We start from the raw sequence: 120,453 nt of genomic DNA, 5'->3' as shown, positions 1-120,453 counted from the left end.
ATGGTTTACTGTATGTAAATATATATATAATGTTATTTTTTTGAGCACATGGATCCCTTGTATATCCGTATGTCTTAAATTACGGACCGTATTTTTATACGCTGAGTGTAAGGCCGGCCTCACACTCGGCGTATAAAAATACAGTCTGTTATTTAAAGCTGTAATACGCAGAAAAGTCCCCAAAGTAGTGGTCCATAGTTCCTCCGTAGGCAGGGTGTGTCAGCGTATTTTGCGCATGTCATCCTCCGTATGTATTCCGTATGGCATCCGTACTGCGAGATTTTCTCGCAGGCTTGCAAAACCGACGTAAGGACTTACAATGGATCCATGGGCTCAAACAATCGTAAAAACATATATATTGTGTGTGTATATGTGTGTGTGTATATATATATATATATATATATATGTGTGTGTATATATATGTATATATATATATATATATATATAATATAGCAAAAGGAACAGCCAGACAGCACCACTGCCAGGAAGAACAAAGTGGGAACCGCTCACCTGTGTAAAGCCAGGATATCTGATCTTGGGTGCATAGCTCCGCTGGAGAAAAGGCCATATGAAATAGTGAATGTATAAGAAAATAGAGCGCACTCGCCGATCATCCAGTGCAGGAATCTTTATTCAAACATCGTGCTGTACATCTTCACGACCGGGGGTGCTGTACAGAGAGTGCGGCAAAGCGGGACCGCTTTGCCGCACTCTGTACAGCACCCCCGATCGTGAAGATGTACAGCACGATGTTTGAATAAAGATTCCTGCACTGGATGATCGGCGAGTGCGCTCTATTTTCTTATACATTATTTATATACACACACACACACACACACACACACACACACACACACACACACACACACACACACACACACACACATATATATATATATACTAGATGGTGGCCCGATTCAACGCATCGGGTATTCTAGAATATGCAAGTCCACGTGGTATATTGCCCAGTGACTTAGTATAAAACCAGTATCAAAGTGAACATACAGCAATTAAAATTTTTTTTTATAAAATAAATTTTATTGAAAATTAAATATACGACAGAACTAACAGTACTACACCATGTTACAAAAATAATGTAGAGAACAGATCCATATAATATAGTAAAAGATACTAGAAAAATATATATGCTCCAGAGTGAAAAAAGACCAAATAGACCCTCAACCTACTGTCTCCTTCCCCATAATCCTGTAGAATGTAAGCCCGCAAGGGCAGGGTCCTCGCCCCTCTGTATCAGTCCGTCATTGTTAGTTTGTTTACTGTATGTGATATTTGTAACTTGTATGTAACCCCTTCTCATGTACAGCACCATGGAATCAATGGTGCTATATAAATAAATAATAATAATAATAACTATAGTAGGTCGTCTATCTAAATTCAATAAAGTGCATGTGCAATTGTATTAGATCTAAATAGACAAAGAAAGTGCATAAATATCTTTGGAGAAATACTAGTACCAGTGTGCAGGTGATCTGTGACTCAGACTCCAACGTACGTTTCGCCTCAGTGGCTTTTACAATGAGTCCTCCAAGTATTTCTCCAAAGATATTTATGCACTTTCTTTGTCTAGTTAGATCTATTACAATTGCACAGGCACTTAATTGAATTTAGATAGACGACCTACTATAGTTGTCTATTTGGTCTTTTTTCACGCTGGAGCATATATATTTTTCTAGTATCTTTTACCATAATATATGGATCTGTTCTATACATTCATTATTTTTGTAACATGGTGTAGTACTGTTGTTAGTTCTTCTGTCGTATATTTAATTTTCAATAAAAAATTTTATATAAAAAAAAAAGGTTTCATTGCTGTCAGCTGTATGTTCACTTTGATATTGGTTTTATATTCATTGGTGGGCATGATTCACTACGGTGAATTTTTTTGTGTATCCAGTGACGTAGTATATTGCGTAGCCACGTAGTATATTGCCCAGTGACTTAGTATACAGCACAGAGCCACGTAGTATATTGCACAGCGAAGTAGTATACAGCACAGAGCCACATAGTATATTGCCCCGCTACGTAGTATATCGCCCAGCCACGTTTGTCACAGGTTAAAAATTAAAAAAACAAAACAAACATATACTCACCTTTCCGAGGGCCCGTTGTAGTCCACGGCAGCTTCCGGTCCCAGGGTTCGTATGAGTGCAGGACCTGTGATGACGTTGCGGTCACATGACCGTGACGTCATGGCAGGTCTTTCTAGCGCAGGGCCTGTGATGATGTCGCGGTCACATGACCGTGACGTCATGGCAGGTCCTTCTCCCATACCATCTTTGCCACCGGAACCTGCAACGGAATATGGCCGGTGCGAGCGGCTCAGCGGACTACAGAGGGTGAGTATAGCAGGTTTTTTTTTTTAAATTATTTTTAACATTACATTATTTACTATTGATGCTGCATAGGCAGCGTCAATAGTAAAAAGTTGGGGACACACAGGGTTTATAGCGGTGGTAACGGAGTGCGTTACACGTGGCATAACGTGGTCTGTTACCGCCGGCATTAACCCTGTGTTAGCGGTGACCGGAGGGGAGTATGCGGGCACTGCCATTTTCTTCCGGACTGTGCCCGTCGCTGATTGGTCTCGCCAGCTGCCTGTCATGGCTGCTGCGACCAATCAGCAAATGAATAACCGTGACTGACAGAGGGAAGTGACCCTTAGACAAGTATATAGTGTGAAGAGATATATATAATCATACATCGCTAGATCGGAAAAGCCGGCAATTGAATTACCGGCTTTTAAGCTATCTCCTTCTCAAACCTGACATATGAGACATGGTTTACATACAGTAAACCATCTCATATCCCTTTTTTTTTTTGCATATTCCACACTACTGTTAGTAGTGTGTAAGTGCAAAATTTGGGTGCTCTAGCTAATAAAGGGTTAAATTGCGGAAAAAAAGTGGCGAGGGCTCCCGAGCAATATTCCCCGCCAGTGGTAAAGCCAGTGACTGAATATGAAATGGTTAAAAAAACACATTACAATTTCATACTATTGGATTAATAATGGATAGGTGTCATAATTGACGCCTCTCCATTATTAATCTGGCTTAATGTCACCTTACAATAGCAAGGTGACATTAACCCTTCATTACCCCATATCCCACCGCTACACGGGAATGGGAAGAGAGTGGCCAAGTGCCAGAATAGGCGCATCTTCCAGATGTGCCTTTTCTGGGGTGGCTGGGGGCAAATGTTTTTAGTCAGGGGGGGGGGGGGCAATAACCGTGGACCCTCTCCAGGCTATTAATATCTGCCCTCAGTCACTGGCTTTACCATTCTGGCGGAGAAAATTACACGGGAGACCATGCCAATATTTTCTGCGATTTAACCCTTTAATAGCTAGAGCACCGAAATTTTGCACATACACACTACTAACATTAGTAGTGTGGAATATGCAAAAAAGAAGGGATATGAGATGGTTTACTGTATGTAAACCATGTCTCATATCCTGTCGGGTTTGTGAAGGAGATAGGAAAAGCCGGCAATTGAATTACCGGCTTTTAAAGGGAACCTGTCACCCCGAAAATCACGGGTGAGGTAAGCCCACCGGCATCAGGGGCTTATCTACAGCATTCTGTAATGCTGTAGATAAGACCCCGATGTTTCCTGAAAGAGGAGAAAAAGACGTTATATTATACTCACCCAGGGGCAATCCCGCTGCTGGTCAGGTCGGATGGGCGTCTCTGGTCCGCTGCGGCATCTCCCATCTTCAATACAAGACGTCCTCTTCTGATCTTCAGCTCAGGCGTACTTTGCTCTGCCCTGTTGAGGGCAGAGGATAGTACTGCAGTGCGCAGGCGCCGGAAAGGTCAGAGGCCCGGCGCCTGCGCACTGCAGTACTTTGTCTGCCCTCAACAGGGCAGAGCAAAGTACGCCTGCGCCGGAGCAGTGGCTGAAGATCAGAAGAGGACGTCTCGGAATGAAGATGGGAGGTGCTGCAGCGGACCGGAGACGCCCATCCGACCTGACCAGCAGCGGGACCGCCCCTGGGTGAGTATAATCTAACGTCTTTTTCTCCTCTTTCAGGTAACATTGGGGGCTAATCTACAACATTACAGAATGCTGTAGATAAGCCCCTGATGCCGGTGGGCTTACCTCACCCGCGAATTTCGGGGTGACAGGTTCCCTTTAAGCTATCTAGCACTGGATGAAATATTAATATATATATATATATATATATACCCCTATACTATGTGTAGACATTTATCTTAGCTACTAGATGGCGGCCCGATTCTAACGCATCGGGTATTCTAGAATATGCATGTCCCCGTAGTATATGGACAATGATGATTCCAGAATTCGCGGCACACTGTGCCCGTCGCTGATTGGTCGAGGCAACCTTTATGACATCATCGTCGCCATGGCAACCATTATGACATCTACGTCGATACTGTGCCCGTCGCTGAATCAGAAACGTGAGATGTCTACGTCCTTTATGACATCATCGTCGCTGTGCCCGTTGCTGATTGGTCGAGGCCTAGCGGCCTCGACCAATCAGACGTGGGATTTCTACGTCCTTTATGATATCATCGTCGCTGATTGGTCGAGGCCTGGCGGCCTCGACCAATCAGAGAACCGGGATTTCCAGGACAGACAGACGGAAAAACCCTTAGACAATTATATATATAGATTCTATTGTAACCTGTCAGTGTGATTTTACTGTACACCGCACTGAATTGCCGACTTTTCTCTCTAACAGCGCTGCGTACCTCTCGCAAGTCACACTGCTGGTCCGTGTGTAATCCGTATTTTTCTGGCTTCCATAGACTTTCATTGGCGTATTTTTTGCGCAATACGGTGACAAATGCAGCATGCTGTGATTTTCTACGGCCGTAGAAGACTGTATAATACGGATCAGTAAAATACGGCAGATAGGAGCTGGGCCATAGAGAATCATTGTACCGTATGTAATCCGTATTATCTGCACCTCTCTTAGGCTACGTTCACATTGGCGTTCCGCCAATGTGCGTCGCTGTTGCGCCGGGCCCCTATGTTTAACATAGGGGACGCGTGCGTTTTTTGGGTGGCGTTTTTCGACACTTGTGTCGTTTCCGACGCTAGCGTCGGACGCAAGAAAATGCAACAAGTTGCATTTTCTGTGCGTCCGATTTTGGTCAAAAAACGACGCACGCGTCGCAAAACGCGCACGTTTTTGCACGCGTTTTTCTGTGCGTCGCCGACGCAGGGCGGCGCAACGCTAGTGTGAACGTAGCCTTACGTCCGTAACACTCGCTAGTGTGAGGTCGGCCTAACAAACAGGTTCGTGTGCATATTTAAAATAAATAACCAATAAAAACAAACATTGTTTAATTTCCTAAGAATTTAATGGTAACTTAATATTAATAATTCCCTTTCTTATTGAATTGTAATAACTCACACACATACTGAGGTGATATACTGCCAGTGTATAGAGGGCCGTCTCTCCTGAACTAGTCTGTGGCACCGAATGTACAAGCCCCTCACCCAACTGCTTGGCCCATGAGAGGGGTTCACCAGTCCTCTCCCCACAACACCCTGACCACAGCCTTCTGTGAGGGAGGCTCCACTATGGGACCCGCGCTTCTCTGAGGGAATGGCAGCCTGGCACAGAGCTTCTGAGAAGAGACCGAGCGCACTGGGCCCGTGTGCAGAGTGGCCGCGACGTTCTGTGCTCGGTCACGTCAGGTCGGTGCTGTTTCCATCATGTGCTAGTATGGCCGCTCCACAGACCAGTGCATGGCCGGAGTCACGGGCACAGATGTCGGAGGAGGCTGCAGGACGCGGGGTGACGTCACCTCCACGTGTACATCCGTCAGCTCACACACCACTCGTCCACGCACAGATACCGCCCACACCACACGTCACCCGCTGAGGACCTGCGCACGATACTTCCGCCTTTACGTGCAGACGTCACGTCGCCGCATTGAGTGGCTGCTGTGGGTTCCGTGATCATGAGTACGATGTTTGCGGACACCGTCCTGATCGTCTTCATCTCTGTGTGCACAGCGCTGCTAGCGGAGGGTGAGTGCCCAGCTCAGAGACCACCCTGTATAGGCTGCAGTACCTCACACATAACACCACCTGTAGGGGGGCCCGGTCTATAGCTCAGAGACCCCCCTGTATAGGCTGCAGTACCGCACACATAACACCACCTGTAGGGGGGCCCGGTCTATAGCTCAGAGACCACCCTGTATAGGCTGCAGTACCGCACACATAACACCACCTGTAGGGGGCCCGGTCTATAGCTCAGAGACCACCCTGTATAGGCTGCAGTACCGCACACATAACACCACCTGTAGGGGGGCCCGGTCTATAGCTCAGAGACCACCCTGTATAGGCTGCAGTACCTCACACATAACACCACCTGTAGGGGGGCCCGGTCTATAGCTCAGAGACCACCCTGTATAGGCTGCAGTACCTCACACATAACACCACCTGTAGGGGGGCCCGGTCTATAGCTCAGAGACCACCCTGTATAGGCTGCAGTACCGCACACATAACACCACCTGTAGGGGGCCCGGTCTATAGCTCAGAGACCACCCTGTATAGGCTGCAGTACCTCACACATAACACCACCTGTAGGGGGCCCGGTCTATAGCTCAGAGACCACCCTGTATAGGCTGCAGTACCTCACACATAACACCACCTGTAGGGGGGCCCGGTCTATAGCTCAGAGACCACCCTGTATAGGCTGCAGTACCGCACACATAACACCACCTGTAGGGGGGCCCGGTCTATAGCTCAGAGACCACCCTGTATAGGCTGCAGTACCGCACACATAACACCACCTGTAGGGGGCCCGGCCTATAGCTCAGAGACCACCCTGTATAGGCTGCAGTACCTCACACATAACACCACCTGTAGGGGGGCCCGGTCTATAGCTCAGAGACCACCCTGTATAGGCTGCAGTACCGCACACATAACACCACCTGTAGGGGGCCCGGTCTATAGCTCAGAGACCACCCTGTATAGGCTGCAGTACCTCACACATAACACCACCTGTAGGGGGGCCCGGTCTATAGCTCAGAGACCACCCTGTATAGGCTGCAGTACCGCACACATAACACCGCCTGTAGGAGGGCCCGGTCTATAGCTCAGAGACCACCCTGTATAGGCTGCAGTACCTCACACATAACACCACCTGTAGGGGGCCCGGTCTATAGCTCAGAGACCACCCTGTATAGGCTGCAGTACCTCACACATAACACCACCTGTAGGGGGGCCCGGCCTATAGCTCAGAGACCGCCCTGTATAGGCTGCAGTACCGCACACATAACACCTCCTGTAGGGGGGCCCGGCCTATAGCTCAGAGACCACCCTGTATAGGCTGCAGTACCGCACACATAACACCGCCTGTAGGAGGGCCCGGTCTATAGCTCAGAGACCACCCTGTATAGGCTGCAGTACCTCACACATAACACCACCTGTAGGGGGGCCCGGTCTATAGCTCAGAGACCACCCTGTATAGGCTGCAGTACCGCACACATAACACCGCCTGTAGGAGGGCCCGGTCTATAGCTCAGAGACCACCCTGTATAGGCTGCAGTACCTCACACATAACACCTCCTGTAGGGGGGCCCGGTCTATAGCTCAGAGACCGCCCTGTATAGGCTGCAGTACCGCACACATAACACCTCCTGTAGGGGGGCCCGGCCTATAGCTCAGAGACCACCCTGTATAGGCTGCAGTACCGCACACATAACACCGCCTGTAGGAGGGCCCGGTCTATAGCTCAGAGACCACCCTGTATAGGCTGCAGTACCGCACACATTACACCACCTGTAGGGGGGCCCGGTCTATAGCTCAGAGACCACCCTGTATAGGCTGCAGTACCTCACACATAACACCACCTGTAGGGGGGCCCGGTCTATAGCTCAGAGACCACCCTGTATAGGCTGCAGTACCGCACACATAACACCACCTGTAGGGGGGCCCGGTCTATAGCTCAGAGACCACCCTGTATAGGCTGCAGTACCGCACACATAACACCTCCTGTAGGGGGGCCCGGCCTATAGCTCAGAGACCACCCTGTATAGGCTGCAGTACCTCACACATAACACCACCTGTAGGGGGGCCCGGTCTATAGCTCAGAGACCGCCCTGTATAGGCTGCAGTACCGCACACATAACACCTCCTGTAGGGGGGCCCGGCCTATAGCTCAGAGACCACCCTGTATAGGCTGCAGTACCGCACACATAACACCGCCTGTAGGGGGGCCCGGTCTATAGCTCAGAGACCACCCTGTATAGGCTGCAGTACCGCACACATAACACCACCTGTAGGGGGCCCGGTCTATAGCTCAGAGACCACCCTGTATAGGCTGCAGTACCTCACACATAACACCACCTGTAGGGGGGCCCGGTCTATAGCTCAGAGACCACCCTGTATAGGCTGCAGTACCGCACACATAACACCGCCTGTAGGAGGGCCCGGTCTATAGCTCAGAGACCACCCTGTATAGGCTGCAGTACCTCACACATAACACCTCCTGTAGGGGGGCCCGGTCTATAGCTCAGAGACCGCCCTGTATAGGCTGCAGTACCGCACACATAACACCTCCTGTAGGGGGGCCCGGCCTATAGCTCAGAGACCACCCTGTATAGGCTGCAGTACCGCACACATAACACCGCCTGTAGGAGGGCCCGGTCTATAGCTCAGAGACCACCCTGTATAGGCTGCAGTACCGCACACATTACACCACCTGTAGGGGGCCCGGCCTATAGCTCAGAGACCACCCTGTATAGGCTGCAGTACCTCACACATAACACCACCTGTAGGGGGGCCCGGTCTATAGCTCAGAGACCACCCTGTATAGGCTGCAGTACCGCACACATAACACCACCTGTAGGGGGGCCCGGTCTATAGCTCAGAGACCACCCTGTATAGGCTGCAGTACCGCACACATAACACCTCCTGTAGGGGGGCCCGGCCTATAGCTCAGAGACCACCCTGTATAGGCTGCAGTACCTCACACATAACACCACCTGTAGGGGGGCCCGGTCTATAGCTCAGAGACCGCCCTGTATAGGCTGCAGTACCGCACACATAACACCGCCTGTAGGAGGGCCCGGTCTATAGCTCAGAGACCACCCTGTATAGGCTGCAGTACCGCACACATTACACCACCTGTAGGGGGCCCGGCCTATAGCTCAGAGACCACCCTGTATAGGCTGCAGTACCTCACACATAACACCACCTGTAGGGGGGCCCGGTCTATAGCTCAGAGACCACCCTGTATAGGCTGCAGTACCGCACACATAACACCACCTGTAGGGGGGCCCGGTCTATAGCTCAGAGACCACCCTGTATAGGCTGCAGTACCGCACACATAACACCACCTGTAGGGGGGCCCGGTCTATAGCTCAGAGACCACCCTGTATAGGCTGCAGTACCTCACACATAACACCACCTGTAGGGGGCCCGGTCTATAGCTCAGAGACCACCCTGTATAGGCTGCAGTACCGCACACATAACACCACCTGTAGGGGGGCCCGGCCTATAGCTCAGAGACCACCCTGTATAGGCTGCAGTACCGCACACATAACACCACCTGTAGGGGGGCCCGGTCTATAGCTCAGAGACCACCCTGTATAGGCTGCAGTACCGCACACATAACACCACCTGTAGGGGGGCCCGGTCTATAGCTCAGAGACCACCCTGTATAGGCTGCAGTACCTCACACATAACACCACCTGTAGGGGGCCCGGTCTATAGCTCAGAGACCACCCTGTATAGGCTGCAGTACCTCACACATAACACCACCTGTAGGGGGGCCCGGTCTATAGCTCAGAGACCACCCTGTATAGGCTGCAGTACCGCACACATAACACCACCTGTAGGGGGGCCCGGTCTATAGCTCAGAGACCACCCTGTATAGGCTGCAGTACCTCACACATAACACCACCTGTAGGGGGCCCGGTCTATAGCTCAGAGACCACCCTGTATAGGCTGCAGTACCGCACACATAACACCACCTGTAGGGGGGCCCGGCCTATAGCTCAGAGACCACCCTGTATAGGCTGCAGTACCGCACATATAAGACCACCCTGTATAGGCTGCAGTACCGCACATATAAGACCACCCTGTATAGGCTGCAGTACCGCACATATAACACCACCTGTAGGGGGACCCGGTCTATAGCTCAGAGACCGCCCTGTATAGGCTGCAGTACCTCACACATAACACCACCTGTAGGGGGGCCCGGTCTATAGCTCAGAGACCACCCTGTATAGGCTGCAGTACCGCACACATAACACCACCTGTAGGGGGGCACGGTCTATAGCTCAGAGACCGCCCTGTATAGGCTGCAGTACCTCACACATAACACCACCTGTAGGGGGGCCGGGTCTATAGCTCAGAGACCACCCTGTATAGGCTGCAGTACCTCACACATAACACCACCTGTAGGGGGGCCCGGCCTATAGCTCAGAGACCACCCTGTATAGGCTGCAGTACCGCACACATAACACCACCTGTAGGGGGGCCCGGTCTATAGCTCAGAGACCACCCTGTATAGGCTGCAGTACCTCACACATAACACCACCTGTAGGGGGGCCCGGTCTATAGCTCAGAGACCACCCTGTATAGGCTGCAGTACCTCACACATAACACCACCTGTAGGGGGCCCGGTCTATAGCTCAGAGACCACCCTGTATAGGCTGCAGTACCTCACACATAACACCACCTGTAGGGGGGCCCGGCCTATAGCTCAGAGACCACCCTGTATAGGCTGCAGTACCTCACACATAACACCACCTGTAGGGGGGCCCGGTCTATAGCTCAGAGACCACCCTGTATAGGCTGCAGTACCTCACACATAACACCACCTGTAGGGGGGCCCGGTCTATAGCTCAGAGACCACCCTGTATAGGCTGCAGTACCTCACACATAACACCACCTGTAGGGGGCCCGGTCTATAGCTCAGAGACCACCCTGTATAGGCTGCAGTACCGCACACATAACACCACCTGTAGGGGGCCCGGTCTATAGCTCAGAAACCACCCTGTATAGGCTGCAGTACCGCACATATAAGACCACCCTGTATAGGCTGCAGTACCGCACACATAACACCACCTGTAGGGGGGCCCGGTCTATAGCTCAGTGACCGCCCTGTATAGGCTGCAGTACCGCACACATAACACCACCTGTAGGGGGGCCCGGTCTATAGCTCAGAGACAACCCTGTATAGGCTGCAGTACCTCACACATAACACCACCTGTAGGGGGCCCGGTCTATAGCTCAGAGACCACCCTGTATAGGCTGCAGTACCTCACACATAACACCACCTGTAGGGGGGCCCGGTCTATAGCTCAGAGACCACCCTGTATAGGCTGCAGTACCTCACACATAACACCACCTGTAGGGGGGCCCGGTCTATAGCTTAGAGACCATTCTGTACAGGCTGCAGTACCTCACACATAACACCACCTGTAGGGGGGCCCGGCCTATAGCTCAGAGACCACCCTGTATAGGCTGCAGTACCGCACATATAAGACCACCCTGTATAGGCTGCAGTTCCGCACATATAACACCACCTGTAGGGGGGCCCGGTCTATAGCTCAGAGACCGCCCTGTTTAGGCTGCAGTACCGCACACATAACACCACCTGTAGGGGGGCCCGGTCTATAGCTCAGAGACCACCCTGTATAGGCTGCAGTACCTCACACATAACACCACCTGTAGGGGGCCCGGTCTATAGCTCAGAGACCGCCCTGTATAGGCTGCAGTACCGCACACATAACACCACCTGTAGGGGGGCCCGGTCTATAGCTCAGAGACCGCCCTGTATAGGCTGCAGTACCTCACACATAACACCACCTGTAGGGGGCCCGATCTATAGCTCAGAGACCACCCTGTATAGGCTGCAGTACCGCACACATAACACCTCCTGTAGGGGGGCCCGGCCTATAGCTCAGAGACCGCCCTGTATAGGCTGCAGTACCTCACACATAACACCACCTGTAGGGGGCCCGATCTATAGCTCAGAGACCGCCCTGTATAGGCTGCAGTACCGCACACATAACACCTCCTGTAGGGGGGCCCGGTCTATAGCTCAGAGACCGCCCTGTATAGGCTGCAGTACCGCACACATAACACCACCTGTAGGGGGGCCCGGTCTATAGCTCAGAGACCGCCCTGTATAGGCTGCAGTACCTCACACATAACACCACCTGTAGGGGGCCCGATCTATAGCTCAGAGACCGCCCTGTATAGGCTGCAGTACCTCACACATAACACCACCTGTAGGGGGCCCGATCTATAGCTCAGAGACCACCCTGTATAGGCTGCAGTACCTCACACATAACACCACCTGTAGGGGGGCCCGGTCTATAGCTCAGAGACCGCCCTGTATAGGCTGCAGTACCTCACACATAACACCACCTGTAGGGGGCCCGATCTATAGCTCAGAGACCACCCTGTATAGGCTGCAGTACCTCACACATAACACCACCTGTAGGGGGGCCCGGTCTATAGCTTAGAGACCACCCTGTATAGGCTGCAGTACCTCACACATAACACCACCTGTAGGGGGGCCCGGTCTATAGCTCAGAGACCACCCTGTATAGGCTGCAGTACCGCACACATAACACCACCTGTAGGGGGGCCCGGTCTATAGCTCAGAGACCACCCTGTATAGGCTGCAGTACCGCACACATAACACCACCTGTAGGGGGCCCGGTCTATAGCTCAGAGACCACCCTGTATAGGCTGCAGTACCTCACACATAACACCACCTGTAGGGGGGCCCGGCCTATAGCTCAGAGACCACCCTGTATAGGCTGCAGTACCTCACACATAACACCACCTGTAGGGGGGCCCGGTCTATAGCTTAGAGACCACCCTGTATAGGCTGCAGTACCGCACACATAACACCACCTGTAGGGGGGCCCGGTCTATAGCTCAGAGACCACCCTGTATAGGCTGCAGTACCTCACACATAACACCACCTGTAGGGGGGCCCGGCCTATAGCTCAGAGACCACCCTGTATAGGCTGCAGTACCGCACACATAACACCACCTGTAGGGGGGCCCGGCCTATAGCTCAGAGACCACCCTGTATAGGCTGCAGTACCTCACACATAACACCACCTGTAGGGGGCCCGGCCTATAGCTCAGAGACCACCCTGTATAGGCTGCAGTACCGCACACATAACACCACCTGTAGGGGGGCCCGGTCTATAGCTCAGAGACCACCCTGTATAGGCTGCAGTACCTCACACATAACACCACCTGTAGGGGGGCCCGGTCTATAGCTCAGAGACCACCCTGTATAGGCTGCAGTACCGCACACATAACACCACCTGTAGGGGGGCCCGGCCTATAGCTCAGAGACCACCCTGTATAGGCTGCAGTACCTCACACATAACACCACCTGTAGGGGGCCCGGCCTATAGCTCAGAGACCACCCTGTATAGGCTGCAGTACCGCACACATAACACCACCTGTAGGGGGGCCCGGCCTATAGCTCAGAGACCACCCTGTATAGGCTGCAGTACCTCACACATAACACCACCTGTAGGGGGGCACGGTCTATAGCTCAGAGACCACCCTGTATAGGCTGCAGTACCGCACATATAACACCACCTGTAGGGGGGCCCGGTCTATAGCTCAGAGACCGCCCTGTATAGGCTGCAGTACCGCACACATAACACCACCTGTAGGGGGGCCCGGCCTATAGCTCAGAGACCGCCCTGTATAGGCTGCAGTACCGCACACATAACACCACCTGTAGGGGGGCCCGGTCTATAGCTCAGAGACCGCCCTGTATAGGCTGCAGTACCGCACACATAACACCACCTGTAGGGGGGCCCGGCCTATAGCTCAGAGACCGCCCTGTATAGGCTGCAGTACCTCACACATAACACCACCTGTAGGGGGGCACGGTCTATAGCTCAGAGACCACCCTGTATAGGCTGCAGTACCGCACATATAACACCACCTGTAGGGGGGCCCGGTCTATAGCTCAGAGACCGCCCTGTATAGGCTGCAGTACCGCACACATAACACCACCTGTAGGGGGCCCGGTCTATAGCTCAGAGACCGCCCTGTATAGGCTGCAGTACCGCACACATAACACCACCTGTAGGGGGCCCGGCCTATAGCTCAGAGACCGCCCTGTATAGGCTGCAGTACCTCACACATAACACCACCTGTAGGGGGGCCCGGTCTATAGCTTAGAGACCACCCTGTATAGGCTGCAGTACCTCACACATAACACCACCTGTAGGGGGGCCCGGTCTATAGCTCAGAGACCACCCTGTATAGGCTGCAGTACCGCACACATAACACCACCTGTAGGGGGGCCCGGCCTATAGCTCAGAGACCACCCTGTATAGGCTGCAGTACCTCACACATAACACCACCTGTAGGGGGCCCGGCCTATAGCTCAGAGACCACCCTGTATAGGCTGCAGTACCGCACACATAACACCACCTGTAGGGGGGCCCGGCCTATAGCTCAGAGACCACCCTGTATAGGCTGCAGTACCTCACACATAACACCACCTGTAGGGGGGCACGGTCTATAGCTCAGAGACCACCCTGTATAGGCTGCAGTACCGCACATATAACACCACCTGTAGGGGGGCCCGGTCTATAGCTCAGAGACCGCCCTGTATAGGCTGCAGTACCGCACACATAACACCACCTGTAGGGGGCCCGGTCTATAGCTCAGAGACCGCCCTGTATAGGCTGCAGTACCGCACACATAACACCACCTGTAGGGGGGCCCGGTCTATAGCTCAGAGACCGCCCTGTATAGGCTGCAGTACCTCACACATAACACCACCTGTAGGGGGCCCGGTCTATAGCTCAGAGACCGCCCTGTATAGGCTGCAGTACCTCACACATAACACCACCTGTAGGGGGGCCCGGTCTATAGCTTAGAGACCACCCTGTATAGGCTGCAGTACCTCACACATAACACCACCTGTAGGGGGGCCCGGTCTATAGCTCAGAGACCACCCTGTATAGGCTGCAGTACCGCACACATAACACCACCTGTAGGGGGGCCCGGTCTATAGCTCAGAGACCACCCTGTATAGGCTGCAGTACCGCACACATAACACCACCTGTAGGGGGCCCGGCCTATAGCTCAGAGACCACCCTGTATAGGCTGCAGTACCGCACACATAACACCACCTGTAGGGGGCCCGGTCTATAGCTCAGAGACCACCCTGTATAGGCTGCAGTACCGCACACATAACACCACCTGTAGGGGGGCCCGGCCTATAGCTCAGAGACCACCCTGTATAGGCTGCAGTACCTCACACATAACACCACCTGTAGGGGGGCCCGGTCTATAGCTTAGAGACCACCCTGTATAGGCTGCAGTACCGCACACATAACACCACCTGTAGGGGGGCCCGGTCTATAGCTCAGAGACCACCCTGTATAGGCTGCAGTACCTCACACATAACACCACCTGTAGGGGGCCCGGTCTATAGCTCAGTGACCACCCTGTATAGGCTGCAGTACCGCACACATAACACCACCTGTAGGGGGGCCCGGCCTATAGCTCAGAGACCACCCTGTATAGGCTGCAGTACCGCACACATAACACCACCTGTAGGGGGGCCCGGCCTATAGCTCAGAGACCACCCTGTATAGGCTGCAGTACCGCACATATAAGACCACCCTGTATAGGCTGCAGTACCGCACATATAACACCACCTGTAGGGGGGCCCGGTCTATAGCTCAGAGACCGCCCTGTATAGGCTGCAGTACCTCACACATAACACCACCTGTAGGGGGGCACGGTCTATAGCTCAGAGACCGCCCTGTATAGGCTGCAGTACCTCACACATAACACCACCTGTAGGGGGGCCGGGTCTATAGCTCAGAGACCACCCTGTATAGGCTGCAGTACCTCACACATAACACCACCTGTAGGGGGGCACGGTCTATAGCTCAGAGACCGCCCTGTATAGGCTGCAGTACCTCACACATAACACCACCTGTAGGGGGGCACGGTCTATAGCTCAGAGACCGCCCTGTATAGGCTGCAGTACCTCACACATAACACCACCTGTAGGGGGCCCGGTCTATAGCTCAGAGACCACCCTGTATAGGCTGCAGTACCTCACACATAACACCACCTGTAGGGGGGCACGGTCTATAGCTCAGAAACCACCCTGTATAGGCTGCAGTACTGCACACATAACACCACCTGTAGGGGGGCCCGGTCTATAGCTCAGAGACCACCCTGTATAGGCTGCAGTACCTCACACATAACACCACCTGTAGGGGGGCCCGGTCTATAGCTCAGAGACCGCCCTGTATAGGCTGCAGTACCGCACACATAACACCACCTGTAGGGGGGCCCGGCCTATAGCTCAGAGACCACCCTGTATAGGCTGCAGTACCGCACATATAAGACCACCCTGTATAGGCTGCAGTACCGCACATATAACACCACCTGTAGGGGGGCCCGGTCTATAGCTCAGAGACCGCCCTGTATAGGCTGCAGTACCGCACACATAACACCACCTGTAGGGGGGCCCGGTCTATAGCTCAGAGACCGCCCTGTATAGGCTGCAGTACCGCACACATAACACCACCTGTAGGGGGGCCCGGTCTATAGCTCAGAGACCACCCTGTATAGGCTGCAGTACCTCACACATAACACCACCTGTAGGGGGCCCGGTCTATAGCTCAGAGACCGCCCTGTATAGGCTGCAGTACCTCACACATAACACCACCTGTAGGGGGCCCGATCTATAGCTCAGAGACCGCCCTGTATAGGCTGCAGTACCTCACACATAACACCACCTGTAGGGGGGCCCGGTCTATAGCTTAGAGACCACCCTGTATAGGCTGCAGTACCTCACACATAACACCACCTGTAGGGGGGCCCGGTCTATAGCTCAGAGACCACCCTGTATAGGCTGCAGTACCGCACACATAACACCACCTGTAGGGGGGCCCGGTCTATAGCTCAGAGACCACCCTGTATAGGCTGCAGTACCGCACACATAACACCACCTGTAGGGGGCCCGGTCTATAGCTCAGAGACCACCCTGTATAGGCTGCAGTACCTCACACATAACACCACCTGTAGGGGGGCCCGGCCTATAGCTCAGAGACCACCCTGTATAGGCTGCAGTACCTCACACATAACACCACCTGTAGGGGGGCCCGGTCTATAGCTTAGAGACCACCCTGTATAGGCTGCAGTACCGCACACATAACACCACCTGTAGGGGGGCCCGGTCTATAGCTCAGAGACCACCCTGTATAGGCTGCAGTACCTCACACATAACACCACCTGTAGGGGGGCCCGGCCTATAGCTCAGAGACCACCCTGTATAGGCTGCAGTACCGCACACATAACACCACCTGTAGGGGGGCCCGGCCTATAGCTCAGAGACCACCCTGTATAGGCTGCAGTACCTCACACATAACACCACCTGTAGGGGGCCCGGCCTATAGCTCAGAGACCACCCTGTATAGGCTGCAGTACCGCACACATAACACCACCTGTAGGGGGGCCCGGTCTATAGCTCAGAGACCACCCTGTATAGGCTGCAGTACCTCACACATAACACCACCTGTAGGTGGGCCCGGTCTATAGCTCAGAGACCACCCTGTATAGGCTGCAGTACCGCACACATAACACCACCTGTAGGGGGGCCCGGCCTATAGCTCAGAGACCACCCTGTATAGGCTGCAGTACCTCACACATAACACCACCTGTAGGGGGCCCGGCCTATAGCTCAGAGACCACCCTGTATAGGCTGCAGTACCGCACACATAACACCACCTGTAGGGGGGCCCGGCCTATAGCTCAGAGACCACCCTGTATAGGCTGCAGTACCTCACACATAACACCACCTGTAGGGGGGCACGGTCTATAGCTCAGAGACCACCCTGTATAGGCTGCAGTACCGCACATATAACACCACCTGTAGGGGGGCCCGGTCTATAGCTCAGAGACCGCCCTGTATAGGCTGCAGTACCGCACACATAACACCACCTGTAGGGGGCCCGGTCTATAGCTCAGAGACCGCCCTGTATAGGCTGCAGTACCGCACACATAACACCACCTGTAGGGGGGCCCGGCCTATAGCTCAGAGACCGCCCTGTATAGGCTGCAGTACCTCACACATAACACCACCTGTAGGGGGGCACGGTCTATAGCTCAGAGACCACCCTGTATAGGCTGCAGTACCGCACATATAACACCACCTGTAGGGGGGCCCGGTCTATAGCTCAGAGACCGCCCTGTATAGGCTGCAGTACCGCACACATAACACCACCTGTAGGGGGCCCGGTCTATAGCTCAGAGACCGCCCTGTATAGGCTGCAGTACCGCACACATAACACCACCTGTAGGGGGCCCGGCCTATAGCTCAGAGACCGCCCTGTATAGGCTGCAGTACCTCACACATAACACCACCTGTAGGGGGCCCGGTCTATAGCTCAGAGACCGCCCTGTATAGGCTGCAGTACCTCACACATAACACCACCTGTAGGGGGGCCCGGTCTATAGCTTAGAGACCGCCCTGTATAGGCTGCAGTACCTCACACATAACACCACCTGTAGGGGGGCCCGGTCTATAGCTCAGAGACCACCCTGTATAGGCTGCAGTACCGCACACATAACACCACCTGTAGGGGGGCCCGGCCTATAGCTCAGAGACCACCCTGTATAGGCTGCAGTACCTCACACATAACACCACCTGTAGGGGGCCCGGCCTATAGCTCAGAGACCACCCTGTATAGGCTGCAGTACCGCACACATAACACCACCTGTAGGGGGGCCCGGCCTATAGCTCAGAGACCACCCTGTATAGGCTGCAGTACCTCACACATAACACCACCTGTAGGGGGGCCCGGCCTATAGCTTAGAGACCGCCCTGTATAGGCTGCAGTACCTCACACATAACACCACCTGTAGGGGGGCCCGGCCTATAGCTCAGAGACCGCCCTGTATAGGCTGCAGTACCTCACACATAACACCACCTGTAGGGGGCCCGGCCTACAGCTCAGTGACCACCCTGTATAGGCTGCAGTACCGCACACATAACACCACCTGTAGGGGGCCCGGCCTATAGCTTAGAGACCGCCCTGTATAGGCTGCAGTACCTCACACATAACACCACCTGTAGGGGGGCCCGGCCTATAGCTTAGAGACCGCCCTGTATAGGCTGCAGTACTGCACACATAACACCACCTGTAGGGGGGCCCGGCCTATAGCTCAGTGACCGCCTTGTATAGGCTGCAGTACCGCACACATAACACCACCTGTAGGGGGCCCGGCCTATAGCTCAGAGACCGCCCTGTATAGGCCGCAGTACCTCACACATAACACCACCTGTAGGGGGCCTGGCCTATAGCTCAGTGACCGCCCTGTATAGGCTGCAGTACCGCACACATAACACCTCCTGTAGGGGGCCCGGTCTATAGCTCAGAGACCGCCCTGTATAGGCTGCAGTACCGCACACATAACACCACCTGTAGGGGGCCCGGCCTGTAGCTCAGTGACCGCCCTGTATAGGCTGCAGTACTGCACACATAACACCACCTGTAGGGGGCCCGGTCTATAGCTTAGAGACCACCCTGTATAGGCTGCAGTACCTCACTGTCACGATTCCCCTGACCGCTGTCACCAATGGGTCAGGATTCACACCGTGACCGTCACCCCTACGTCACGGATTGAGGTGACTTTAGGCCAACAGACGGCTATCACATGTGCAGGGGGGCTTATCTTAGTTATCCCTCCACTCCACGATGTGATGAAAAACCACACACAAGGCTATTGACCTCTTAGTTTACAGCAGGGGCTTATTCTAGGTATCCCACTGCTTTTCTATATACCACAAACTGCAGGGATTTATGTATATCCCGCTTACAGTTCCACTTAACACTTGCAGCTCTCTGGCGCCCCCCTTACTCTCAGGTCAGATTAGGTACTGCACCCTGGGTAACTAGTCGCCAGGAAGGCTGCCTGCTATGTTCTGGCTATTGGGCACGCTGCAGCGACGCGATAACTACTCCCACCCAGGCAGGAACAATAATTATCAAACCCGCAGTTGCTTCAGCATAATCCAACAGTCAGCGCACTTTCGCTGCCACCAGCTTCGATTAAACGGGTCCGAAGCTAACCCAACACAACAGTAACAGTAGCGTATTTCCCTTCAGAAGACAGGGTAAGTTTAGAGCATGGATGAACGAACTAATATATAATAGTATATTCCATTGAAATTAATTAGGCAGTGCTTTATCAAAAATATTTTATAAAGAAGTTACAAATGAGACAATTGCAAATATGTACAAGGGTAATTATAACATAAAGGGAATAAATGAGAAAAAGCAACACTTACATGTTCAAAGCATGACAGGCAACCAGGCTAGGGCAGTTTTTCCCATACGTCCCAGCTCATTTGGACGTGAGCAGGGCTCTTCCAGGACAAGACAAGAAATCAAGCAGCAAGTGACTCCTCAGAGCCTGCCAGACACTTAAAACATTAAGGCTGTGACATCACAGAAAGGCTGGCTTATCCAGACCCTCCTCTCTCTACATTTTGCCTAAACTTTAAACTATTCTCTCTAATTTCTATAACTTCACTACAAAACACGTCATAGTTCTAACAAACCCATCAATCATCTCTGGTTAACGTGAGCATTCTAATGAGATCAAATATGTCCTATCTGGGATACATATTTACAGAGAAAACCCTACTTCTTTACCAGACGGAGTTAGAAGCCCGAGTTTAAAGGGATGGGTACCTACACCGAGTGGGAATACGAATATATATTTTCGTGTTCTTACCGTAAACATGGTGCATAATATCGTACCAAAACCAAACAAAGGATCTTTCATGAATTTTGGAGCCACTTTACCAGTTCTGACTAGTGAAGGTGGGAGGGGTGAGGGACTTTCCTCTGAGCCTGGAATTTACGACCCCAGGGCAATAAAACCCCCTTCTAGCATACAGTCCGTAGCCCAGAGAGAAACAAGTAGAGTCAGCTAGTGAAGGGGGGGTTTAGCCCACCTCATGAGCTGACGAGCAACTAAACTTATGTGATATTTCATACCATATCGTGACACTCACACATAACACCACCTGTAGGGGGCCCGGTCTATAGCTTAGAGACCACCCTGTATAGGCTGCAGTACCTCACACATAACACCACCTGTATGGGGGCCCGGCCTATAGCTCAGTGACCGCCCTGTATAGGCAGCAGTACCTCACACATAACACCACCTGTAGGGGGGCCCGGTCTATAGCTCAGAGACCACCCTGTATAGGCCGCAGTACCGCACACATAACACCTCCTGTAGGGGGCCCGGCCTATAGCTCAGTGACCGCCCTGTATAGGCAGCAGTACCGCACACATAACACCTCCTGTAGGGGGGCCCGGCCTATAGCTCAGAGACCGCCCTGTATAGGCTGCAGTACCTCACACATAACACCACCTGTAGGGGGGCCCGGCCTATAGCTCAGTGACCGCCTTGTATAGGCTGCAGTACCTCACACATAACACCTCCTGTAGGGGGCCCGGCCTATAGCTCAGAGACCACCCTGTATAGGCTGCAGTACCGCACACATAACACCACCTGTAGGGGGCCCGGCCTATAGCTCAGTGACCGCCCTGTATAGGCAGCAGTACCGCACACATAACACCTCCTGTAGGGGGGCCCGGCCTATAGCTCAGAGACCACCCTGTATAGGCTGCAGTACCTCACACATAACACCACCTGTAGGGGGGCCCGGTCTATAGCTCAGAGACCACCCTGTATAGGCTGCAGTACCGCACACATAACACCACCTGTAGGGGGCCCGGCCTATAGCTCAGTGACCGTCCAGTATAGGCTGCAGTACCGCACACATAACACCACCTGTAGGGGGGCCCGGCCTATAGCTCAGAGACCGCCCTGTATAGGCTGCAGTACCTCACACATAACACCACCTGTAGGGGGGCCCGGCCTATAGCTCAGTGACCGCCTTGTATAGGCTGCAGTACCTCACACATAACACCTCCTGTAGGGGGGCCCGGCCTATAGCTCAGAGACCACCCTGTATAGGCAGCAGTACCTCACACATAACACCACCTGTAGGGGGGCCCGGTCTATAGCTCAGAGACCACCCTGTATAGGCTGCAGTACCGCACACATAACACCACCTGTAGGGGGCCCGGCCTATAGCTCAGTGACCGTCCAGTATAGGCTGCAGTACCGCACACATAACACCACCTGTAGGGGGGCCCGGCCTATAGCTCAGAGACCGCCCTGTATAGGCTGCAGTACCTCACACATAACACCACCTGTAGGGGGGCCCGGCCTATAGCTCAGTGACTGCCTTGTATAGGCTGCAGTACCTCACACATAACACCTCCTGTAGGGGGGCCCGGCCTATAGCTCAGAGACCACCCTGTATAGGCTGCAGTACCGCACACATAACACCACCTGTAGGGGCCCCGGTCTATAGCTCAGAGACCGCCCTGTATAGGCTGCAGTACCTCACACATAACACCACCTGTAGGGGCCCCGGTCTATAGCTCAGTATAGAGGCATTGTCTCTGTGCCCACCCCTGGCTGCAGTACCGCAGCCTTCTTTAGGCTCACAGTCTGTACATTACGTGGATATGGCTCTTTTCCTTTCCTTCGGCTCTGGTCTGGGGTGTAAGGAGCTGCTTTCACTTCACTGCACATATTGGGAGCAGAATCAGGAAGGTTGGCTTTTGACTCGCGTCAACCTTTCCATGACTAGTGTCTGGGGCAGTTGCTCTTAATGCTACTTTCACACATCAGGTTTTTTGCATCAGGCACAATCCCGCGAACGTTGGAAAAACCGGATCCGGCGCAGATTGTGAGAATCTGATGCGACGGATCCGTTTTTTCGACGGATGATCCGGCTAGCATATCTAGATTATTGAATAAAAAAAATTGGAGCATGCTCAGTTAAAAAAAAACGGAATCCGGCGCTGTAATCCGTCATTTTCCGGATCCGGCTCCCATAGGCTTCCATTCTAGCAAACAGCCGGAAGCGCTGGATCCGGCACTTCCAGCTTTTTCGCCGGAGACAAAAAAACGTTGCTATGGACGTTTTTTCCAGAAAGAGGATTCGGCAGATGTCTCTGGCGAAAACCGGACAAAACGCAATGTCATCCGGCGCAATTCGGCACTAATGCAAGTCTATGGGGAAAAAACCTGATTCGGCGGCAACATTCGCCAGATACGCTTTTTTGAAATTTAGCCAGATTTAGCCTGACTGCGAAAAGCTGATGTGTGAAAGTAGTTCGGTGAATAGTGTTCTGAACCTGCCAGGCGCCTGCACTTAAGCGCCTCACTGCCAGGAGGAAATTATCTTTATTCCACCCAGCAGTGTTCAGGTTTCAGTAAAGGGGGCAACCCTGGTGCAGGTGCTGTCACTGCTCTGTGTATAGAGAGCCGTGGCTGTAACTGCACCCCTGCACGGACTGACAGCCGTTGGTTTCATCATCAAAATCTTATTTGCCTGAAAATATCATGTTTGCAGATCGTTTTTCTTGCACAATGAGTATCAGAATAATCAAACCCACAAAAATGGCAGAATTGCATTTTTTTCACAATTTCATTTTATTTGGATTGTTTACTCTGTTTTTCTGTACATTATATGTTAATATGAGTGGTGTCATTCAAAACTACCACTCGTTCCTCAAAAGACAAACCCTGATACATCAAATTCTATGGAAAAAACACAGCTATGGCTTTTGTCGGGGGGAGGAAAATGCAAAAGCACAAAAATGGAAAATTTCCTGGATGTCAAAAGGTTAGGGTACACACGAGGCTGGAGTCATACTAAACGTATACAAAATCTGTCTGATTCTCACTACCAAGAGTCGCACGAGTTTAATGCGAGTGTCATGCAAGTATAATCCGATTTTTCACACCTAGCATCTAATTTACATCCGATTGCAATGCATTTATAACATGAGCTTTTACACAGAGCAATTCTCTATCATATACACATCATTATCAAAGGATATATTCTTTAAAACACACACAATAGGTGAAAAGCCGGCAATTCATTTGCTACGTACAGTAAAATCGCAACTGTGCCGACAGGATAGAATAGAAGTATTACATACAGTATATAAACATAGAATAGATAGATGTCAGTGACATATACAATTAGTACACTGTGTTCAGCTATCGCGCCGGAAATCCGCCCATCAGTGACGCCGTTACGTGATCGCAGGTCACCGATGGGTTGGCATGACAACCAGAGGTCTCCTGCAGACCTCTATGGTTGTCCAAGCCGGATTGTTATGAGTGCCGCCTGGTTTTACCACCTTCCCAGGCTATACGCTGGCGCCTAAGCCATTTTTTTTTCCAGAAAAATAATCTTTTATTTAATTAAATACATGTGCAGTAATTTGCACACACACATACACACTGTATTAATTGTATTTGTCACATACATCTGTTTTTTTACCTATTCTATGTGTGTATTTGTGTATACAGTCATGGCCAAAAGTATTCACACCCCTGCAATTCTGTCAGATAATACTCATTTTCTTCCTGAAAATGATTGCAAACACAAATTGTTTGGTATTATTATCTTCATTTAATTTGTTTTAAATAAAAAAACACAAAGAATTGTCCTAAAGCCAAACTGGACATAATTACACACCAAACATAAAAAAGGGGGTGGACAAAAGTATTAGCACTGTTCGAAAAATCATGTGATGCTTCTCTAATTTGTGTAATTAACAGCACCTGTAACTTACCTGTGGCACCTAACAGGTGTTGGCAATAACTAAATCACACTTGAAGCCAGTTGACATGGATTAAAGTTGACTCAACCTCTGTCCTGTGTCCTTGTGTGTACCACATTGAGCATAGAGAAAAGAAAAAAGACCAAAGAACTGTCTAAGGACTTGAGAAACCAAATTGTGAGGAAGCATGAGCAATCTCAAGGCTACAAGTCCATCTCTAAAGACCTGAATGTTCCTGTGTCTACCGTGCGCAGTGTCATCAAGAAGTTTAAAGCCCATGGCACTGTGGACAGAAAAGAAAAATTTACAAAAGATTTCAACGCAAGTTTGTGCGGATGTTGGATAAAAAACCTCGACTAACATCCAAACAAGTTCAAGCTGCCCTGCAGTCCGAGGGTACAACAGTGTCAACCCATACTATCCGTCGGTGTCTGAATGAAAAGGGACTGGTAGGAGACGCAGGAAGACCCCACTTCTTGCCCCGAGACATAAAAAAGCCAGGCTAGAGTTTGCCAAAACTTACCTGAAAAAGCCTAAAACGTTTTGGAAGAATGTTCTCTGGTCAGATGAGACAAAAGTAGAGCTTTTTGGGTAAAAGGCATCAACATAGAGTTTACAGGAGAAAAAAAGAGGCATTCAAAGAAAAGAACACGGTCCCTACAGTCAGAGGTTCCCTGATGTTTTGGGGTTGCTTTGCTGCCTCTGGCATCGGACTGCTTGACCGTGTGCATGGCATTATGAAGTCTGAAGACTACCAACAAATTTTGCAGCATAATGTAGGGCCCAGTGTGAGAAAGCTGGGTCTCCCTCAGAGGTCATGGGTCTCCCAGCAGGACAATGACCCAAAACACACTTCAAAAAGCACTAGAAAATTGTTTGAGAGAAACCACTGGAGACTTCTAAGGTGGCCAGCAATGAGTCCAGACCTGAACCCCATAGAACACCTATGGAGAGATCTAAAAATGGCAGTTTGGAGAAGGCACCCTTCAAATATCAGGGACCTGGAGCAGTTTGCCAAAGAAGAATGGTTCAAAATTCCAGCAGAGCATTGTAAGAAACTCATTGATGGTTACCGGAAGCGGTTGGTCGCAGTTATTTTGGCTAAAGGTTGTGCAACCAAGTTTTAGGCTGAGGGTGCCAATACTTTTGTCTGGCCCATTTTTGGAGTTTTGTGTGAAATGATGAATGCTTTGCTTTTTGCTTCATTCTCTTTTGTGTTTTTTCATTTAAGACAAATTAAATTAAGATACCAAAGAATTTGTGTTTGCAATCATTTTCAGGAAGAAACTGAGTATTATCTGACAGAATTGCAGGGGTGTGAATACTTTTGGCCATGACTGTATATATATTTCATCTCTTCTATCCTGTCGGCTCCTGCTGTGATTTTACAGTACCTGGCTGCTGAATTGTCGGCTTTTCTTCTATTTATGTAATATACACTGCTCAAAAAAAAGAGAACACTTAAACAACAGAATATAACTCCAAGTAAATCAAACTTCTGTGAAATCAAACTGTCCACTTAGGAAGCAACACTGTTTGACAATTAATTTCACATGCTGTTGTGCAAATGGAATAGACAACATATGGAAATTATTGGCAATTATCAAGACACACTCAATAAAGGAGTGGTTCTTCAGGTGGGGACCACAGACCACATCTCAGTACCAATGCTTTCTGGCTGATGTTTTGGTCACTTTTGAATGTTGGTTGTGCTTTCACACTCGTGGTAGCATGAGACCGGCTCTACAACCCACACAAGTGGCTCAGGTAGTGCAGCTCATCCAGGATGGCACATCAATGTGAGCTGTGGCAAGGTTTGCGGTGTCTGTCAGCGTAGTGTCCAGAGGCTGGAGGCACAACCAGGAGACAGGCCAGTACACCAGGAGACGTGGAGTGGGCCGTAGGAGGGCAACAACCCTAGCAGCTGGACCGCTACGTCAGCCTTTGTGCAAGGAGGAACAGAAAAAGCACTGCCAGAGCCCTGCAAAATGACCTCCAGCAGGCCACACATGTGCATGTCTGCACAAACGGTTAGAAACCGACTCCATGAGGATGGTCTGAGTCACAGACGTCCACAGATGGGGGTTGTGCTCACAGCCCAACACCGTGCAGGATGCTTGGCATTTGCCACAGATCACCAGGATTGGCATTTTCGCCACTGGCACCCTGTGCTCTTCACAGATGAAAGCAGGCTCACACTGAGCACATGTGACAGAGTCTGGAGATGCCGTGGAGAGCGATCTGCTGCCTGCAACATCCTTCAGCATGACCGGTTTGGCAGTGGGTCAGTAATGGTGTGGGGTGGCATTTCTTTTGAGGGCCGCACAGCCCTCCATGTGCTCGCCAGAGGAAGCCTGACTGCCATTTTGTGCCGAGATGAGATCCTCAGACCCCTTGTGAGACCATATGCTGGTCTGGTTGGCCCTGGGTTCCTCCTAATGCAGGACAATGCCAGACCTCATGTGGCTGGAGTGTCTCAGCAGTCCCTGCAAGATGAAAGCATTGAAGCTATGGACTGGCCCACCTGTACCCCAGACCTGAATCCGATTGAACACATCTGGGACATCATGTCTCGCTCCATCCACCGTCACGTTGCACCAGAGACTGTCCAGGAGTTGGGGATGCTTTAGTCCAGGTCTGGGAGGAGATCCCTCAGGAGACCATTCGCTGCCTCATGAGGAGCATGCCCTGGCATTGTAGGGAGGTCATACAGGCACGTGGAGGCCACACATACTACTGAGCATCATCTCCTTTTCTTGAGGCATTTCCACTGAAGTTGGATGAGCCTGTAATTTGATTTTCCACTTTGATTTTGAATATCATTCCAAATCCAGACCTCCATAGGATATTAATTTTGATTTACATTGATAATTTCTTATGCTTTATTGTTTTGTAATGAATATTGATTTGCAACTGAAAAATTTCATTCAGCGATCCCTAGGATGTGGGATTTTAGTGGTCCCATTATTTTTTTGAGCTATATACAGGTCCTTCTCAAAAAATTAGCATATAGTGTTAAATTTCATTATTTACCATAATGTAATGATTACAATTAAACTTTCATATATTATAGATTCATTATCCACCAACTGAAATTTGTCAGGTCTTTTATTGTTTTAATACTGATGATTTTGGCATACAACTCCTGATAACCCAAAAAACCTGTCTCAATAAATTAGCATATTTCACCCATCCAATCAAATAAAAGTGTTTTTTAATAACAAACAAAAAAACCAACAAATAATAATGTTCAGTTATGCACTCAATACTTGGTCGGGAATCCTTTGGCAGAAATGACTGCTTCAATGCGGCGTGGCATGGAGGCAATCAGCCTGTGACACTGCTGAGATGTTATGGAGGCCCAGGATGCTTCAATAGCGACCTTAAGCTCATCCAGAGTGTTGGGTCTTGCGTCTCTCAACTTTCTCTTCACAATATCCCACAGATTCTCTATGGGGTTCAGGTCAGGAGAGTTGGCAGGCCAATTGAGCACAGTAATACCATGGTCAGTAAACCATTTACCAGTGGTTTTGGCACTGTGAGCAGGTGCCAGGTCGTGCTGAAAAATGAAATCTTCATCTCCATAAAGCATTTCAGCCGATGGAAGCATGAAGTGCTCCAAAATCTCCTGATAGCTAGCTGCATTGACCCTGCCCTTGATGAAACACAGTGGACCAACACCAGCAGCTGACATGGCACCCCACACCATCACTGACTGTGGGTACTTGACACTGGACTTCAGGCATTTTGGCATTTCCTTCTCCCCAGTCTTCCTCCAGACTCTGGCACCTTGATTTCCGAATGACATGCAAAATTTGCTTTCATCAGAAAAAAGTACTTGGGACCACTTAGCAACAGTCCAGTTCTGCTTCTCTGTAGCTCAAAAGTGGCTTTACCTGGGGAATGCGGCACCTGTAGCCCATTTCCTGCACACGCCTGTGCACGGTGGCTCTGGATGTTTCCACACCAGACTCAGTCCACTGCTTCCTCAGGTTCCCCAAGGTCTGGAATCGGTCCTTCTCCACAATCTTCCTCAGGGTCCGGTCTCCTCTTCTCGTTGTACAGCGTTTTCTGCCACATTGTTTCCTTCCAACAGACTTACCATTGAGGTGCCTTGATACAGCACTCTGGGAACAGCCTATTTGTTGAGAAATTTCTTTCTGGGTCTTACCCTCTTGCTTGAGGGTGTCAATGATGGCCTTCTTGACATCTGTCAGGTCGCTAGTCTTACCCATGATGGGGGTTTTGAGTAATGAACCAGGCAGGGAGTTTATAAAAGCCTCAGGTATCTTTTGCATGTGTTTAGAGTTAATTAGTTGATTCAGAAGATTAGGGTAATAGGTCGTTTAGAGAACCTTTTCTTGATATGCTAATTTATTGAGACAGGTTTTTTGGGTTATCAGGAGTTGTATGCCAAAATCATCAGTATTAAAACAATAAAAGACCTGACAAATTTCAGTTGGTGGATAATGAATCTATAATATATGAAAGTTTAATTGTAATCATTACATTATGGTAAATAATGAAATTTAACACTATATGCTAATTTTTTGAGAAGGACCTGTATACACACGCACACATTATATATATATATATATATATATATATATATATATATATATATATATATACACACACACACACACACACACACACACACACACACACACACACACACACACACACACACACACACACACACACACACACACTATATACTCGAGTATAAGCCGAGATTTTCAGGCTGAAAGTGCCCCTCTTGGCTTATACTCGAGTCACGGTCGGCGGGTGAGGGGGAGAGGGCGCTGAGGCATACTTACCTGCTTCCAGCGATCCTGACGCTCCCCCTGCCGTCCCACGGTCTTCGGTGCTGCAGTTCTTCCTCTATCAGCGGTCACGTGGGACCGCTCATTAGAGAAATGAATAGGCGGCTCCACCTCCCATAGGGGTGGAGCCGCCTATTCATTTCTCTAATCAGCGGTAACGGTGACCGCTGATAGAGGAAGAAGCTGCGGCACCGAAGACCAGCTGTCTGGAGAAGGAGCCGGACGCCAGGACCAGGTAAGTATGTAATATTCACCTGTCCGCGTTCCAGCCGCCGGGCGCCGCTCCATCTTCCCGGCGTCGCTCCATCTTCCCGGCGTCTCTGCGCTCTGACTGTTTAGGTCAGAGGGCGCGATGACGCATATAGTGTGCGCGGCGCCCTCTGCCTGATCAGTCAGAGCAGAGAGACGCCTGAACGAGACGCCGGGAGCTGCAAGCAAGAGAGGTGAGTATGTGTTTTTTTTGTTTTGTTTTTTTACTGCAGCAGCAGCAGCGACAATGGCAGAGCTTTCTATGGGGCAATATGAACGGTGCAAGAGCACTATATGGGGCAGAGCTTTCTATGGGGCAATATGAACGGTGCAAGAGCACTATATGGGGCAGAGCTTTCTATGGGGCAATATGAACGGTGCAAGAGCACTATATGGGGCAGAGCTTTCTATGGGGCAATATGAACGGTGCAAGAGCACTATATGGGGCAATATGAACGGTGCAAGAGCACTATATGGGGCAGAGCTTTCTATGGGGCAATATGAACGGTGCAAGAGCACTATATGGGGCAGAGCTTTCTATGGGGCAATATGAACGGTGCAAGAGCACTATATGGGGCAATATGAACGGTGCAAGAGCACTATATGGGGCAGAGCTATAGGGCAATAATGAACGGTGCAGAGCACTATATGGGGCAGAGCTATAGGGCAATAATGAACGGTGCAGAGCACTACATGGGGCACAGCTATAGGGCAATAATGAATGGCACAGAGCACTATATGGGGCAGAGCTATAGGGCAATAATGAACGGTGCAGAGCACTATATGGCACAGCTATAGGGCAATAATGAACGGTGCAGAGCACTATATGGCACAGCTATGGGGAAATAATGATCTATTTTTATTATTGAAATTCACCGGTAGCTGCTGCATTTCCACCCTAGGCTTATACTCGAGTCAATAAGTTTTCCCAGTTTTTTGTGGCAAAATTAGGGGGGTCGGCTTATACTCGGGTCGGCTTATACTCGAGCATATACAGTGTGTGTGTATGTGTGTATATATATATATATATATATATATATATATATATATATATATATATATATATATATATATATATATATATATATATACATATATATATATATACACACACACACACACACACACACACACACACACACACACACACACACACACACACACACACACACACATACTAGATGGTGGCCCGATTCTAACGCATCGTGTGCTCTAGAATATGTATTTATGTAAGTATATAGCAGCCACATAGTATATAGCACAGGCCACGTAGTATATAGGAGCCATGTAGTATATAGCAGACAAATACTACGTGGCCTGTGCTATATACTATGTGGCTGCTACATACATACATGTCACGATATGGTATGAAATATCATAAGTAGTTCTCTTGCTAGCCTGCGTGGGCTAAGCCCCCCTTCTTGGAGTAACAGTTTGTAGCTGCCAATTCCTGGCTTTCCTTCTCAGAGAGTGTGGGGAGTTTTATGGCCGAACGGTATTTACGACCAGGTTAGAATCTTCCACTAGCTGGACAATGGAAAAGTGGCTCCAAAAATTCATGAAAGATTCTTTGTTTAGTTTTTGTTAGATATTAGGCAAACGATTTAAGCTAGAAATACGAAAATATATATTCTTATTCTCACTCGGTGTATCTACACATCCCTTGAAACTCGGGCTTCTAACTCCATCTGGTAAAGAAGTAGGGATTTCTCTGTAAATATGTATCCCAGATAGGACATATTTGATCTCATTAGAATGCTCACGTTAATCCGAGATGAATTATGAGAGTGTTAGGACTCTGACATGTTTTGTAGTGAAGTTATAGAAATCAGAGAAAATAGTTTAAAGTTTACTCAGAAGGTAGAGAGAGGAGGGTCTGGATAAGCCAGCCTTTCTGTGATGTCACAGCCTTGAAGTTATAACTGTCTGCACACATCCCCAGCTCAGTCTTTTCTGCTTGATTTCTTATCTTCTCCTGGAAGAGCCCTGCTCACGTCCAAATGAGCTGGGACGTATGGGAAAAACTCCACTAGCCTGGTTGCCTGTCATGCTTTGAACATGTAAGTGTTGCTTTTTCTCATTTATTCCCTTTATGTTATAATTACCCTTGTACATATTTGCAATTGTCTCATTTGTAACATCTTTATAAACTATTTTTGATAAAGCACTGCCTAATTATTTTTATGGGATATAATATTTCATATTAGTTCGTTCATCCATGCTCTAAACGTACCCTGTCTTTTGAAGAGAATTACGCTACTGTGTTGGGTTAGCTTCGGACCCGTTTAATCGAAGCTGGTGGCAGCGAGAAGTGTGCAGACTTTTGGGTTATGTTGTAGCGGCTGCGGCGTTAATAATTATTGTTCCTGCCTGAGTGGGAGTAGTTATCGCGTCGCTGCAGCGTGCCCAATAGCCAGTACATAGCAGGCAGCCTTTCTGGCGACTAATTACCCAGGGTGCAGTACCTAATCTGACCTGAGTAAGGGGGGCGCCAGAGAGCTGCAAGTGTTAAGTGGAACTGTAAGCGGGATATACATAAATCCCTGCAGTTCGTGGTATATAGAAAAGCAGTGGGATACCTAGAATAAGCCCCTGCTGTAAACTGAGGTCAATATCCTTGTGTGTGTTTTCTCATCACATCGTGGAGTGGAGGGATAACTAAGATAAGCCCCCCTGCACATGTGATAGCCGTCTGTTGGCCTAAAGTCACCTCAATCCGTGACGTAGGGGTGACGGTCACGGTGTGAATCCTGACCCATTGGTGACAGCGGTCAGGGGAATCGTGACAATACATATTGTAGAATACCCGATGCGTTAATACAGGCCACGCAATATATAACAGTGGCCACGCAGTATATAACAGCCACGTAGTATATAACACTGCCCACGTAGTATATAACACTGCCCACGCAGTATATAGCAGCCACGTAGTATATAACACTGCCCACGCAGTATATAGTAGCCACGTAGTATATAACACTGCCTATGTAGTATATCACACAGCCCACATAGTATATAACACTGCCTATGTAGTATATAGCAGCCACGCGGTATCTAACACAGCCCACGTAGTATACAGCAGTGTGGGCACCATATCCCTGTTAAAAAAAATAATTAAAATAAAAAATAGTTATATACTCACCCCTGGGATCCAGCGAAGCTCCGGCGATACGTGCACGGCTGCCACCATCTTCCGTTCCCTGAATGCATTGCGAAATTACCCAGATGACTTAGCGGTCTCGCGAGACCGCCAAGTCTTCTGGGTAATTTCGCAATGCATCGCCGGGAACTTAAGATGGCGACCAGGGCGAGCGGCTCGGCGGACAACGGAGGGTGAGTATAGCAGGTTTTTTTATTTTTAACATTACTTTTTTTTACTATTGGTGCCGCATAGGCAGCATCAATAGTAAAAAGTTGGGGACACACTGGGTTAATAGCAGCGGTAACGTTACCCGCGGCATAACGCGGTCTGTTACCTCCGGCATTAACCCTGTGTGAGCGGTGACTGGAGGGGAGTGTGCGGGCGTTGGGCACTGATTGCGGGGAGTAAGGAGCGGCCATTTTCTTCCGGACTGTGTCCGTCGCTGATTGGTCGTGGCTGTTTTGCCGCGACCAATCAGCGACTTGGATTTCCATGGTCTCGCCAGCTGCCTGTCATGGCTGCCGGGACCAATCAGCGACGGGCACAGTCCGGAAAAAATGGCCGCCCCCTACTCCCCGCAGTCAGTGCCTGTCGCCCGCATACTCCCCTCCGGTCACCACTAACACAGGGTTAATGCCGGCGGTAACGGACCGCGTTATGCCGCGGGTAACGCACTCCGTTACTACCGCTATTAACCCTGTGTGTCCCCAACTTTTTACTATTGACGCTGCCTATGCGCCATCAATAGTAAAAAATGTAATGTTAAAAATAATAAAAAAATAAACCTGCTATACTCACCCTCTGTAGTCCGCCAAGCCGCTCCCGCCGGCCGCCATCTTCCGCTGCAGTTTCCGGTGGCAAAGATGGTATGGCAGAAGGACCTGCCATGACGTCACGGTCATGTAACCGCAACATCATCACAGGCCCTGCGCGACAAGGACCTGCCATGACGTCACAGTCATGTGACCGCGACGTCATCACATGCCCTTGCGCGCCTGCGCTAGAAAGACCTGCCATGACGTCACGGTCATGTGACCGCGACGTCATCACAGGTCCTGCGCCCATACCAACGCTGGGACCGGAAGCTGCCGTGGACTACAAGGGGCCTTCGGAAAGGTGAGTATATGTTTATTTTTTATTTGTTCACCTGTGACAAACCTGGCTGGGCAATATACTATGTAGCTGGGCAATATACTACGTGACTGGCCAATATACTATGTGGCTCTGTGCTGTATACTACGTCACTGGGCAATATACTACGTCACTGGGCAATATACTACATTACTGGCCAATATACTACGTGGCTCTGTGCTGTATACTACGTCGCTGTGTGATATACTACGTGACTGGGCAATATACTACGTGACTGGGCAATATACTACGTGACTGGGCAATATACTACGTCACTGGGCAATATACTACGTGGCTGGGCAATATACTACGTGGCTGGGCAATATACTACGTGGCTGGGCAATATACTATGCGGGCTGTGGACATGCATATTCTAGAATACCTGATGCGTTAGAATCGGGCCACCATCTAGTGTGTATATATATATATATATATATCAGCAAATGAAGGCAGCACTCCAAATCCTCATGCAGGTAAGAATGTGACTTTTATTGAACCCACATCTCTGTGCGACGTTTCGGCTCACACTGAGCCTTTTTCAAGCAGTGAGTGTCATTAACAATGGTGCTTTTATAGGCATAATCTACATACATTTGCATATTTCATTGGTCATTAAGCATAAATACATGTATACATACATAGATCAACAATTGTGTAAAAAAAATCTCATGTGCAATCCATATCTCATAAAGTGCATAGTGCCAAAGTGCTAATAGGTTCCAACATCTTCACTATTATTTTGATCATTTCATACATATTTCTTTTCAATAGACATCTCTCTCATAATATATCTTATGTTTGTTTATATTCCTTACCCCACCATACATCGGTCAAAACCACATGGAGGACGCTACATCTACCATTCTCGGCGTCCTCTCTCCTCTACTGCGCATGTCACTGCGTCATTTCTCTGTGTCATAGGCTGCCGGCCAATCCCAGCCCTTCCCTAGTCAGTTTCTCTTGGCGCATGCGCACTCGCCGCTCGTCAGCGCCGGGACGCCATCTTGAATGTGGCAAGATGCGTCTCTCAACGCCAGGCGCCCAGCCACTATCAGTTTTTTAATCCCTATGCTGCGGTACATCTATTTCAGTTGTGAGATGTATCTCCAACTATATATTCTATTGATAGATAGTCTCTGATTGTTATAATGTGGTTTTGCACTCTGACATACTGGATGACACCCTATTCAGGCTACATCCATTTGTCAATGTCCCTCCCATTTGACACACAGCCCTTCAAGGCCATATTGTCACCCTATGGGGGTCCATATAAGTGATTCATTTATAAACTATATTTTGTTTTTTAATGGTGAGTACTGGTTATACGGCATTCCTTTTCACTCTGACACAACGGATGACACCTTCTTCAGGCCCCTCCGCTTGTCCATGTCCCTCCTATTTGACACACAGCCCTTAGCGGCCATATTGTCGTCCTAGGGGGGTCCACATAAGTGAATTTTTGTTGCCAACCATCCTATTCCCAAAATAAACTTCCATGTACCACAGTTTTATATTACGCATGCTTTATTTATACTACTGAGACAATGTGATCGGCCGACAACCATGACTAATTATGAACAGAGATGAGACAAAAAAATTGTTACAACTAATCCATGAAAATAAGAGATAAAGGTATTATATTTTTGTTTATTATTCTTTCATCCTCCATGTGGTTATGTTCCACCTGTTGGCAGGCCAAGGACTAGTTGCTAGGTGTGAAGATATCACTAAGATAATATAAAATAAAATAATGTTAAAATTGGAGCTCCATATCAAATTCATATAATTCATCTGTATACAATACTCCAACACTAGGGATCCCCATATATCCGATTCTTAGGGGTATACTTATAGGGCTAGTACATATTAGGGTGGATTTTAAATTCTACATTCAGCCCCTTTGGCTTCAGGGTGTCAAGCATATATATCCATTTTAATTCTTGTTTTTTTAAAAGGCTCACTCTATCTCCCCCTCTCCTTTGTATGGGGACCTTGTCTATAATCCTAAATTTGAGATCTTTCTCGGTATGTCCCAACTCTGAAGTGTTTTGAGACTGGGAGGTCTACTCGTTTTTTCCTAATTGAGTGTCTATGGTTAGTGATACGTACCTTCAATTCACAAGTCGTTTCCCCTATGTACCATAGTTTACACGGACACTCCAACAGATAAATCACATAATCTGAGTTACATGTTAGGAATTGTTTGATAGTATATTCTTTGTTTGTACCTGGGTGTTTGAATGTAGATCCCTTTAACATGTATTTACAATTGACACACGATAAACACGGGAAGCAGCCCTTTTGACTCCCCCCCCCCCCCCCCCCCAGTTAGAGTGGTCTGGCTTTTGGTTTTCAGGGGCCCAATATCCGATTTTACCACATAGTCCTTAATGTTTTTACTCCTACGGTACGAGAACAATGGGGGCTCTTTAAATTATTTTATTTCTGGTAAACAGCTTGTTAACATACCCCAGTGTTTTTTGATTATCCCCGCTATGTTTCCACTTTCCTCCGTATATGTCATTACACATGGTATTCTAGTCAGTGGTCTCTTTCTATATTGCCTGTCTTTTTCCAGCAGCTCTTTCCGATCTTTGTTTGAGGCAGCTTCTTTAGCAATATTGATCACTCCTTGTGGATACCCCCTCTTCAAGAATTTTTTTGCTAAAGTATCCATAACACCATCTATTTCCCCTTCCTCTTTCACAATTCTACGTACCCTTAGAAGTTGGCTAAGAGGGATTGACCTCACCATGTTACGGGGGTGTTGACTATCATAGACAAGGAGATTATTTCTATCAGTTTCTTTCACGAATAATGTAGTTGTCAGTTCTCCATTGCTCAATTTGACCGACACATCCAGAAACTGTATATTTGTTCTGGAAGAGATTACTGTGAACTTAATGGTCTCATCTATTCCATTCAGATATTGATGGAAATCTTACAATTCTTTTTCCGTGCCCTTCCATAGGAGGAAGACATCGTCTATGTATCTCCACCACACCAGCACATGCCGGAAGTGGTGGGACACATAGACGGGGTCCTCCTCCAGGATACTCATGACCAGATTTGCGTATGCCGGGGCCATAATAGCCCCCATCGCTGTCCCGCTTTTTTGTGAGTAAAATGTGTCACCAAACAGGAAGTAGCTCCGCCTTAAAATTATCTCCAACAGCCTTATCAGAAATGTCTTTCCTATCACTGATATCCCAAGTAAATTTAATTTTTCAATTGCCTTAATTCCCGAGTTGTGCTCAATTGATGTATAGAGTGAGATGACATCAAATGATGCCAAGATCACCTCACTCTCTAATAGCCTCCAATTTATTCAGGAAATCAGTGGTATCTTGGATATACGATTTTGACTTCTTTGCTATGGGGTTAAGGATTTTGTCCAAGAAAGTACCTATCCTGCTAAACACAGAGTCCACCCCCGACACTATTGGTCGCCCAGGAGGGTCGACTAGTGATTTAGTCTAGATATTAGTACAGACCAAAAGTTTAGAGGGCCCCTCCTTCTGGACTCTCCTGTTTATATTCCTTAGTTCTTTGCTGTATTATCTTCAATATTTAATCAAGATGTTGGTTTTATATTTATGGTTCGCTTCTTTTTGGACTACTTTGGGGTAAGTCCTTTAAGTGTTTCCAGTATTATGAAGTGCCATACCTAGTTTTGATGTTTGGGGACATATTTTGGTGCCATCACATGGCAGATTCTGTAAGAGGCGATGACAAATATTACTGAAACCTCAACGTGGCCCCGGCAAGTTCTCAATATCAACCTTTGTGTACTGCATTTTATGACCGTGTAAGATCACTGTGACCAATTAACAGTTTGTACTTTTTCTTTAGGTATCACGTGGGTTTTAGTTTACAGGACAGATAAATACAAGAGGCTGAAAGCTGAAGTGGAAAAGCAAAGTAAAAAACGTGAGTTCTGTTTCTGCCATTTTTGCAAGTATGAGTGTGTCACAGATGCTGCAGACGGCTGTGGGTAAATGCATAGATTTGTATTGGTAAATTCCTTCTTTTTACCTCAGCTCCTTTTCAGTGCCATGCTTCTATCCAAAAATTATCGCAATATAAAACTGATGTATTTATGTAACAGTCCCCACTTCTGATTATGGTGTGCGCAGTAGTTTGTGTATACGCAGAGGCACGTGCTGCAGAGCAGCTCTTTCTGTTGTAAGCTTTGGCTTCTGTAATTTGCCATTTTACAGTCTTGGGTGCGTTTACACTACACATGTGGTCGGAGACGACCATTCATCTGATCAGCAGTAGTCTATTCATACAGGCTGGCCGCACTCCCAGTGCACACAAAACGTGTTAAGGTACCGTCACATTAAGCGACGCTGCAGCGATCTAGACAACGATCCCGATCGCTGCAGCGTCGCTGTTTGGTCGCTGGAGAGCTGTCACACAGACAGCTCTCCAACGACCAACGATCCCGAAGTCCCCGGGTAACCAGGGTAAACATCGGTTTACTAAGCGCAGGGCCACACAGTATATAACACAGGCCACGTAGTATATAACAGTCACGTAGTATATTGCACTGCCCACGAAGTATATAGCACAGCCCACGTAGTATATAACACAGCCCATGTAGTATATAGCACAGCCTACGCAGTATAGAGCACAGCCCACGCAGTATATAACACAGGCCACGTAGTATATAACAGCCCACGTAGTATGTAACACAGCCCACACAGTATATAACACAGCCCACGTAGTATTATAACACAGCCCACGTAGTATATAGCAATGTGGGCACCATATCCCTGTTTAAAAAAACAAAAAAAAACAATTAAAATAAAAATTATTTACATACTCACCTTCCGGCGGCCCCTGGATCCAGCCCAGGTCTTTAGCGAGGCTCCTCGCGACGCCCCGTTCCCAGTAATGCCTTGCGGCAATAACCCGTGATGATGTAGCTGTCTCGCGAGACCGCTATGTCATCTGTGGTCATTGCCGCAGTGCATTCTTGGGACTGGAGCGTCGCGAGGAGCGGGAAAGGCTGGCGCGGACGCTGGAAGGTGAGAATATGTTGTTTTTCTTTAGTATATACGGTGTATGTGTGTATGTATGTATGTATGTATGTATACATACATACATACATTATATAATTGTCTTAGGGTCGCTTCCGTCTGTCTGTCACGGAAATCCCAAGTCGCTGATTGGTCGTGGCCGTTTTGCCGCAACCAATCAGCGACGGGCCGTCTGGCGGCAAAATGGCCGTTCCCTACTCCCCTGCAGTCACTGCCCGCTCCATACTCCCCTCCAGTTAGCGCTCACATAGGGTTAATGGCAGCGTTAACGGACCGCGTTATGCCGCAGTGTAATACACTCCGTTAACGCTGTTATTAACCCTGTGTGACCAACTTTTTACTATTGATGCTACCTATGCAGCATCAATAGTAAAAAGATCTAATGTTAAAATTAATAATAAAAAAAATCATTATATACTCACCCTCTGTCGGCCCCCCGGATCCAGCCCAGACCTTTCCCGCTCCTCGCGACGCTCCGGTGACCAGTCCATGCATTGCGGTCTCGCGAGATGATGACGTAGCGGTCTCGCGAGACCCCTACGCCATCATCTCGCGAGACCGCAATGCACTCTTGGGACCGGAGCGTCGCGAGGAGCATCGGTAAACGCCTGGGCTGGACCCGGGGGGCCGACGGAGAGTGAGTATATAACTATTTTTTATTTTAATTATTTTTTTAACAGGGATATGGTACCCACATTGCTATATACTACGTGGGTTGTGTTAGATACTTCGTGTGATGTGTTATATACTACATCTGCTAAATACTATATGGGCTGGGCAATATACTACGTGGCTGGGCAATATACTACGTGGCTGGGCAATATACTACGTGGCTGTGTTATATACTGCATCTCTGCTATATACTATGTGGGCTGTGCTATATACTATGTGGGCTGTGGTATATATTACGTGGTTGGGCAATATACTACATCGCTGTGCTCTATACTACGTGGCCTGTGTTATATACTGCATGGGCAGTGTTATATACTACGTCTCTGTGTTATATACTACGTGGCTGTGCTATATACTACGTGGCTGTGCAATATACTACGTGGCTGGGCAACATACTACGTGGCTGGGCAACATACTACGTGGCTGGGCAACATACTACGTGGCTGGGCAACATACTACGTGGCTGGGCAACATACTACGTGGCTGGGCAACATACTACGTGGCTGGGCAACATACTACGTGGCTGGGCAACATACTACGTGGCTGGGCAACATACTACGTGGCTGGGCAACATACTACGTGGCTGGGCAACATACTACGTGGCTGGGCAACATACTACGTGGCTGGGCTATATACTACGTGGCTGGGCAACGTACTACGCGGGCTGTGCAACGTACTACGCGACTGGGCGATATACTACGCGGTTGGGCAATATACTACGTGACTGATCGGTGGTAGGATCATTACCGCCGGTCAGAGAGCCGCAGCTCTCACGGTGTCAGAAGACAGCGTGAGTCTGCAGCTGTGACAAGAAGTAGAAAGGTTACCTCCATTCACAGGTATTGGCTGATGGGACTACTACTCCCATCAGCCTACGCCTGCTGCCACTAAGAACGTTGAAAGCAGGCGCTGGTTGATAGGTGTATTCATCAGCCAGCGCTATAAATAAATCATTAAAAAATTAACGTGCGTTCTCCTGTATTTTTGATGACCAGCACAGCAAAACTGATAGCTGTGGGCTGTAACCCTTAGCTGTCAGCTTTATCATGGCTAGTTATCAAGAATATCTGCAGATGTGATCGCGAGAAGCATCCGGTGTTCGGGGGTCACAAACCCGAACATTAACACGGACTTCCTGGAAAAGTCTGTGTACGGGGACCGTGCCCAAACAATAGGTGTTCGGGGACCATGCCCAAACAATAGGTGTTCGGTACAGACCCAGAACTTGACTGTTGAAGTTCGTCTATCTCTAGCATCCAGTTCAATGACTGGCAAAGGGTAGAGACGTCGGTGAAGCGGCCTGCTAGATATACGACCCTGGCTGCCGCAGTCGGGACGGATTGGAGAGGTGAGAGTTGGTTAGAGATAGTTTGGTCAAAAGAGAGTTGCAGTATTCCAGACAAGAGTGAATAAGAGTGACAATAAGGCCATGTTCACACAATCCTTTTTTTCATGCGGAATTGCCGCGATTTTCCCGCTGCGGGTCCGCAGCTGTTTCCATGCAGGGTACATTACATTGTTTCCCCAATGGAAAACAGGAACTGCTGTGCCCACAATGCGGAAAATCAAAAAAAAAGCCGCGCTGAATAGCTGCGGGAAAAAAGAAGTACCATGTCGCTTCTTTTTTCGGAGCCGCAGCGGTTCTGCACCCATTGACCTCCATTGTGAGGTCAAACCCGCAGTAAAACCCGCAGATGAAAAAAATATCTGCGGGTTTTACTGCGGTTTGTGGTGCAGAACCGCTGCAGCAGGAAGTGCGGGGAAGCGGGCGGAAGTGCGTGGGCGGAGTGTGGCTGCCCCCCCGTGCTCCGATCCCGCCCCCCCGTGCTCCAATCCCACCGCCCCGTGCTCCGATGCCCCCCCCCCCGTGCCCTAATCTCCCCCCCTTATACTTACCCGGTGTCCGTCCGGCCGTCTTCTCCCTGGGCGCCGCCATCTTGCAAAATGGCGGGCGCATGCGCAGTGCGCCCGCCGAATCTGCCTGCCGGCAGATTCGTTCCAAAGTGCATTTTGATCACTGAGATAGATTATATCTCAGTGATCAAAATAAAAAAAAATAGTAAATGACCCCCCCCCCCCCTTTGTCACCCCCATAGGTAGGGACAATAAAAAAAAATTAAGAATTTTTTTTTTTTCCACTAAGGTTAGAATAGGGTTAGAATAGGGTTAGGGGTAGGGTTAGGGTATTTTCAGCCATTTTAACCCTAAAAAACTTCCTAGAAAACACACAGACTCTGCATAGAAAACTGCATAAAAAAAAGGATCAAAAAACGCATCAAAAAAGGACCAAAAAAAGGACCTGCGTTTTCTGCCAAGAGCTGCAGTTTTTTAAAAAACAGTCCTGAAAAAAAAAGGATGGAAATCCGGAACGTGTGAACATACCCTAAGAGTTTTGCCATTGTTAAGGTGATGATGACACGAGCTAGTGAGTGATTGAATCTAGGGAATCAGTTCTTTGTCAAATATGACTCCAACACATTGAGCGTGCTGCTTGGGAGTTATATATTCACCATCCAAGGAAATTGCAAAGTTGGGTACAGCTAGGTTAGCAGAGGAAGGAAACACAAGGAGTCCAGTTTTGGAGAAATTCCGTTTCAGATAGAGGAAGGACGTGGCGTTATGAGACAGCAGACAATCCATGGTATTCTGTATTAAAGTGAGGGTGATGTCAGGTGAAGAGGTGTATAGTTGGGTAAGATCAGCGTAGAGATGATGCTGGAAACCAAATCTGCTGATGGGTTGTCCAATAGGGCAGTGTCTAAGGAGAAGAGGAGGGGGCCTAGGACAGAGCCATGAGGAATCTGATAGTAAGGGGGAGATTAGAAGAAGAGGAGCCACAAAAGATACAGCGGAGGAGCAGTCAGAGAGATGGGATAACCAGGAGAGAACAATGTCCTTGAGGCTGATAGTGGACCATAGTGAGGAGGAGCTGGTGATCCACAGTGTCAGATGGGACAGAGAGATCCAGGAGAAACGGCAGGGAGCAGTGACCGTTGGATCTTTCTGTTAGTAGGTCATTAGAGGCTTTAGAGAGGGCAGTTTCAGAAGGGAGAGTAAGTCCTGCTCCTGAAGTTGTCTGGAAGTGCATTGGGGCTTGATGATGCCCCTTCAGGTTCCTAGCCTCTTTCTATTTAGTACCTAGCAGCAGACTCTTCTCGCTGACAGGTAAGTGGCCGTGCACCAGAGCAAACAGGTCAATCAGCCAGAGGAGAATGGCAGTAGGCAGGGAATACAGCGTGAGGTTGAGAAGCTAGAGGGGCTTCATCATACCACAGTGCACGTCACACACAATGTCTCACTGCTGGCCCAGAGCTTTGTGGTCATATATGGCTTCACTGGCTTATCTTTTAAAGGGCTATACAGTCATATTAATGGTTTTGGGGAGGTGTTCTGACAGGTTGCCTTTTAATATGTCTGTCTGAACAGAGCTCCTTGGTGCATACATAAATGCTGCTGTTCTTGTTTGTTGTGGAAATAGAGAGAGAGCGCTGGGCATCTGGAGATACTGACATGTTTCTGATTATGCTTATTACAAAAAACGACACAGCAGATTGAAATATTTTTTGGGGTACAATCCCCATAGAAAGTCTGGCTGTTCTTTTGTTTACCTGCACTTCTGTTTTGTTACCTCCTCTCCAGCCCCCTGTAGCTATCCTCGAGTTCTGATATTGGTTACACTCTGAATTTCTTACCGGCAGCCCCTCTGTGCCTGTAGACTGCATTTCCCGAGAAACACAGCTCACATTCTCCCGCCCTCTATGCTCGTGCACTCCATCTACAAAGCACCATCCCGAGAGTCCTATACAGTCTCACGATGGACCAATTACTGTCCCCAGATTCTTCTTCCTGACACTTTCCTGCACCCAGTAATGTTACAGGTGCCGATTCTAGCACCACTGTGGTCTGTTATTGTCTCTGTACACATCAGCATTCACTCATAGCTTGAGGATCACTGCTCTGCTTGACGACCCCACCTCCTGCATGCAGGGCTGTGCTTTACTGACAGGCCAAGCACAGAAGAGAATCCTGCACTCTGTGCTTTGCACAGCTGTATCAGCAGTAAGGAGCTACTGGTCAGATGGCCACTTGTGACAGCTCAGGAGTAGACTATAGAGTTTTAACAGCAAGTACATTGACCTGTTTAGTACATTGACATGTTTTCATTTCTCAGAGGCTTTACAATGCTTTAATACTCTGTGTTCCTGGAAAACTCTTATAACATTTGCTGGCATTTTTTTTCTTTCCAGTGGAAAAGAAAAAGGAAGCAATAACAGAGTCTGCTGGCCGTACGCAAAAGAAAAAAATAGGTAATATTGTTTTTAAATAAATTTAAAAAAAAATGCATGTTATATATCAATCTTTTGTATAGAAAATTTCAATTTTACTGTATTCTTAAAGGGAAACTGTCACCAGGTTTTTGCTACCTCATTAGAGATGAGCAGACCTTTGGATGTTCGCGTCTGGTGGACTCGGCCGAACAGTTACAAAAAGTTTGGGTACAAGAACAGTACCCGAACCTGGACCCCATTCACTTGAATGGGGAGCCCAAACATTCAGTGTTTGCCACACTGTTTTGTGCATGACAACACTGTAAAAACCACGCTTCTGATCCGCAGTAATGATTTTACCATCGGTCAATGAGAGAGGGAGCCCGCCGCTGTGATTGGAGGTAAAAAGGTTACTTTCGATCACTGACGTCGGCTACTGGAACTACTGCTCCCATCAGCCTACGCTTGTTAACGCTAATAACAGCGAGTGCAGGCAGCGGCTGATGGAAGTATCAGCCTGCGCTGTAAATAAATAATTTATAAAAATTCTTTGTATTTTTGATAACTAGCCAGGCAAAACTCACAGCTGAGGGCTGCAACCGTCAGCATTGACAAGGCTAGTTATCAAGAATAGAGGGGTTCCCACTATGATTTAGTTTTAGTTATTTAAATAAATAATTTAAAAAAATGGCTTTGGGTGCCCCCCATGTTTGACAACCAGCCAAGCTAAAGCAGACTGGTGGGGACTGGTATTCTTAGGCTAGCAAGGGGCTATGGATATTGCCCCACCCCCCTCCCAGCTCTTTTCTCTTGCCCTGTAGTAGTGAGCAGTGGGGTTCATATTTGTGAGGTTGATGTCAACTTTGTATTGTCAGGTGACATCAAGCCCACGATTAGTAATGGAGAGGCATCTTTAAGACACCTATCCATTACTAATCCTATAATTGTATTGTAAATAAAGACACATCCAGAATAAAGTCCTTTATTTGAAATAAAACAAAACACACTTTTACTTTTTTATTTGAAAATAACAAACAGTTATAGTCACCTAATGCCCATTCCACCGAAGCCCTCGTCTCCTGTAATAAAACAAATATAAAAAACAGCAATATCCCTCTCCTGTTCTTTATTCTCTCTCACGCCGTAATCCATGTCTGGGTGATAAACCGTTTTCAACCTGGACGCTGCCAACATGTAACCGTCCAGGCGGAGAACCACAGGGGAATGAACTGCTGAGAGCGCAGCATCAGTGACAAGCGGTGATGTCGTTGAAGTTACCACCGATCACTGAGGCTGCATTTCCAGTCGGGCAAATTAACTGCAGTGACCTCCGTGAGATCACCGCTAGCTCAGTGAGAAAGGTTCACGTTGTAGCGCAGAGCTCAGAGAGTTCACCGATTTCTCTCAGTGAACTGCGGTGAACTGATCAGCTCATCGCTGCACCGTGAGACTTTGTGCAAGAGGCTATCTCACCAAGGTCAAATCAGTTCGGGGGCCCGGCTGGGAACACAGCCTCGGTGATCAAAGGCCTGAGAATACTAGTCCCCAGCTGTCTGCTTTAGCTTTGGGTGGTTGTCAAACATGGGGGGGGACCCACTCTGTTTTTTTTTAAGTTATTTAAATAATTAAAAGAAAAGGCGTGGGGGTCCTATATTCTTGATAACCAGGCTTGCTAACACTGACAGCTGAGTTATTATTTTTATTATTCATTTTTCTAGCTCCATTTATTCCATATCGCTTTACACGTGGAAGGGGCAATTATAGTCAAGCACAATAAGCATGAGCAAAACAAGGGCACACACAAGTACAGAGGGAGAGAGGACCCTGCCCGGGAGGGCTCACAGTCTACAGGGGATGGGTGAGGATACACTTTTTTTTCGTGGCTGGTTAGCAAAAATTCAGGGGAACCCACCCCAGATTTTTTTTTTTTTTTAATCACAGCACAGACGCCGGCTGATCAATACTCCCTTCAGCCGGTGCTTGCTTGTTATTAGTGGCAGCAGGTGCAGGCTAATGGGAGAAATAGTCTTATCAGCCGACAATGAAAAACTTTTTATCTCCGATCATAGCTGCTGGCTCACGCTGTCATTTTAACCGAGAACTGAGGCTGTCTGACTGGCAGTGATGATTTTACCGCCGACTAGAAGCAGTGTTTGCCGCACTGTCTTGCACATGACAGCACGACAAACACTCGGTGTTCATGGTGCCAAACCCGAGCAGTGACACAGGCTTCTTGGTGAAGTCCGTGTCCGTGCCAAACAATAGGTGTTCAGTACGGACGCCGAACTTTACTGTTCGGGTTCGCCCATCTCTATACCTCATCTGAGACCAGCATAATATAGGACAGGGGTGTCAAACTGCATTCCTCGAGGGCCGCAAACCATGCGTGTTTTCAAGATTTCCTTAGCATTGCACAAGGTGCTGTAATCATTATGTGTGTAGGTGATTAAATTGTCACCTGTGCAGTACAAGGAAATCCTGAAAACATGACCTGTTTGCAGCCCTTGAGGAATGCAGTTTGACACCCCTGATATAGGGAACCCTGATTTTAGTGATGTATCACTTAATTTTCTGAGTGCAGCACTTGTGATACAATCAAAATTTTTAGGTGTATAGGAGAATAATGAAGTTTTTTATGAAAATGCGAGTAGCTCTGTAGTATGCAGCAGAGCTGAAAAGCTGACCCTGCCCACACCACAGTTCTCTATGTACATTGTATATTGGCATTGAGCTGCTTATCACAGGAGGGAACTGAGTTGGACCAGGGCTCGTCTGCACTGTGGTCCCGGCAGTGATAAACATTCATTGTATGGAAACAGCACACAGTGTAATAAGTGACACATCCCTGAACCTCATATGAACTCGAGCATGAGAAAATATTCAGAAAAATTCCCACGTTCGAGTTCATATGAGTTTATGCCAGCAGGGGGCGCAGCACCGCAAGTCTAGGTAGCTACGTTCCCCTGCTTCCCATTCATTCCCCAGATTTTACAGTCAGGAGCACAGCTGCATTAGCAGGCTCCTGCTTGTTAAATTATTTAACCCCTTCAGATGGATTTACATCGTGGGACATAACTGTAACGGCGGAAAGGTATGGGATATTGTTTTTTTTTATTTTTCCTTTTTTACAGAACGAGGGTCGTCATTTGGATTAAATAAACTATTACAACACCCTGTGTCTTTATTTCATTAAAATACTTTTTTCCTAATGTGTGTGTTTTATTAAGCATTTACTACTATTGGATTAATAATGGATAGGCGTCTTATTGACATCTCTCCATTATTAACCAGGCTTAATGTCACCGTACAGTAGTAAGGTGGCATTAACCCTTTATTACCCCATATCCCACCGCTACAGGGGAGTGGGAAGGCTAAGTGCTAGAATAGGCGCATCTTCCATATGTGCCTTTTCTGAGGGGCATATGTTTTTAGCCAGGGGGGGCAATATCCATGGACCCTCTCCAGGCTATTAATATCTGCCCTCAGTCACTGGCTTTCCCACTCTGGCGGAGAAAATTGCGCGGGAGCCCACGCCAGTTTTTTTTTTTTGCGATTTAACCCTTGATTTTAACACAGCCCCCAAATTTTGCGCACACACACGCTACTAACAGTAGTAGTGTGGAATATGCAAAAAAAAGGGTATATGAAAAGGTTTACTGTATGTAAACCATGTCTCATATCATGTCGGGTTTGGGAAGGAGATAGCAAAAGCCGACAATTGAATTACCGTCTTTTCTGCTATCTGGCGCTGTATTAAACATAAATACAATGTATATACAGTGGGGCAAAAAAGTATTTAGTCAGTCAGCAATAGTGCAAGTTCCACCACTTAAAAAGATGAGAGGCGTCTGTAATTTACATCATAGGTAGACCTCAACTATGGGAGACAAACTGAGAAAAAAAAAATCCAGAAAATCACATTGTCTGTTTTTTTAACATTTTATTTGCATATTATGGTGGAAAATAAGTATTTGGTCAGAAACAAAATTTCATCTCAATACTTTGTAATATATCCTTTGTTGGCAATGACAGAGGTCAAACGTTTTCTGTAAGTCTTCACAAGGTTGCCACACACTGTTGTTGGTATGTTGGCCCATTCCTCCATGCAGATCTCCTCTAGAGCAGTGATGTTTTTGGCTTTTCGCTTGGCAACACGGACTTTCAACTCCCTCCAAAGGTTTTCTATAGGGTTGAGATCTGGAGACTGGCTAGGCCACTCCAGGACCTTGAAATGCTTCTTACGAAGCCACTCCTTCGTTGCCCTCGCGGTATGCTTTGGATCATTGTCATGTTGAAAGACCCAGCCACGTTTCATCTTCAATGCCCTTGCTGATGGAAGGAGGTTTGCACTCAAAATCTCACGATACATGGCCCCATTCATTCTTTCATGTACCCGGATCAATCGTCCTGGCCCCTTTGCAGAGAAACAGCCCCAAAGCATGATGTTTCCACCACCATGCTTTACAGTAGGTATGGTGTTTGATGGATGCAACTCAGTATTCTTTTTCCTCCAAACACGACAAGTTGTGTTTCTACCAAACAGTTCCAGTTTGGTTTCATCAGACCATAGGACATTCTCCCAAAACTCCTCTGGATCATCCAAATGCTCTCTAGCAAACTTCAGACGGGCTCGGACATGTACTGGCTTAAGCAGTGGGACACGTCTGGCACTGCAGGATCTGAGTCCATGGTGGCGTAGTGTGTTACTTATGGTAGGCCTTGTTACATTGGTCCCAGCTCTCTACAGTTCATTCACTAGGTCCCCCCGCGTGGTTCTGGGATTTTTGCTCACCGTTCTTGTGATCATTCTGACCCCACGGGGTGGGATTTTGCGTGGAGCCCCAGATCGAGGGAGATTATCAGTGGTCTTGTAAGTCTTCCATTTTCTAATTATTGCTCCCACTGTTGATTTCTTCACTCCAAGCTGGTTGGCTATTGCAGATTCAGTCTTCCCAGCCTGGTGCAGGGCTACAATTTTGTTTCTGGTGTCCTTTGACAGCTCTTTGGTCTTCACCATAGTGGAGTTTGGAGTCAGACTGTTTGAGGGTGTGCACAGGTGTCTTTTTATACTGATAACAAGTTTAAACAGGTGCCATTACTACACGTAATGAGTGGAGGAAAGAGGAGACTCTTAAAGAAGAAGTCACAGGTCTGTGAGAGCCAGAAATCTTGATTGTTTGTTTCTGACCAAATACTTATTTTCCACCATAATATGCAAATAAAATGTTAAAAAAACAGACAATGTGATTTTCTGGATTTTTTTTTCTCAGTTTGTCTCCCATAGTTGAGGTCTACCTATGATGTAAATTACAGACGCCTCTCATCTTTTTAAGTGGTGGAACTTGCACTATTGCTGACTGACTAAATACTTTTTTGCCCCACTGTATATGTGTCTCACTGAGATATATATATATATATATATATATGTATATGTGTGTGTGTGTATATGTATATATATATGTGTTTTCACGAATATTTGAGCCCATGGATCCAGTGTATGTCCGTTTTGCAAGCCAGCGAAAATACGGACCGTATTTCCCTACGCTGAGTGTGACGCCGGCCTTAAAGTGTAACTTTTCATTCTTCTAGAGCGTCAAGAGGAGAAGCTGAAGAATAATAATCGTGATTTGTCTATGGTAAGTAACCTCTATTGCAGACAGCAGTGATGATAATAATAATAATAATCTAATAATAATAATCTTTATTTATATAGCACCAACATATTCCGCAGCGCTTTACAGTTTAACAGTTTCAAACACAAACAGTAACAACGTTAACAATACAATAATTAAAGCGAAATAGAATGACCCTGCTCGTGAGAGCTTACAATCTACAGTGAGGTGGGGGAGATGCAAGGCACAGGTGTGCATTTACAATGATGGTCCAGCCATCTTCAGGGGGTGGGGGATGGATGGGGATAGTGAATGGGCTACACACACAAACATAACATGACTTTGATTACTGAATGTGATAGGCCGCTCTGAACAAATGTGTTCTTTGTGTTTGCGGCCTTTGCCACTGTTTTATATAACTCTGTAGGTTTATGCTCTTCATTTGACTCCATGGCTGAATTTAATTGCATTTTAATTCTAGTAAATCTGATATAAACATAAATGTACCTAAAATTGTTTGAGACAGGTGGGCTAGCAGGGCAGTTTGCCAGAAACTACTGTATAATCTAAATTTTCTTTTTTTTTTAACCCCTTTACCCCTGAAGGTGGTTTGCACATTAATGACAGGCTAATTTTTACAATTCACTGTCACTTTGAGGTAACAACTCTGAAACGCTTCAACAGATCCCGATGATTCTGACATTGTTTTCTCGTGACATATTGTACATCATGATTGTGGTAAAATTTCTTCCGTATTTTATTTGTGAAAAAAACTTAATTTGGAAAATTTTCCAACTTTGAATATTCATGCCTTTAACCCCTTACTGACAGTTGACGTAATGATCCGTCCATGGCCAGGGGCCACATATTACTCACAAAATGTTATAATATTGGGCGGTAAAGAAAGAATAAATTACATTTTTACCACTAAATTGTTGTTTAAGCCCCAGATTTTTAATTTTTCTAAGGGCTAATAGGAAAAAATGGACCTGTTGTAAAAATTTCTCCTGAGTACACCAATACCATGCATGCAGATGCAGATGGGAAATACTTTTCAGGCAGAGCGCCAAGCTCATAAGGGAAGGAGTGCCATATTATAGTGCAGATTTTACAGTTATGGTTTACTTTTCCCTGCATGAGTGGGTGCCAAGATCCACTGGAAGAGCCCCTGAGGTGCCAGAACAGCAGAACTCCTCATAAGTGACCCCATTTTACGAACTACACCTCTTAATGAATTCATCTAGGGGTGCAGTGATCATATTGACACCACGAGTGTGTCACAGAATTTTATACCATTGGGCAGTGAAGAAAAAATAACAACTACATTTTTACCACCAAAATTGAATTTAGCTTTAGCCCCAGATTTTACATTTTCACAATAAGTTTTACATAAAATTAGAAATTTATCAGTACAATATATTTCTATTTTTTTTTTTTTTTACTTTGTCCGACTATGTGACTTGCACTTACAGCATCCTGGTCTAAATTGTAATCCACTGTAATGCACGAGCATTGTAAATGATGCCTACTGAATTCTTCAGTTATATACCAGCTTCATGAAACATCACCTTTAAAGGGGATCTGTCGCCAGGTTTTTACTATGTAATCACAGAGCACCATAAAGCAGGAGCAGAAACCCTAATTACAGTGATGTCACTAAGGCTACTTTCACACTTGCGTCGTTTGGCCTCTGTCGCAATGCGTCGTTTTGGGAAAAAAACGCATCCTGCAAATGTGCCCGCAGGAGGCGTTTTTTTCCCCATAGACTTGTATTGCCGACGGATCGCGATGTATGGCCATACGTCGCGTCCGTCGTGCACTGCATGCGTCGTGTTTTGGTGGACCGTCATCACAAAAAAAGTTCAAGGGAACGTTTTTTCGTACGTTGGGTCCTGCATTTCCTACCGCGCGTGCACAGCCGGAACTCCGCCCCCTCCTCCCCGGGACTTTAGAATGGGCAGCGGATGCGTTGAAAAACTGCATCCGCTGCCTACGTTGTGCCGAATTTTCACAACGTCCGTCGGTACGTCGCGCCGACGCTTAGCGACTGCTCCGTACCGACGGAAGTGTGAAAGAAGCCTTATTGGTCTGTGTTTTGCGGTTTCAGTAGAATCATTTTTTATCAGCAGGAGATTATCACTACAGGACAACTGGCCTCTTGCCTCCTAGTCCAGCCATGCCCCCAGCACTGATTAAGGCTACATTCACATTTGCATTGTGCGGTGCAGCGTCGGCGACACAACGCACAACGCAAATGTAAACGCATGCACAACGCAGCGTTTTGTGACGCATGTGTCCACTTTTGCATGGTTTTTGGCGCAGAAAAAACTGCATCATGCAGTGTCCTCTGCGCCCTGATGCATGCGCCACAGTGACGCATGCGTCACAAAACGCAAGTGCAACGCATGTCCATGCGCCCCCCATTTTAAATATAGGGGCGCATGACGCATGCGTCGCCGCGGCTGCGCCCGACGCAATGCTAATGTGAACGTAGCCTAATAGCTCTCTGTCACTAGACCATGTACACAAAAAGCTGCCAATGAGTCGTGTGAGCAGGGTTATGCGGCACTCAACCCCTGAGCTCTGCTAGATCTGCAGCAGAGAAAAGTGTGACTCCATCATAACTGCTGCACCCAGTAAACTAAGTGATACATCGCTGGAATCAGGGTCTCGGTCCATAGCTCATGGTGCTGTCAGATTGCATAGCCATGGCCTTTTGACAAATTCTCTTTAAGGACAAGGTAGTGATTTAAAATTAAAGGGACATAATTTTGATTTTAAATGATGATAAATCGAGCATCCTCTATGCTAAAATTAATGTGCTGAAACAATATAACATTTGAGAAGAGCAGGGCTAGTCACTTGCATTTGCAATACCTGTACAGTATATTAAAGAATCTCCCATCAAAATTTTTACCCTCTTATTATATTTATTTCTTAAATCCACCATGCATGTTGCAAGGGAAAAAGAGGCATAGGCAAACTAACATACTATTAAAAACCAACAGTTTATTAGACATAAATAAAACAAGACAAGGACATTTCACAAAAATTACTGAGGGTAAACCAGGTAGACAAGGACTATAGGAAAAGGAATATCTAATATTTCATGAAGCACTGCTATATAAAATATTGCTCTTTGAATGATACTTAATCACAGTGCATAATGCCAAATAAATTATCATCATAGGAGCGGATTGATGTAAATTTTCGTAGCAAGAATACTCAATAAAGTGCCCAGTGCATATAGTGCCTTAATAGACATAACTGCCCATATCAACATATATCATCCTACTTACAAGTGTTAGTCCTGACCTGGATGCCTCGGTCACCCTGACAGCGCCGTTTTGCCATATTGGCTTCCTCAAATAGAAGCATGTGTGTGCGCTGTATTACGCCCACCTATTTATCCCCCCATATGCAGCTGATATCAATGACAGCATTACCGGCCTGTTCCCGTGCATGCGCCGATATTTGGACTTCCTGTTCTCCGCGCTTGGAACGCAAGCGTGAACCGTTATACGTCACCTTGATGAGCGGAGCAGGAAGTCACAAGGTTGTCCTGATTTGCGCATGCGTCCATCGGGCGCCGAGATTTATCAATGAAAATACCGTAATTGAACTCAGAGGGGAAATGTGGGTAAGAGGTTTATGATGTTGGCTAATGAAACCAAACCAAATAATGCAATGTACTACAGATATCTATTAACAAAAGTAAGCTTGATATTAAATCCTAACTAAAAAAAACACGTGTGTAGTGCTATTTTTTACTATATTTAAAGGGGAAGTGTCCCTAATTGTGTAAAAATAGTGTATTAATGTGAGAAGACATATATAAAGTTAATATTAATATAGTACCCATTACACCAAACCAGATATGCAAATTTTACAAAAACTCAATAAATTAATAATTATATACATCAAATATATAAATACAATAGAATACAAATAAATTTTCATTAATTCATAAAATCAATAAATTACTAAACTAGTGATAATCTCTATAAAAGTGTTAAATACACACATGATTTTTACATATCTAATTAATACATCATACATTACATAATAAATAATTTAGTTAATTAATACAAATATAATTCAGTCCCTCAAATGAGAGGAAAAAAAAGGGGAGGGGAAGGTGGGGGGAGGGAAAGGATTTGTATGAAACAATTATATAAATACCACAAAGAACACATTGCATATGAATTGAATAAATTAAAATAAATTAAAAATGGGGGCGATGCAGATGCAACTTCAAAATTCCTATAAACTGCTGCAACGACAAGACTGTTGAATTTAGTGTGATGAAGAATCAAGGAATTCATATAAATATTCAAGCATGGTAAATCCCATCCAAACCATAGGAAAGAAGGAACGTCTTTCATGGTAAGTAGGTACTGAACAATTAAATAGATAAACAAAAAAAAAAAAAAACCAACATAATACAACACACAGATACAAAGACAGGGTTAAAACCAGAATAAGACGGGGACATTTTTAAATAGGAACCTAATTATAGAAATGCATTAAAACCCAGAGTTTCATTCAAGACCTTGTGGAGCCATAGTTCCCAATAAATAAATCCATCTACTTTCTTTCTGTGATAGGATTTTACCAGGATTGCCCCCCCCCCCCCCCCCATTTTATGCATTTTATGTACATGATCAATAGTGACCAGTGCTGTGGGGTCGGAGATGAGATGAATCTGTGCTGCACTTTATGCACATGCTCAGTAGTGACCAGGGCTGTGGGGTCGGAGATGAGATGAATCTGTGCTGAACTTTATTCACATGCTCAGTAGTGACCAGTGCTGTGGGGTCGGAGATGAGATGAATCTGTGCTGCACTTTATGCACATGCTCAGTAGTGACCAGTGCTGTGGGGTCGGAGGTGAGATGAATCTGTGCTGCACTTTATGCACATGCTCAGTAGTGACCAGTGCTGTGGGGTCGGAGATGAGATGAATCTGTGCTGCACTTTATGCACATGCTCAGTAGTGACCAGTGCTGTGAGGTCGGAAGTGAGATGAATCTGTGCTGCACTTTATGTACATGCTCAGTAGTGACCAGTGCTGTGAGGTCGGAAGTGAGATGAATCTGTGCTGCACTTTATGTACATGCTCAGTAGTGACCAGTGCTGTGGGGTCGGAGGTAAGATGAATCTGTGCTGCACTTTATGTACATGCTCAGTAGTGACCAGTGCTGTGAGGTCGGAAGTGAGATGAATCTGTGCTGCATTTTATGTACATAATCAGTAGTGACCAGTGCTGTGGGGTCGGAGGTAAGATGAATCTGTGCTGCACTTTATGTACATAATCAGTAGTGACCAGTGCTGTGCAGTCGTAGTTGAGATGAATCTGTGCTGCTCTTTATGCACTTGCTCAGTAGTGACCAGTGCTGTGGAGTTGGAAGTCAGCCCTGGTTACAGTTCCTCATTTTGCCTTGTTTCTACGTAGCGAATTCTTTTCTTTTTTCTGCTCTATATAGAAACAGGAAGTGTTTTCCCTGCATGAGTCATTATTAGAGCTACAATTCTACTCATTGCAAAGTCCCTGGCAGGGGAGAGGGTCGGAGCATGAGCCAGGAGTTGAAGAGGGGGACTAAGAACTACCTGTTTCTACATAGAGCTTAGAAGGATTCTGTTAAACTGTTTTTAATCACATGATGTCATAGACCTAATGGAAAAGAGATGAAATAACTGGGTAGAAAGGCAAAGTGAGCAATTATACATACACAGTGCATATTAAGTATACCTTCCTATATATCTGCGAGTATTCTATTGTCTCTTCTTGTACAACACCACTACCAATGTTATTACTGGCTTTGTAAGATTTCTTTGCTGTCTCCTAGGTCCGAATGAAGTCCATGTTTGCCATTGGATTTTGCTTTACAGCTCTAATGGGGATGTTCAATTCTATGTAAGTTATGTCATTCATTACAACACTTTATTCTAGAACGTTTCTTAAATTCTTGAAACAGAAATATAAATACATCTTCAGTTTTCATATTTGTAAAGAACTGTTTCTACCACTCAGCCTTCATCAGATGTACAGTTATATGAAAAAGTTTGGGCACCCCTATTAATCTTAAGCTTAATGTTTTATAAAAATTGTTTTTTTGGCAACAGATATTTCAGTTTCATATATCTAATAACTGTTGGACACAGTAATGTTTCTGCCTTGAAATGAGGTTTATTGTACTAACAGAAAATGTGCAATCTGCATTCAAACAAAATTTGACAGGTGCATAAGTATGGGCACCCCACCAGAAAAGTGAGATTAATGTTTAGTAGATCCTCCTTTTGCAAAAATAACAGCCTCCAGTCGCTTCCTGTAGTTTTTAATGAGTTCCTGGATGAAGGTATTTTTGACCATTCCTCTTTACAAAACAATTCCAGTCCAGTTAAGTTTGATGGTCGCCGAGCATGGACAGCCCTCTTCAAATGATCCCACAGAAGTTCAATGATATTCAGGTCTGGGGACTGGGATTGCCATTCCAGAACAGTGTAATTGTTCCTCTGCATGAATGCCTGAGTAGATTTGGAGCGGTGTTTTGGATCATTGTCTTGCTGAAAGATCCATCCCCTGCGTAACTTCAACTTTGTCACTGATTCATGAGCATTATTGTCAAGAATCTGCTGATACTGAGAGGAATCCATGCGTCCCTCAACTTTAACAAGATTCCTGGTGGCGGCATTGGCCACACAGCCCCAAAGCATGATGGAACCTCCACCAAATTTTACTGTGGGTAGCAAGTGTTTTTCTTGGAATGCTGTGTTTTTTGCCCGCCATGCATAACACCTTTTTGTATGACCAAACAACTCAATCTTGGTTTCATCAGTCCACAGGACCCTCTTCCAAAAAGAAATTGGCTTCTCCAAATGTGCTTTTGCATACCTCAGCCGAATCTGTTTGTGGCGTGCTTGCAGAAACTGCTTCTTTTGCATCACTCTCCCATACAGCTTCTCCTTGTGCAAAGTGCGTTGTATAGTTGACCGATGCACTGTGACACCATCTGCAGCAAGTTGATGCTGCAGCTCTCTGGTGGTGGTCTGAGGATTGTCCTTGACTGATCTCACCATTCTTCTCTGCCTTTCTGATGTTTTTCTTGGCCTGCCACTTCTGGCCTTAACAAGAACTGTACCTGTGTTCTTCCATTTCTTTACTATGTTCCTCACAGTGGAAATTGACAGGTTAAATCTCTGAGACAGCTTTTTGTATTCTTCCCCTGAACAACTATGTTGAATAATCTTTGTTTTCAGATCACTAGACAGTTTTGAGGAGCCCATGATGCCACTCTTCAGAGGAGATTCAAACAGGAGAACAACTTGCAAGTGGCCACTTTAAGTAGCTTTTCTCATGATTGCATACACTTGGCTATGAAGTTCAAAACTCAATGAGGTTAGAAAACCAAAAAAAGTGCTTTAGTAAGTCAGTAAAAAGTAGGTAGGAGTATTTAAAACAAGAAAATGATAAGGGTGCCCATACTTATGCACCTGTCAAATTTTGTTTGAATGCAGATTGCACATTTTCTGTTAGTACAATAAACCTCATTTCAAGGCAGAAACATTACTGTGTCCAACAGTTATTAGATATATGAAAATGAAATAGCTGTTGCAAAAAACTATTTTTATAAAACATTAAGCTTAAGATTAAAGGGAAGGTACCGCGTTTGTAGGTCATTAATAAATCACTGTAATGTAGCATAACATGCTGCTATAAGCAAGTTTGAAATGCATGTGAAACAGATTTCATGTGTTATATGAGTTTAAAGAATGCACTGGGGGCTGACATATTGGTTTTGCAGCAGTAGCAGGGCACTATCAGTGTCAGATTACGGCACCCCATGGACATAGGGTCAGCGTCGGTCTATTATCGCCTATCTCTAACATTGCAGCAACATTAGCAGTGAGCTGGGCACGCCTCTGTGGGCTGCACAACTCACTGCTGTAGGTGTGACTGGCTGCCATTTTATTATAGCCCTGTGCTCTCTATGGCAGGACAGAAGAAGCCCTCACTGCTCCTCTGTACTCCAGGCAGGCACATCCTCTGCTCCTCACATGCTGCCCTGTGTGCTTCTCCTGCTGTGTCTCTGCCTCCCCCTCACACACAGTCCCTGTGATCTCCGGTAAGCTGCACTCACAGCCTGCAGAGAGGGAGCTGACACCTGGAGAGAGAGAGCAGGGCAGCTGACAGGACAGGGATTAAGGTGGGGGAAGGGGGATGGCAAGAATGTTATTCACAAAAAATGCTGCTGAGCCCACTGTGTTCTGCTCCTCTGTAAACAAGCTGTGCCTCTGATGCAGTAACTGCTGGTGATAGCAGGTCACAGGGCAGTCACACACAAAATGGCTCTGCCCTGTGATGCTGCTCTTCATTCTGCCCCAGGGATATTAGACCACCCAAAAGGGGAGGGAAATGGTGACGTCAGCAGTTACTGCCCCAATTTTGCTGCTGGTAAATCTTACTATAGCTGCTTGAGGTCTAAAATGGAAAATGCTCCCCCTAGTGGTAAATATGTACATTTGTAGAAAAATATATAAAATTTTTCATATAGAAATGTTTGCAAACATTGCATTAATACATTTTAATTACTATTTTAAGTTTAATTTCACAAAAAAAACAACTGGTGGCACCTTCCCTTTAATAGGGGTGCCCAATCTTTTTCATATAACTGTATATTTGCATCAAAAGATTGTATAGAGGCAGATATGTGCACAAAATCGTCTATTGTCCTTACATAAGGTAATTTGTGTGCCATTTCTTGATGGTTGTATACTAATGGTGTATTTTTTTTTTATCTGGTGGAATATACACAATAAACTGGCTAAAGCTGTGTATTTTTTCTATATACATCTAATCCCAAAAGTGAGCATAGAGTGATAGACAAGAATCGATTTGCTTTTAAAAATTGTAGATATAGTGGTTGAAATTGAAGACTGAAATCTTTGGGTTGTGCTAGTGCTGTCTGACTGGTGGTAATGCACAATTTCTACTAGGAAAGCCTAGTCCCTTTCTTATTTTGGAGCATGGTCATGTCAGTTGTAAAGGCAATTTAAAGGGAACCTGTCACCAGGTTTGTTCTATATGTGGTAATGCCAATACCTGAAAGCCCTCATATACAGCATTCTAATATGCTGTATATTTGCCCAAAATCCGGCCTGCAAGACAATGAAGAGTTTTTACTATACTCTATTCTTCCTACATCATCCACACAGGGTCCCACATCACGCTCCTGCACATGCGTACTTCTCTCTGCACTGTCGAAAGCAGAGCAAAATACTGCAGTGCGCATGCCAGGCAAAAACAACCCGGCGCACTCGCACTGCAGTACTTCAGTAGTCCAGAGAGACGTACGCCTGCGCAGGAGCGCAATGCTGGACAATGTATGGCATAGGTCACGTCATCAACACGAAGCAGTGAAGGAAGACTGCATCATAAGAGAGGAGAAAGCGGACCAAGACCAGCGACACCCTTCCAACTGCACCGCCTGGTATAATATATAGTATAATAAAAGCTTTTCCTTGTTTTGAGGCTGGATTGGGACATATATACAGCATATTAGAATGCTGTATTTGAGTGCTTTGAGGTACTGGCCTTACCTCATGGGACAAACCTGCCAGGTTCCCTTTATGTACTGACTTAGAATATACAGAGGGTGACATGAGGTAGGCTAATGTAACTTTCAAGTGGGGGAAGCTGCTCTCGGCTCTTCTGTGCAGGAACTAGTTTAATGTTTAGGAAGGGATTTGCATCATTAGAAGTTAATGGAGCAATTGTTTGTCAGGAAGCGTGTTTGCAGTTAGTTTTCCTGTTGGTGTATGATTTCACACAAGCCTTTATGCCTCAAGTGTGAACAAAATCGAATGATGATCAGAGATTCTTACTTTTGCTACTCGGAAAACTATTAAAAAAAAAAAAAAATCAGTCTCCTTCCTTTTCTAAAAAGCAGGTAAGTATAACTCTGCATTCTCAATGTGTACCTGTCTCTCTTTTAGAGGGCTCAGTACCTGCTTTCGTGGTGCCACAGGTTACCCTGTTTATGTGGGCCACAAGTGGAAGCGTTCTTTTTCCTTCCTATCGATCTTAGCTCTTTAACAGCACAGCCTGTTCCTTCTCCCTACTTTTAAATCAAGATTGCTAACCCTGCCCCATCTTCAGTGGGTCTCCAGTCATCCCTTTACCATTGCCAGCAGTGATGGCCTTCAGTTCCTAGGGTAAGCCAACAAATTGAGCCCCCGTTTCCAACATTTCTCCTTGCTCCGTTTTTACCATTTGTGAAATCTTGGCAAGCTTTTTCTCTTGTTTTGTTATCCCCTCTAGCTCCAGGATTCTCTTTTCTGTCCTGTTATAGAAATGAGTAGCACTGCTATTCAGCTCTACAGGGCCCGTCATAAGCTATGATATTCCTATCAGCACGACAGAACCTACAGATTAAAATGGGTGGTGGTCCCCCTCCACTCCTCTGTTGAGTTCCTGTCCTGGTGGGAACCGGCAGAAGCTTACCCGGGTCCAATCAACCTCTGTGCAGCGGCCGTAGAGAGCGGCAGAGCCTGGGGCGCCGGAAGCAGCGTTGAGGGTGTTCTGCATGCAGACCCCTCCTCGTCTGACCGGGATGTCGTGAACTTGGGGTCTAGGTGAGGCCGCCCTGGGTCGTGCGTGTGCGGCGCAGGGGGAAGTGAGGCTTCCTGCGTCTATCCGGAGAGCCGGCCAGCGCCGCACATAGATGTTGGGTGCGGTGGTGGCAGGTGGAGGAGAGAAGCGCCTGTGACCCGGAAGTGATGGATCTACTTCCGGGAGAGACCGGGGAGGTGCGTCACAGGAGGCAGGGCCGGGCTTTCTTATGCCGGCGGCGTGCAGCAGACAACATGCTGCAAGTATGTCTTCTGTGGACGGGGAGTAGCACTTGCCACCGGTAGTGGTGTCGCCTGACCAGCGGAAAAAAGGCAAGGGCAGCGGTCGCTGCAGTGGTAGCGGGACCACTGATAGCCGGAGTGGATGGGGGCATCCGCCATCTAGGACCCCTATGTCGTACGCTGGATCTCCGCCTCCGGAACCGGTACCCTGCTGAGACACAATTCTCAGCTTCAATGGGGATTGCATGTATGGTCACCTGATAGCTGAATCCCCCCTTCGAACTCTTAGACTCAACCTCAGCTAAGATTCTGATCCTTAAAACCGCCTTGTTAATAGCCTTAACTTCCGCAAGGCGGGTCAGTGATATTCAGGCATTGTCAGTGGATGCTCCTTTCTTGAAAGTCTATCAGGACAAGTTAGTTTTAAAACATGACCCAGCGTATTTACTTAAAGTTGCTTCTAAATTTCATAGGAGCCAGGAGATATTTTTACCATCTTTTTATGAAAACCCTGCTACACTAGAAGAGCGAAGATTCCATACTCTGGATGTTAAGAGCGGTGCTAGAGTACTTGGAAAGGACTCGGACTTGGAGACAGAGTAGGACGCTGTTTTTCTCCTTTCAGGGTCAAAGGGTTTGAGCGTCACAAAGAACACTATTGCTCGGTGGATAAGGGATGCGATTACTCTGGCCTGTTCGACCAAAGGGGAGTCTCCGCCAGAAGAAATTAAGGCACACTCCGCATGAGCCATGGTATCTTCATGGACTGAGAAAGGAGGAAGTCTCCATTGAATCGATTTGTAAGGCGGCAACATGGTCATCACCTTCCACCTTTTATAGACACTACCGTCTTGATCTCTCATCCACATCCAGTTTAGACTTCTGGCGTTCAGTACTTAGTGCTGTGGTCCCTCCCAGGTGATAGTCTCTGAAAGTCTCTCGGTGGGTGATGTCGTGGTGATAGGAAAACCGGTTATTACGTACCGGTAATAGGATTTTACGGAGTCCACGACAGCACCTGCATGCCCCCCCGTAATTATTCACTGGATTTCCTGCACACTGAGGGTAAGTGTGTTATTAAAGTTTCACTCTATAGTGGTGACGGTATATATCACCTCTTAGTTAGATAAAAGTTATAAAGTACAAAAAATGAAAATTTTTTTTGCATTTTTTTCAAGTTAGTGTTGGGGTTAGGATTGTGTTAGAGTAAGGGTTGTGGTTAGGGTTGCAGTTATTGTTAGGGTTGTGTTAGGGCTGGAGTTAGGGTTGGAGCTAGAATTGTTTTTTTCTTTTTTTTCAATAGCAAAAAAAAAAAATGACGATATGATGGCTAGTGTTCAGCACAAGTGCTCGCTACTCGAGTTTGCATCAGGTGCTTGGGTATGCACCGAGCATGTTTTTTTGGGATAACAGCTGCAAACATGCGGGGCAGGGACTCGGACTTGAACATGTCACTTGAGCACCCTATATATTCGGTGCATACCTGATGCAAACTGTAGTAGTGAGCACTTTAACTCAACACTAAAAACAACATATTCAGTATGACTATCTAATGTTATCCAATTGTGTTGTGAAAATACTCACGATATACACGTGGATAAAATCCTTTAGGGGTGTGGTTTCCAACTTGGGATCACTTGTGAAGGTTTTCCACTGCTTAGGTACATCGAGGGCACTCCAAACACAACATGGTGTCCGCTCTTGATTTCAGCCAATTTTGCATTCAAAAAGTCAGTGCTCCTTCCCTTCCAAGCTCTGCCGTGCGCCCATACAGTGGATTTCCCCACATATGGGGTGTAGTGAAATATGTATTTGTATGGATGTATGACCAGCAGTAATTAACGGCTCAGTGGATAGCACTGCAGCCTTGCAGCGCTGGAGTCCTGGGTTCTAATCCCACCCTGGACAACATCTGCAAAGAGTTTGTATGTTCTCTGTGTTTGCGTGGGTTTCATCCGGGTTCTCCGGTTTCCTCCCACATTTCAAAGACATACTGATGGGGAATTTAGATTGTGAGCCCCATCGGGGACAGCGATGATAATGTGTGCAAACTGTAAAGCGCTGCGGAATATGTTAGCGCTATATAAAAATAAAATTATTAAAGATTATCTGTTCTAGGCTGCAGATCTCACAAAGGGGATAGCAAATGTTCCCAGGCTGCAGCTCTTCACAAAGGTCACAACCAATGTTATCCTGATAAGACCGTTTCATGGTCCCTGACCCCCTCCAGGGGGCCTTCCTGAGAACACACACTGAATTGGAAACATTTCACACCGCCTAGTGCCTTTGACGGGAAGATGCCAAATTGCAGCCTGACACTATCTATTTACTATGAGAAAGAAAAGTATACAAACAGAGTTCGAAGAAAAATAATATACCGTACTCATTGGCAAGGTAACCATAGTCCAGTCACAAACCAGGAATTAGAATAATAACCTGAGAGGCTGTTCTAGAAATCTGATATATATATATCTCCAGGTTAAATCTATAAATTAGGCCTTTACAGAAAGAAAGATGTTCACAGACTGATGAGGGACATCCAAGCTGAGCCATTCCATATTCATCCCCCTCTCAGGGAGCAGAATGCCAGACTACAAAGTATAGATATTTCTGTTTCCTTTTATTTTATAACTATTTTGCTTATTTGTCACTTTTTATTCCCATATTTTTATATCCTTTTATTGTAAGCACTGTACCTTTTCTATTAAAGCTTAAAACTTTAGTAAGTTTGGACCTTGTATGCTCTAAAGAATCCATAGCCTTAGAGTGTGTAATCCTGGTGATTGGCAGACGGTGGTAGTAATATTTCCGGGACTCTTTGCCCGTGTGTTCGGTGAGTGGTGGCAGCGTGCGTGAAGTGGTGTGCGTGGTATGTGTCGGGGTGTGATTTATGCTCCCACTACAGCATAGGACAGAGGTTGAATGCTGGACTGAGTGAGAGGAGATAGATTAACCCTTGCAGGTGCAACCCCAAGTCACGTGCTGAAAAGCGGGTACGTGACAAATTGGTGGTATAACGGTGGGATATAATTTGTTTCTAGTAGTGCATGGTTTAAACAATTATTCCCTGCACTAAAGAATTGGTATCCTTGCAAGGAGTGCACCAGTTCTACAAGGTTCAACTCAGTGCTTACTTACACATACTTGCAAACAGTTTCCCTCTCCCTTTTTTCTTTTCTATCTTTTATTTTTCAAAAGGCTGTTCACTAATATGGCAGCCCTGTACAAGAAGCAGAGAAAAGAGCCTCTGATCAACCTCTGTGAGCAGAGAGGAATAGAGACAGCCGACAAATCCAAGGAACTGCTGATACGCGCCTTGGTCGAGCAGGACATATAGCAAAGTACTGAAGCATCTGGGCAAGGAGAGAGTCCACCTCGGAGAGGCCCAGCGCTGCCAGCACTTGCAGGAGAGATACCTGATGGAGGTGCCAGTAATGCCAGTGCTGAGGAGCCTATGGACTGTACAAATGGACTTACAACAGCTGGGTACAAGTGATTCCAATCTGCGCCTGCAGCTTATTCTCCAGTACCGACAGGCTGAGAGAGAGGCTGCAGAACGCCAGGTTGCTGCTGCAGAACGCCGGGAGGAGAGAGCTTTCAAGTTTCAGATGGCTCAAATAGAAAGGGGTAACAGTCCTCATCTAACCCCCTCCCAGGAGATAAACCCAAGGAGACCATGTTTGGAAAACTTCGCTGTGATGGAGAAGGATACGGACTTAGATACTTTCCTACAGGGTTTGAAAAAACCTGCCGGCAATACCATCTACCTTGTGATTAGTGGGCACAGTATCTAACTCCAGGGTTGAGAAGCAAAGCACTGGAAGTTTTTGCTGGCCTCCCACCAGAGCTAGATGCGAACTATGAGGCCATAAAAGAGGCCCTGATCAGGAAATACAACCTAACCCCAGAAGAGTATCGGAGAAAGTTCCGGAACCTACAACGTGGATCAACTGACAGCTAAGCAGATGTCGTGAGCATCTTGAGGATCACGTTCCACCAATGGATTCAGGGGACTTTCTGTTAACAGTTTTGGAGACTTAATGGATCTTGTGGTCAAGGATCAATTACTGCTGGTCATACATCCATACAAATACATATTTCAAAACATGGGGTATCTTAATACTCGGGTGAAATTGCACATCAAATTTTGTGGTCAATTTTCTCTTTTACTCTTGTGAAAATAAAAAAGTTTGGGTCTACAGTAATTTTTTTGTGAAAAAAGGTAAAAAAATTTTCTGTAGCAGCTGAAAGGCTAATAACCTTCTTGAATGTGGTTTTGAGCACCTTAAAGGGTGCAGATTTTAGAGTGGTGTCACTTTTGGGTATTTTCTTACATTTAGACCCCTCAAAGTCACTGCAAATGTAATGTGGTCCCTAAATAAAAAAAAAGTTTTTACATTTTGTTGGAAAAATGGGAAAGAAATTGCTGGTCAAATTTTAATCCTTCTATTTTCCTAACTAAGAAAAAAATATTGCTTCCAAAATTGTGCTGATAGAACGTTGACACGTGGGAGATGTTTTGTATTAACTATTTTGTGTGACACAACTCTCTGATTTAAGGGCACAAAGTTAAAAGTTGGAAAATTGGTAATTTTTTTTGCAATTTTCAGTTTTTTTTCCCATAAATAAACGCAAGTATTATCAAAGAAATGTTACCACTGTCATGAAGTACAATATGTCACAAAAAATGAATCTGAATCAGTGGGATAGGGTGAAGTGTTCTAGAGTAATAACCACATAAAGTGACACTGCTCAGAATTGTAAAATTTGGCTTTGTCATTGAAGGGTTGTCCACTACTAGGACTACCCCTTCTTAAACTAAATGTTCGGCCCTGATAAAATAGTAAAACTTATACTCTCCTTTGGTGCTGTTCACGTGGGGTGAGAACTCGCTCTGTTCAGGACTGTGATGTGGTGTTGTGACACGTAATCCTGGCGCCCAATCATCGCTGGCGTGATTGTCTCCGCCGTCGTACGAACTGAACATGAAGAGGAAGTCAGGGCTGCAGCTGTAGCCTGGACTTCCTGCACATGTTTAGTTTGACCGCAGCGCTGATTGGGTGGCGAGCATCACGTGTCATTCCACAAAATCACAGCCCTGGGACCGCAAGTAACAATACTGAGGGAACGGAGCTGGCATGGAAGGTGAGTATAGGCTTTATTATTTTTATCGGGGCATAACATTTAGTTTAACAATAGGTTGTCCTAGTAGAGGATAACCTATTTAAGGTCAAAATTGGCTGGGTCACTAAGGAGTTAATGTTCTTGGCTCATCCCTCCCTCTGATTACAAGGAGAGGGAGTGCGAAGAGCAGATCTGAATGTCATTACTAACACATCTCCACTGCAGCTCTCACAGCAGTGTCAGCTCTGCCTTCCTCCTCTCTCCCCCCACATTGACAGTGCCCTGAGAACTGCTGGTGTGTGTTTGTAATGAAACTGGGGTCAGCTCTCCTCACCCCCTTCTGCTTGTAATCAGAATGAGGGAGGTATCAATAATAACTAAACTCTCTTCAAGTTAATGATAAGTGCCCTCTCCCACCCATAGCACTTAAAACCTCATTTACATAGTTGGATTTGCAGAATAAAGGTACCGATTAGTTTTTTACTGGGCTACATATGTATGTAAAAATGTTAGAGGGAGTCCAACTTAATGACACATTTACCTATAAAATACTACAGGACCTGTATTTCAGGTGAATCCCCTGGTATGTCTACAATATTTTGTAACTTTTGTGCAATGTGTTCTGTTTCTTTTCAGTTTTGATGGTCGTGTTGTGGCAAAATTACCCTTTGTTCCCCTGTCCTACATTCAAGGGCTATCACACAGGAACCTATTGGGAGAGGATTATACTGACTGCTCATTTATTTTCCTCTACATACTTTGCACTATGTCTATCCGGCAGGTAAGTAAGCTTGTCACTTGGACAATTCATGAGTGTGAATGATTGTGAGAGAGTTGGATCTTGGGGTGACAAGCGATGAGGTGTCTGTTGGGCTCCTCGATCTGATGAGCAGCTTAGTTGGTAGGGCGCCTATTTGTGTAAGGGTCATTCTAAGAGCTGTGTTTTATCCAATGGGTTCACAGCAATGTGTAGTAGAATATCGTTCTCGTTCAGCAGGTTCCATATTAATTAAATCATTGGAGTACAGATTGTAAATAGGCGATATGAGTACCGGTATATTAACCACGTCCCGTTTCAGGATGTACATGTATATCCCAGGGATTGTGTGGGAACAGCCGCTGGGTCTGTGCTAGCCACATTAGGAGTCTGCTATAACACCCAGCCGAACCCCCTCCCCCACTGCATCTGCTGGAACCAAAACTAGATCTTCTCCCAGCAGATCATCAGATGCCAAGATAAAAACTGACCACACGTCTGAGGTGTTTCACAGTCGGAGATTGCGCTCCGTTAGCCCATCAGCACCTCTGCAATATGACTAGGGTGCTGAGGGCTGCTATGGCAACCAGAAGCTAGCCAATGGCCTCTGAGTCCGGTTCAAAGGCCTAATGTATCCTCTCGGAGGTGGGGTCTGCATAACAGTCACAAAACCCCTGTCTTACACATGAAAAATCGTTTATTTGGGGGGGAGGCAGGGGATAAAACCACTGCAAAAAAGACACATTTAGCATTGCTGTCTCCACAAAAACCCATACTACAAAGTTGAAAAAAAGAAAATGCCAGAAACCCAAAATATTATCAGTAAAATACTGCTCTTCCCACAAAAACCAACCCACATCTAGCTCTCCAAACAGAATAATGTAAGTATATGGTTCTCGAAATATGATGATTAGAAAAGTGATTTTTCTTATGTAAAACAAAAAAACAATCTACTATATAATTGTCTAAGGGTCACTTCCGTCTGTCTTTCTGTCTGTCTGTAACGGAAATCCCAAGTCGCTGATTGGTCACGGCAAAACAGCCACGACCAATCAGCGACAGGCACAGTAAGGCGGCAAAATGACCGCTCCTTACTCCCCACAGTCAGTGCCCGCTCCATACTCCCCTCCAGTCAGCGCTCACACAGGGTCAATGGCAGCGTTAACAGACCGCGTTATGCCGCGGTGTAACGCACTCCGTTAACGCTGCTATTAACCCTGTGTGACCAACTTTTTACTATTGATGCTGCCTATGCAGCATCAAAAGTAAAAAGATCTAATAGTAAAAAGATCTTCTGTCAGCCCCCCCCCCCCCCCCCGCGGATCCAGCCCAGGCCTTTCTCACTCCTCGCGACGCTCGGGTCCATGGACTGTGGTCTCGCGAGATGATGACGTAGCGGTTTCGCGAGATTGGCATGACCAATCTGCGACATTGCCGCGGGATTTAAATCCCACTTCTCTTGATTGTTCGCGCCCAGCCGGCGTGACCAATCAGCGACATTGGCGCGAGATCTAATGTTAAAAATAATAAAAAAATAAAAAATCATTATATACTCACCTTCTGGATCCAGCCCAGGCCTTTCCCGCTCCTTGCGACGCTCTAGTGACTGGTCCATGCATTGCGGTCTCGCGAGATGATGACGTAGCGGTCTCGCAAGACCGCTACGCCATCATCTCGCAAGACCACAATGCACTCTTGGGGCCAGAGCGTCGCGAGGATCATCGGTAAACGCTTCGGCTGGATCCGGGGGCCGACGGAAGGGGAGTATATAACTATTTTTTATTTTAATTCTTTTTTTTAACAGAGATATGGTGCCCACATTGCTAGATACTACGTGGGTTGTGTTAGATACTGCGTGCGATCGATGTGTTATATACTACATCTCTATAACACCAAAGAAGCACTAGGTGACACTAATAAAAAATGTATAAATTTTATTCATAAGCAAATGTAAAAATATATAAAGATCAAATATAAAATCAGGGAAAACCAAACAAAATGCAGGAGCAACCAATAGGTATGGCTGGAAATAAGTGGTAATAGTCCATGTAGCGTTACCTTCACCGTAACAATATTATTATCAATAAATTTAACCATACATTCAAGAAAAATCATAAGAAAGCAGTTACCACACCACCCGACGCTGCAGCTGTCAGTGAAAAATGCACCCAAAAATAGTGCATATGTATCATAAAGGTAAGTCAGTAATTTAGCATAGGTGTGCAAATCACAGCATAAAATCGTATATATCTAGGTTTTTAGGAGTGCAAAATCACTGTGAGCGGCAGCATCAGGGGGTGTACAACAGTACACACAAAACATACCAGATGGAAGGAATGTATTTACCTAATGTAGACCACCAGCCAGGGACCCACGACACCCGACGCGCGTTTCGCTGAGAAAGCTTCGTCCAGGGGTGTCTGGGTGTCGTGGGTCCCTGGCTGGTGGTCTACATTAGGTAAATACGTTCCTTCCATCTGGTATGTTTTGTGTGTACTGTTGTACACCCCCTGATGCTGCCGCTCACAGTGATTTTGCACTCCTAAAAACCTAGATATATACGATTTTATGCTGTGATTTGCACACCTATGCTAAATTACTGACTTACCTTTATGATACATATGCACTATTTTTGGGTGCATTTTTCACTGACAGCTGCAGCGTCGGGTGGTGTGGTAACTGCTTTCTTATGGTTTTTCTTGAATGTATGGTTAAATTTATTGATAATAATATTGTTACGGTGAAGGTAACGCTACATGGACTATTACCACTTATTTCCAGCCATACCTATTGGTTGCTCCTGCATTTTGTTTGTTTTCCCTGATTTTATATTTGATCTTTATATATTTTTACATTTGCTTATGAATAAAATGTATACATTTTTTATTAGTGTCGCCTAGTGCTTCTTTGGTGTTATAGATTGATATTGCTTGGCGTTATAGTTATTGAGTAGCGATATATAGGTGTTAATATACTACATCTCGCTAAATACTATATGGACTGGGCAATATACTACGTGGCTGGGCAATATACTACGTGGCTGGGCAATATACTACGTGGCTGGGCAATATACTACGTGGCTGGGCAATATACTACGTGGCTGGGCAATATACTACGTGGCCTGTGCTATATACTACGTGGATGCACTAAATGCTACGTGGCTGCGCTATATACTACATGACTGGGCAATATGGTATGTGGCTGGGCAATATACTACGTGACTGTGCTATATACTACGTGGCTCTGCTATATACTACGTGTCTGCTATTTACTACGTGGCCTGTGCTATATACTACATGGCTGGGCAATATACTATGTGTGCTGTGCTATATACTATGTGGCTGGGCAATATACTACGTTGCTGTGCTATATACTGCGTGGGCTGTGCTATATACTGCGTGGGCTGTGCTATATACTACGTGGCTATGCTATATACTACGTGGCTATGCTATATACTACGTGGCTTTGATATATACTACGTGGCTGTGATATATATACTACGTGGCTGTTCTATATACTATGTGGCTGGGCAATATATTACTTGTCTGCTATTTACTACGTGGGCTGTGTTATATACTACGTGGCTGTTTTATATACTACGTGGCTGTGCTATCTACTACGTGGGCTGTGTTATACGCTACTTGGCTGTGCTATATTTCTCTGCTGTATCTGTGCATCATGAATTGTGGTATGTGTTAAAGAGGAGGGCCCACTGAGACTCTTTCACCCGGGGCCCTCAAAAACCTGGAGCCGGCCCTGGCTTCACTGATTGTTCATGGCCGGGCGTGACCAATCAGCAACAGGCGCAGTCCGCCCACGAATTGGCGCGGAATTTGGACCACGCTTCGCTAATTGGTCGCAGCCGACCGGCCGAACCCTGTGTATAAATTGCATTATTCTGAAAACTTCATAAATAAACTACATACATATTCTAGAATACCTGATGCGTTAGAATCGGGCCACCATCTAGTATAATAATAATCTTTATTTTTACATAACGCTAACTTATTCCACAGCGCTTTACAGTTTTGCACACATTATCATCGCTGTCCCCGAAGGGGCTCACAATCTAAATTCCCTATCAGTATGTCTTTGGAATGTGGGAGGAAGCCGGAGAACCCAGAGGAAACCCACACAAACACAGAGAAAACATACAAACTCCTTGCAGATGTTGTCCTTGGTGATTTGAACCCAGGACTCCTGTGCTGCAATTCGATTCTACAGTACAGTGAATGCCATAAAAAAAACATAAATCTTTCCTGATGGTTTGTTTGTACATCCTTGTTAAAAAATAAAATACCAGGTGATCAAAAAGTTCACTTGTTTCTCTCAAAAGATGAAGCCCTCACACGGCGCGGTCTATGAAAAATAAGTTATTACTCAGAAAAAAGTTACTTAGCTTACAAAACACGGGTCCGTTATGTTCAGCCCTTCACCACCACTAACATAGTAACATAGTTATTAAGGTTGAAGGATGACTATAAGTCCATCTAGTTCAACCCATAGCCTAACCTAACATGCCCTAACATGTTGATCTGGAGGAAGGCAAAAAAAAACCATGTGGCAAAGAGTAAGCTCCACATTGGGGAAAAATATTCCTTCCCGCCTCCACATACAGCAATCAGACTAGTTCCCTGGATCAACACCCTATCAAGGAATCTAGTGTATATACCCTGTAACATTATACTTTTCAAGAAAGGCATCCAGTTCCCTCTTAAATTTAAGTAATGAATCACTCATTACAACATCATACGGCAGAGAGTTCCATAATCTCACTGCTCTTACAGTAAAGAATCCGCGTCTGTTATTATGCTTAAACCTTCTTTCCTCCGAACGCAGAGGATGCCCCCTTGTCCCAATCTCAGGTCTATGATTAAAAAGATCATCAGAAAGGTCTTTGTACTGTCCCCTCATATATTTATACATTAACATAAGATCACCTCTTAGCCTTCATTTTTTCAAACTAAATAGCCCCAAGTGTAATAACCTATTTTGGTATTGTAGACCCCCCAGTCCTCTAATAACCTTGGTCGCTCTTCTCTGCACCCGCTCTAGTTCAGCTATGTCTTTCTTATACACCGGAGACCAGAACTGTGCACAGTATTCTAAAGGCCCCTTCACATTTAGCGACGCTGCAGCGATACCGACAACGATCCGGATCGCTGCAGCGTCGCTGTTTGGTCGCTGGAGAGCTGTCACACAGACCGCTCTCCAGCGACCAACGATGCCGGTAACCAGGGTAAACATCGGGTAACTAAGCGCAGGGCCGCGCTTAGTAACCCGATGTTTACCCTGGTTACCATGCTAAAAGTAAAAAAAAAAAAACACTACATACTTACCTACAGCCGTCTGTCCTCCAGCGCTGCGCTCTGCTTCTCTGCTCTCCTCCTGTACTGGCTGTGAGCCGGAAAGCAGAGCGGTGACGTCACCGCTCTGCTTTCCGGCTCACAGCCAGTACAGAAGGAGTGCAGAGCACAGCGCTGGAGGACAGACAGCGTTAGGTAAGTATGTAGTGTTTGTTTTTTTTTTACTTTTAGCATGGTAACCAGGGTAAACATCGGGTTACTAAGCGCGGCCCTGCGCTTAGTTACCCGATGTTTACCCTGGTTACCAGTGAAGACATCGCTGGATCGTTGTCACACACGCCGATCCAGCGATGTCAGCAGGAGTCCAGCGACCATATAAAGTTCTGGACTTTATTCAGCGACCAACGATCTCCCAGCAGGGGCCTGATCGTTGGTCGCTGTCACACATAACGATTTCATTAACGATATCGTTGCTACGTCACAAATAGCAACGATATCGTTAACAATATCGTTATGTGTGAAGGTACCTTTAGTGTGGTCGAACTAGTGACTTGTATAGAGGCAAAATTATGTTCTCCTCATGAGCATCTATGCCTCTTTTAATGCATCCCATTATTTTATTTGCCTTTGTAGCAGCTGCCTGACACTGGCCACTGAATATGAGTTTGTCATCCACCCATACACCCAGGTCTTTTTCATTGACGGTTTTGCCCAGAGTTTTAGAATTAAGCACATAATTATACATCTTATTACTTCTACCCAAGTGCATGACGTTACATTTATCCCCATTAAAGCTCATTTGCCATTTATCAGCCCAAGCTTCTAGTTTACATAAATCATCCTGTAATATAAAATTGTCCTCCCATGTATTGATTACCCTGTAGAGTTTAGTGTCATCTGCAAATATTGAAATTCTGCTATGTATGCTCCCTACAAGGTCATTAATAAATGTTAAAAAAAGAAGAGGGCCCAATACTGACCCCTGTGGTACCCCACTGCTAACCGCTACCCAGTCTGAGTGTGCTCCATTAATAACCACCATTTGTTTCCTATCCCTGAGCCAGCTCTTAACCCACTTACACATATTTTCCCCTATCCCCATTATTCTCATTTTATGTATCAACCTTTTGTGTGGCACCGTATCAAAAGGTTTTGAAAAGTCCATATACACTACATCCACTGGGTTCCCTTGGTCCAATCTGGAACTTACCTCTTCATAGAAACTGATCAAATTAGTCTGACATGAACGGTCCCTAGTAAACCCGTGCTGATACTGGGTCATGAGGTTATTCCTCTTCAGATACTCCAGTATAGCATCCCTTAGAATGCCCTCCAGGATTTTACCCACAGTAGAGGTTAAGCTTACTGGCCTATAATTTCCAAGTTCAGTTTTTGTCCCCTTTTTGAATATCGGCACCACATTTGCTATACGCCAGTCCTGTGGTACAGACCCTGTTATTATGGAGTCTTTAAAGATTAAAAATAATGGTCTATCAATGACTGTACTTAATTCCTGCAGTACTCGAGGGTGTATCCCATCCGGGCCCAGAGATTTGTCAATTTTAGTGATTTTTAGACGCCGTCGTACTTCCTGCTGGGTTAAGCAGGTGACACTTAATGGTGAATTTTTGTTATCACTGATCATATTGTCTGAAATGGAATTTTCTTGTTTAAATACTGATGAAAAAAAGTCATTTAGCATATTGGCTTTTTCCTCATCCTCATCCACCCAGACTATTTTTAAGGGGGCCAACACTATCATTTTTTAGTTTCTTACTATACACGTAGTTAAAGAATAATTTGGGATTATTTTTACTCTCTCTGGCAATGAGTCTCTCTGTCTCAATCTTTGCTGCCTTGATTTGCTTTTTACAGAATTTAATTTTCTGTATTTATTTAATGCCTCATCACTACCTACTTCCATTAATTCTTTAAATGCTTTCTTTTCGGCCCTTATTTGCCCTCCTGAAGTTTAGTGTCCTTGTAATCCCTACATATCTTATTAAAGGATACATGAAAACTTATTATTTTGTGATCACTATTCCCCAAGTGATCCCCAACCCTTATATTTGCTATGCAGTCTGGCCTGTTGGTTAATATTAGGTCTAGCAGTGCCCCCTTCTTGTTGGGTCCTGAACCAGTTGTCAAAGGTAAGTGTCTCTCATAGTTGTCAAAAACCGATTACCTTTGCTGGAACTGCAGGTTTCCGTTCCCCAATCTATTTCAGGGTAGTTGAAGTCCCCCATAATAATGACTTCTCCTTGAGTCGCAGCTTCATCTATTTGCTTTACAAGGATATTCTCCGTTGCTTCCATTATTTTTGGGGACTTAAAATAAACCCCTATCAGTAGTTTATTATTTTTTCCCCCTCGACTTATGTCCACCCACAGGGACTCTACATTTTCATTAGATTCATATATATTATCACGCAGGATGTTTTAACCCTTTCCCGACCTGTGACGCCACGTAGGCGCCATGAAAGTCGGTGCCAATCCAACCTGTGATGCCTATGTGGCGTCATGGAGGGATCGGGTGAAAGGGTTAACTCCAATTTTACCCGATCTGCAGGGACAGGGGGAGTGCTACTTCAGCCCAGGGGGTGGCTTTGCCCCACGTGGCTACGATCGCTATGATTGGCTGTTTCACTTTCAACAGCCAATCAGAGCAATTTGTAATATTTCACCTGTGAAAAGTGGTGAAATATTACAATCCAGCCATGCACGATGCTGCAATATCATCGGCCATGGCTGGAAAATCTGATCTGCCACCGATCTCCTCCCCAGTCCTCCGTCCTGTCCCGTACTGTGCTCCGCTCCCCTCCGTCGTCCTGTCCGCTCCCCTGTCCTCCTGTCTGCTACCCCCATGCTCCCATCCACCCCCTCATACTTACCGAGCCTCCCGGTGTCCGTCCGTCTTGCCCATGGGTGCCGCCATCTTCCATAATGGCGGGCACATGTGCAGGGCGCCCGCCGAATCGGCTGGCAGATTCATTCCAGGTATATTTTGATTACTGTGATAAAACCTATCACAGTGATCAAAAAAAAAGTAGTAAATGAACCCACCCCTTTATCACCCCCATAGGTAGGGACAATAATAAAATAAACAAAATATATTTACTTTTATTTTTCCACTAGGGTTAGGGCTAGAATTATGGTTAGAACTAGGGTTAGGGATAGAATTAGGCTATGTGCACACGGTGAGGATTTGGCTGCAGATCCGCAGCGGATTCGTAGCAGTTTTCGATCAGGTTTACAGTACCATGTAAACCTATGGAAAATCAAATCCACTGTGCCCATGGTGCGGAAAATACTTTGCGGAAACGCTGTGTTGTATTTTCCGCAGCATGTCAATTCTTTGTGCGGATTCCGCAGTGTTTTACACCTGTTCCTCAATAGGAATCTGCAGGTGAAAATCCGCACAAAAAACACTGGAAATCCGCCGTAAATCCGCAGGTGAAACGCAGTACCTTTTACCTGCGGATTTTTCAAAAATGGTGCGGAAAAATCTCACACGAATCCGCAACGTGGGCACATAGCCTTAGGGCTAGGGTTGGAAATAGGGTTAAGATTAGGCTTGTGGTTAGGGGTGTGTTGGGGTTAGGGTGGTGTTTAGGGTTTGGATTAGGGTTATGGCTAGAGTTGGGATTAGGGTTAGGGGTGTGTTGGGGTTAGTGTTGGAGTTAGAATTGAGGGGTTTCCACTGTTTAGGCACATCAGGGGTCTCCAAACACAACATGGCGCCACCATTGATTCCAGCCAATCTTGCGTTCAAAAAGTCAAATGGTGCTCCCTCCCTTCCGAGCCCCGACGTGCGCCCAAACAGTGGTTTACCCCCACATATGGGGAACCAGCATACTGAGGACAAACTGGACAACAAATATTGGGGTCCAATTTCTCCTGATACCCTTGTGAAAATAAAAAATTGCTTGCTATATCATAATTTTTGAGAAAAGAAAAATGATTTTTTTTATTTTCACGGCTCTGTTATAAACTTCTGTGAAGCACTTGGGGGTTCAAAGTGCTCACCACACATCTAGATAAGTTCCTTGGGGGTCTAATTTCCAAAATGGGGTCACTTGTGGGGGGTTTCTACTGTTTAGGCACATCAGGGGCTCTGCGTAACATGATGTCCTCAGACCATTCCATCAAAGTCTGCATTCCAAAACGTCACTACTTCCCTTCCGAGCTCTGCCATGCGCCCAAACAGTGATTCCCCCCCACATGTGGGGTATCAACGTCCTCAGGACAAACTGGACAATAACTTTTGGGGTCCAATTTCTCCTGTTACTCTTGTGAAAATAAAAAATTGCTTGCTAAAAGATAATTTTTGAGGAAAGAAAAATGATTTTTTATTTTCACGGCTCTGCGTTATAAACTTCTGTGAAGCACTTGGGGGTTTAAAGTGGTCACTGCACATCTAGATTAGTTCCATGGGAGGTCTAGTTTCAAAAATGGGGTCACTTGTAGGGGAGCTCCAAAGTTTAGGCACAAAGGGGCTCTCCAAATGCGACATGGTGTCCGCTAACAATTGGAGCTAATTTTTCATTCAAAAAGTCAAATGGGGCTCCTTCCCTTCCGAGCCCTGCCGTGTGCCCAAACAGTGGTTTACCCCCACATGTGAGGTATTGGTGTATTCAGGAGAAATTGCCCAATAAGTTTTAGGATCCATTTTATCCTGTTGCCCATGTGGAAATGAACAAATTGAGGCTAAAAGAAATTTTTTGTGAAAAAAAAAAAGTACTTTCTCATTTTTACGGATCAATTTGTGAAGCACCTGGGGGCTCAAAGTGCTCACTATGCATCTAGATAAGTTCCTTGGGGGGTCTAGTTTCTAAAATGGGGTCACTTGTGGGGGATCTCCATTGTTTAGGTACACATGGGCTCTCCAAACGCGACATGGTGTCCGCTAACGAATGGAGCTAATTTTTCATTCAAAAGTCAAATGGCGCTCCTTCTCTTCCGAGCCCTGTCGTGCACCCAAACAGTGGTTCCCCCCCATATATGGGGTATCGGCGTACTCGGGACAAATTGTACAATATCTTTTGGGGTCCAGTTTCTCTTTTTACCCTTGGGAAAATAAAAAAAATTGTTGCTAAAAGATCATTTTTGTGACTAAAAAGTTAAATGTTCATTTTTTCCTTCCATGTTGCTTCTGCTGCTGTGAAGCACCTGAAAGGTTAATAAACTTCTTGAATGTGGTTTTGAGCACCTTGAGGGGTGCAGTTTTTAGAATGGTGTCACTTTTGGGTATTTTCATCCATATAGACCCCTCAAACTGACTTCAAATGTGAGGTGGTCCCTAAAAAAATGGTTTTGAAAATTTCATTGTAAAAATGAGAAATCGCTGGTCAAATTTTAACCCTTATACCGTATATACTCTAGTATAAGCCGAGATTTTCAGCCCATTTTTTTGGGCTGGAAGTCCCCCTCTCGGCTTATACTCGAGTCATACCCGGGGGTCGGCAGGGGAGGGGGGGCGGGGGCTGTCTAGTTATACTTACCTGCTCCCGACACGGTCCCTGCAGTCCCTGCTTCTTCCTGCGCTGCATCTTCTTCCTGTATTGAGCGGTCACATGGTACCGCTCATTACAGTCATGAATATGCGGCTCCACCTCCTATAGGGGCGAAGCCGCATATTCATGACTGAAAATGAGCGGTAACTGTGACCGCTCAATACAGGAAGAAGATGCAGCGCCGGGAGAAGCAGGGACCGTGCCAGGAGCAGGTAAGTATACGGGGAGGGGAGCGCTGCGCGATATTTACCTGCTCCTCGCTCCGGTGCGGCTCCGTCTCCAGTATCCTCTGGCAGTGACGCTCAGGTTAGAGGGCGCGGTGACGTAGTCAGTGCGCGCCCTCTGCTGAGCGTCAGTGCTGGAGACGGAGCCACACGAGGAGCAGGTAAATATTGAAAGAGCCGGCATCCTGAGCAAGAGAGGCGAGTATGTGATTTTTCTTTTTTATTGCAGCAGCATTATATATGGAGCATCTATGGGGCCATAATCAACGGTGCAGAGCAATATATACGGGGCACAGCTTTCTATGGAGCATCTATGGGGCAATAATGAACGGTGCAGAGCATTATATATGAGGCACAGCTTTATGTGGAGCATCTATGGGGCCATAATGAACGGTGCAGAGCATTATATATGGCACAGCTTTATGTGGAGCATCTATAGGGCCATAATGAACGGTGCAGAGCATTATATATGGGGCACAGCTTTATGTGGAGCATCTATGGGGCCATAATGAACGGTGCAGAGCATTATATATGGCACAGCTTTATGTGGAGCATCTATGGGGCCATAATGAACGGTGCAGAGCATTCCATATGGCACAGCTTTATGTGGAGCATCTATGGGGCCATAATGAACGGTGCAGAGCATTATATATGGCACAGCTTTATGTGGAGCATCTATGGGGCCATAATGAACGGTGCAGAGCATTATATATGGCACAGCTTTATGTGGAGCATCTATGGGGCCATAATGAACAGTGCAGAGCATTCTATATGGGGCACAGCTTTATGTGGAGCATCTATGGGGCCATAAGGAACAGTGCAGAGCATTCCATATGGCACAGCTTTCTATGGAGCATCTATGGGGCAATAATGAACGGTATGGAGCATCTATTTTTATTTTTGAAATTCACCGGTAGCTGCTGCATTTTCCACCCTAGGCTTATACTCGAGTCAATAAGTTTTCCCAGTTTTTTGTGGCAAAATTAGGGGGGTCGGCTTATACTCGAGTATATACGGTAACTTCCTAGCATAAAAAAATGTTGTTTCCAAAATTGTGCTGATGTAAAGTAGACATGTGGCTAATGTTGTTTATTAACTATTTTGTGTCACATAACTCTCTCGTTTAAGAGAATAAAAATTAAAAATTTGAAAATTGCGAAATTTTCTAAATTTTTGCCAAATTTCCATTTTTTTTTCACAAACGCAAAATTATCGCCCTAAATTTACCACTAACATGAAGCCCAATATGTCACGAAAAAACAATCTCCGAATCGCTAGGATCCGTTGAAGCGTTCCTGAGTTATTACCTCATAAAGGGACATTGGTCAGAATTGCAAAAAAACGGCCAGGTCATTAAGGTCAAAATAGGCTGGGTCATGAAGGGGTTAAGGATGATTTGATATACACACCCCACCCCCTCGCTTATCTGTTCGGTCATTTCTTAACAGACTATAGCCCTGCAAGTTAACAGCCCAGTAATGGCTCTCATCCAGCCATGTCTCCGATATCCCCACCATGTCATAATTATTCTCCAACAACATTAGTTCTAATTCGTCCATTTTGTTGGCGAGGCTTCTGGCATTAGTGTACATGTACTTTATGTATCTCTCTGTACCTCTATTCTTTCTTAAATTATTAATTGTTCTAACCTCACCCCCCCATGCCACCGTCACACCCAACTTCCTTATTTGTGCCCAGGTCTCTATCTGCACGATCTTCCCCTCCTATAAAATGAATACCCTCCCCCCATTCCCTAGTTTAAACACTCCTCCAACCTTCTAGCCATTCTCTCCCCCAGCACAGCTGCACCCTCCCCATTGAGGTGCAGCCCGTCCCTAGCGTAGAGCCTGTAGCCAACTGAGAAGTCGGCCCAGTTCTGCAGGAACCCAAACCCCTCCTTCCTACACCAATTCTTGAGCCACTTATTAACCTCCCTAATCTCCCGTTGCCTCTCTGGCGTGGTACAGGCAGTATTTCGGAAAATACCACGTTGGAGGTCCTTGATTTCAGCTTGCAGCCTAATTCCCTGAAATCATCTTTAAGGACCTTCCACCTACCTCTAACTTTGTCATTTGTGCCAATGTGCACCATAACCGCTGGGTCCTGACCAGCCCCTCCCAATAATCTGTCCACCCGATCAGTGATGTGTCGGACTCGAGCGCCAGGTAGGCAGCACACCGTTCGACGATCCCTGTCTTTGTGACAGATTGCCCTATCTGTTCCCCTAATAATTGAGTCCCCCACTACCAGCACCTGTCTGGCCTGCCCTGCTCTCCTATTTCCCTCCTTACTGGAGCAGTCACTCCTCCGGCTTTCAGAGGACATGCCTGGCTGCAGCAGTACCCTTGTACTGTCGCCCCCCTCATCTGCCAACTTAGCAAACTTATTGGGGTGTTCCAGATCACACTAGCCTCCCTGGCACTCTTCCCTCTACCCGGCCTTCTGTCACCCAGCTTGCTGCTCCACTGTCCTGCAGCTCCATCCTACCATCCCCCCCCCCCCCCCCCCTCATCTATCCCATTGAGCATCTGCTCAGTGAGCAGAAGACTCCTTTCCATATTGTCAATGGATCTCGGTGTTGCCAGCTGCACATTTAGATCCAGAATCTGGGTTTCCAAATGCACAACGTGCTCACCTCTCGCACAGCAGTATGCACCCTCGACCGGCTGATGAAGGATTGCATACATGTGGCAAGATGTTGCGTGGGTTTCCTCCGGGCACTCCGGTTTCCTCCCACATTCCAAAGACATACTGATAGGAATTCTAGATTGTGAGCCCAATCGGGGACAGTGATGATAATGTGATGTAAAGCGCTGCGGAATATGTTAGCGCTATATAAAAATAAAGATTATTATTATTATTATTATGTGCACTGGATGGCATTAACAAGAGTGGAGCACATTTCCTTATGGGGATTGCACCAGACAGAAACGTTAAATAAAAAATAAATACAAAGTATTAATAAAATACAGACTGCAAATCAGTAAGGGTATGTTCACACGTTCCTGATTTCCATCCTTTTTTTTCAGGACTGTTTTTTAAAAAACTGCAGCTCTTGGCAGAAAACGCAGGTCCTTTTTTTGGTCCTTTTTTGGTCCTTTTTTGATGCGTTTTTTGATGCAGTTTTCTAGCCAGAGTCTGTGTGTTTTCTAGGAATTTTTTTAGGGTTAAAATGGCTGAAAATACCCTAACCCTACCCCTAACCCTACCCCTAACCCTACCCCTAACCCTACCCCTATTCTAACCTTAGTGGAAAAAAAAAATTCTTTATTTTTTTATTGTCCCTACCTATGGGGGTGACAAAGGGGGGGGGGGGGGTCATTTACTATTTTTTTTATTTTGATCACTGAGATAGGTTATATCTCAGTGATCAAAATGCACTTTGTAACGAATCTGCCGGCCGGCAGATTCGGCGGGCGCACTGCGCATGCGCCCGCCATTTTGCAAGATGGCGGCGCCCAGGGAGAAGACGGCCGGACGGACACCGGGAGGCCGGGTAAGTATACGGGGGGGGGGCATCGGAGCACGGGGAGGGGCATCGGAGCATGGGGGGTGGGATCGGGGCAGCCACACTCCACCCACGCACTTCCGCCCGCTTCCCCGCACTTCCTGCTGCAGCGGTTCTGCACCACGAACCGCAATAAAACCCGCAGATCTATTTTTGATCTGCGGGTTTTACTGCGGGTTTGACCTCACAATGGAGGTCTATGGGTGCAGAACCGCTGCTGTTTTACAAAAAGAAGTGACATGGTACTTCTTTTTTACCGCAGCTAATCAGTGCGGTTTTTTTTTTTCAATTCAGGACCATGTGCACAGTGGGTCCTGTTTTCCATAGGGTACAGTGTACTGTACCCTGCATGGAAAACAGCCGCGGAACCGCAGCGGCAAAACCGCTGCGTTTCCGCGGTAAAAAACGCACTGTGTGAACATGGCCTAATTCCTCCCTTGGAAACTCCCTGAATCCAAAGTCATTGAATCACAAGTCACACTTACCGCCGTTCACACTTATGCTCAGGTCACACTCAGCTCATTCACACTCGCTCTGCTGAAGATTTAAAGAGATTTTTTTTTTCTCTTTCCCCTCAACAGCAATCCACCTTGCTGTTCAATGCACTTCCAAAATGGACTTGAGCCCCAAACAGCTACCCCTTATAAGCCCCCACCCTAAATTAACCCCTTGTGAATATAGCTGAGTAATACATTCTCTATTGCTAGATTATTTGTAACCCACAATGCGATTTGGTGCAAGAAAACGTCCAGACCTTTTTTAAATGCTGATTTAATGTCTGCCATTACTACCTCGTGGTCGGGCATTCCACAGTCTGACTGCTCTAACTGTGTAGAACCCTTTCCTATTTAGCTGTTGGAATTGCCTTTCCTCGACATGTAATGAATGCTCCCTAAGTCTTTTGAAAGACTAAGGGTATGTTCACACGTTCCTGATTTCCATCCTTTTTTTTTCAGGACTGTTTTTTAAAAAACTGCAGCTCTTGGCAGAAAACGCAGGTCCTTTTTTGATGCGTTTTTTGATGCGTTTTTTGATGCGTTTTTTGATGCAGTTTTCTAGCCAGAGTCTGTGTGTTTTCTAGGAATTTTTTTAGGGTTAAAATGGCTGAAAATACCCTAACCCTACCCCTAACCCTAACCCTACCCCTAACCCTACCCCTAACCCTACCCCTATTCTAACCTTCGTGAAAAAAAAAAAAAAAAATTCTTTATTTTTTTTATTGTCCCTACCTATGGGGGTGACAAAGGGGGGGGGGGTCATTTACTATTTTTTTTTATTTTGATCACTGAGATAGGTTATATCTCAGTGATCAAAATGCACTTTGTAACGAATCTGCCGGCCGGCAGATTCGGCGGGCGCACTGCGCATGCGCCCGCCATTTTGCAAGATGGCGGCGCCCAGGGAGAAGACGGCCGGACGGACACCGGGAGGCCGGGTAAGTATAAGGGGGGGAGATTAGGGCACGGGGGGGGGCATCGGAGCATGGGGGGGTGGGATCGGGGCAGCCACACTCCACCCACGCACTTCCGCCCGCTTCCCCGCACTTCCTGCTGCAGCGGTTCTGCACCACGAACCGCAATAAAACCAGCAGATCTATTTTTGATCTGCGGGTTTTACTGCGGGTTTGACCTCACAATGGAGGTCTATGGGTGCAGAACCGCTGCTGTTTTACAAAAAGAAGTGACATGGTACTTCTTTTTTACCGCAGCTAATCAGTGCGGTTTTTTTTTTTCAATTCAGGACCATGTGCACAGTGGGTGCTGTTTTCCATAGGGTACAGTGTACTGTACCCTGCATGGAAAACAGCCGCGGAACCGCAGCGGCAAAACCGCTGCGTTTCCGCGGTAAAAAACGCACTGTGTGAACATGGCCTAAATCTTGTGCTAGTTTTTTGTGTTGGACATACAGGTAATTATACGTGTAAATGAGATTGCCCCTGAGACGTCCATACTGTGATCAAAAAGAGAAAACTGAAATTGTATAAGATTGTCAGTAAAGTGCTTGGTAGATGGAGTTGGCAGGCACAAGGATGGATGTAGGGAGCGGAATAGGAGCTAAAGGAAAATCGAAAGTAAAGATAACAAGTGTTTGGGACTCTTTGTGGAAAAACCTGTCTTTTTTCTGTGGTTGCACAGAACACCACTTTAAAATAGGTCAGGATCATACATGCAAAAATACTTTAAAGTCTAACTTCAATAGTTGCAGTAGAATACCCTGTATAAAGAAGGCCCCAATTTGCTGAGTTTAGATTTGGGAGCGAGTAAGTAGAAGCCTTATTGTATTGCTAGAGACTGTGGCTTCCTCGGGGGTGCAGCGTGCAGCATAGTGAGTAACGTAAAACCTAAAACCACACAATTGAATAGTTGATACTTTGAGTAAAAGTTGTACCGTGATGTTACTGACAAACAACTTATCCAGAAATAAAACCAAGAACCGGCCCTCATACGGTCCTATTTACACAAAAGCAAGTTATTGTTCCTGGAAAGTGACAATAAAAGTGTGTTCGTCATAAAGGTAAGCAGTAATTATCGGCATTAGTGTTTGTGTGAGAAATGCTTCTATTCTGGATCGTAGACATGTTTAGTGTTTGAGCAACGCCCATGTCATAAATTGTGGGTATTTAATTGTGGATAATTACTTTCCCTTTTCCCTCCTTGTGCTTGTCTTGGTAATGGATGCCTGCTATTATGTATTCAGACATTTGTGAGGGAGCAGCGATGTTTTTTGCCATTTACGAACATTACTAATTCAGGATGAGATTTGTCCAAGCCTGGTATGTAGCGCTTTGTTAGGGCTCATTCAGACATCAGTTTTTCATGTACGAGTTCAGTGTTTTCCACTGATAGGACTTGTACCTATTCTAGCCTGTGGGGCTGTTCACACACTTATGTATTTTTGGGATCCACATCAAATCATGGATGTCCGATTTTGATCTAAGTCACAGATTAAACTTGCCGATTGAAAAAAATCAGACAGCACTTTAATGCCATCCGTGTGCTGTTTTCACTGACTTTTGGAAAAGCTTGAGAAACCGATATATTTTATTCTTGTCCATTTGAGAAAAACTGATGGTAAAAACTGTCAATTTGACCAAATGCTGATGAAAATTGATTTTTCTGAAGTGCAAAAAAATTACCCCAGTGTCTGAATGAGGCTCAGATTTCCGAGTAACACTTTCCCCGGCAGTTAAGGATGCTCCATTTGTTGTCATGTTCCCTTCTCAGGGAAGCGCGCAAATCCTGTGTCTGAGCTTGACTTCCTGTGTATAGTGGCGCAGACTGTGGGAATGTAAAGTTAGGTGTGGTTTATTAATGTCCTCTTATCCTGTGTTAATTTTAGGCATTGGCTCTATGTACCTGGCTCCCTAAGTGCCTTGGGTAATCTAGAAGTGTAAGATCTTGTACAAAACAATCTGTTATATCAGTAGTAGTCACTAATGGCCCCACATCGGTAGAGATTATTTCTGCTTGCCTAGTACTTTACATTATCCCTTCATATCATCTCACTTATCACTTTAGACAAAATACAAGTTTCAATTTCTCTTTTGCTTTGATAGAGGCAAAAATAGTTGCATCTTGTCACTTAAAGGGAACCTGTCACCCCGTTTTTTTCAAGATGAGCTAAAAATAGCGTTAAATAGGGGCAGAGCTGGGCTTTACATTAGTGTATTTTGGGAGCAACAACATCAATCAATAGCACCAAAGAGCACAAATATGCCCCCATACATAAAGATCCAAGAATTAGGGCAAAAAGGACAAAATGTGCTAGTCACCAGATCTGGCTGCCAACAAATCAAGGGAGTATAAATTGGCTGAATGAAGCGGTAGTAAAAACATACCACAAGGCAGCCCGAATAGTAATATAATTACCCCAGAACAGAGAGCGCAACCAGATCCTAGGTCCAGCCAGATTAGAGGTGCCACAGGCGTGTGCCAGAAAGTCCAACAGAGGGGACCAAGCGCCAGAGGCAGGGCGCAGCGTGGGGTGCGAACCCAACGCGTGTCGCCGTCACTAAGGACGGCTTCGTCAGGGGAAAGAGCTGTGCTTTACATTAGTGTATTTTGGAGCCTTTATTCCCCACCTTCATTTTCCTGAAGCCCCGGGAAGCCGAGAAGAACCATCTGCGCACGCGTGGCCTCACAAAGATGGCCGCGCCCACCGATTAACGGCTGAATAGCGCAGATCGCGCTATTTTCCTTCAAGCTGCGCAGTGGATTCGCCAGTTAGACATGCGCACACCACTACGCCACCAACGGAGATCTGGGGGAGAAACAGCGCTGTCACCACGCCCATATGACCTGACCAGCGTGAGTGACAACACAAAACGGCGACTTTACAAAGGTATTTCGGCAGCATAGGTGGGGAATAAAGGCTCCAAAATACACTAATGTAAAGCACAGCTCTGCCCCTATTTAACGCTATTTGTAGCTCATCTTGAAAAAAGGGGTGACAGGTTCCCTTTAAGCAGCATGTGACGTGCTTAGTAAGCCCGGAATGTACATTTCGTGGTTTTAATGTAAGCAAATTGTGGTTTAAGTGTGAGAAATAACATCAATCTCATTTCTGTTTGTTCCCAGAATATCCAGAAGATGCTGGGACTCGCACCCTCACGGGCTGCTACCAAACAGGCAGGGGGATTCTTGGGACCTCCTCCACAAGCTGGAAAGTTCTCCTAGTGACCTAGCATAAAGTAAATGGACAATCGCTACGGCTTCTGTTGTGAATCCAAGTGTTAAAGCCATCGACTTCACAGCTTATGGAGCTTCAGAAGAGTAAACTCATGCACACTTTCATGTGTAATTTTTTTTTCACTGGAAAATTAAGCAATTGTTTTATAGAAAATGTCTTGTATTTAAAATAAAATATATCAGATCAGGTGCAACACTTCTTTATACACATAAGCAATGTTTAGAATAGTATTCAGGGGCGTTGAGTTGAAAAAAAGAACATGATGCGTCTCAATGGTAGATTTCATTTATCAAGTTATACATTTGAGAATCTGTTTAGCTGCTCATAGAGACAAATAAGGTTATTGAGTTAGAGGGGCACAAAGACTGACGCTTTTTCAAGTTTTACAATGTTTAACACAGTATTTTTGTACGGTAATTTAAGAACTAGTCTGTAACGTTCCATCCTGAAGGAGCAAACTTGTACAATTGAAATGTTAGATTTGATTAACCCCTTCAAGACCCAGCCTATTTTGACCTTAAAGACCTTGCCGTTTTTTGCAATTCTGACCAGTGTCCCTTTATGAGGTAATAACTCAGGAACGCTTCAACGGATCCTAGCGGTTCTGAGATTGTTTTTTCGTGACATATTGGGCTTCATGTTAGTGGTAAATTTAGGTCAATAAATTCTGCATTTATTTGTGATAAACACGGAAATTTGGCGAAAATTTTGAAAATTTCGCAATTTTCACATTTTGAATTTTTATTCTGTTAAACCAGAGAGATATGTGACACAAAATAGTTAATAAATAACATTTCCCACATGTTTACTTTACATCAGCACAATTTTGGAAACAAAATTTTTTTTTGTTAGGAAGTTATAAGGGTTAAAATTTGACCAGCGATTTGTCATTTTTACAACGAAATTTACAAAACCTTTTTTTTAGGGACCACCTCACATTTGAAGTCAGTTTGAGGGGTCTATATGGCTGAAAATACCCAAAAGTGACACCATTCTAAAAACTGCACCCCTCAAGGTACTCAAAACCACATTCAAGAAGTTTATTAACCCTTCAGGTGCTTCACAGCAGCAGAAGCAACATGGAAGGAAAAAATGAACATTTAACTTTTTAGTCACAAAAATTATCTTTTAGCAACAATTTTTTTATTTTCCCAATGGTAAAAGGAGAAACTGAACCACGAAAGTTGTTGTCCAATTTGTCCTGAGTACGCTGATACCTCATATGTGGGGGTAAACCACTGTTTGGGCGCACGGCAGGGCTTGGAAGGGAAGGAGCGCCATTTGACTTTTTGAATCAAAAATTGGCTCCACTCTTTAGCGGACACCATGTCACGTTTGGAGAGCCCCCGTGTGCCTAAAAATTGGAGCTCCCCCACAAGTGACCCCATTTTGGAAACTAGACGCCCCAAGGAACTTATCTAGATGCATAGTGAGCACTTTGAACCCCCAGGTGCTTCACAAATTGATCCGTAAAAATGAAAAAGTACTTTTTTTTCACAAAAAAATTCTTTTAGCCTCAATTTTTTCATTTTCACATGGGCAACAGGATAAAATGGATCCTAAAATGTATTGGGCAATTTCTCCTGAGTACACCAATACCTCACATGTGGGGGTAAACCACTGTTTGGGCACATGGTAAGGCTCGGAAGGGAAGGAGCGCCATTTGACTTTATGAATGAAAAATTATTTCCATCGTTAGCGGACACCATGTCGCGTTTGGATAGCTCCTGTGTGCCTAAACATTGGCGCTCCCCCACAAGTGACCCCATTTTGGAAACTAGACCCCCAAGGAACTTATTTAGATGCCTAGTGAGCACTTTAAACCCTCAGGTGCTTCACAAATTGATCTGTAAAAATGAAAAAGTACTTTTTTTTCACAAAAAAATTCTTTTCGCCTCAATTTTTTCATTTTCACATGGGCAGTAGGATAAAATGGATCATAAAATTTGTTGGGCAATTTCTCCCGAGTACGTCAATACCTCATATGTGGGGGTAAACCACTGTTTGGGCACTCGGCAGGGCTCGGAAGGGAAGGCGCGCCATTTGACTTTTTGAATGGAAAATTAGCTCCAATTGTTAGCGGACACCATGTCGCGTTTGGAGAGCCCCTGTGTGCCTAAACATTGGAGCTCCCCCACAAGTGACCCCATTTTGGAAACTAGACCCCCCAAGGAACTTATCTAGATGCATATTGAGCACTTTAAACCCCCAGGTGCTTCACAGAAGTTTATAACGCAGAGCCATGAAAATAAAAAATAATTTTTCTTTCTTCAAAAATGATTTTTTAGCCTGGAATTTCCTATTTTGCCAAGGATAATAGGAGAAATTGGACCCCAAATATTGTTGTCCAGTTTGTCCTGAGTACGCTGATACCCCATATGTGGGGGTAAACCACTGTTTGGGCGCACGGCAGGGCTCGGAAGGGATGGCACGCCATTTGGCTTTTTAAATGGAAAATTAGCTCCAATCATTAGCGGACACCATGTCACGTTTGGAAAGCCCCTGTGTGCCTAAACATTGGAGATCCCCCAGAAATGACACCATTTTGGAAACTAGACCCCCAAAGGAACTAATCTAGATGTGTGGTGAGGACTTTGAACCCCCAAGTGCTTCACAGAAGTTTATAACGCAGAGCCATGAAAATAAAAATAAAAAAATTATTTTCTCAAAAATGATCTTTTAGCCTGCAATTTTTTATTTTCCCAAGGGTAACCGGAGAAATTTGACCCCAAAAGTTGTTGTCCAGTTTCTCCTGAGTACGCTGATACCCCATATGTGGGGGTAAACCACTGTTTGGGCACATGCCGAGGCTCGGAAGTGAAGTAGTGACGTTTTGAAATGCAGACTTTGATGGAATGCTCTGCGGGCGTCACGTTGCGTTTGCAGAGCCCCTGATGTGGCTTAACTGTAGAAACCCCCCACAAGTGACCCCATTTTGGAAACTAGACCCCGAAAGGAACTTATCTAGATGTGTGGTGAGCACTTTGAACCCCCAAGCGCTTCATAGAAGTTTATAATGCAGAGCCGTGAAAATAATAAATACGTTTTCTTTCCTCAAAAATAATTATTTAGCCCAGAATTTTTTAATTTTCCCAAGGGTAACAGGAGAAATTTGACCCCAATATTTGTTGTCCAGTTTCTCCTGAGTACGGTGATACCCCATATGTGGGGGTAAACTACTGTTTGGGCACATGCCGGGGCTTGGAATTGAAGTAGTGACGTTTTGAAATGCAGACTTTGATGGAATGCTCTGCGGGCGTCACGTTGCGTTTGCAGAGCCCCTGATGTGCCTAAACAGTAGAAACCCCCCACAAGTGACCCCATTTTGGAAACTAGACCCCCCAAGGAACTTATCTAGATATGTGGTGAGCACTTTGAACCCCCAAGTGCTTCACAGACGTTTACAACGCAGAGCCGTGAAAATAAAAAATCATTTTTCTTTCCTCAAAAATTATGTTTTAGCAAGCATTTTTTTAGATTCACAAGGGTAACAGGAGAAATTGGACCCCCGTAATTGTTGCGCAGTTTGTCCTGAGTATGCTGGTACCCCATATGTGGGAGTAAACCACTGTTTGGGCACACGTCAGGGCTCGGAAGTGAGGGAGCACCATTTGACTTTTTGAATACGAGATTGGCTGGAATCAATGGTGGCGCCATGTTGCGTTTGGAGACCCCTGATGTGCCTAAACAGTGGTAACCCCTCAATTCTAACTCCAACACTAACCCCCACACACCCCTAACCCTAATCCCAACTGTAGCCATAACCCTAATCACAACCCTAACCACAACCCTAATTCCAACCCTAACCCTAAGGCTATGTGCCCACGTTGCGGATTCGTGTGAGATATTTCCGCACCATTTTTGAAAAATCCGCGGGTAAAAGGCACTGCGTTTTACCTGCGGATTTTCCGCGGATTTCCAGTGTTTTTTGTGCGGATTTCACCTGCGGATTCCTATTGAGGAACAGGTGTAAAACGCTGCGGAATCCGCACAAAGAATTGACATGCTGCGGAAAATACAACGCAGCGTTTCCGCGCGGTATTTTCCGCACCATGGGCACAGCGGATTTGGTTTTTCATATGTTTACATGGAACTGCAAACCTGATGGAACACTGCTGCGAATCCGCAGCCAAATCCGCACCGTGTGCACATAGCCTAATTCTAAAGGTATGTGCACACGCTGCGGATCTGCAGCAGTTTCCCATGAGTTTACAGTTCAATGTAAACCTACGGGAAACAAAAATCGCTGTACACATGCTGCGGAAAAACTGCACGGAAACGCAGCGGTTTACATTCCGCAGCATGTCACTTCTTTGTGAGGATTCCGCAGCGGTTTTACAACTGCTCCAATAGAAAATCGCAGTTGTAAAACCGCAGTGAAATGCGCAGAAAAAAATGCGGTAAATCCGCCATAAATCCGCAGCGGTTTAGCACTGCGGATTTATCAAATCCGCAGCGGAAAAATCCGCAGAGGACCAGAATACGTGTGCACATACCGAAACCCTACCCCTAACCCTACCCCTAGCCCTACCCCTAACCCTAGCCCTAACCCTACCCCTAACCCTAACCCTATTCTAACATTAGTGGGAAAAAAAAAAATTCTTTATTTTTTTATTGTCCCTACCTATGGGGGTGACAAAGGGGGGGGGGGGGTCATTTATTATTTTTTTTATTTTGATCACTGAGATATAATCTATCTCAGTGATCAAAATGCACTTTGGAACGAATCTGCGGCGCATGCGCCCGCCATTTTGGAAGATGGCGGCGCCCAGGGAGAAGACGGACGGGACCCCGGCTGGATCGGTAAGTATGATGGGGTGGGGGGGACCACGGGGGGGGGGGATCGGAGCACGGGGGGGGGGGAATCGGAGCAAGGGAGGGTTGGAACGGAGCGCGGGGGGCGTGGAACGGAGCACGGGGGGCTGGAATGGAGCACGGGGGGCTGGAACGGAGCACCGGGGGGGGTGATTGGAGCACGGGGGGGTGATTGGAGCACGGGGGGAGCGGACAAGAGCACGGGGGGGAGCGGAGCACAGGACGGAGGGGAGCCGGAGCAGTGTACCGGCCAGATCGGGGGGCTGGGGGGGCGATCGGTGGGGTGGGGGCACATTAGTATTTCCAGCCATGGCCGATGATATTTCAGCATCGGCCATGGCTGGATTGTAATATTTCACCCGTTATAATAGGTGAAATATTACAAATCGCTCTGATTGGCAGTTTCACTTTCAACAGCCAATCAGCGATCGTAGCCACGAGGGGGTGAAGCCACCCCCCCTGGGCTAAACTACCACTCCCCCTGTCCCTGCAGATCGGGTGAAATGGGAGTTAACCCTTTCACCCGATCTGCAGGGACGCGATCTTTCCATGACGCCACATAGGCGTCATGGGTCGGATTGGCACCGACTTTCATGACGCCTACGTGGCGTCAAAGGTCGGGAAGGGGTTAAAGAGGGGGACCCAAAAAAAAACGATGTGGGGTTCCCAATTAATAACCAGAAAAGGCTATGCAGACAGCTGCGGGCTGATATTAATAGCCTAAGAAGGGGCCATGGATATTGCCCCCCCCCCCTTCCCCGGCTACAAATACCAGCTCAAAGCCACCCCTGAAATGGCGCATCTCTAAGATGCGCCAATTCCGGCAATTAGCCTCTCTCTTCCCACTGCCCTGTAATGGTGTCATATGGGTAATATTTGTGGGGTTGATGTCACCTTTGTATTCTAAGGTGACATCAAGCCGGCTTCGTAATGGAGAGGTGTCAATAAGACACCTCTCCATTACTAGTTCTATAGTTGTTAAAGGGCCACTGTCACCCCCTCCAGCCGTTATAAACTAAAAGAGCCACCTTGTGCAGCAGTAATGCTGCATTCTAACAAGGTGGCTCTTTTAGTTTTTGGTGCATGTATTCCCAAAATAAAGCGTTTTATAACCTCCAAAATACCAGTCTTTATCCAGGGAGTCAGGTCCTCACCCCCCTGCTTGAACCGCCACACTGCCGTCACTCAAATCTTCAGCCACTCACCCAGGTCCCCCCGCTGACACACGCAGTGCGCATGCCCAGGAATCCCAGCCCCGCACTGTGCATAATGCATAACACACTGCGGGGCTGGGATTACCAAGGTGGGTGGCCGCACAGCCGCAGTCTGCAAGCCTGGCTGGGACGTCAGATGGCCAGAGCTTACTGCGCCTGCACGAGACAGTACTACACAGCGCAGGCGCCGGATTTCATGCGAAAACAGCGCAGAGGGGGTTGCGCCCGGAGCCCCTGAAGATTTGAGTGACGGCAGTGTGGCGGTTCAAGCAGGGGGGTGAGGACCTGCCTCCCTGGATAAAGACTGGTATTTTGGAGAAGTTATAAAACGCTTTATTTTGGGAATACATGCACCAAAAACTAAAAGAGCCACCTTGTTAGAATGCAGCATTACTGCTGCACAAGGTGGCTCTTTTAGTTTATAACGGCTGGAGGGGGTGACAGTGGCCCTTTAAGGGGTTAAATAAACACACAGCCAGAATAAAGTATTTTAATGAAATAAAACACCACAGTTTCCCATATTTATTGTTCTGCTAATCCATGCGATGCCCTCTATCTCCTGTAAAAAAATAAACCAGCAGTATACTCCGTTCCCGAACACACACACATATACGCAGATGCACAGACACGCACATATTAGCTCACAGTCTCTGCACACACTCTTCCTCCTCTCTATCTGCAGCATTTATCGCACGCAACTCCGCAACAAAACCACAGATTTTTACACCTGCAGTTTTGCTGCGGATTTGCCTAACTCAGTGGTAGTCAATGGGTGCAGAAACGCTGCAGATCTGCAAAAAGAATTGACATGCTGCGGGAAATAAAACCCTGCAAATCCCATTGACTAACATTAGTGGTGCACTACACTGCAGATTTGATGCAATTCTGCGCATCCAAAAACGCTACGGAAAAGCATCAAAATCCGCAACGTGTGCACATAGCCTAAGTGCCTCACGCCTGCTATTCCATGTGTATCTCTATCACGCTCCATATGTCTCTCATCATACTACATGTCCCTCTCCTCATCACGCTCCAAGTGTCTCACCCCTGCTATTTCATGTGTATCTCCATCACGCTCCATATGTCTCTCATCAGTACATGTCTCTCTCCTCATCACGCTCCAAGTGTCTCACCTCTGCTATTCCATGTGTATCTCTCCCCATCACGCTCCATGTCTCACCCCTGCTATTCCATGTGTATCTCTCCCCATCACGCTCCATGTCTCACCCCTGCTATTCCATGTGTATCTCTCTCCCCATCACGCTCCATGTGTCTCACCCCTGCTATTTCATGTGTATCTCCATCACGCTCTATATGTCTCACCCCTGCTATTCCATGTGTATCTCTCTCCCCATCACGCTCCATGTGTCTCACCCCTGCTATTCCATGTGTATCTCCCCATCACGCTCCATGTGTCTCACCCCTGCTATTCCATGTGTATCTCCCCATCACGCTCCATGTGTCTCACCCCTGCTATTCCATGTGTATCTCCCCATCACGCTCCATGTGTCTCACCCCTGCTATTTCATGTGTATCTCCATCACGCTCCATATGTCTCACCCCTGCTATTCCATGTGTATCTCTCTCCCCATCACGCTCCATGTGTCTCACCCCTGCTATTCCATGTGTATCTCTCTCCCCATCACGCTCCATGTGTCTCACCCCTGCTATTCCATGTGTATCTCTCTCCCCATCACGCTCCATGTCTCACCCCTGCTATTCCATGTGTATCTCTCTCCCCATCACGCTCCATGTGTCTCACCCCTGCTATTCCATGTGTATCTCTCTCCCCATCACGCTCCATGTGTCTCACCCCTGCTATTCCATGTGTATCTCCCCATCACGCTCCATGTGTCTCACCCCTGCTATTCCATGTTTATCTCTCCCCATCACGCTCCGTGTCTCACCCCTGCTATTCCATGTGTATCTCCCCATTACGCTCCATGTGTCTCACCCCTGCTATTCCATGTGTATCTCTCTCCCCATCACGCTCCATGTGTCTCACCCCTGCTATTTCATGTGTATCTGTATCACGCTCCATATGTCTCACCCCTGCTATTCCATGTATATCTCTCTCCCCATCACGCTCCATGTGTCTCACCCCTGCTATTCCATGTGTATCTCCCCATCACGCTCCATGTGTCTAACCCCGGCTTTTCCATGTGTATCTCCCCATCACGCTCCATGTTTCTCACCCCTGCTGTTCCATGTGCATCTCTCTGCCCATCACGCTCCATGTGTCTTACCCCTGCTATTCCATGTGTATCTGTATCACGCTCCATATGTCTCACCCCTGCTATTCCATGTGTATCTCTCTCCCCATCACGCTCCATGTGTCTCACCCCTGCTATTCCATGTGTATCTCCCCATCACGCTCCATGTTTCTCACCCCTGCTGTTCCATGTGTATCTCTCTGCCCATCACACTCCATGTCTCACCCCTGCTATTCCATGTGTATCTGTATCACGCTCCATATCTCACCCCTGCTATTCCATGTGTATCTGTATCACGCTCCATATGTCTCACCCCTGCTATTCCATGTGTATCTCTCCCCATCACGCTCCATGTGTCTCACCCCTGCTATTCCATGTGTATCTCTCTCCCCATCACGCTCCATGTGTCTCACCCCTGCTATTCCATGTGTATCTCTCTCCCCATCACGCTCCATATGTCTCACCCCTGCTATTCCATGTGTATCTCTCTCCCCATCACGCTCCATGTGTCTAACCCTGGCTTTTCCATGTGTATCTCTCCCCATCACGCTCCATGTGTCTAACCCCTGCTATTCCATGTGTATCTCTCCCCATCACGCTCCATGTCTCACCCCTGCTATTCCATGTGTATCTCTCTCCCCATCACGCTCCATGTGTCTCACCCCTGCTATTCCATGTGTATCTCTCTCCCCATCACGCTCCATGTGTCTCACCCCTGCTATTCCATGTGTATCTCTCTCCCCATCACGCTCCATGTGTCTAACCCTGGCTTTTCCATGTGTATCTCTCCCCATCACGCTCCATGTGTCTAACCCCTGCTATTCCATGTGTATCTCTCCCCATCACGCTCCATGTGTCTCACCCCTGCTATTCCATGTGTATCTCTCTCCCCATCACGCTCCATGTCTCACCCCTGCTATTCCATGTGTATCTCCCCATCACGCTCCATGTTTCTCACCCCTGCTATTCCATGTGTATCTCCCCATCACGCTCCATGTTTCTCACCCCTGCTATTCCATGTGTATCTCTCTCCCCATCACGCTCCATGTGTCTCACCCCTGCTATTCCATGTGTATCTCTCCATCACGCTCCATGTGTCTCACCCCTGCTATTCCATGTGTATCTCTCTCCCCATCACGCTCCATGTGTCTCACCCCTGCTATTCCATGTGTATCTCTCTCCCCATCACGCTCCATATGTCTCACCCCTGCTATTCCATGTGTATCTCTCTCCCCATCACGCTCCATGTGTCTCACCCCTGCTATTCCATGTGTATCTCTCCATCACGCTCCATGTGTCTCACCCCTGCTATTCGATGTGTATCTCTCTCCCCATCACGCTCCATATGTCTCACCCCTGCTATTCCATGTGTATCTCTCTCCCCATCACGCTCCATGTCTCACCCCCGCTATTCCATGTGTATCTCTCTCCCCATCACGCTCCATATGTCTCACCCCTGCTATTCCATGTGTATCTCTCTCCCCATCACGCTCCATGTCTCACCCCCGCTATTCCATGTGTACATCTCCCCATCACGCTCCATGTGTCTCACCCCTGCTATTCCATGTGTATCTCCCCATCACACTCCATGTTTCTCACCCCTGCTATTCCATGTGTATCTCTCTCCCCATCACACTCCATGTTTCTCACCCCTGCTATTCCATGTGTATCTCTCTCCCCATCACGCTCCATGTGTCTCACCCCTGCTATTCCATGTGTATCTCTCTCCCCATCACGCTCCATGTGTCTCACCCCTGCTATTTCATGTGTATCTCCCCATCACGCTCCATGTGTCTCACCCCTGCTATTCCATGTGTATCTCTCTCCCCATCACGCTCCATGTGTCTAACCCTGGCTTTTCCATGTGTATCTCCCCATCACGCCCCATGTTTCTCACCCCTGCTATTCCATGTTTATCTCTCCCCATCACGCTCCATGTGTCTCACCCCTGCTGTTCCATGTGTATCTCTCTGCCCATCACGCTCCATAGGTGTCTCACCCCTGCTATTCCATGTGCATCTCCCCATCACGCTCCATGTGTCTCACTCATCATTCTACAAGTCTCGCTCTCTCCCATCTGTCTCTCTCGGCCATACCAATGTATCTCTCCCCTCCCTCCACAATGCCTGGCCATTCACTGCAGAAATGGATCTCCTTATCTTACTGATTGATGAGTCATAGACAGCTCCCTCAGATAATGCTGCTCCATACACACCACATGTCTTCACTCTTTCTCCAGTCCACCATGCTGCTGAGCCCACTGTGTTCTGTTCCTCTGTAAACAAGCTGTGCTTCTGATGCAGTAACTGCTGGTGATAGTAGGTCACAGGGCAGTCACACACAAAATGGCGCTGCCCTGTGATGCTGCTCTTCATTCTGCCCCAGGGATATTAGACCACCCAAAAGCGGAGGGAAATCGTAATGTCAGCAGTTACTGCCCCAATTTTCCAGCTAACAGTAAAGCTGGTAAGCCTCACTATAGCTGCTTGAGGTCTAAAACGGAAAATGCTCCCCCTAGTGGTAAATATATATATATATATATATATATATATATATATATATATATATATATATATATATATATATACCGTATTTTTCGCTTTGTAAGACGCTCCGGATTATAAGACGCACCCCAAATTTTGAGGAGAAAAATAGGAAAAAACTATTTTTTAATAAATTGGTGGGGCGTCTTATAATCCATGCGTCTTATTACTTACCAGGGGTTGTGGTTGTGGTGGATCAGGGTCCCAGGCTCGTTGCCGGAGGCAGGAGTGGAGCATTGCTGCAGGCTGGGATGAGGGGGTCTGCAGGGGGCTCCTGTGCTGCAGGGGGGCTCCTGTGCTGCAGGCTGGGATGAGGGGTCTGCAGGGGGCTCCTTTGCTGCAGGCTGGGATGAGGGGTCTGCAGGGGGCTCCTGTGCTGTAGGGCTGTCTCCGGTGCTGCGGGGGGCTCTGGCGACATTTTGTGAAAGACCAGAGCCCCCCGGCAGTTCTTCCATGCGTTCCAGTATGACTAATTCCGGGAAAATGGCCGCCGGAATCTCGAGAGATGAGATCTCAGCGCTGAAATCTCATCTCCCGAGATTCCGGCGGCCATTTTCCCGGAATTAGTCATACTGGAACGCATGGAAGAACTGCCGGGGGGCTCTGGTCTTTCACAATATGTCGCCAGAGCCCCCCGCAGCACCGGAGCCTTCAGCATCACCCGGGGCAGCAGCGGACAACCCCGGCAGTGGCGGCGGACGACAGCGGCGGCAGGCTGTAGCGGCGGCGGACACCCCCTCCTCCCAGCCTGTAATGGTAAGCGGTATATCCGCTTTGTTAGACGCACCCACATTTCCCCCCCAAATTTGGGGGAAATAAAGTGCGTCTTACAAAGCGGAAAATACGGTATATATATATATATATATATATATATATATATATATATATATATATATATATATATATATATATATATATATATATATATATATATATATATATATATATATATATATATATATATATATAATCTATATAATTGTCTAAGGGTCACTTCCGTCTGTCTGTCACGGACATTCATTGGTCGCGGCCTTTGTCATGGAAATCCAAGTTGCCCGCTCCATACTCCCCTCCATTCAGCCCTCACACAGGGTTAATGCCAGCGTTAATGGACCGCGGTGTAACGCACTCCATTAACGCAGCTATGAACCCTGTGTGACCAACTTTTTACTATTGATGCTGCGTATGCAGCATCAATAGTAAAAAGATCTAATGTTACAAATAATTTAAAAAAAAAAAAGGTTATTCTCACGCTCCGACGTCGCGTTTTTGGCAGTGCAAGCGGCAGGTCCGGTGTCAAGGATGCTATGCGAGAAGGACCTGCCATGACGTCACGGTCATGTGACTGCGACATCATCACAGGTCATGCGCTCATACCAACCCTGGGACCGGAAGCTGCCGTGTGCACCGCACCAGGACTACAAGGGGCCTTCGGAGGCTGAGTATATGTTTATTTTTTATTTTAAGTCTTTTTTTAACCTGTTACATATGTGGCTGGGCAATATAGTACGTGACTGGGTAGTATACTACGTGGCTCTGTGCTGTATACTACGTTGCTGTGCAATATATGTGGCTGGGCAATATACTACGTAGCTGGGCAATATAGTACGTGACTATGCAATATACTACGTGGCTGGGCAATATACTACGTGGACATGCATATTCTAGAATACCCGATGCGTTAGAATCGGGTCACCATCTAGTAAATAATATTTTTCATATAGAAATGTTTGCAAACAGTGCAAACATTGCATTACTACATTTTATGTACTATTTTAAGCTTAATTTCACTAAAAAGCAAACTACAAGAAAACTGGTGGCACCTTCCCTTTAACAAAAAAGTGTGAAATAACTAAAAATATGTCTTATATTCTAGGTTCTTCAAAGTAGCCACCTTTTGCTTTGATGACTGCTTTGCACACTCTTGGCATTCTCTTGATGAGCTTCAAGAGGTAGTCACCGGAAATGGTCTTCCAACAATCTTGAAGGAGTTCCCAGAGATGCTTAGCACTTGTTGGCCCTTTTTCCTTCACTCTGCGGTTCAGCTCACCCCAAACCATCTCGATTGGGTTCAGGTCTGGTGACTGTGGATGCCAGGTCATCTGGCATAGTACCCCATCACTCTCCTTGGTCAAATGGCCCTTACACAGCCTGGAGGTGTGTTTTGGGTCATTGTCCTGTTGAAAAATAAATGATGGTCCAACTAAACGCAAAACGGATGGAATAGCATGCCACCGCAAGATGCTGTGATAGCTATGCTGGTTCAGTATGCCTTCAATCTTGAATAAATCCCCAACAGTGTCACCAGCAAAGCACCCCCACACCATCACACCTCCTCCTCCATGCTTCACGGTGGGAACCAGGCATGTAGAGTCCATCCGTTCACCTTTTCTGCATCGCACAAAGACACGGTGGTTGGAACCAAAGATCTCAAATTTGGACTCATCAGACCAAAGCACAGATTTCCACTGGTCTAATGTCCATTCCTTGTGTTCTGTAGCCTAAACAAGTCTCTTCTGCTTGTTGCCTGTCCTTAGCAGTGGTTTCCTAGCAGCTATTTTACCATGAAGGCCTGCTGCACAGTGTCTCCTCTTAACAGTTGTTGTAGAGATGTGTCTGCTGCTAGAACTCTGTGTGGCATTGACCTGGTCTCTAATCTGAGCTGCTGTTAACCTGCGATTTCTGAGGCTGGTGACTCGGATTAACTTATCCTCAGAAGCAGAGGTGACTCTTGGTCTTCCTTTCCTGGAGCGGCCCTCATGTGAGCCAGTTTCTTTGTAGAGCTTGATGGTTTTTGCAACTGCACTTGGGAACACTTTCAAAGTTTTCCCAATGTTTGACTGACTGACCTTCATTTCTTAGGCTATGTGCACACGCTGCAGATTTTGCTGCAGATCCGCAGCGTTTCCGCAGCAGTTTCCCATGAGTTTACATTACAATGTAAACCTATGGGAAACAAAAAACGCTGTGCCTATGCTGTGGAAAAAACGTGCGGAAACACAGCGGTTTACATTCCGTAGCATGTCACTTCTTTTTGCGGATCTTGCAGCGGCTTTACAACCTGCTCCAATAGAAAACCGCAGATGTAAAACCGCAGTGAAATCCGCAGAAAAACCGCAATAAATCTGCAGCAAAAACACAGCGTTTTTATGCAGATTTATCAATTCCGTTGCGTAAAAATCCGCAGTGGACCATTCTACGTGTACACATACCCTTAAAGTAATGATGCCCACTCGTTTTTCTTTACTTAGCTGCTGTTTTTTCTTGCCACAATACAAATTCTAACAGTCTATTCAGTAGGACCATCAGCTGTGTATCCACCAGACTTCTACTCAACACAACTGATGGTCCCAACCCCATTTATAAGGCAAGAAATCCCACTTATTAAACCTGATAGGGCACACCTGTGAATTGAAAACCATTTCCGGTGACTTCCTCTTGAATCTCATCAAGAGAATGCCAAGAGTGTGCAAAGCAGTCATCAAAGCAGAAAGTGGCTTCTTTGAAGAACCTAGAATATAAGACATATTTTCAGTTGTTTCACACTTTTTTTGTTAAGTTTATAATTCCACATTCATAGTTTTGATGCCTTCAGTGTGAATTTACAATTTTCATAGTCATGAAAATACAGAAAAATCTTTAAATGAGGTGTGTCCAAACTTTTGGTCTGTACAGTATGTCAAAAACGCTAATAGTACCTCCCTCTCCAAGTGTACCGCTTCTAATTTTTTTAGAAAGTCCATTGTATCTCTTATGTAAGACTTACTATTTTTTACGATTGGATTAAATATTTTATTTAGAAAAATGCCCATTTTCTTAAAAATTTAATCCACTCCTGAAATTATTGGTCGTCCAGCAGGGTTATCAAGGGTCTTGGTGGATTTTTGGGATGATATAATTCAATTCAAATTCAAAGAAGCTTTATTGGCGGGACCAAATAAAGATTACCGTATATACTCGAGTATAAGCCGACCCGAGTATAAGCCGACCCCCCTAATTTTGCCACAAAAAACTGGGAAAACTTATTGACTCGAGTATAAGCCTAGGGTGGAAATGCAGCATTTACCGGTGAATTTCAAAAATAAAAATAGATCATTATTTCCCCATAGCTGTGCCATATAGTGCTCTGCACCGTTCATATTTCCCCATAGGTGTGAACCATATAGTGCTCTGCACCGTTCATTGTGCCCCCTAGCTGTGCCATATACGGTGCTCTGCACCGTTCATTGTGCCCCATAGATGTGCCATATACGGTGCTCTGCACCGTTCACTGTGCCCCATAGCTGTGCCATATACGGTGCTCTGCACCGTTCACTGTGCCCCATAGCTGTGCTGTGCCATATACGGTGCTCTGCACCGTTCACTGTGCCCCATAGCTGTGCTGTGCCATATACGGTGCTCTGCACCGTTCATTGTGCCCCCTAGCTGTGCCATATACGGTGCTCTGCACCGTTCACTGTGCCCCATAGCTGTGCTGTGCCATATACGGTGCTCTGCACCGTTCACTGTGCCCCATAGATGTGCCATATACGGTGCTCTGCACCGTTCACTGTGCCCCATAGATGTTCCACATAAATTTGTGCCGCCGCTGCCGCAATAAAGAAAAAAAAACACATACTCACCTCCCTTGATTGCAGCTCCCGGCGTCTCGTTCCGGCGCCTCCATCTTCCCGGCGTCTCTGCTCTGACTGATCAGGCAGAGGGCGCCGCGCACACTATATGCGTCATCGCGCCCTCTGCCTGAACAGTCAGAGAGCAGACGCCGGGAAGATGGAGGCGCCGGCCGGGAAGATGGATCGGCGCCCGGCGGCTGGAACGTGGACAGGTGAATATAACATACTCACCTAGTCCTGGCGATCCTCGCGCTGTCCCCTCCTGTCTTCGGTGCCGCAGCTTCTTTCTCTATCAGCGGTCACCGGCACCGCTGATTAGAGAAATGAATAAGCGGCTCCGCCCCTATGGGAGGTGGAGCCGCTTATTCATTTCTGTAATGAGCGGTCCCACGTGACCGCTGAAGAGAGGAAGAAACTGCAGCGCCGAAGCCCGTGGGACGGCAGGGACAGCGCGAGGATCGCTGGGACTAGGTAAGTATGCCTCAGCGCCCTCAGCCCCTCACCCGCCGACCCCACCGCTACCGTGACTCGAGTATAAGCCGAGGGGGGCACTTTCAGCCCAAAAATTTGGGCTGAAAATCTCGGCTTATACTCGAGTATATACGGTAGTTTTGCCAAAGCACGTGTACAGTAGGGAGTAGGGACTGTGGGGATAACGGGTGGGAACGATGGATGGGGTACAGGATGGGGGCTAAGGAAGTCTATGGCACATCATGGCTGTCTTTCTCTCAGTCTATGGCACGCGCTCACATACTGCACTGCTATCTCCACTGCACTCTCTTCTTCCCCCAGCAGGATATGTGTTTTCTCTTCCTCCTTCATGGAGCTGAAATCCGGGAAGATATCGGAGAGTCTCCTTAAGTGAGTGTCCCTCACTGTTGAGTATTTGGGGCAGTGTAGCAGGAAGTGGGTCTCATCCTCCAGGTCACAGTGTAGGCACAGTCTCTTCTCTGGGATTGTAGCACTGTCTGTACTTGCCGACCTCTATGGCCAGATTGTGGGTACTGAGTCTATACAGGCTCAGGATCTGGTGGTCTCTGGGGTCCAAGAGTTTCTCCAGATATGAAGCCAGTCTGTAGTCTCTCTGTAGACTCTGGTACACTGTCAGTTTCTCTGAGCTGCTGATCTCATTCCTGCAGACACTGACGTACTTCTCCTCTACCATCTTCCTGATTGTGGCTTTTGTCAGGTTGTTTTGGTTGAAGGTTCGATCAGGTTGGGTTTGGGTGAGCTGTTTTTGGGGGTCCTGGTTTGTGGGGACCACCTATATGTAGCATGGCTTTGTGGTGATGGGAGCTTGGGTTGCTACTCTGTAGGTGAGCCTGGAAGGACAGCGCTCTCTTCAGGACTGCTAAGTGCAGTGAAAATCTGCCCAGCTCGTCCCAACAGGCACTGTTCTGTTGGTGGTGCTTCAATGGACCTGGAGATGTTTACAGAATTCCAGGTGGAATATTTCTGTTGGACTGGAATCCCACTTTGACCAGTCTGGGTATGTGTGAGGGCCCCAGACTTCACTGCCGTACAGGAGGATTGGGGTGATTATGGCATCGAAGAATTTTAGCCAGACCCTCACTGGCGGCTTTAGATGGTAGAGTTTCCTTCGGATGGCATAGAAGGTTTTGCAGGCTTTGTCCTTCAGGGTCTCTATGGCTTGTTTGAAGCTCCCTGACTTGTGAATTTCCAGGCCCAGGTAGGTGTATTTGTCTGTTTCTGTAAGGCTACGTTCACATTTGCTTTGTTTTGTGCTGCGTCGGCGGCGCAACGCATGCAACAACGCATGCAAAACGCTGCGTTTTGTGATGCATGCGTTCATTTTTATAGCGCAAAAAAATGCAACAAGCAGCGTCCTCTGCGCCCTGACGCTTGCGCCCAAAAAACGCATGCGTCACAAAACGCAACAAAACGCATGTCCTGCGCCCCCCATGTTAAATATAGGGACGCATGACTCATGCGTCGCCGCGGTTGCGCCCGACGCACCGCAAATGTGAACGTAGCCTAAGAGCGCAGTTGTTTAGCACGAATGGAATGTGCTGGTTCGGTCTTGGCTTTCTCTTCTGGAACACCATAATGTTGGTTTTCTTTGCATTTATAGGTAGTGCCCATGTGGAGCTGAATTTCTCCAGGATTTTCAGGTTTTCTTGGGAGACATTTCTCAGTGACAGCAGCAGTAGGTCATCCGCATACAGCAAAAATTTCACCTGGGCATCATGGAGTGTGAGACCTGGTGCCGTGGAAGATTCCAAAGCGGTGGCCAGCTCATTGATGTAAATGTTGAAGAGCGTTGGGCTTAGGGTGCAGCCGTGTCTGTCTTCGCGGCTCTGCTGGAAATCAGCCGTTCTACCGTTCACACTCACGCTGCAGCGGTTCTCGGTTTAGGAGCTTTTGATGACATCATAGGTCTTTCCTTCGGGCAGCACGGTGGCGCAGTGGTTAGCACTGCAGCCTTGCAGCGCTGGAGTCCTGGGTGCTAATCCCACCCAGGACAACATCTGCAAAGAGTTTGTATGTTCTCTCCGTGTTTGCGTGGGTTTCCTCTGGGTACTCCGGTTTCCTCCCACATTCCAAAGACATACTGATAGGGATTTTAGATTGTGAGCGATGATAATGTGTGCAAACTGTAAAGCGCTGCGGAATATGTTAGCGCTATATAAAAATAAAGATTATTAAAGATCATTATTATTTCCTCCTATTCCGCTCTCCAGCAGTTTCAGTAAGTGGCCCCGGTGCCACACTGAGTCAAAAGCCTTTCTAAAATCCACAAAACAAGTGTACATCTTCCCGTGCTTTGTGTTGTGGATGTGGCTCTGAATGAGGCTGTGCAGGGTGTAGATGTGGTCGGTAGTGCGATTGTTTGGTATGAACCCTGCTTGACCTTTGCTGAGGACGTTATGCTCCGTGAGGAAATTAAGGATCCTTTTGTTCAAGATGCTATTGAACAGTTTCCCCAGGTTGCTGCTGACACATATTCCTCTGTAGTTGGCAGGGTCGTACCTGTCCCCACTGTTGTGAATGTGTGAGATGAGGCCTTGATTCCAGGAACGATGGAAGTAGCCAGCACTCAGCGCAATATTGAACAGTTTAACCATTGCTACCGGTATTTCCGGTGGGCTGTATTTCAGCATTTATGGTGGGATTCCATCCAGGTCACTGGCTTTTCTACACCTTATGGAAGAGATTCTCTGTAATTTCCTGTAGTGTGATTGGTGTATCCAGTGGGCTTTGGAAATGTTTGACTTTTTCCTCCATAGCGTTTAGTTTTTCCGTTATGTTTTTCTGTTCATGTTTAGTTCTTCCTTCGGGATGTCTTTGTAGAGGTCTCTGATATACTGAAGCCAGATATTGCCATTTTGGATATTAATGATGTTTTTCTTGTTTTTTTGTGCTCATATGGTTCCATAGCTCCCAGAAGGAGTTGTCCTTAATGGCGTTTTGGAGTTGGTTAAGTTTGGTGGAGATGTAACTCTGTTTCTTCCTCTTGAGGATGGTTTTGTATTGCCTTTGTATGGTGTCATAGGCATCCCTCAGACCCGGATGGTTGGGGGTCTCTCTGTTTCTTATTTGAAGCTGTTCTCAGGGTCTTCCTTATGGCTTTACATTCTCTGTCAAACCAACCATTGGTCTGTTTTTCTTTTGGCTTTTTATAGTTGACTTTTTTAAGGTCGGACAGTTCGGCCATGGTGTAGAATATATCATTGAGGTCTTTTGTAGCTTGGTTCACTCCTTCTGGGTTAGACTTGTACTCATTGTTGTAGAAGTGGTGGAGCATCTCCTGTATTCTGGGTCTGCTGGGAGCCTCTTGATATTTTTTTGCTGACGTCTTGGACCATTTATAGGATGGAGGCAGGATGAAGAGGCCGCTCTGCTGAGGCTTTTGTGCCGATAGTTTCTCTGTAGACTTTATGTACAGAAGAAGTTGGCTGTGATCTGACAGGTGTGTTTGTGATTTGACTATGAAGCCGCCGATATTTTCCATGTCCATATCTTTAATACCGTAGTCTACTACACTCCACTACACTCCTTCCTTCATGGGAGTTTAATGTGTATCTTCCTAGGGAGTCTCCCTTGGGGTGGCCATTAAGATTATGAAGCCCTAAACTTCTACATAGGTTCATAATCTTTCTGCCACTTTTGTTGACTGTACTGTCGTATCTGTTTCTCTCGATGTGTATTGAGTCATGGAGGTCAGCCTCTGCTCCAAGAATATATACCAAAGGCGGACTTAAATTCATTTAGCCGCAAGAAGGGAACACTAAAATATCACATCCTAGATCCAAGATAATTCTGAATGAAACATTCCAGTTGAAAATGTTTATTCATTGCATAGTGGAATGTGTTCAGAACAATAAAACATAAAGCTTATAATCAATGTGAATCAAAATGAATATCCCATGGAGGTCTGGATTTGGAATGATACTCAAAATCAATGTGGAAAATGAAATTTTAGGCTGATCCAACTTCAGTGGAAATGCCTCATGACAAGGAAAAGGTGCTCAGTATTGTGTGTAGCCTCCACGTGCCTGTATGACCTCCCTACTGTACAATGTCTGGGCATGCTCCTAATAAGGCGGCGGATTGTCTCCAGAAGGATCTTCTCCCAGACCTGGACTAAAGCATCCGTCAACTTTTGGACAGTCTGTGATGGAGCGAGACATGATGTCCCAGATGTGCTCAATTGGATTCAGGTCTGAGGAACGGGCGGGCAAGTCCATAGCTTCAATGCCTTCATCTTGCAGGAACTGCTGACACACTCCAGCCACATGAGGTCTGGCATTGTCCTGCATTTGGAGGAACCCAGGGCCAACTGCACAAGCATATGGTCTCACAAGGGCTCTGAGCATCTCATCTCGGTACCTAATGGCAGTCAGGCTACCTTTGGCAAGCACATGAAGGGCTGTGCGGCCCTCCAAAGAAATACCACCCCACACCATTACTGACCCACTGCCAAACCGGTCATGCTGAAGGATGTTGCATGTAGATCGCTCTCCACGGCATCCCCAGACTCTGTCACGTCAGTCACATGTGCTCAGTGTGAACCTGCTTTCATCTGTGAAGAGCACAGGGCGCCAATGGCGAATTTGCCAATCCTGGTATTCTGTGGCAAATGCCAAGCATCCTGCATGGTGTTGGGCTGTGAGTACAACCCCCAACTGTGGAGGTCGGGCTCTCAGACCATCCTCATGGAGTCGTTTTCTAACCGTTTGTGCAAACATATGCACATTTGTGGCCTACTGGAGGTCATTTTGCAGGGCTCAGGTGCTCCTGTTCCTCCTTGCACAAAGGTGGAGGTAGCAGTCATGCTTCTGGGTTGTTGCCCCCCCTACAGCCCCCTTCACGTCTCCTGGTGTACTGGCCTGTCTACTGGTAGCGCCTCCAGCCTCTGGACACTACGCTGACAGACACAGCAAACCTTGCCACAGCTCACATTGATGTGCCATCCTGGATGAGCTGCACTACCTGAGCCGCTTGTGTGGGTTGTAGAGTCCGTCTCATGCTACCGCAAGTGTGAAAGCACAACCAACATTCAGAAGTGACCAAAACATCAGCCAGAAAGCATTGGTACTGAGATGTGGTCTGTGATCCCCACCTGCAGAACCACTCCTTTATTGAGGGAGTCTTGATAATTGCCAATAATTTCCATCTGTTGTCTATTCCATTTGCACAACAGCATGTGAAATTAATTGTCAATCAGTGTTGCTTCCTACAGTCATGGTCAAAAGTATTGACACCCCTGCAATTCTGTCAGATAATACTCATTTTCTTCCTGAAAATGATTGCAAACACAAATTATTTGGTATTATCTTCATTTAATTTGTCTTAAATGAAAAAACACAAAAGAGAATGAAGCAAAAAGCAAAACATTGATCATTTCACACAAAACTCCAAAAATGGGCCAGACAGAAGTATTGGCACCCTCAGCCTAATACTTGGTTGCACAACCTTTAGCCAAAATAACTGCGACCAACCGCTTCCGGTAACCATCAATGAGTTTCTTACAATGCTCTGCTGGAATTTTAGACCATTCTTCTTTGGCAAACTGCTCCAGGTCCCTGATATTTGAACGGTGCCTTCTCCAAACTGCCATTTTTAGATCTCTCCATAGGTGTTCTATGGGATTCAGGTCTGGACTCATTGCTGGCCACCTTAGAAGTCTCCAGTGGTTTCTCTCAAACCATTTTCTAGTGCTTTTTGAAGTGTGTTTTGGGTCATTGTCCTGCTGGAAGACCCATGACCTCTGAGGGAGACCCAGCTTTCTGACACTGGGCCCTACATTATGCTGCAAAATTTGTTGGTAGTCTTCAGACTTCATAATGCCATGCACACGGTCAAGCAGTCCAGTGCCAGAGGCAGCAAAGCAACCCCAAAACATCAGGGAACCTCTGCCATGTTCTTTTCTTTGAATGCCTCTTTTTTCTCCTGTAAGCTCTATGTTGATGCCTTTGCCCAAAAAGCTCTACTTTTGTCTCATCTGACCAGAGAACATTCTTCCAAAACGTTTTAGGCTTTTTCAGGTAAGTTTTGGCAAACTCCAGCCTGGCTTTTTTATGTCTCGGGGTAAGAAGTGGGGTCTTCCTGGGTCTCCTACCATACAGTCCCTTTTCATTCAGATGCCGACGGATAGTACGGGTTGACACTGTTGTACCCTCGGACTGCAGGACAGCTTGAACTTGTTTGGATCTTAGTCGAGGTTCTTTATCCAACATCTGCACAATCTTGCATTGATAAATCTCTTGTCAATTTTTCTTTTCTGTCCACATCTAGGGAGGTTGGCCACAGCGCCATGGGCTTTAAACTTCTTGATGACACTGCGCACGGTAGACACAGGAACATTCAGGTCTTTGGAGATGGACTTGTAGCCTGGAGATTGCTCATGCTTCCTCACAATTTGGTTTCTCAAGTCCTCAGACAGTTCTTTGGTCTTCTTTCTTTTCTCCATGCTCAATGTGGTACACACAAGGACACAGGACAGAGGTTGAGTCAACTTTAGTCCATGTCAACTGGCTGCAAGTGTGATTTAGTTATTGCCAACACCTGTTAGGTGCCACAGGTAAGTTACATGTGCTGTCAATTACACAAATTAGAGAAGCATCACATGATTTTTCGAACAGTGCCAATACTTTTTTCACTTTAAGACAAATTAAATGAAGATAATAATACCAAATAATTTGTGTTTGCAATCATTTTCAGGAAGAAAATGAGTATTATCTGACAGAATTGCAGGCTTGTCAATACTTTTGGCCATGACTGTAAGTGGACAGTTTGATTTCACAGAAGTTTGATTTACTTGGAGTTGTATTCTGTTGTTTAAGTGTCCCCTCTATTTTTTTGTGAGCAGTGTGTGTATGTATGTATGTATGTGTGTGTATATATATATATATATATATATATATGTATATGTATATATATATATATATATATATATATACATATATATATACCTCATTTCAAGGCAGAAACATTTCTGTGTCCACCAGTTATTAGATATATGAAACTGAAATAGCTGTTGCAAAAAAAACAATTTTTATAAAACATTGAGCTTAAGATTAATAGGGGTGCCCAAACTTTTTCATATAACTATATATATATACATATATATAGAGAGAGAGAGATAAAAGAACACAGCAGCACATGTACATGAATCTAGGCCATGTGAAAACACAGACAAATGTTTGATATGAATCATACTTCTCAAAAATATTTTTTCATAAAAACGTTTTCAAATTTTTTTTTTTTCATAAAACTTAGTTATAGATAAAATGAAGATTCTTAGCGCATAAATTGGCCAATTCATGTGTGCCCATCAACCACGGCAAGGTGATCTTCCCCTGATGGGTTCTACTCTACCGTACATGCCACTCTTGGGCCACCAGCCTACAACTTTGGACAAACATGTCACTCTGGGCTAAACCTACAATTTATGGGCAGGTAGAGTTGATTACTGCCACCTGCAAGGTCAATGGGAGGAGTGCAAGATCAGTCTGGATGCAGCCACATCCATACACATACAGTGTGTATATATATATAGATATTTATATATATATATATATATAGATATTATTTATTTATATAGCACCATTAATTCCATGGTGCTGTACGTGAGATGGGGTTACATCAAAATACAAATATCACTTACAGTAAACAAAACTAACAATGACAGACTGATATAGAGTAAATGTGGCGCTAAGCACCTACGGATTTTTTGAATGCATCCACTTCAAGTGAAAAATGTTAATAAAAATTCATTTATTTTCTCAAAATAAAAAAATAAAATATATTTGTAAAATATTTTTAAAAAACAGTACAACGCGTTTCGGCTGCTATTTTTACAGTGCAGCCTTCATCAGGTAGCAAAAAACAAACAAAAAAAAACCAATACAATAAGCACTATAAAATGATGTTACAACCTCCAAGTTCTCTTATTTATGAGGGTTCCTAGAAGGGATTAGCAGGGCGGGACCGGGGATCAGGTTCTCCTTTCCTGATAACTATCTACATGGTAGCCTCTAAAGAGCCAGAGTAACTTTTAGGAGAGGGGCGACAGTGAAAAATATTGTAGCTCAGAGTAAATTAAGAGAGGTTCCAAAAATAGAAAACATGATAGGAAACAATACCAATGTGAATGGAGGGAAGATGAACACAGGAGTATATAGATGCTCTTCAAACAAATGTAAATATTGTAAGATCATTAACCATGGAGCTCAGAGTATTCAATCTAATACTACTGGGGAAACAATTAAGATTAAGCAGAGACTCACATGCAGAACGGAATTTGTCATCTACGTAGTGACTTGCAAATGCGGGCTCCAATACGTGGGACGAACTTCCCAGGAATTGAGTGCCCGGATGAATAATCACCGCTATAATGCAAAGAACGGGCAGATTAAACATAGTCTGTCCCGTCATCTCCTGCTGAAGCACAATAAATGCTTCTGCATTACGGTCACACCGCTGGAGCATATACCAAAAGGGGCTAATAACAGGAACAAATTATTAAACCGCAAGGAGTCATATTGGATATATAGGTTACAAAGCCTTTATCCAAATGGACTTAATGATGTAGTAGAGAATGTGTAAGGGTTTGTCATAAATAGCTCAGTCGTTTGCGCATAGGTCAATACAACAAAAAAATTTTGTCCTTTATATATATATATATATTTATTTATTTTTTTATTTTTTTTTTTTTTCACATATTTTTTATTTTTTTTGTTTTTGTTTTTTTAATGTATTGTATGGGATGAATTGATAGTAGTGGAATTGATGAGGTATTGGAGTGAATCATATTTATGATTGTGTATATACCTATATTTTTAATGTTGTGTTTGTTCGTAACAGTGTAATACCATGTATTTAAAAGCTCATTTTGGATAGAAGTACTAAACTGCTCTTTTTTATATATAAGAAAAATGTGTCTCTTTAGAGGCTACCATGTAGATAGTTATCAGGAAAGGAGAACCTGATCCCCGGTCCCGCCCTGCTAATCCCTTCTAGGAACCCTCATAAATAAAAGAACTTGGAGGTTGTAACATCATTTTATAGTGCTTATTGTATTGTTTTTTTTTGTTTTTTTTTTGCTACCTGATGAAGGCTGCACTGTAAAAATAGCAGCCGAAACGCGTTGTACTGTTTTTTAAAAATATTTTACAAATATATTTTATTTTTTTATTTTGAGAAAATAAATGAATTTTTATTAACATTTTTCACTTGAAGTGGATGCATTCAAAAAATCCGTAGGTGCTTAGCGCCACATTTACTTGGAGTTTTTTTCCCTTTGAAATCGCCACCTATGTGGATCTGAAGCAGGATCAACACATAGTTCTCCAAAGTGAGCTGCACACCTTATTGGATTACACAACATACGAAGAAGAGTTGCCTAAAGAATTGATTCCTTGAGAATCTCAACGTGCATTTCTTACCGATAGAAGGTGAGCATAACTACAAATAAAAGAAATGTTTTTAACTTGTTGGTAAAAACGTATTACGCTCAGAGGAAGCGCCGCACTTGTCTCTTTTTTTTTTTTCCCCCTCTTTTCCTAAACCAGGGTATTTCTAAAGACTGATATAGAGGGGAGATGACCCTGCCCTTGTGGGCTTGCATTCTACAGGATTGTGGGGAAGGAGACAGTAGGTCAGGGGTTGCAGTAGCTCCAATGGTGTTGAGGTGGTCTTGTGGTCATTACAGGTTGTAAGCTTCTTTGAAGAGATAAGTTTTCAGGTTCCGTTTAAAGGATCCAAGTGTGGTGGATAACCAGACGTGTTGGGGCACAGAATTCCGGATGATGGTGGATGTTCGGGGGAAGTCTTGGAGGCGATTGGTTGAGGAGCGAATAAGCGTGGAGGAGCGAAGGAGGTCTTGGGAGGGCCGGAGATTACGTGAGGGAAGATACTGAGAGATTACTTTGGAAATATACAGAGGAGAAAGGTTATGGATGGCTTTGTAGGTCAGTGTTAGTAGTTTAAACTTGATACCCTGGGAAATTGAGAGCTAGTGAAGGGATTTGCAAAGAAGGGAAGCAGGAGTGTAGCGAGGAGAGAGATTAATTAGTCGGGCAGCAGAGTTAAGGATGGACTGGAGGGGTGTGAGAGTGTTAGAGGATATGCCACAAAGGAGGATGTTGCAGTAGTCGAGGCGGGAGATGATTAGGGCATGCACAAGCATTTTGGTAGCGTGAGGTTTGAGGAAAGGACGGATTCCGGAAATATTTTTGAGCTGGAGGCGACAGGAAGTGGCGAAAGCTTGGACGTGCGGTTTAAAGGACAGGGCAGAGTCAAGGGAAACTCCGATGCAGTGGAGTACCAGGACGGGGGAAACGGCGAATTAATTTATTGTGATAGATAGATCAGGTAGGGAAGGTGTGCGAGATGGAGGAAAGATAACTAGTTCGTTTTTTTCCACATTGAGTTTGAAGAAGTGAGAGGAGAAGGAGGATATGGCTGATAGACACTCTGGGATTCTGGAGAGCAGAGAGGTGACATCTGGGCCAGAGGGGTAGATCTGAGTGTCATCGGCATATAGATGGTACTGGAAGCCATAGGACTTTGAGTTGTCCCAGGCTAAGGGTATAGATTGAGAAAAGAAGAGGTCTTAGGACAGAGTCTTGAGGGACACCAACAGAGAGGGGGCGAGATGAAGCAGTAGTATGGGAGTAGGAAACGCTAAGTATGCGGTTGGTGAGGTATGAGGAGATCCAGCATAGGGCGAGGTCTTTGACACCAAAGGCAGAGAGGATCTGTAGTAGGTGGCAGTGGTCAACTGTGTCGAAGGCAGAGGACAGGTCTAGAAAGAGGAGTATAGAGAATTGTCTGTTAGCTTTGGCGCTGTAAGTAAGTCGTTCGTAAGTGTGGTCAGGGCAGTCTCAGTGGAATGGTGGAGACCGAAGCCAGATTGTAGGTTGTCGAAGAGAGTTAGATGCAAGGTGAGAGGAAAGTTCAGCGTGGACGTGCTGCTGAAGTAGTTTGGAAGCAAATGGGAGCAAAGATATGGGACGGTAGCTGGACATAGTGCTCGGGTCAAGGGAAGGCTTTTTGAGGATAGGTGTGATTGTGGCATGTTTGAAAGCAGAGGGGAAGGTACCAGAAGTTAGTGATAGATTGAGGAGACGGGTTAGAGATGGGATAAGTGTGGTGACGTTGGGGAGGAGGTGCGACGGGATGGGGTCAAGTGATTTTGAGAGAAGATGAGCAAACTGTCCTTCAGTGATTTGGGAGAGGGAAGTTATGGGGTTAGGGCATTGGTCTGGCATACAAAGGGGTTGTGGTGGTCGGACATCAAAGACTTGCCTTGTTTGGTCTATCTTATTTTTGAAGTGCGTGGCAAAGTCCTCAGCAGAGATCAAGGAAGTCGGAGGAGGCAGTGCTGGGCGGAGGATGGAGTTGAAGGTGTTGAACAACTGTTTGGGGTTGTGGGATAAAGAAGATACAAGGGATATGAAATAGGCCTGTTTAGCAGATGTGAGAGCTAATCTGAATGCGAGTATTGCTTGTTTGAGTGCAGTGAAATCATTTGGCGAATCCGTTTTCTTCCAACGCTGTTCTGCAATTCTGGATACTTGCCGAAGCTTTTTAGTGATATTAGTGTGCCCAGGTTGTCTATTGATTCGTTGCACTCTGCTATGCATGACGGGCGATCGAGTTGAAGGCTGATGCCAGAGTGGCATTGTAGAAACTAGTGGCAGTGTCTGTGTTGTGGAGTGAAGCTATGGAGGACAGTGGCTGAATAGAGTCAGATAGTGTGTGGGTGTCTAGGTGTGCGAGGTTTCTGCGGGGGTGCGCATGTTGCTGGACATGGATGACAGGTGTGGAGGACAGTGATGAGAAAGTGAGTACATGGTGGGCAGATAGAGGGAGAGGGGAGGTTGTGAAGTTAGGTAGGGAGCAGAAATGGGTGAAGACCAGGTTTAATGTGTGTCCATCTGTGTGAGTGGCTGAGGAGGACCACTGAGTAAGTCCAAAAGATGAAGTAACGGACAAGTTTGGAGGCTGCTGACTGGTGGGTGTCAATCGGGATGTTGAAGTCACCCAAGATGATGGTGGGAATGTCAGTAGACAGAAAGTGAAGGAGCCAGGTGGAGAATTAGTCAATAAAGGCAGTGGTCAGGCCCGGAGGTCGGTATACGACGGCCACTTGGAGGCTGGAGGGAGAGTAGATATGGACTTCAAAAGAGGGGCGGATAAGGGAGGGTAGAGGTGGAATTGGGTTAAAGATACGGTTGGTTGGAAGAAAGAAGGCTCTCTCCTCCACCATGTCTGTTGCCAGGACAAGGAGTGTGGGTGTGAAGTGGAGGCCGCAGTAACAAAGCGCAGCAGGGGAGACTGTGTCAGAGGGTGTCAGCCATGTTTCGGTGAGGCCCAGGAAGGAAAGATTACGAGAGGTAAAGAGGTCGTGAATCATGTGGAGTTTATTGCAGACAGAGCGGGCATTCCAGATTGATCCAGAAAGAGGGAGCAAATATACAGGGGTTGGACAAAATAATGGAAACACCTGGAAACATCAACAAGAGTTAGCTTAATATGGTTTAGGTCCACCTTTTGCGGCGATTACAGCCTCAATTCTCCGAGGTATGGATTCATACAAGGTGTGAATTGTTTCCAAAGGAATTTTAGCCCATTCTGCAGTTAAAACACCCTCCAGTTCTTTGAGCGACGATGGCGGCGGAAATCGACGTCTAACTTGAATCTCCAAAATCGATCATAAATGCTGAATAATGTTGAGGTCTGGGGATTGTGGGGGCTAGATGAGATGCTCAACTTCATTAGAATGTTCCTAGAGCCATGCTTTAACGATTCTAGCTGTATGAATTGGTGCATTATCATCTTGAAAGATGGCGTTCCCCTCCGGGAACAATGCTTGAACCATTGGATGCACTTGGTCGCTTAAAATGCCTAAATAATCTCGGCTGTTAATTCTTCCATGAAGGGATATCATTGGCCCGGCGGATCTCCACAAAATAGCACCCCGGATCATCACAGAACATCCACCTTGTTTTACGGATGGGCGAAGGCAGTCTGGATGGAATGCTTCTTTTGGCTGTCTCCAAACGTACACTCGGCCGGAAAGAGGGTAAACGATGATTCGTCTGAGAATATTACATGTTTCCATTGCTCGAGGGACCAATTCTGGAGCTTTCTACACCACTCTAAATGCTTGGAAACATTTGTCATTGAGAGCAACGGTTTTCTAATTGCAGCTCTTCCGTGGAATCCAGATTTGTGCAGCTCCCGACGAACAGTTTTCGTGGAAACTGGGTTCTGTAGGTGTTCATTGAGCTCAGCAGTGATTTGCAGAGCCGTGGTCTTGCGATCCTCTCACAATTCGCTTTAGAGTCTGACTGTCCCTCTCAGTCAACTTTGACTTTCGTCCGGACCTGTGTTTTGCTGCGGACGTTTTTCCTTCTCTTTCAAATGCATGGAGACATTACCTCTTGACACACCAAGCATTCGGGCACTTTCTGTTACACCAGCGCCTACCATACGAGCACCAACAATTTGGCCTCTTTGAAAATCCGAGAGGTCTGCCATTGGTATCAGGTTCTCATCAATGTTCTTACAATTATGCAAAACATACAGTTAATTTACATACACATATCACATAACACAAATAATCAACTACTAAACATTACCATATGTCACGGTTTGCATGTTTATCACATGTTCGAAGATTATGATGCCAAAACGTTAGGTGCTTCCATTATTTTGTCCAACCCTATATATATATATATATATATATATATATATATATATATATATATATATATATATATATATATATATATATATAATGTATATAATTTTTTTTCACAAATATTTGAGGCCATGGATCCATTATATGTCTATTTTGCAAGCCCGTGAGAAAATCTCGCCATACGGATGTTACACGGATGCTTAGATGCGAAAGAATCGCATCCTCACATTGCAACACAGATGACATAGGGATCACTGTTCAAGGAGCATTTGTGCGATTCTCGGCCGTGAAAAACGGACCGATTTATTTAAACGTTATGTGTGACTCCAGCCTTAAGGGGATTTGAAAAATGTTACATCTTTCCATGCTGGCCAAATTATATGAGGTACATTTACAACCATAATGCATTAACCAGTCTGCACTAAAGAGCTAATCTTTCCCTCCAGGTCTCAATTGTCAATCCAATGGATCAAACATTCAGAAAATAACTACATATTTACATAATGCAGAACTTACAGGGATTACACTGCCTTGAAAAAGGGCTCAGACCCTGTGAACTTTTCCACATTTTTTCATGTTAAACTTAGAAACTTAATTGTATTTAATTGATATTCTATGTGATATGCCATCTCACAAAGTAACAAGTATTTGTGAAGTGTAAAAGAAAACCCACACATTTCCATATACCGTATATACTCGAGTATAAGCCGAAATTTTCAGCCCAAATTTTTGGGCTGAAAGTGCCCCTCTTGGCTTATACTCGAGTCAAGGTGGGTGGCAGGTCAGCGGGTGAGGGGGAGAGGGCGCTGAGGCATACTTACCTGCTTCCAGCGATCCTGACGCTCCCCGCCTGTCCCACGGTCTTCGGTGCTGCAGTTCTTTCACTGTTCAGTGGTCACGTGGGACCGCTCATTAGAGAAATGAATAAGCGGCTCCACCTCCCATAGGGGTGGAGCCGCCTATTCATTTCTCTAATCAGCGGTGCCGGTGACCGCTGATAGAGGAAGAAGCTGCGGCACCGAAGACCAGCTGTACGGGAGAAGGAGCCGGACGCCGGGAGCAGGTAAGTATCGCATAGTTACCTGTCCACGTTCCAGCCGCCGCTCCATCTTCCCGGCGTCTATCTGCACTGACTGTGCAGGTCAGAGGGCGCGATGACGCATATAGTGTGCGCGGCGCCCTCTGCCTGATCAGTCAGAGCGGAGAGACACCGGGACTGGACGCCGGGAGCTGCAAGCAAGAGAGGTGAGTATGGCATTTTTTTTTTTTATTGCAGCAGCAGCAGCAATGACACAGATATGTGGAGCATCTATGGGGAAATATGAACGGTGCAGAGCACTATATGGGGCACAGCTATGGGGAAATATGAACAGTGCAGAGCACTATATGGCAGAGCTATGGGGCAATATGAACGGTGCAGAGCACTATGTGGCACAGCTATGGGGAAATATGAACGGTGCAGAGCACTATATGGCAGAGCTATGGGGAAATATGAACGGTGCAGAGCACTATATGGCAGAGCTATGGGGAAATATGAACGGTGCAGAGCACTATATGGCACAGCTATGGGGAAATATGAACGGTGCAGAGCACTATATGGCAGAGCTATGGGGCAATATGAACGGTGCAGAGCACTATATGGCACAGCTATGGGGAAATATGAACGGTGCAGAGCACTATATGGCAGAGCTATGGGGCAATATGAACGTGCAGAGCACTATATGGCACAGCTATGGGGAAATATGAACGGTGCAGAGCACTATATGGCACAGCTATGGGGAAATATGAACGTGCAGAGCACTATATGGCACAGCTATGGGGAAATATGAACGGTGCAGAGCACTATATGTACAGCTATGGGGCAAGAATGATCTATTTTTATTTTTGATATTCACCGGTAAATGCTGCATTTCCACCCTAGGCTTATACTCGAGTCAATACGTTTTCCCAGTTTTTTGTGGCAAAATTAGGGTGGTCGGCTTATACTCGAGTATATACGGTATTTTAAAAACATGAATCTGAAAATTGTGACGTGCACTTGTATGCAGCCCCTCTGAGTCAATGCGATGTAGGACCACCTTTCGCTGCAAATACTGCTGCAAGTATTTTGTGGTATGTATCTACCAGCTTTGTACATCTAGAGGCTGAAATTTTTGCCCATTTTTCTTTACAAACTAGTTCCAGCTCTGTGACATTGGATGGAGGCGTCTGTGAACAGCAATTTTCAAGTCTTGCGACAATGGAATTTAGGTCTAGACTGTGACTCGGCCATTCAAACACATGAATATTAGTGATGAGCGAGTATACTCGTTGCTCGGGTTTTCCCGAGCACTCTCGGGTGATCTCACATGTATTCAGCTTATCTGGCAGCCGTAAATCATGCAACTGAAGCGATGAAAACTATATCTCCAAGCAATAGCAAATTATCGAGATCACCTGAGCAACGAGTATACTCGCTCATCACAAATGAATATGTTTTGATCTAAACTCTTCCATTGTAGGTCTGGCAGGATATTTAGAGTTGCTGGACGGTAAACCTATACCCAAGTCTTTTGCAGCCTCTAACAGATTTTCCTCCCTGGATTTCCCTGTATTTAGCTCCATTCATCTTCCCATCAATTGAACACCTTTCCTGTCCCTACTGAAGGAAATAATCTTCACAGCGTGATGCTGCTACCACTATGTTTGACTATAGATAGTGTTTTCAGGGTGATGTGCAGTGTTAGGGCTCTTTCACACTTACGTCTTTTAGCTCCCGTCGAAATCTGTCAATTTTTGAAAAAACAGGATCCAGCAAATGTTTCTACTGGATCCAGTTTTTTCTCATAGACTTGTATTAGCGACGGATTGTGAATGATGGCCATCCGTTTCATCCATCGTGCACTGGATCCGTCGGAAAATTGCTGTCCGTCGGGCAGAGACAACGCACAGAGGAACGTTTTTTCTGTACGTCGGAAAATCGCTCAGCGACGGATCTTGTGCTGCCTGTCGTTGACTATAATGGAAGTCTATGGACGCAGGATCCGTCGCTGACTCTGAAAAGCAGGAGTCCAGCGACGGATGCTGTTTTGGAAACTGAGCATGCGCTGAAGAATTTCCAGTCAGGGAAATTCTCTCTCGCTTGCTCTCTTTTTACTATTGATGCTGCCTATGCAGCATCATTAGTAATAAGATAACAATGTTAAAAAAAAAAGAAGAAAAATCGCAATATTCTTACCTTCCGGCATCCCGTGCAGTGTTACTGATGCTCCCGGCAGCTGCCGTTCCCAGTAATGCATTGCGAAATGACCCGATGACGTCGCGGTCTTGCGAGACCGCACCGTACTTAGAGGTCATTGCACGCAAGGCATTACTGGGAACGCCAGCTGCCGGGAGCATCGCGAGCATTGGTAGCGCAGCGCCAGACGGCGGAAGGTAAGAATATTGCGATTTTTTAAAAATTATTTTTAACCTGGGTTGTATTGTGTATGCGTTTTTGCAGCGGAAAACCGCTGCGAAGATGCATACGCAACAGTTGCACATAGCCTCAAAGGGTCCGTCAGAAAAATGGTCCCAGTGCACCCGTTTTTTACAATCTGCACAGGATCAGTCTTTTCAACATTTTGACTGAACCTGTGCAGATTGTAAAAACGGAAGTGTGAAAGAGGCCTTACTGTCACTACTCGGTAGCAGGATATCCTGGGGCTAGTGGCTCCTTCCATATTCCTAAAGCTAGGGGTGCCCTATCTATCCCTGCTCCCCGCATTACTTCTGATGGTGACAATGCTGGAGGCCACTTGCCTTGCTGGGCCCCTATAGCAGCCCTGATCTGTCACCTCAGGTAAGTGGGGAGTAGTAATGTATAAAAATATACCTAAACCAGTCTTAGCAAGGGAATAAGGACAGGGATAAATGAAAATACCAATCACACAAATCTGTACTCACAAACGAGGGGAATATAGGAAGGAGAAACAAAATAGGAGACACCTGAGGATGTGCACAACTGATGTACGAAACTAATGCGCAACAGTCTTCTGAACAACCCTCCAACCACCTCCTCAAACAACCAACTCCAGAACCAGGATGAACGAATACTGGCAATCCCTGAATGCCAGAGGGGGTTATATGCAACAGAGGGGAGTGTCTAACACTGAACAGCTAAAGAACCTAAACACAAAGTATATAGCCAAAAGGTATAATAAAATTATATTTATCTTTATTTAAGGAATTATAAAAAATAGTAAGAGTGGAGATAAGAGTGAGAAAGCGAAGGCGACAAATAGCCAGCGGGGGGAGATGTGCAGCAAATTATCACAGTAAAAGCACAATGGGTGAATATATTGATATAGGGTAAAAAATATCCCATATAGGTTTTGTTAACAGCCTAATCCTGCTTTACTCATCTCAACTTTATCCCTGATCTGTCTTGTGTGTTTCTTGGTGTTCATGATGCTGTTTGGTCCCTTATTTTCGCAAACAAACATCTGAGGCCTTCATAGAACAACTGCAGTTATACTGAGAATAAATTACAGACAGGTGAACTCAAGTTACTAATTTTGTGACTTCTGGAGCAAATTAGTCACTCATGAATTTATTTAAGGTTATCAGACTACAGGGTACTAAATACAAATTCACGTCACATTTTCAGATTTAAAATATTTAGAAAACCATTCATCCTTTCTTTTAGGGTATGTGCACACGTTGTGGAAAGGTGTGCGGATTTTTCTGCACGGATTTTGGTAAATCCGCAGGATGGTCACTAAAAAAATGGATTAATAAATTTTGATGGAAATATGAGGAGTTGCAGATCAAATTTTAACACTTCTAACTTCGTAACAAAAAAAAATTATGTTTGAAAAAATGATGGTGATGTAAATGAGACATGTGGCAAATGTTATTTATTAACTGGTTTGTGTGATATAACTACCTGGTTTAAAGGTATACAAATTCAAAGTTTGAAAAATTGCGAAGTTTTCCAAATTTTCGCCAAAATTCTGATATTTTCACAAATAACCATAACAAAATATTGGGCTAAATTTACAACTAAAATAAAGTACAATGTGTTATGAAAAAGCAATATCAGAATCCCATAGCTATTACCACATAATGTGACACTGGACAGAATTGAAAACATTAGCCTGCTCAGGAAAGTGAAAAAAGTCTTTGGGATGAAGGGGTTAATGTAAGTCTATAGCGCCTCGTTCTGGCTTTCACAGATTTATCTTGAGAAGTGACTTGCGGATCACACATCAAACACTAAGGGTATGTGTCCACT

The 120,453-nt window shown here is 46.1% G+C and overlaps 1 protein-coding gene across 2 annotated transcripts; it reads left to right on the top strand.

Moving 5' to 3' along the window:
- Positions 1-5,856: 5,856 nt before the first annotated feature.
- Positions 5,857-85,813, top strand: TMCO1 (transmembrane and coiled-coil domains 1). 2 transcript variants are annotated; one of them, XM_069737218.1, is made up of 7 exons: positions 5,857-6,024; positions 37,908-37,985; positions 44,020-44,079; positions 49,630-49,676; positions 55,501-55,568; positions 66,266-66,410; positions 85,514-85,813. In XM_069737218.1, exons 1-7 carry the CDS (start codon positions 5,955-5,957, stop codon positions 85,610-85,612), a joined length of 567 nt encoding a protein of 188 aa, XP_069593319.1. In that variant the 5' UTR covers positions 5,857-5,954; the 3' UTR covers positions 85,613-85,813. The 2 variants fall into 2 exon arrangements, with proteins under 2 accessions (XP_069593319.1, XP_069593320.1); XM_069737219.1 differs by lacking the exon at positions 37,908-37,985 and having other exon boundaries at positions 5,893-6,024.
- The last annotated feature ends 34,640 nt before the right edge of the window (positions 85,814-120,453 follow it).

The sequence above is a fragment of the Ranitomeya imitator genome, chromosome 8 (assembly GCF_032444005.1).
Source record: "Ranitomeya imitator isolate aRanImi1 chromosome 8, aRanImi1.pri, whole genome shotgun sequence".
In the NCBI taxonomy this organism is placed as follows: domain Eukaryota; kingdom Metazoa; phylum Chordata; class Amphibia; order Anura; family Dendrobatidae; genus Ranitomeya; species Ranitomeya imitator.
Note: the sequence above shows the minus strand (reverse complement) of the source record. Positions and strands in the feature narration are given on the sequence as shown.

Bases quoted from the DNA above. Each gene is read 5' to 3' on its own strand.
- TMCO1 (XM_069737218.1), top strand. From the start codon at position 5,955: ATGAGTACGATGTTTGCGGACACCGTCCTGATCGTCTTCATCTCTGTG. The intron at 6,025-37,907 runs GTGAGTGCCCAG...CTTTTTCTTTAG, and splicing joins CACAGCGCTGCTAGCGGAGG to GTATCACGTGGGTTTTAGTT. The intron at 66,411-85,513 runs GTAAGTAAGCTT...GTTTGTTCCCAG, and splicing joins GCACTATGTCTATCCGGCAG to AATATCCAGAAGATGCTGGG.